General features: G+C 40.2%; 3 protein-coding genes and 4 long non-coding RNA genes across 7 annotated transcripts in view; 3 read left to right on the top strand and 4 right to left on the bottom strand.

The window, feature by feature from the left end:
* LOC146555009 (inactive tyrosine-protein kinase transmembrane receptor ROR1-like) overlaps positions 1–48,683 on the top strand; it is a 138,052-nt gene extending 89,369 nt beyond the window's left edge. The window contains exons 3-12 of the mRNA XM_085250988.1: positions 7,064–7,354; positions 7,609–7,648; positions 30,594–30,721; positions 31,921–32,238; positions 32,320–32,565; positions 32,670–32,872; positions 43,752–43,931; positions 44,606–44,833; positions 45,035–45,399; positions 45,598–48,683. Coding sequence (XP_085107114.1) covers positions 7,064–7,354; positions 7,609–7,648; positions 30,594–30,721; positions 31,921–32,238; positions 32,320–32,565; positions 32,670–32,872; positions 43,752–43,931; positions 44,606–44,833; positions 45,035–45,399; positions 45,598–46,294 — 2,696 coding nt within the window. The 3' untranslated portion in view covers positions 46,295–48,683. The remainder of the gene's footprint in view (positions 1–7,063; positions 7,355–7,608; positions 7,649–30,593; positions 30,722–31,920; positions 32,239–32,319; positions 32,566–32,669; positions 32,873–43,751; positions 43,932–44,605; positions 44,834–45,034; positions 45,400–45,597) is intronic.
* LOC146555010 (TOG array regulator of axonemal microtubules protein 2-like) lies at positions 36,902–38,494 on the bottom strand. Its single transcript, XM_085250990.1, has 5 exons — positions 38,276–38,494; positions 37,796–38,035; positions 37,508–37,631; positions 37,286–37,391; positions 36,902–37,186 (listed from the first exon to the last, which is right to left on the bottom strand). The coding sequence occupies exons 1-5, from the start codon at positions 38,361–38,363 to the stop codon at positions 36,944–36,946; spliced, it is 801 nt and encodes a 266-aa protein (XP_085107116.1). The 5' UTR covers positions 38,364–38,494; the 3' UTR covers positions 36,902–36,943.
* A 9,447-nt stretch (positions 48,684–58,130) lies between the features above and the next one.
* Positions 58,131–76,717, top strand: LOC146555011 (uncharacterized). The gene is made up of 10 exons (XR_014889130.1): positions 58,131–58,667; positions 59,631–59,741; positions 63,484–63,714; positions 64,260–65,644; positions 66,660–66,677; positions 67,675–67,835; positions 67,901–68,116; positions 69,153–74,466; positions 76,231–76,275; positions 76,537–76,717. It is a non-coding gene; the product is annotated as an uncharacterized LOC146555011 (long non-coding RNA).
* A 1,742-nt stretch (positions 76,718–78,459) lies between these two features.
* LOC146555012 (uncharacterized) lies at positions 78,460–82,334 on the bottom strand. Its single transcript, XR_014889131.1, has 4 exons — positions 82,289–82,334; positions 82,013–82,099; positions 81,244–81,312; positions 78,460–79,714 (listed from the first exon to the last, which is right to left on the bottom strand). It is a non-coding gene; the product is annotated as an uncharacterized LOC146555012 (long non-coding RNA).
* A 6,726-nt stretch (positions 82,335–89,060) lies between these two features.
* LOC146555013 (zinc finger MYM-type protein 1-like) lies at positions 89,061–90,335 on the top strand. Its single transcript, XM_085252500.1, has one exon. The coding sequence runs from the start codon at positions 89,242–89,244 to the stop codon at positions 90,274–90,276; it is 1,035 nt and encodes a 344-aa protein (XP_085108626.1). The 5' UTR covers positions 89,061–89,241; the 3' UTR covers positions 90,277–90,335.
* A 3,319-nt stretch (positions 90,336–93,654) lies between these two features.
* On the bottom strand, positions 93,655–102,989 carry LOC146555014 (uncharacterized). Its single transcript, XR_014889146.1, has 6 exons — positions 102,565–102,989; positions 102,043–102,203; positions 101,762–101,977; positions 95,840–100,725; positions 94,033–94,077; positions 93,655–93,835 (listed from the first exon to the last, which is right to left on the bottom strand). It is a non-coding gene; the product is annotated as an uncharacterized LOC146555014 (long non-coding RNA).
* Positions 102,990–112,094: 9,105 nt separating this feature from the next.
* Positions 112,095–121,407, bottom strand: LOC146555015 (uncharacterized). The gene is made up of 6 exons (XR_014889150.1): positions 120,983–121,407; positions 120,461–120,621; positions 120,180–120,395; positions 114,280–119,133; positions 112,473–112,517; positions 112,095–112,275 (listed from the first exon to the last, which is right to left on the bottom strand). It is a non-coding gene; the product is annotated as an uncharacterized LOC146555015 (long non-coding RNA).
* Between the last annotated feature and the right edge of the window lie 489 nt (positions 121,408–121,896).

A 121,896-nucleotide genomic window follows, 5' to 3' on the forward strand; every position in this document is an offset into this window, starting at 1 on the left:
TAAGTTTTCATCACAATGAGCACAGTCCTAACCCTAACCCTGACCCTCAACAATTAGAATATGTTTTTTTCTCCTTTATATTACAGTTTTTTCTGAATGCTTAAACCCTAACTGTGATTCCTGTAGCACAATCTCTAAAACTATTCAGACTTATAGCAAAACCACTCACTGAGTTTGCAAAACTAAAAGCACAAAAACTGCTTTGCACTCAGTTTGCAATTTTGTAACACACACTTTGCAAAACTGTAGGCACAATTCACTGCACAACACTCAATTACCAAATTTCCAACACACTCCTAGCAAAAGTATACACATGTATGGCTATCATTAACACTAACTTGCCAACTGTCTGGCACACTTTCACATGTGAAAACTTTTTTAGATAATTAGTTCACTTTGCAATCAGCCTAAGCACTATAATACAGGTAAGCTGTGTGTGCGGAGTACAATGGAGGGAGCAGAAAGAGTGAGAAGTAGAGGAGGCCGAGGAAGAGGACGTGGAGGTGAAGAAGTAGGATGAAGAGGACGACAAGGACAAGGAGGAGCAAGAGGAAGATGAGGAGGGGGGAGAGGAAGATGAGGAGGGGGGAGAGGAAGGGTAGGAAGAGTAAGAAATAGAATTGCTGATGACATCAGAGCTACAATAGTGGACCATGTAATCAACCGTGGAATGACCCTGAGGGTAGCTGGCCAACGGGTCCAGCCTAACTCGAGCCGCTACACTGTAGCAAGCACCATAAGGACATTTTGAAATGAGAATCGGTTAGTACAGTCACTTCGCACAAAGATTTGTAGCACTGCCATATGCCAATGAGAAACACACCAATACCATTGATGTAAAAATACTGAAATTGTTACTTTACAGAATTGCTAGATGACCAGATGCTGGGGCAGAGGAAGCATGTTCACTGCAGACCAAGTAACCCATATAGTCATTATGGCGATTGCAAATAATCCTATACTTGGAAATAAACACTTGTGTTTGTTTTGATGTACTTGAAGTTTGGATCCCTCTATGCTTATGGATCTATGACAGAAGTATGAGCTCAAACTGACATAGCCTACCTTGTGCACAGAGAAAGCAAAAGCCAGATGTGTTTTGTATTCATACCATCAGTGTGCAGTTGGCGCATTGTGTGCTTAGTAGATGATGGCTTGTGTGTACTGTTTGATACGGAAACACCATTTTTATGAAGGTGTGAAGAGTTAATCTAGCTGTGTTTGCTTTTGCAAGAGAACTACAATGTTTTGATTATTGGGTGACAGGTTTTCTTATTTGTGTGAAGAGTTTTGCAAAATTAGCCAATAGTTACAAAAAATGTGCTTAAGCAATCAGAAAAAACTGTAAATTGTTCCACAAAGTCTTGGCAATCAGGGAACAAAGAGAACAATCAGCCCAAATGACATGCATCAAATCTATTCAGTTTTTTGTGGAAAAAATGCCTGTGTTTGTTTTTATATATAGGGATGGAGTTAAGGACAATATATGACTTAATTTCTCTTTGCACAGCATCCATTTTATTCTTTGTTGTGTCTTTAGCTTCAAGCATATATGGAGCCCTGGGTGGGCTTGTTTGTTAGAGCTGGCCAAAACACTTGGCTTCACAGAGGAACAGCACAGTAACTCTTGTGGTTCTGCACTGCATAATCAGTGTACTCCACAGTCCTCTCATGTTTGATTTGCACAGTTTTCATTTCATAAACGCAGATTATGGACATTATATAAACAGAGTTGGACTCTGATTCCCTCACTTGTCTCTGATTTTTCTTTCTAAGCAGTCATCTTAAGCATGGAACTGAGCTTCACCAGAATGTCTTCCTTCCTTGGTTACTTTGATTTTTTTTCCCAAATAAACATTATTCCTTTATTTCCATTTCCATTATTCTGATTCCTGTACTGCTGATATGAAGAACATTTTAAAATAAAAGGTCTCCTCGTAACTCCCAGAAAATTTGCTGTCACAAGCTCGCTTGTTTGAGCATGGTAATAAAAAATCGATTGCTGACCAACACACAGGCCAGATAACTGTGAGTAACCTGCGGGCAACACTAGGCCACTAGGAAGAAAAAATGTATATTCCACAAATGGTTGCTGAAGGTTTGTTGGAGGTTGCCTGCTGTTGCTAGGGGAAGTCGGTCACAAGGAAGGGGCTGCATCAAAAACCTCCACATGATTGCTTTAGCTGCTTGCAGATAGATTCGTGGATTCATGTGTTCAATGACAAGTCCAATGCTTTTGCAAGAGAACAAACTTATCAGTAAGTACGATGTATGTGGGATGCGATAGGTTTCTGGGTACTTTCTCAACGTCGTTGCCCATATGTATCCGTTAAATTGCACCCCCTCTCCACAGTTTATCTTTGGCTAAAAGAGCAAACATCTGCCTCTCACAAAGAAACACTGACTGGAAAATGCTCAACTTAAAGTTTGTATTTAACTCGAACCTTAGTTTGGCTCTCTCATTTCGTCTGGTTTGCTTAATTCATCTCTCGAAACTCCAACTCTCCCACAGCTTCGTTCCCACAGAAAATTCTGTGTACACAAAAGCAGACACACACCAGTTTCTGGACAAGACTGAGCAGTTTAGTGAAGATAATGATTATGTTGACCAATCAAGGATTTTTCAAAAACAGTCATAAATATAATGAGATCCAAACAAATCATCCAGAGAGCTTTATTTTTCCACATCATCAAATATAAAAACTATAAACGTAAAGTATATGTGTATGTGTTTGTCATTTAGTGCTCAGCCCTCCTGTGCTTACATCTGTTTCTTATCTGATGGATGGAGGGTGATTGCACCCCTTGTTTTGTCTGCAGGCGGGGATGGTTCTGATTGACCAAACAGGCACAATTCAGGTAGCGTGGCTCTATCAGTATGCATCAGTAGCAGGAAGTTATCGTGCTGAAAGAGGCTCATTACTGGGCTGAAATCAGGGGTGATGATAGTTTACTGAACTCATTTCCCTGCAGGCTTTCTTTCATTATTGCTCTCTGTTTCTTTGTTTCATTTTGTACCCTTTTTTTTCTTTACTTACTTTCTTTCCTCTGTTGCTTTGCTGGATAGTGACCCAGCTTTAATTAACTTCACCTTTACCCACAGCTGGAAGCTGGAAGCACTATAGTGCGAGGCCTTCAGTGTATCTGTTGAATATGTTTAGTTAGCTTTGCAGCCACTCGTGTTTCTGAACCTGCGTTTTGTTGACAGGAGCCCCGACGGTCACACCCTTACTGTATGTATGTTCACTGAAACCATATAGAATACAATGTCGTGAAAAGGTACTGAGTAATGTGTGCAGTTTTCGAGCACGTATAGTTTGTCTCCTTGGCGGTTGTGTGGGTGTGCGGGTGTTTACATACATGTGCCTGCATGTGAGCGTTTGATTGTGCAAAAACTACTGCAAGGAAAATGCAGGCTGATGACAGGACACCATTTAGCTCCCCTGCCACATTAAAGGGACAGTCCGCAGAAAGGGTTTGAGTTTCAGCATCCTCCTTGTGCCAAATACCACAACACTCACCACGGGACAATTACATACAGAGTGGCTTTGTTACACAGGCATTGGCAGGACATCTTTCTCCTCCTTCTCTTTTTTCCTCTTGACCTCTCTTCTTTTGTCTTCTCCTCTTGTCTCTTTTTCTTTTTTCGCTCTTCGTTCTGCTCCCCGCTGCTTTATTATGAGTTATTATAACGGCTAATGAAGTGTGCAGGCACACCGCTCCAAAGAGCATTTTTATTTTCCATCAACTCAACTAATGAAAATTCATGGAAGCAGTTGTACATTAGGCACCAGCCTCTTGTCAATGGAAAAGCAGTAATACGGCGTAGTCCACTCACTAAAACAGGGTTGCCAAGCATAAGGCCTGGGTGCCAGAATCGGCCCACCAAAGACTCCGATCGGGCCCAATGGATACCTTTGGACATTTTGAAGAAGGGCATAAATTTTGGACTTTTAACTGTGTTTTCATACATTTGAAGGTATTTCCTCTCCAAGGGCATTCATACAACAACTAAGTAATAAAGTTATAGATAAAAAATTAAATGACAGAAAAGTTCCAATTTAAAATTAAAATGGAAAATATTGGGCATTTTCTTTGAATCAACAGTAAAGCTGAGCAGTGAGCTACCAGAATATTTTCTAGCTGTTAAAATGATACTTATTTGTCTCATATTAAGATATCTGAGGTGTTAAACTTGTTCACACTGACTGAAAGGGGAAACTTGAGTGGCCCGGTCCACTTGAAATCTAAGTGGGTTGTATGAGACCCGGGATTTGACATCCCTGAAGTACCAGATTACTGACATTCCAACATTCAGTACAGACAGAAATCATAAAAATTGCAGTAAAATGTAAACTACGGAGAGAAACAGAGCCCGAAGCAAACCAAGTATCAGGAAATAGGCACATTATGCCAATAGCGTAATTATTACTCCTTAAGTTTAAAAGCTGTCTAACTGCTTTAGTGAATGCTTTCAGACTCATAATTACTTTTGAGAAACAAATCAGCAACAAATTCCAGAGCGTTTTCTTCTCTTTAACCGATTTCTGGACTTCCAGTGCATTTTGACTGAACGGCAGTGATAGATTGCACCACACTTGAGGTCAGAGCACATTTTTACCTTTTGCAGCCGTGAGAGGGTTAATGCGACAAATTGAGTATACACAGCGCTCCACAGTGAAGTTAAATAAGAAAATATCATTGCCTAATGTGCGTGAAACTGGACTTAACAGACACGGAACGTAATCTCGCCACCGATCTCGGTATGTTTATGGTCGTCTCATGACTTTTAAGATCGTTAGAAACAGTAACATAATCGGATTGGACAAATTCAATTTAAAAGTAAAACAAAACACAAAGTAGCAAAACGGCTGGATAAACAAGTTATGAAAACCAACAAGTGGCACGCGGCGACGGCTTCACTCGGGTAATATTTTCTGTTTGTGTGTGTCGTTGTCATAGGTAAATATGAAACAGGTTCACAGCTTTCGGCAAAGCCCTGTGACAGAGCATTGTGTCTACGTGATGTCATGCTAAAGCATTTCCAGTTTTTATGTGTGGAAATGAAGTGCACACATCAGTGGTGGAGTGGAGGAGTAAATAAAAAGGAAAATTGGATGAAGGTTTACAGTCATTGTTCCAGCTGACTTTAAAAGCATCGACCTCCTGAAGGGTTTGATCTCGCTGCTGTAATGTTGAGATACAGGACTGTGTAGAGCACATGAAGAAAAGAGGTCATATTAAGGTTGGTGAAAAATGGGGAGAGGAGACGGTGGTGGGGTGGTACTTGTTAGTACCACAGTGCTGTGTTAAGCCCTCAGTCTTTATGGAAGAAGCTGTGAGTGTGTGTTCTACAACCTGCCAAGCACATGCACTGAGATAGAGGCCATGTGCTCAGGTTTTTACACCAAACACTCAAAGAACATAAAGTAGACACATTTTTTCCGATGACTTCTCTCTTCTTTTACAAAAGCCTTAAACAAAGACTGCCCACGGTGAAGCTCAATATATAGGTGGACACCTTTTGCGTGATTGCAGTTTTTCGTCTTACACTGTACACGTTTTACTAAGTTACACTACACATTCTTCTGCCTGACTGCCCCTCCAACTTTTGTACAGACACTGCATCATCATTCCACCAACCACAACACGGGATGCTCACAGTGAAAGAAAGCTGGCCCGCACTCCAACCCAAGTAAAGTTTATTCAAACGAGGCTGTAATATGAATGAGCACTGTTTTATGCAGTTCTTCTATCACCAGCATGTTCACCTCCATAGACGTCGATGTTGATACGGTTAATTTTCTGACCGCTCTCTAACATTTTTCTGTTAACATTCCTTGGAAAAGCTTGAAGTTAATCTTGCATGGAATACAGTAGTAAAAATCTGAGTGCTGGTGTACTCGCACAAGTAAGTGTGCGCCTCTATTTATACCCATCAACCTCTCTATTCACACACATTCATTTTTCATTTGAGATTCTTCTGTAGGCCTATATGCTTTTCCTCATTTGTTTGTCTTGGCCAGTTTGTGTAACCAGGAGCATTTCTGCATACCTAACACAGGTTTTGGGGTTGAGAGAACTTTCCAGAGGTTTTTCATGACATTAAGACCAATGTTTTTCCTGCACATTAAACTCTTAGGTGGCCCTCCAGATAGTTTTTTTTTTACTGACCAGCTTAAGGGGAAAAATACGGTTCTGGAGGGAATCACGATTTAGTTCATCTTTGTATTGCAGTGTGTTCTAATAGCATTACCCTTCATGAATTGGTTTCGATGGCGAGGCACTTTTTGCTCGCTGTAATCATTCCTCTCATTCATAACAGTAATCAAGAGCTGTTTGTTTTGACTGTTTGAAAACAGGCACGAAACACTGGGAACCAGTCATTTTAAATTTGATTCTTCTTTTTTTCGAAGACCGCAACGCAGGTGATATTGCCTCATGAGCTCATACACATAAATCTGAGGGGGAAACCCTCTGGCATCATACAGCCATGATGAAAAGAGAAATTAGGTGTCACAACAGTGGCAACCACAAAATAACTTGTGAAACCAGGCTCTGAATATGTGTGTCTGAAAACACGGAGTTTGTTTTACCGCGTTTCTTTTTCACACAGCAGCATGTTTTATTTAATATCTGGCTCTGAGGTAGTACAGTAAGTGTTGTTTGATTTATGTCATCGTTCTTGGCTGTGTAGTACAATTTTCTTGATTTTCTTCATTCATGGTCTTGTTCGTACATACATATATACATATACACACACACACATACATATATATATGTATCTGTATATGTGTGTGCGTGTGTGTATCAGGTATAATAAATTGGCTTTGGCTTCAACAGGGCAAAAAATCAAAAACTTGCACTTTGCAGTTGTTTTTACTGCACTACAAACATCTTTAAGTACATTTAAAAAGAACAAAGAAAATACATACATTTCATAATCTGTAAAGAATGCATGCAAAGGGCATTTTTCTTCTAGTCACCTCCACACGATCACCATCTGTCTCTTCTTTCTCTCTCTCGTATTCTTTTCTTTTATCCTACCTACACTGCCTACCAGGACCTCACTTCATCCGCCTCGACGCTCCCATGAACAACATAACCACCTCCGTGGGCCAGACGGCCGAGCTTTTGTGTCGTGTCTCCGGAAACCCACCACCCACTGTGCGCTGGCTTAAGAACGACGCTCCTGTGGTACAGGAGCCGCGGCGGGTCTCCTACAGGTCCATGCTGTTTGGATCACGCCTCCGCATCCGCAGCCTGGACACTACTGACACGGGATACTTCCAGTGTGTGGCCACCAACATCCAGGGCTCTGTTTCCACTACGGGCGTGCTGTTTGTCAAGTTCGGTGAGAAGACTTTGTTACCAGTAGCATCTAAGCATCTGTGCATCTCAAACTGATAAAACAGCCAAACTTTTAAAAACTTACTGCCGTCCATTTCCCCCCCACCTATTTCTATTTCTTTTCCTAGAGATCTGGCTCCTCATAGCAGCACTCATCTCAGCTGATTCTTCTTGTAGCTGGCAGCTTGCACAGAGAAAAATCTGGAAACAATATTGTTTATCCTGTAGTAAAAAAAATCCCCTTGTCTTCTTTTCCAGATCCAGATCCGCTCCCTACGTCTCTGCCAAAAGAGCCCATGTAAGTCGCTTTTCCTCTAACCATTTTTCTCTCTGTCAGTCTATTCATTACCACAATACAAGGGACAGCTTCAGATAAGTTCGTTTGTGAGCAGATCCCACAGACAACTTGCAGATTATGAGAGAATTGCATTTTACATATTGCTGGAACTTTAAAACTAAAGAAAGACCTGCTCGTGCATGTGTCACAAGCACCTCATCGGTTTAGGTTAGTAAAACATGCAACTTGCAGGTCTTATGAACCAAAAAGATAATATACACTGTAATTTTGTTTAATATTTACTCTGATAATTATTTTAACTAAAGACACATATTAGTGTATGGAGCATTCCTACTTCATACTGAAGTCTGCACATGCAGTTTTGAAAGTGGAAAACACAGCGATGATTTGTTTGTCCAGCTACAGCAATTCAATGCTGGTTTGCAAAGAGCTACCCTAAGACGTCCTATAAAGCATATTCATTGAGTAATCACTCACTTTATAACATGGCCTGGTCTGTAATTTTCCATTTTATTGGTACAGGTCTCATGGGGAACTAAATGAATATTTAATATGAGCCTTTAAAGCTCAGATCTCTCTTGTTCTAGAAAGCTTTTCCACCCAACTGTAGACACGCACATGGTCCATATTTGAATATTTCAGTCCACGGTTTGGAATGTGGACTGTTGGGCCGACACACACACACACACACACACACACACACACACACACACACACTTGCGCGCAGAGTTTGGGGCCCAAAGCAGACACTGACACACACAGTGCTTTGTCTCTATATAGCATCTAATACACTGATGCTCATATTGGAGAAAGTGGGTTACTTCACTTACACACACAACAACTTTAATGAGCAAACAGGGTTTGGTTCATAATGTTAACAAATGCGAAACCTGTGCCATTCATTCAGTTTTAGAGGAAAACGAATAAAAATGATCCAGATCCATAACAGAATGCCCACAGTGCATCACTCCACCAAGTTTCATGAAATTGGACCTGCTGTTTTTTTGTGTTGACAGACAAAATGCATTGAAAGCATTGATCTGATTTCTAGTCTATAATTAAGTTAGAAAGACGAAGTTTGACAACCTCCCCCCTCAGTATATACATCAATAACAATAGTGTTTGACAACTATTAGAATAGTTTCCAAAGGTAGCTGCATAATCAGAGCCCACCTTCACTAACTTCTGATTACAGTCATTCTGCCCTGTAAGTGGGCCTTAAAATTTGACAGAAACATCTGAGTTCAGAAAAGAGCAGATCCAGGAGTATAAAGCGAGAATGAATTCTGTCTTCTGGTGACCTTGGTCGATTACTTGAACTCTCCCTTAAATAATGCTGTCTAAAAAGACTTGCATATTTTGTAAGTGGTTTTTGTTAAATGATACTTTAAAGTCACCTAATTCGATACCAGCAGCAAACGCACCCACAATGCTAATCCTCTAATATGAACATGCAAATAAAATTAAAGGAGGCCTTAAGTGGCAAATAAAAACCAAGTTCTACAAAATTCTTTTAGACAGCATCAAAATACGTTCCATAAAACATTTTCATGTTCTTGGCACTCTAACGCTGCCCAAATCAAAATTTTCTTTGTGTCTGGCATGCTTCCTTCGTTTTGTTTTAACGTCTCCCCGGTTATTGGATAAAACCTCTTTGAATTTTTTTCAGTTCGTTTGATTCTTGCAGGATCAAAAGAGACGAAGCTGGATGATTTTCCCCAATGACATTATGGCGAGGCTCGCTGCCATGTTCCATGCGGCGTCCTGTGAATCAAAACTGCTGGCACAAAACGCATGTCAGACACTTAGTATATCCAGTCACACGCTGGCATGAGCGCGGCCTCATGCACGGCCTCGTGCACACGCGCCCCGCTCCCTCTTAAAACATCTGTTTCTGCCGTTTCTTTTTGTTTACATGTTTTTTTTGGTGTCTTCCTGTGCAGCCAAATTACAGCTTTCACAGATGATGCAGTTGGTTCACAAAAGAATCACAATGCACTTTCTCAAGGGAAACATCAATAAAAAGAAGAAATTTCAAAGAGACTTTTGGCTTCGCAGTACGGTCGTGCTGGAAATAAACTGAAATGGAAAATTGAATGAGATTTCAAGTAGGAGGAAGTGATTTTAGCCTCCTTCTGCTACATACTGACATTCACTCACCAGCCACTTCATTAGATACACCTTACTAGAGTTTGATCGGACTGTCTTTTGCTTTCAGAACTGCTTTAATTCTTGATGAGCAAAGTATGGTCGATTATACGATGCTGTCACGTCAATATGGACAAAAATGGGAAGAGGAATGTTTCCATGGCCTTCCTGAAACTATGCTATGAGGGGAAAACTAAGGCAGGCTGAGATATTTAAACAATACTTAATTGGTGGTAAGGTACCCAATTTGTGCCAAGAAAAACCAGAACACCACCAGCAGTTTGAACCATTAGTACAAGGCAGGATAGAAAATTCTGACCATGCAGTGTGAGCGTTGTAGTTAGAAATTGCGACTCATTGGCACCTTTTGTGGTCTTCTGCTGCTGTAGCCCTTCAATGTTTGTGTTGTGTGATCAGAGATGCTCTTCTGCATATTTTGGGTATAACAGGTTTTTCGTTTAAATAGTTCTTTTTATTTTTTTAAAACCTACTTTTATTCCTTGTTGTCGGTTGATTGTCACCTTATAGTCACAAAGTAAGTATCTTTTCTTATTTGTGTTACTTCTCCCTTCCCATTAGCTCATTCTCCACTGCCCTCTAACACCAATAAGGCATTTTCTTTTTTTGTGTGTCATTTTCAGACCGTTCTCTGTAAACCCTAGAGATGGTTGCATGCAAAAACACCAGCTGATCAACTCTTTCAATCATGCCACGTTCAAGTCACCGTTCTTCCCCTTTTGGATGCTTGGTTTGAAACTAGCACTTGAACAAGTGTATGTTATTATAACTGGGACAGTGCCAAACATTCCAGTTGTCACACAAAACCACAATTTTCAAGCATTCTAGTTAAAATACACCCATATGCTATGTATAAAAGATTTATTTTCATTGTCAAAGTATCATTTTAAACCATGAGGTTTCTGCTCTTGCATCATAGTCACACATCATTTTATGGTAACGTTTGTTAAGGTTTATAAACTGCTTTCAAAGGCTTTATACTAGTGATAAAAGTTGGCACAAAGAAAACTTTGATCCAGCAGAACACAGTGATCAGCCTGAGCCTTGAAAAGCTCATCGAGTTAGCTCTTCAACAAACTAGACACATTGTACGCCATGGGTGTGGAAGAAATTACCTTCTCCTCACCTTGTTTTCTTTTCTGTCGACTTTTAAAGGAAAGGGTTGCAGTCAAGCGGAAGCAGCGCGAGCTCGAGTCATTACAGTCATTACAGCCTTCATTTAAATAGACAGGTGCCTCCTTTGACAACAGTGGAGGTGCGGTGGCGGCGGGCTGCTGCTCATCATTAGTGTCACGGCCAGCTTATTAGCTGTAAAGTTAGGGTGGCAGCCATCAAGAAGACAAGTTCACCTAATGATGACACTTGGTGACCTTTGGCCACTTACCTCATACCACAGCTGTTCAGCAATCAAAACGTCTGCTCCTTTAGAGTTATCTGAAAGACATCTGGTTTAGAAGCTTGTCAGTTTGTGTGAATTGTATTCATTTACCCTGCACTGTTTTTTTTCTTTCTTTCACCTTGTATATTGTATATTGCATAGCTTTTTTTTTGTTATACGTAAAATTGTATTGTATTTATTTAAATTTTTACTTTTTAATTATTTTATTTGCATTTTTCTAATCACTAGGGTTTGAGAGTAACGCAATTTCTATTCTGTGTATGTCCTGTACATGTGGCAGAATTGACAAATAAAGTTGACTTGACTTGACTTGACCTCCTGCTCCCAAGAAGCTGAAAGTGACAGCGGTGTTGTAGGGAAGAATTATCCGCAAGTATTGCTCATAAATTTTGGGGAAAATTTCTCGCCACCCACCTTGTTGAACCTGAACGCAAACTTCAGGTCCTCTGTGCTGCCTTTGCTTCAGCCTGGGCTGAGATTTCCATCCCCTCTGAGCCGAACTAAAAAGTATACACTCTGTGGTGTGCAAAGGATTACAGTGTGTGTCCCGAGGGTTTGGTTTTTAGTGCGGAGAGCCTCGAGGTTTCAGCTCACAATCCAAGCAGTTTGTGTTGAATGGAGCTGCCTGAGACCAGAGGAAGGAAGTGCAGTAAAGCAGGTCTGAAATTAGGGGGGGAAAGACACGTAGATGATTGAGAGATGGAAAGAGACATCTTAAAGTTTAAAGCATGGCATTTTGGAATGTTAAAGGTTTGGTGAAATGAAGATATTTCAGGGCTTCTGTCTTTCCAGATGCCAACAGCTAAAAATGAGCAGCACCAATAGATGGTCAGTAATTAAATATGGATATGTGGCTATGCGTGGCATGTCTGTTTACTTATTCTTTCTGTTTCTGTTGTTCCAGGTATGGAACAGTGGAAACCTGAAAATTTTTTAATTTTCAGGTTACAGCCGAAACATTATGCCAGTATTGCAACCCTCTTAATCGCAAATTTTGTCATTTTAGGATACTTTTGCTAAGAGTTGGATGAGATGAGTTATGTGTACATGATGACCCACGGCACACTGCTTTACAGCCGCCTCTCTCCTGTGTAGTACACACAGCTCTCCTATCAGGTCCCGGCATCCCACTCAAATAGGGAAGGCATAATTATACCATGAAAATCAGCTGTGTCAGTCAGCCTTCCCCTGACACCACACCACCCCTCCCCTACAGCTGAGCCATGTACCACACCCCCCCACAGTGTATATGTACATTTTTAATATTAACTTACTGTAAATTAGTGTTCATTGGTAGTGCCTGTAATGTTATTTTGTCTTATGTGATGGATATGTTGCACGAATCAGTTGTGTTTTCATACACCAGCGAAGCAAGCAAGCGCCGCTGCTCTAAATTTTAGAAATTCGATGTAAAACGCGACGTAGCTTGCGGCCAGTGCAGCCAGTGCAGGTGGCCAGCAGGGGGCGACTCCTGTGGTTGCAACAGACAAGTGTGGGCCTAACTTGTCCGAGTGCAGACCAGAAATCCTTTGCTATTGTCCAACAATAAAATTGCAGCACAACAATATGAACTGTATTTTTAATTGTTTTATAGTGATAAGCTGAAAGTGTTATTTTTGAGGCTTCCTATGTCCGTGTTTCCAGCCTTTGATCGAAGCCATTTCACTTGTACAAACATTGTAGCTTTATATTTACAGCCATGCATGGTGTATTTTCCTCTAATATCTGAAAATGTGCCTTCAGGTCCACCTGTCATCTGTCCAAGTTAAGCTTCAACGCCTAATTGCTGTGAGTTACTTTTGACTCGCATCAAATCTAAAGCGCTGATTCAGTCCACAGTCCACTATTATATCAGCAGTTACCATAATTAAGAAGCAGATTACTGTGTCAGGGCTCCTGCTTGACATTCTCCTCCATCTTCTCTCCACCTTGGAGATGTTTTCACAGAGCCTGCACAAACACAGGGAGAGGGGGGAAAAGTCTCGCCTGCCAAAATTAGAGCGCCCCAACTTTATTCATTCCCTTTTTGCGAGTGGGGTGAAGGGAGTGAAAGACAAATACTGTTAGCAGAGTAGGAGGACGATGGCACCATTAACATTTGGGAGTTGCATGTTTTTCTTTGATGCCGGAGTCCGGTCGGGGTCGGGGGCGCTCAGGTGTGATTAGCCGCGTGAGCCGGCGTGAGATTCCGATGTAAGCTCCCATCAGAGGCAGTTAAATACTCCCAGAAAAAGCTAGCATCTAAAGTCCCCACACTGCGATAAAGCTGCCTAAAACAGTGGAAGATGCAGTTATTTACTCTCTTTTTCTGTCTGCATTCGAACGAGACTCACATTAGGCTGAACCTGATCTTTAAATGCCTTTTTTAACTTGAATTATAATGTTAAAACACTAAAGGGAGGCACTGAATGCATGACTTGGAAGTTTGCATCATTCATATGGTTAAAGCAGCTGTAAAATATAAAACCTGAAAGATTTTTGTGTTGGTGCCAAACCCACAGAGGTATCACCCAACTCTACATTTCCTTTTAGTTCTGCAGAGCTTTGACCCAAAACCCACAATACAGTTTCTGCATGGAAGTGAAAGGCACACAGGTGTGATTAGCAGCTAGCAGACCAGATATTTTTCCTCTATACTGGTGGAGACCAAAAGCAGAGCCATAATAATATTGATCATACATTTACTAGATGACAAGAAACACAACTAACATAAGTTAAATGCCGGTGGTGTTTTGTGTCTGCTGGGATGTGTTTTCCATCTTCCTACAGATTACAGGTTATTTGCTCTGCCCTTCCTGAAGTCCAAGATAAACTAAAGAACTTATCTTGGACTTCAGGAAGGGCAGAGCAGACCCGGCCCCACTTTACATTCACGGGAGCTGTGTGGAGAGGGTACACTCCATGAGGTTTCTGGGCGTGCAGATATCTGATGACCTCTCCTGGACTGCAAATACTACAGCGGTGGTTAAAAAGGCCCAGCAGCGTCTCCACTTTCTGAGAGTGCTCAGGAGGAACAACCTGGAGGAGAGGCTGCTGGTGACATTTTACAGAGCCACCATAGAGAGCATCCTAACGTACGGCATAACAACATGGTATGCAGGGTGCTCAGCTGCGGACAGGAAAGTACTGCAGAGGGTCATCAACACAGCCCAGAAGATGACTGGCTGCTCTCTGCCCAGCCTGGAGGTCACTGCAAACTCTCGGTACCTCAGCAGAGCTGGCAATATCATCAAGGACCACTCTCACCCCAGCAACCAACTGTTTGAACTATTACCGTCAGGCCGACGGTACAGGTCACATAAAACCAGGACAAACAGATTCAGGGATAGCTTCTTTCCCAGAGCTATCACCGTAGTAAATAAGCACAAAAACAATTGAACCTATTCCATACCGTCACTGTCATTATATTATGCTGCTATTCATACTGTCATTATATTAATGCTGCTATCCTGTATATATTGTACATACTATTGTTTGAGTACTTACGATTGTTTTTTTTGTACTTTTTATATTTTACATTTATATTTATTATTGAAACTTGCACCAAGGGAGTGGCACTCCAATTTCGTTGTACTCTGTACAATGACAATAAAGGCTATTCTATTCTATTTCCTAGTTCCTTTTCAGATTTTCAGAAACAGCAGCTTATATATGTTTCCCCCCCTCAAAATAAAGATGTTGACTTACTGGATATACACAGTTTTAATCTGACAGAAGCAATAAACACACTTTACGTAACACAGCCGCCGATCCCAGAGTCTCTGTCTGTGTTTATAATACAGGGGTTTTCTCGCTGTTTGAAAAGATTAATAACACTGCACCCCGGCTGTCGAGGCTGTTTAAATTTCGCAAAACTTTCCCCCGCTGCTTTTCTCTCGGCGCTGGTAAAAAAAAAAAAACTTAAGAAAATCACAAAAATGGCTGTTTTCTTTTTTTCTTATTTCCTCCTTTCCCTCTCCTGTGCCTCCTTTCTCCTCAGTCCACTCTGTGCCGAAGAATAAAAGAGAGGCAGGTTTAACAGAGAACAGATTCTCTCAGCTCTGTTTTCTCTGGCTCCTTTTTTTATTTGGTCAGAGCTCTAACCTTTCTGCTCATTGCTTACACTTAATCTTCCTTTCACTCGCTTCGACGTATCCCCCTTTTTAGGAAGTGAACGGTTGAATGCGCTCGATGAAGGACGCGCTGTGCTGGTTTACTCATCATTAGTGTCCATCAAGAGCTGAAAGTCTTTATTGTATCAAAATTTCTGTTGTAGTGATTGTGTATATATATATGTGTGTGTGTGTGTGTGTAATATCTTTTTTTTACTTTTTATAAGCTTGCGATTAATTTGCCGGTTGATCTCTCGTTTACATGTAACTTGATGACTTGAGGTGATTGCTCCAATCAGGTGTGTTTAACTGTAATATAGTGTAAACGCACATTCAGTCTTAACTTTTCCTGTGTGTGTGTGTGTGTGTGTGTGTGTGTGTGTATATACATATGTCCTCTGTATCTCAGTGTGCATGTGGCTGTGTGGCAAGAAACCAACCAACACACTGTATAAGGCTCTGTAATTAGCCAGCTGTCAACACACTAGATTAAATCGACCTTGGAGCTGAGGAGACAACGGCCCGGAGGCGTGCTCCGCCTTTTAGCCTGCTGGCAATCCTGTTGTACACTCAAAGCATCAAAGTGTTTAAAAAAAAATAAAAATCTAGGCGCAATTTGACTTTGTATAGACGGGACCGTGGCGTGTGTGTGTCCCGCCCTGCACGGTGCTGGGGCTGATTGACAAATTAGTTTGAGGAAGTCGTTTTCATAACGTGTAATGACTTGAAGATGCCACACAAAGTTGATGCTGTAGCTTGACGAGGCTCGTGCGCCTGCAGTAATCAAAACAGACTGATTGAGACCCTGAAAAGTCTTTTCTTCCTCATGTAGAGCAGCTGTTATGAAATGTTTGTGCTTGCAATATCTATGTAATTGGCACCGATTTATTAATACGGCTTGTAATTGCACACTTGATGTACGGCACTGCCTTCTAGGTGTGTTCTGCAAGCAGGGGGGAGGATAAAGCGATGCCGTCGAGGGTTTTTTAATCTGGCAACGATCAGCAAAGCATGCAAAATTAAACCACAATTAAGCTTTTAAATTGAATAATTATTTAGGGAATCTATTACAGATTTTCAGCTCAAGGCTGTATCTTGTATTTCCCTCTCAAGATCTTCCAGCTCTTAGGCAACAAGAGACCGCAGTCACGTAGTTTAATCAGTATAGGGCCGTTTCTGTAGGGTGTTATCTTCTCAGTAAGCATTTCTTTTGAGTTTAGGCTCACCTATTGTCTTTGTGGTTACTAGCTTCTTCTTTTTTTTACACTGACTGCAGTGTTTTATGTGGTGCATTCACATTTTATCTGCTGCCTTCCAGTGAAACTCTGGGTAATTACATTTTTCCACATATGGCAAGTTTCCTTAAAACTCTCTCTTGTTATTGCACAGCTACTAAGGTGCCTTACAATGAGTAGACCAGCCTGATGAATGTGAATCTGCACCAGCTGGTTAACATAGCTTAGCATCAAAACTGAGAACAGGGAATGAGCCAGCCTGCTGCTGTCCAAAGTAAACAAAATTCAAACTGTTTGTTTAGTCCATTGAAAACACTGAAATGCATCAACTGCCTTCAGGACTCCCAGAAAGCACCACACATAACCTCCTGCAACCCTACAATCTGGTTTTTGTTTTTAAATCACTTTAGCAGTTTTACAGATAACACAATCAACATATAAAATGTGAATCTGTGGTGTTGGACAAAGCCGAGGTAGCTGCTTCCTTTATTTATGTCATCATGCTAGCAACCCCTGGCGATAGAGTCGCATTCAGCATACAAACGTTATTTCTTAACTTCAGGAAGAAGGTGAACATGCTGTTTGGCTAACCAGTTGCCTTATTTGATATTAACAAAACCCCAAATGCATGCTAACTCTGAAACGAGGCGCAAAAAAGTGTCCTGTTAGTTCAGAGAGATATGCAGGCCCGCCATTTCAAAACCACTCGCCCATTAAACCCCCCAGCCCGCAGCATAGTGCATGTGCTGTTTTTGGTCACAATAGACTCTTACTGAGACTGTGAACTTGTGTGCTGTATTGAGAAACCCTGGATTTTGGTTTCACTTCTTCGCACCTCGGTGCCAGTGTCAACACGGCTGCGGTTCTCTGATGCTGGCCAGGACTGATTATGATTTGCTCTACACCACAAGCATCGCACCCATTCAGACTGAGGGGATGACAGGCCCTCTCAATTTTTGGATGCATTTCTTCTCGACCACATGCTGATTTTCTTCAGCGCTTCAGACTAACACATGGGGGTCTTCTCTCTCTTTTAATTTTAGGAGTAGGGGGAACACATCTGTCACACTGAAAGTCTTTTTTCTTGCCATTCGGACTTGCACGCAAATGGCTCTGTGAGTTTTCTCAACCTGCTTGCAGTTTAATTGGGGTAAGAGCAGTAGCTGGTGGACAGTCCCCTATTTGCTTATGTTCATCTGCAAAACGTGGAACATGAAGCGGGGAAACTTTCTTGGCGAAATTTATAAAAAGGTATTCTGTCCATGTTTGGGTCATTCAATGAAAGCCAATCAAATCCTCCAGCCTGACCCCATTAAAATAAGTTGGGGTGTGTATCAAATAATTTACTGGTGAAATTTTCAAAAAAGGGCATTATAGTTAAAGGTTCAGTGGTCACCTCACCAGGTGAAAAAGCAAGTTATAGCATATTAAAGGTCTCCTTTTTACCTGCATTTGCATATCAGACTCAGCTTCTAGTCTAGTCGTCAAAACATAATCGGTAGGCGCTCTGATGCTTCGTGTTCAAATATGAGTGTGTTTACTGTTCCACTTTGAAAAACAAAGGTTGTTCTGCAGGGACATTTTGAACCTCTGTACTTTGCATAGATTGGGGCCTTTTTCCCCACAAGTAGGCGTGCAAAAAATGCACACTCACAAACTGAGTCAAAGAAGTGCCCACAGAGTTGCTCTTACAAAGCCTATCTCTCTCACGTGTTTAGTTAAGTCCTCGGCGGGGCTTAATTGCCGTCTTGTTTGGGATTCTTTTTAGCGTGGTGCTGATTGATTGGGGATCAGGGCCCTAATATGGCTCATCGGGGACGGGTCCTTTTGACATGCCCTGGTCCCAGAGCACCAGCGGCTGTTTGAAATCAGAGATACCACCACAGCCTCCCTCCCACAAGCCCCACCTAAATCCTGCCCCACACACTCGGGGGGGGGGCATAAATTGTAGACGGCCTTAGCCATTAAAGCAATTTACATTATTAGGCATTAGACGCGACACACGTCTGTCTTTACACACATGAGTTTTCATACACCACTCTTTATTAACGGAGCTTTCGCACACATGCTTGGACAAGGCCGACTTCCTGTTTCCCAGGTTTCTTTGTGTATGTGTGTTGGTGATCTCGTTGGCAGGTCTGGTCAAGGTCAGATCTGGCAAAGTGTGTGTGTGTGTGTGTGTGTGTGTGTGTGTGTGTGTGTGTGTGTGTGTGTGAGAGAGAGAGAGAGAGATATTTTGTGAATCACAGTTTCTCCCTGAGGGTTAGAAGGTCTACACAGGGTATTTGGGTTTTCCCTGAACTCTGCCCTAAACCTCCCATGAACACACACACACATATACACTTTTGCACAGGAAAAAAGGGAACTGTATGCAGAGAAAGTGCTCTTTCTTTGCCCTTGGTGGTGTGTGAGAGAAACAAATGGGCACAGTGTACGTTGTGTCTATTTCGAGGTTATATAGACGCTTTTGTTAGCAGTTTAGATCGCTGTCCTGCCAGCGAAAGCCAGATGGCATGCAGCACTTAATGTGATCAATGCAGTTTGCGCTGAGAGTGTTATTATCTTCCATCAGTTCAGGTCAGTTTATCAATCAGTTTAGCATTTATTAGTCCTGGCGCCCACCAAATTGCATGCATGTGACCAAAGGCCATTCAGGGTTTTGATAAAGTCTCCTTTTCTGGATTTTCTTGAAAAGCTAGATGAACGCAACCTCACTGGACCAATTCTACAGTTTTATTAGTGTCATTGTGAGGCAGAGAGCCCAGATTACGTATGTTTTTCTGTTTTGATCAGATTCATTCACTTCTGTGAAATGATGTCAAACTCATCTTAGGTGGGCCAGGATAGGGTGAGGTCAAGTATGAGCAAATTTGGGCTGCTGGAGCCTGGTGACAAAACTGATTAAATTATGTTTCTTTTTCCAGCCTGGGTTCAGCTCTGTTTTTGTAAAGACTGTAAGAGATATATTGTATGCCTAGAGTTTACACTGCTCCTGCACTTTAGCAATTTTAAAGTGGACTTTATAAAATGCTGCTGACCCAGTCTTAGCATGAAAACTCTTAGTCTGTGTGGTGAAAAATGACACACAGACACCCATGTTCATGACTGAGTCTTATGAGTCACAAATGAATTTGCCAAATGCATTACAACTGGGATCGCATACCTTTTTGATTTCACCCTTCCCCATAGCCATTGCTTTGTCTGACCACTGATAATGCTTTCTGTAGCACTTTGATACATTCTAACGATACACTTTGACACTTTCACATCATCGTCAGTCCAAAAAAATAAAAATAAACAAAGCCTCCAAAAGTTAACCCACTCAATACATTTATTTTAAGTGTGTTAAGTGATTTTTTTATATACACCATGTAGTACTATGTGGAAAAGCAGAGATATATCAGGATATCCATTTTTTTTATAAAATGTTAGAATCTAAAAAAAAGTTGCATTTGCATTTGTTAATCAGAAAATCTTGAGGACTCGACCGCCTCAATAAGAGCTAAAGTGAAATTATTTGCTATTAGGAGATCATTTTGACTTCATGTCTCTTGGTATAAACACAGAACTCAAAGAATTCCTATTTTAAATTGATGGGGAAATCCCCCAAACAGCAAGGAGGGTTGTTTTTGCAGCCAAGCCAGCAAACACTTTAAACAGTTTTCATCTGATTTGACCTGTGATTCCATACATGCCATTTCCATGTCTAAGTAAACAATCAAATTAAAGTTAATTTAGCTAATGCTTCAGAATAATCCCCAAATATGTGTCTAGTGGTGTTTTGCGCTGGCTTGCTTCTAGAGGGACTTTGACTTTGTTATAATGCAGCTTCGGCTGATAAGCAGTTCGTGTGAGTCGGCGAGGTTCGTGCATGCACAGAAACCTTTTGGTTTGTTGAAATACTATAATGTTTCCTCTATCACAAAAAGGTTCTGTGAACATACACAAAGTTGCACATACGTACACATATATCAAGCACATTGTAAATATATACGACAGCTGTGAGAGGGTTTGCCTGGCGCTTTCACCAAATGAATAGTTGTGTTTGTTTCCACGAGTGCAGGAGCCTTAACTTATCTTATTATTGGAAGGTTGGACCTTGAAGACAAGTCATATCCCTTAAAATACCTTCAGCAAAACCATTTTTGAGTATGCCTGTAAGTTCTTATGTCCGTGTCAAGATTTGTGCTTTACACCGGTTGTCACACAGCAGGTGAATATTGTACTATTATGGCTGGAGCATTCCAATAAATATTTTCTGTTGTACTCACATTCCTTAAGCTTGGTTGTGTGCTTCAGTTTCATCAACATATTACTACTTGCCTGTAGTTCCCAGGAACTCCAGACAAAATGCCTGGATACTCTGAATGTAAAATGTGTTGAGAAACAGCAACACGACTGATGTGTATAGCAAAGGAAAGGGGGTTCCACCTGATCACATTGGGTAATAATTGTTCATTCATCCTAAAAAGAAATTTATAAAGTGAACCAAAGATATATTTTCAGTGACTGGGATCAAAATCCAGTATTTTGCATATTGATTTCTGACACTTTTTACTGTTGTTTCCTTTTAACTGCTCTTACTGCAAACTTTAGCACAGAGGATCTGGTCTTCATTGTTAATCAAACATGCTGCACCTTTGTTCACTCTATCACCTCCTACAAGGACAAAGAGCCAAATTCAACACTGCACCCGGACTGAATATATCCAGCAGTAAATTAAAAAGAGGCTGTAAAAGAAAAGAAAGAAAAAATCTACATGTATTTTATGACATCTGTTATCAACATGCAGTTGAAGAGTATCCCTTTTCTCAAATGTATTTCTTAGACTATCTTTCTAACCCCCAGAACAGTGTTTAAAGTCACAGGCTCAGGTATAGCTCCCTGACATTTTCATTTCGCTAGTGCGAATTTTGAAAGGGTTAATGATGTTAGGGTTTGTTTGGTTTTTTTACATTGCAGTAGATATAATTTTAAGTTTCACCTTCCTTTTCACCTGAAACCTTTCTACCTTTCTAAAGTGCTTTGCACTTTTGGCAAATCACTTTGTAAACTGCTTTTAAAGGTGCTATATAAATAAAGTGTGTTATCATTTGTAATGCTTTTTTTTCCGTGGGAATTGCAGAAAATGTATCCAGTGGACAAAGGCATACAGAACATACTGTCAGCAGTTCATTAGAAGCTTTGTTTAGTTACAGGAATGTCGTTTAAGGTGGATGTCCTTAAACTGAACATAAGTCTTTTTGTGTGTTTTCTCTGTCATACAGTCCCCAGTGTGTTTAAAGACGGATTATTTATGAGCTTCACAACAGTGTTACCTTTCTCCGTGTCTTTTGTGATTCTTACTCGCTCTCATCAAGGATTATTTCAGTTTCCTCAGGAAGCCGTGCTTGTGTTCAAACATGCACATTCTTGTTCCTTAAGCACCGTCAGTAGCCAGTTAGCCAAAACATGTGTCCTCCTGTCTTTTTTAAGTGTCTGTCTCTGTGTGTTCAGATTGGGATCTGTGATCTAGGCTATAAGCTGTCGTAAATCATGCACAAAAGTGTGTGTGTATATATCTGTGTGTGTGTGTGTGTGTATATCTGTGTGTCGGGGGGTAGAAGCAGGTTTGCTCCTGGCAGTCTTGTTTCACTCTTCTTTATTTTCTGCTTTCCTTTCTTCTCTCGTCATTATTGTTTCCACACGGATGTTTGCTGGCAGCCTGGAGTCAATTCAAGGAATGCTATTAAGAAAAAAGATAAAGTCAGGAATCTATTTGCAACAGAGATATGGAAAACAAGAATAAAATTTGTAATAGCTCTCCGGGGGGAGAAGACCTCTTACGAAAATAAATTACGAACTGATGTATTTGTTATACTCGACTGACAGTTTGGAATTCAGAGCCCTAATTTTTTGTTACATGGAAGTCAAACATTATAAGGCTGTTTTCCCATTTTGCTGGTCCTTCCTGCTTAAACAACTTTAGATGTTCTGAAAATTATCAACATTTCTATTTTTCAGATATCAGAGCTGCCAGGTTCTTTGTATTTTGTATTTTATTAATCTTTGACCCTCCTTTTAATGTTCTTCATCACACTTTTTCCTTTACTTTCCTTTGCTTTGGGTTATAGTTTTTGCTAAGGCATTCATGTGGCTATTCAAGCGAAAACCCTCCAGCCCTCTCCTCCTCAGGCAGCAAATTCGACTCTGTGACCCCTGAGCTCTGTTTGTTTGTATGTATGCGTCTGCCGAAAAACCACTGGGTTTATGTCAGGCTTAAGCAGACATATTGCCTCCTATACTCCTAATTGACAGACAGATTGACACCTTCACTGCCCAAACCCTCCACCCTCCAGGACCTCTGAGTCCCTTCTGCCCTCTGGGAAAGTGATGTCACCAGGTCAGGAGTTTTGTGAGGAGTGATGGGATTGATGTCGGTTCCTTTCCTGCATGTTGAACTCTTGTATTAAACTTTTCTGGGTCTTATAGCAGAGCGCAGTGCAACACCAGCATCTATATCTGGGAGTCATTTTTGCGTTATTATAGATAAGTATCTAAGTTGCATTCAGTGAAGTGTTTTACAAAAATAATTTTCTAGGTTTTATCTCAATTCAAGAGTTATTCAAACAGACAGCTTAATGAAAGCTTTAGCTTTTATTTTTCAAAGTCACTAATCACTGCACTGGCTTTTCAGTAAAAATCAGTTGAAGTATGTGCAAGAATTCTATATTTGGCATTAGCAGAGAAACAAAGACTGCGACTGTAGACTATGTTCAGACCAAGTGATAAGCAATGAGACTGAAAAATGAAGCCAGAGTAAAAATATTCAAAGGGTCAAAGCCACTGAGTAACTAACTTTGTTTCGGAATAATTCTCTATTTTGTTGTCTTATTTCATTGTTTTATGTAAACAACACTCTTCTTCCATATTTATTGATACAAAGTTGCTCTTGTAAAAGAGGAAATTTTTTTAAAGTGAAGTTGTTCACAGTTTTCCAAAATGTCTGGTTTTGATTCTTTGGCACCTGGTCTCTTCAGAAGTGTACCCTTTCTGCTGGTCAGTGGAGCACAGATGCTACACCTTAAATATGACTCATTAGGAGAGAATTCTAATGTCTAAACCCCGGTTACAGTCGCAGTGAGATAAATATCTAGAGAGAGAGATTTTTTTATATATTAGCACATAATTAGCTGGTTTCCACTGCATCATCCTTTTTAACCTAGCTAGCATTAGCTCACAGCTTATATGGTCACTCCAGTGTTTGGTTACTTGTCTCTTAAAAGGCCATAGAGGCTCCAAAACAGTAGTCCACAAACCAAACCAGTGACACATCCATGTTTTATACACTTTGCCTTAGACCCACTGTCTGTGTGCTTAAAAGTGCAGCCTCCCCATTTATTTAAATGATACCAGACTGAGTGGGTAGCCAGGCAGGCAGTAAAATAACAGCTGGATCATCTGTAAACGGCAGACACTGAATTCCCCATTTGTACTGTTTACCCCGTTACTGTTTATATTAATACTGTGATACAAAACCACAGAAGAAGAAACCTTCTTCCTCCTAGTATTATAAAGCTTCATTCATGGTTTTGGCACCCAATAAACCCTCATACTGATGGCTATATTAATCAAGCTTAGCATTCAGGCAGTTTCGACCATACTACCAAAGTTTTGCTATGCTGGATGGAAAAAAACTGTGATTTTGATTTTGTTTTCAGAGAAGCCTCCTTATTTTTTTCCCTTTTTAAAAAAATGCACACCAGCTCAAATTAATCCCTCATGTTTGTTCTTACATCCTTCTTCTCTTAGCGCTCTGTTAGTTTCCTTCTCTCTGACAGAAGCCTCTATTGTTGCAGTCAGCGAGCAGCAGTAACATGATGACCAAGAGGGCCTTCTCTCTCCATTGTATCCTGATGCAGTGCCTCAGTTTGCCCTCACTTGCTGTTCATTCCCAGTGTGGTCACGGGCCACTGGCAGCCACAGATCCCAGTCAGCCTCAGCCTCTGGTGGCCATTTTGGCTCCCTGTCAGTAAGAGATCATTACACAGCCCTACTGTGATAATGAAATCACGAGTGCACACCAATGGAGAGAGCCCAACATGCTGACGAATGCGTGTAGATTTCACCTGCTGCACAGACAAATTGAAAAACGGAGACTTAGATGCACTTGTGCATCTCCAGATGCACAAGTGCCGTCTGATTTGTTGTTGGGCATCTTTAATCTGTTGCAAACATACATAGCATCTAACACATAAATTTGCAAACAGTTGTATTCAAGTGATACAATACAACTCATGAGCTTTACTGGGCATATCCAACCAGTCACCTTCTTTTCTGAGTCTCTTTAGATGATTTGCACATCATTGCACTTTGGCTTCTTTTACATGACAATTATGAATTTATACAACGTAATATGTATAATGGGTTGGTAACAAAAAGGTACATTATCAACTAAATTTGCAGGTTTAGAGCAGCAAAAAGTTATTGGTCATGTTAGACCTCCTGATTCTGTCAAAGCATTTATTATTCCTGTCAAACCAGGATGAGAGTGATTAAATAAAAACTAGTTTAGGGGCATCCCTAATCAGGATACAACAGCTGTGACCTCATGTTGCTAGCAGCTCATCTCCTCTTCACTCAGCACCCAGAGCAGCTAATGGAAACAAAACCCTAAAATCTAAAGTGTCATCAGGATTTCCCTCCCCCTTCTCATCATCCTCAAATCCTTTCCTTTCCATAGCATGCTCCAACAAAGAGCATTGAGATTCACATCCCTTTACCCCACAACTCAGCACAAACCCATCATCACAGACTTCTTATGGGGAAACACTCGAGCTTATATCCTCAAGGCTTAAAGGTTTCTTTCATTATCAGAACCCTACACCAAAGTTTAATCCTCAAATGAGACCAGGACGAGGCCGCTTGTCATATTCTGGAGTAAAGAAAGTGTGTGCTCATTCGTGTCACAGCCTTTTTGAGCTGTGTTCATGTTCTGTGTTCATTGGTCGGACAGTTATCTTCACTGCCATGTGTCCCACTAATGAATAAAAATCGTCACGGAAAAGTTAAAGCAGATAAGAGTGAAGACGAGTCATCACATTGGAAAGTGGAACTGGGAGAGTTTGCGGAATCTGTGGAAATACTGAGAACTTTGGACGTTTTGATGAATATGGTTTAAAAAATCCAGATTGAACAACTTATTAGAGATATTCAGAGTTGACTCAACATTTTTTAACATTCTTCCTTAACTGAAAACTCTCCCTTTCCTGATAATTCTATGTTTGTGTTAAACCACAGCCCTTAAATCCCGGAACGTGTCTGTGTCATTGTACTGATGTTCTGACACAGTATTAGTCAAGAGATCAGAGAGAAGACATCAAAACGAGCCCACTCCATCCTATCATCAGTTTGTGGTTTATATGTTTCATTGTCCAAGCACGTGTGTTTCTGCCTATGAAAAACTGAAAATGTACAGTGCAAAGGTTTTGAGCCACTCCTAATTTCTTTAGAATTTGCTTCTAGGAGCCAGACTTTCTTGTGATGTTTATTAAAATGGTCTTGAGCAACGATTCTCGGTGCTTTTTCACAGTTGTTTGGACATTGGCTGCTTTTTCACAGTGTAGTCCGTGCACCTGACCAGTTCAAGCAACTGACTGCTGACCTATGGCTTGTTCAAGCATAAAAAGGCACCTTACTCAAATGATGAATCAGTGTTGTGTCAAAACATAATCGAAAACTTCGCAAGGTACCAATTTGAAATTGCAACTTTGGGCTAGCAGCCTGTAGCAATTGTTCCCATTTATCTAGCTGAAGCAACATCAAACAAAAAACTTAAATGGCCTTCAAGGAAAACTATTCCTGAAGACTACTTAAAGAAATTATAAGAAAGATGCCAAAGGGAATTCAGGCAGTGATGAAAAATAAAGGTGGCCAAATACCAAATACTGACTCTCACACTACAATTGTACAAACTCTGTTTTTGCTTTCTATACTTTATTTCCATGTAGGCTTGCACATGTTTTAATATATCCCTGCACCTATTTCCAATTTTGCTAGCAAAACATAAAGAAATTTGAAGTGGCTCAAGACACAATATTGTAAATATGTCCATGTTCTTTTCCTTGTAATCCTAATTTTAGTTTACAGAATGACTCCAGAGCTGCTGTTTGAGTCTGATGGTTTACCACATTGGTTCAAATTAAAACATCTCAACACCTATTAGATGGATTACCATGCAATAATATGCAGATGTTGGATTATGTTACCTTATGTATTTGACAATCTCCTAGCACCACCGTGTGGATTTACATTTGGGATTTCGAGTGAGACTGAAAACATAAAGCAGTGTTAGCTTGGTTTTTATAACAGTGCCAAAATAGTTAGTATGGATAGGATCAGTCTTGTTCTCTTATTGGATGCTTTCAAATTTATATAAAACTCACCTCCCACTTTATTAGGTACACTTGCTCAACCGGTCATTAACAAATAACTAATCATGACAGTAACCCTTTAGCCATGCAGACATGGTCAAGATGAGCTGCAGAAATTCAAACCAAGCATTGGAATGGAAAAGAAAGCTGAACAAAGACTGTGGCATGGTTGTTGGTGCTAGATGTGCTGAAACTGCTGATATACTGGGATTTTGACACACAACACTGTCAGATCTCAGTCCAATTTGGCATGCGGTGGAAGGGGAGAAAAATGTGCACCAACTGCTTCATGCTCTCACGCTAGTATGGATAAAATCTTGTGCCACCAAGAATTAAAGCTGTTTTGAAAGGACGGTTATAATGGGGTCCAACCAGGTAATAACAACATGTACGTAGGTGTTTTTGTACTTCCATTCTTCAACAACCATCCACCCATCCAACGTCTTCCATTTGTCCAATTCAGGGTTGCTAAATGTAGCTCACATGAGCTAGATGTTCCATTTATATCCATCTCCCTATTTATTTATTTCGAGCGTGAAAAAAGTAAATAAATACTTGAATTACATATGAATCGAATGAGTTGAACTCTATATCTTTTCTACACACCTATTGTGCAAATGTATTTACCACACAGGTCTGGTAAATACTAGTCTCTATTTAATACTGTGGATGTTAACCTGGGTGTTGGGTGGAAAAAGACCATGGCTGCTCAGCAAGCACTTCCCTGAATAAATAATGAGGTCGGAAAAAATGTAATTGGACAATGCATCAGTGTCTTCAGCACCTTGTTTAGGCTCTGTGGTGAGGCTCGTCTTTCTGTTTATATCTGGATTATAGATCGAGTCTGGAACGGAGAAGGCTCCCTTTGTAATTAACTGTTATAAAACATTATACAGAGGGCCCGTGGCGTTAGTGTGTAAAATCAAAGGCCTGAACAGTTATTCACTGTTTACACAAATAGCAACCGCGCTTAGCTTTCCCCTGCTCGGGATAGCTTACACTGACACACACAAACACATGAGAAAATAAATGGACAAGAAAACACCGAGAGAGGTTTTCGGAAAACCTCAGATGTCTCACAGTGATTAGGTTTTCGTAGATGTGTCTATCGCTCTTCGAACATGCTGTTATCCATTCCTTCCCTACCAGACGAGATGCTTTAATCATCTTCTTAGACATGGTCTTGGAAGCTCCGTTGATTTGGAAACCAGTGAAAGAAGCTAAAATACAGGAAGCCCAGTGAGGGCGACTTGGGATTCAAGCTGAGCCGCTTTGGTTTAGGGCGTTCTGACTTGCAGTAGTTATAATTTGCCCGCGGGGATCTGGCTGCACTGCGGTGGATCGTCTCCTCTCCCTTGTCATTTGCTTGTCTGTGTGTGGCTTCATGCTAGTGTGGATGTTTGTGTCCACCGTTCTCTGTGACGCACAACCAAACTAACCTCTGGGTTGCCTGGACACACTCCAGCCCTCGCTCTTTATCCCGTTTGTGTATGTTTTCTCATGCCAGAGCTACCTTTTTTTATGTTCCGCTTCATTACGTTCAAAAATGGCAGGAACCTAACCAATTGTAAGTCTCTCAAATTATTCAATTATTACTGCTTACAATTACCAGACACTCCCTTTATTGCTTTCACCTAAACACAGGCGGCTCTTCCCCAAAAGGGTGAAAAACATCCAAAGGAGTATCAGTTTATGCATTTGCGGCTTGTTGAAGGGGTGCTAAGCCCTCTGCAGGCCCACCGCAACATGAAGTCATTATTACTGCATATTTTAGTAGGAAATTACATATTCCGGGGATAAAATCTGTTTAAACCTGCATTAAGTTGTAAAGTTACCCTATCTCTGAGGAATCGGCAGTATGCAGACCGCTGCCCTGGTAGTCATGTGTGTGAGTGTGGGTGTGTGTGTGTGCATGAGTGTGTGTGTGAGTGTGTGTCCATGTCTGGAAAGCCCATTTAAGATCTGCACAGACAGGGAAAGGGGGTTAACTGACCTTGGCCCTTCAGTCACTTAACACTCCACAGAGAGAGGTAACCTACTGACCTCACACTCACACCAAACCAGGATGGGGGAATGTGTGTGCAATTTTTACAGCTTGTGGAGTAAAATTAGTGCTTTTCGCACTTTGTACCATCTCTTGTAAACCATCCAACTCTCATTAGCAAAAGTGACGTTTCTGTAAAGCTGTAATAAAAGAATGATGTGCAAAAGAAGTAGAGAAGCAGTTAAATTCTCACTAGGCTGCTACACAATAGTGTTTTTTAAACCCCCATATATGGTGGCCCTGAAAGGTCAAACAGACTGCAAGTTAAGGAAACACTAAGTAAATAGAAAAATGCAGCAAAAGCGTAGAAAACACAACAGAAGTTGAATAAAACAGAAGTAGAAAAAACAAAATCCAGAAATGTTTCTGGGGACACAATAATGTGATGGACCAGCCACAGAACGGACAGAAATCAAAAAATACGGAGGTGTCATTAAAAGCAGTTGAGGATTCATCAATGTTATGTGTTATATTGTTGTTTTAATTGCACACTTTCATATAATACTGTAGGTAGTTTGCTATTGGCCATCTACTGTTGGCTTGTCATTTGTGCAACTCTTCCGTCACATTATTGTCTCCCCAAAAACATTTGTGTGTTGTTTTGTGATTATTAGCAACTTTTTTTCTATTTCTATTGGGGTTTTTATTCAGTTTTATTTTGTGTGCTTTTTCAGCATTTTTCTATTTGCTGGTGTTTTCATAAGCTGCGGTCCGATCGACCTCTCGGGGCCACCTTACCTATCAGAGTCGAAATGTTTGACTATTGGTGTTATTGTTCAGCCAATCACAGCTGAGGCCTGTGTCTTAGCTGTGATTGGCTGCACTTTAAGTTAAATATATTAAAAATGTCATAGTCTAGCTGCTTCTGTTCGCCATTACTCAGGCAGCAGGTCTGCACCATGAGGATATACTTCATATATGCAGTGGCATCGTGGACTCGCCTATACCACATATTGCAGTTGTGCCTGGTCTTAACGTCCCATATGGTATGACTTAAAGCGCATGACAAAGTGATCTCACACTGAGCGAGTGGTCTGCCGGTGAGCGTGGGCTTTGTGTGTGTGTGTGTGTGTGTGTGTGTGTGTGTATGGAGAAAGAATAAAAAAGCACAGAGAGTGAGACAGGAAGGGGAGAGGATGATGATGACTGTGTTAAGCGGGATAAGAATCGTTACATTAACGAGGAAATTAAAAGAAATGCCCCAAAAGAAGCTCACTGAGTGGAGTTGCATATCTGTAGAAACAAGGTTGCTCTCTTTCTCCTTTCATATGTTTTAAATTGTGGCTCAGAGTGACGACTCTCTGACGCAACACGAATAAAGTCCGACGTGAGATATTAATTCTTAAAGCAGTTTACTGTGAATAAGGACATTTATGTGTATTAGATATCTGCCTTTGAGTTTGCCTGATCTGTAGCCAAGCAAAGGCAGCAAGGAGCAGCCTTTCCCTCCACAGAAGTGGAACTAGTTGGTCTTGTGGGATATGCTAATGTAGACTGACCTCTAGTGGTTTTCCTGTGAAAGAGTCGATGAAATTGATTCATGTTGTTCAGACGAACTTTAAAAGCACCCTCTCTTTCTCGCCCCTCTGACCTCTCAGCAACGGGTTTCCTGAAGATGGATTCTGCCAGCCGTACAGAGGCATAGCCTGCGCCCGCTTTATCGGCAACCGCAGCATTTTTGTCGACTCGCTGCAGATGCAGGGGGAGATTGAGACCCAGATCACAGGTGAGTTTGAGCGGGCTAAACCTCCTTCGAGCCAACACAAATCGAATTAATGTTTTGAGAATAGATTAAATTTACTTCTACATCCATCATAAATACATATTCATTCATAAGAAACGTTTGATTAGTTTGTGTGTACAGGCTTAACTTGATGAAGATGATTCCATGTTACTAAATATTTAGTTCCTGCAGATTCAAGAAAGACAACTGAACACAATCAATGACCAAAGGGCATACAGTACTGTGCAAAAGTCTTGAGCCAAAAGTCATTTCTTTATGCTTTGTTTGAAAAATTGGAATAAGTGCCGCTTCTTCTGTCCTTGCTCTTGATGGCAGATGGCACCTGCATTTTTGGTAGATTCAATTAAATGGGAGAAAATTATGTCTTTCAGAGACATAATTTGTCTCTAAAAGACAAATAATACTGATAATACTGATAATACTGAAGAGACTGAAACTGCCAAACTCTTTTAGAGACATAATTTGCTGCTAAAAATAAAAAAGATGTAGTAATTCAATAAAAACTTTGTGTAAATTCAGATTTTTCAGAAGGTAATCATAATTAATATGCTCCAGGAAGGAAGCAGAACGTCACTTAGAGAGTTCAAAGGGAGTTCACCACTCAGTATGAATCACATGTGGCCGACACACTGTTTCCAGTGTTGTTACACGTCTGTGTCTCAGCGTGTGTGCTTTTTGTTTTATGCGTATGCATGCGTTTGTCCTCAGAGGTCATTATTGATTATATCCGTGCAACAGTTCAGGGAATGACGCAGGCCATGAATCCAGAGCCTGATCTGAAACATCAAGGACGAGTGATAATTGAGATTTATGGCGCCACAGAGTCGTAACAGGCCAACAGTAGGACTGTAAATCATATCAGAGTCCAGATTCAGCATCTTGAATTTAATGTCACACTTACTGATCTTTATGTTCCTTTTTACTCAAGCAACATGTGCTGGAGAAACATTTGGATGGTTGTCAGGTTCACTTGGCCGCTTTTTATTCGCGTCTCCTCTTCATCGTAGTCGCCGTAGTGATAATGACAGCCGCAGCAATGCACATGTTTGCAATAAGTGAACAGCATCGCTGTGCGCGAGTCGTGCATTTAAAGTATGAAATTCTCTGTTTTTATTCAGTCTCCTAATTCTTCGTTATTTAGAAACTTTCAAGCAACTGAAATTGAATCCTCTCATTCCCAGCGGCCTTCACCATGATCGGGACGTCCAACCATTTGTCTGACCGCTGCTCGCAGTTCGCCATCCCTTCCCTCTGCCACTTTGCCTTCCCAACGTGCGACCGCAGCTCGGGGTCCGACAAACCCCGTGACCTCTGTAAGGACGAATGCGAGATCCTGGAGAACGACTTGTGTAAAACCGAGTACATCATCGCCCGCTCCAACCCGATAATACTGAAGAGACTGAAACTGCCAAACTGCGATGACCTGGCTACTTCCGACAGCCCCGAGGCCGCCAACTGTCTGAGGATCGGGATCCCTATGACAGAGCCTATTAACAAGAGTGAGACATGTTCATGTGGCAATTGTAATGATTTACTGTGTTGACGCTGCTAAAACATCATTGTCTGTTATATTCCACCAGATCACAAATGTTATAACAACAGTGGGGTAGACTACAGAGGGACGGTAAGCATAACCAAGTCAGGGCGTCAGTGTCAGCCGTGGAACTCCCAGTATCCTCACAGCCACAACTACCAGGCTGTGCGCTACCCGGAGCTTAACGGAGGACACTCGTACTGCCGCAACCCAGGGAACAAACACGAGGCCCCCTGGTGCTTCACACTAGATGAGGGGGTCAGAATGGAGCTCTGCGACATACCCCTCTGTGGTGAGACACTAGTTTTAAATCGTAGTTTGCGATGTTGCCTTTGTGACACATGTGTGACGTGTGAAATGACATGATTCCCCTCTCTCGATGTCCCATCTGTTTAGACCATAAGGAGTCTGGCATTGAGATCTTGTACATCCTGGTTCCCAGCGTGGTAATCCCCTTAGCCATCGCGTTGCTCTTCTTCTTCATCTGCGTGTGCCGCAACAACCAGAAGTCCTCCAGGCCTCCCGTGACGCGCCAACCCAAACCCGTCCGCGGCCAGAACGTTGAGATGTCCATGCTCGCGACTGCATACAAGCCTAAGGTAGGGAGCGTTACAGTCACAGCAGATGGCACTCAGGGTGGGGAATAAATGACGGAGGGCCTTCCTGGTAATCCTGCAGATTACCGTTTATTTCTGCAGATATAGAACACTTTTTACATGTAATATCAACGCAAAAATTAAACACTGTAAACTTCACGATTTTGAAGTGGACACTAAGTGCATCATCACGCTGTTGTGTAATGACTGTAAAGAGGCTGTCGTTTGGCATGCAAACAGACTGCAGAAGGAGTCAAAACACTGGCACAGCCCTCTGTGTGTCATTAGGGATATGTCACGGCATGCTGGCTTGAGTGTGTGTGGAAACGACCTGTCTCAGACAAAGCATCAGATCCGTCATCAGAGCTCAGCAGGTTCAGGAATGTTCAACTGCAGCCCACCACCTCCCTCCTGTTTATTTCTCACTGTCTCTTTTTCCACACCCTTCCCTTACACTTCTCCTTATCCTTGGTCCTCTCACTTAATTAATCTTTTTAAATGTGCCTATGCCAAGAGGCACACTTATTACTATTCGTCGGCTTTATTATTCTTATTCTTATTATTATTTTTCCGCTTGGTGGAAAACTCCATATCCCACAATTCTGCCGAGTAAAACAATGGCGGCTACCTCTTCGTTTTATATATGTTTTTTATTAGTGTTTCTAGGTCACAAAATAAACTTTAAAGATATTTTCAGGTGAGAATGTAGGTGTGTAAACTTCAAATAGCTGCTCGTTTTATCAAGACATCCCATATTAGCAAGTTCTCTTACGTGTTGCTGCTAGCTAGCTAGCGCGGCTAGCGACCCTTAGCTAAAAAGCACCCGGGCTTCGCTTACAGTGAGGCGGCTCTAACTCCTTTCACCCCCCCACCCCCCACCCCGATCGCTCGCAAACAGTCTGTGTTTCAGTGGACTTATATTTCGTTTATATGGGCCGATGATGCTGGTCGATGTGGGAAAAATAACTGAGTTGTTGGGTGGTGGCTAACGCGGAGCTACAACAGAGGGCAGCTAGCCACCGGTGTATGTCTCTTTCCCCTCATACAGTGGGGCAAAAAAGTATTTAGTCAGCCACCGATTGTGCAAGTTCCCCCACTTAAAATGATGACAGAGGTCAGTAATTTGCACCAGAGGTACACTTCAACTGTGAGAGACAGAATGTGAAAAAAAAATCCATGAATTCACATGGTAGGATTTGTAAAGAATTTATTCGTAAATCAGGGTGGAAAATAAGTATTTGGTCACCTCAAACAAGGGAAATCTCTGGCTCTCACAGACCTGTAACGTCTTCTGTAAGAAGCTTTTCTGTCCCCCACTCGTTACCTGTATGAATGGCACCTGTTTGAACTCATCATCTGTATAAAAGACACCTGTCCACAGCCTCAAACAGTCAGACTCCAAACTCCGCCATGGCCAAGACCAAAGAGCTTTCGAAGGACACCAGGAAAAGTATTGTAGACCTGCACCAGACTGGGAAGAGTGAATCTACAATAGGCAAGCAGCTTGGTGTGAAAAAATCAACTGTGGGAGCAATCATCAGAAAATGGAAGACATACAAGACCACTGATAATCTCCCTCGATCTGGGGCTCCACGCAAGATCTCATCCCGTGGGGTCAAAATGATCATGAGAACGGTGAGCAAAGATCCCAGAACCACACGGGGGGACCTGGTGAATGACCTGCAGAGAGCTGGGACCAAAGTAACAAAGGTCACCATCAGTAACACACTACAACGGCAGGGAATCAAATCCCGCAGTGCCAGACGTGTTCCGCTGCTGAAGCCAGTGCATGTCCAGGCCCGTCTGAAGTTTGCCAGAGAGCACATGGATGATACAGCAGAGGATTGGGAGAGTGTCATGTGGTCAGATGAAACCAAAGTAGAACTTTTTGGTATAAACTCAACTCGTCGTGTTTGGAGGAAGAAGAATACTGAGTTGCATCCCAAGAACACCATACCTACTGTGAAGCATGGGGGTGGAAACATCATGCTATGGGGCTGTTTTTCTGCCAAGGGGACAGGACGACTGATCCGTGTTAAGGACAGAATGAATGGGGCCATGTATCGTGAGATTTTGAGCCAAAACCTCCTTCCATCAGTGAGAACTTTGAAGATGAAACGAGGCTGGGTCTCCCAACATGACAATGATCCAAAACACACCGCCCGGGCAACAAAGGAGTGGCTCCGTAAGAAGCATTTGAAAGTCCTGGAGTGGCCTAGCCAGTCTCCAGACCTCAACCCCATAGAAAATCTGTGGCGGGAATTGAAAGTCCGTGTTGCTCGGCGACAGCCCCAAAACATCACTGCTCCCGAGAAGATCTGCATGGAGGAATGGGCCAAAATACCAGCTACTGTGTGTGCAAACCTGGTAAAGACCTATAGTAAACGTTTGACCTCTGTTATTGCCAACAAAGCGTGTTCATGCAAACATTGTCGGGTCTGCCGTGGTACAATGGGACTTCTGCTCATGAACCTCTGTGCACAGCGTCTGCAAATCGGGGCTGTACGAAGTCACCTCATCTTTACACAAAACTGTAAGCTGTCATCTGTGAGGTGCGAGCGGTGTTTGTTTTTACCATAGTTCATGGTGGAGAATGGCTGCTCTGCTGAGTTTTGCTCTCTGTAGCCGTATGAATGGCAAACCTGTACATTCGATAATTTTTAATCCTACAACTGTTTACAACTTGCATAGTTCCCATTATTTCTGTAAAGTTATTTATTTCATATTCTGTATAGTTTTTCATATTTATATCCTGTTCATAGCCTGTACATAGCTTGTACTCACTACAGCCTGTACATACTTATAGTTATAGAATATTCACAACATACTTCATACCGTGTACATTATAACATTCCATAATAGACCCATTTCTGTAATATACTTACATATCTATATTATTGCTAATATATATTGTAATATATCTATATCACTAAAGCACTTCTGAATGGATGCCAACTGCATTTCGTTGCCCTGTACCTGTGCAATGACAATAAAGTTGAATTCTATTCTATTCTATTCTAAACTACACTGATTAGCATAGACACACTTAAAATTTCTTCTGAAATTTTCACTTTCTAGTATTTATTTAATATTTCTTTATGTTATAAAAATGACTTTGAATCCTGATAAAAATGCAAAATCATGGGTTAAAAACGAAAACAAGAGAACTAAGAATGTATTAATATTTGTTGACAGAAAAACAGAAACTGTATATGTGCCAACCAAAGTGCCATTTTAATTCACATGAAAAAAAAAGGGATTTATTCATTCATTGTCCATTCAGGATCTTAAAAATGTGATAATAATAATGAAATAATACAAATAATGTAATAATAAGAATGATGTAATAATAATTAATGTAAATCTAAATAATATTGTCCTTCAGAGAAATAGTTTGTAGTCCTGAAGATGGAGAAGTTTACTCCTGCAGAGCGACTGGGACTGTCTGTGGTCATGATGGTTGAACCTCCAACCACTTTCCCAGCTTAGCCTCAGAGTGCTGCTGCTACTGTAGCTCTTCTCCTCTGTACTCGTCAGGACTTGCATTGTCACATCTGGGGATCCCAGGCCCTGCTGGAGAGGAGAGCCTAGTCTGAATGCTGACCTGCTGCCTGTAATTATTAGCCTTTTTCAGGCTCTTCTCCACAGGACGCCTGTCTTTTTCAGGGACAATCTTCATCCACAAATTCATAAAGTCCTTGTGAAGGGTCAGTTTCTTGATGATTGTTCGCCCATGGTACCTGTGGAAGATTACAGTTGTCATTAATTGTGTAAACTCACAGAAAATAAAACATTGATGCACTTCAAACCCATTTAAAAGTACCCACCTGGCTTCAGGTGCAGCATCCCCTGCCATTCTAGAGGCAGCAATTAGAAACCTTTCAGTGAAGCTTCCTGCTTTCAGGATGACGGCTGCTCCAACTTTGTCAGCCAGCTGGTGCAGGTGTTGAGCTGTGCTATTCCTCACTGCGGCACAGCGATGGCTGAGCAAGGACAATATTAGACACACAACTCAGTGAACATCATCTCTCTTTCATGTCTTCTAATAAAATCACTACAGCTTCTTCTCTCCTCTTACGTCAGTCCTGTGTTAAACAGAGCGCTCAGAATCCGTCCATGGCTGCAATTTTCCACCATGGCATCAAGCGCCAGATTGACCTCCTGATGAAGAAAGTTGTTGTTGGTCTGTGAAAGCTTCAGCAATAGAGCTCGGCCTGTTGTTTCAACTTCTGGGTCCATTGTTTTCTGGAGCTGAATGTAGAGCTCATCGATGGTATGTATGGCCTCACAGGCTACTGCTGAGCGTTGGTTTTTCACCTAAAATGTGAGTGAAAATCATCAGTTGAGGCTGTAGTATGCGCTTGAAGGGAAACTAGCTGCATGAAACACATATAAGAAACATAAAGTGTGCAATACCTCCTCAGTGAGGACCAGACACACTTCATGCAGTTTAGTCTTCAGGATGTCCGAGTGGTGCTTTGCCAGAGACTGAATAGTTTGCAACCCCTGTCTTTTCTTAATCCTGTATTTACACAACACAACATTGAACACGACTTCAGGAACACCACAAATAACACAGCCACATTATGCAGCACTGTTTCTGTGCAGTATTTAATGTCTCCTTACTACGCTTCTTACCAGTCGTCTGAAGACAGCAGACTAAAGCTGTGGGACAGGCTCTCTACAGGTGTAGCTAGAGGCGGGAGTTTGACCCTGCCCTCTCTTGGATTATTCTGACTGCACTGACTGTCTGCTTTCTTGTCTGATAATCAACGAGGTTAGTAAAGAGAAAATGTAATTTCTTCTAATTTGAAGCATTGTACATGATGCAGTGATTAATTGTTCATTAAAATCTTTTTAAAAAATCTCTTAATTTAAAGTTTGATTATTCAGCATCTTCTACAGTTACTGAGGAAAACCACTTACCGTCTATAGGGACGACTTTTGCACGGCGCAGCAGCGTCCCAAGCCGAGGTCCTCGTTTTTGCGGTATGGGAACTGTTGGAGGTTTTGGAGTCAAAGGCTTTACTGCAGTAAATGTTTTGGTTGGTACTGTGTGTCCAGGTGAGGTTACAATCCCATCCTGGAAATGCTGCAGTTTTTCCAAAATAGGCCCAAATTTGTCTTTTACTGTCAAGACTCTTATTCCACGAATGACCTTCGTATCTGTTTAGACAAAAAATAAATAAATAACTACAAATTGACATCTTACTAAAAAAAACAACAATAGACATTTTTCTTCCTGATTTTTTTTTTCTACAAAAAAGCATATAAAATGAATGGACAGCAAGAATATGTGTAATTTAGCATTAAAATAGATAATCTACAGTGTCAAATTTTAAAATCTAAACTAACTGATTAACAGCAGGTGTAACCACTAAAGAAAAGCATCACCTTTGAACTGACCTGCTCCTAAATGTTTAGCAGAGAAAACAGGCAATTGTGATGGACAAGCTGCTCGAGGAGGTGGAGGAACTGGAGTGAGCGGTGTCATCTCAACAGGACTGTCAATGAGAGGAATGGCCCTCAGCTCACTTGGTGTGTGTGTGTCTACAGAGCTGAGGCTACACGGACTTCTTTTAGGGTCCCCCTGATTCCAAAAGGGGTCATCCAACCAGGGACTTAAGTTCCTGCTTCTCTGGACTCTCTGTGGAGAGCCTGCGCATTGCTTAGGTAAAGGTGGGAGTCGCACAGCATAATCTCTGGGTCTCTGTGCGATATGCGATGTGTCTGCCTGTTGAAAGAACACATTTCTCTTACTGCTCAGAGCTTTGTGAAAGTCCAGGATCCTGGACTCTGTGGTGAAGCGCTGACAGTTGCTCTGTACGGTGGCCCCTAGAGACAAAGCACGTACAAACTCCAAAACACTTGCAAACTCCAAAACACTTGCAAACTCCAAAACACATGCAAACTCCAAAACACATGCAAATTCCAAAACACATGCAAACTCCAAAACACGTACAAACTCCAAAACACTTGCAAACTCCAAAACACATGCAAACTCCAAAACACATGCAAATTCCAAAACACTTGCAAACTAAAAAACACATGCAAACTCCAAAACACGTACAAACTCCAAAACACTTGCAAAATCCAAAACACTTGCAAATTCCAAAACACGTACAAATTCCAAAACACGTACAAATTCCAAAACACGTAGAAATTCCAAAACACTTGCAAAATCCAAAACACTTGCAAACTCAAAAACACATGCAAATTCCAAAACACAACGGAAGTGCTCCAGGACACTAGGGGCAGTGTTGAGCTCGATTTGCAAAATAAACGGCAAGTTTGTCTGTATGGGACGGTCTAGTCTCCGTCGCGCTTCCCAGGTTGCCTAGCAACCATGATACTAACCGCTGGAAACGTGTCATACAACTTGGTTTGACAGAAATGAGGGAGAACATATTTTGTTCATTTGTTTGTTTGTTTCTACAAGAGCTTTGTGTGATTTGATAAGTATCTGAGGCTGAGACCACAGGACAGTAAAACATGATTTTTGGGCTTCATTTCTGTACTGAACAGTTATTTCAAGATTAATTAGTAAATAAGAATTAGCTGATGTTGTTCATGAGACTAAAGTCATATCTTCTGAAAGTTTACACTTCCTCCGCTCCGCTTCCACCGTTTTTTTTCGGCAAAATTATCCACACCACCACCGCACTATGAAGTCTGGGATATGTTGGGCCATGAAGGCTACACCGACCCATCCTTAAAATTCAGGGAAATTATGGACGCATTTGAGGGCCGCATTTCGAGCAGCCTTTGAATTGGGAAAGCCTTCTCTTGTCGCTGTGACGTAATCGGCCTTAAAATGCGGCCTTTAAGGCTGCAAACCCCAAATCCGGTCATTGGTACTTCCTGGCTTGTGTAGTTACTAGGTAACAAAAGCTCAACACTGCCCCTAGCGTCCTGGAGCACTTCCGTTGTGTTTTGGAATTTGTACGTGTTTTGGAATTTGTACGTGTTTTGGAATTTGCATGTGTTTTTGAGTTTGCAAGTGTTTTGGATTTTGCAAGTGTTTTGGATTTTGCAAGTGTTTTGGAATTTGTATGTGTTTTGGATTTTGCAAGTGTTTTGGAGTTTGTACGTGTTTTGGAATTTGCATGTGTTTTGGAGTTTGGAAGTGTTTTGGAATTTGCATGTGTTTTTTAGTTTGCAAGTGTTTTGGATTTTGCAAGTGTTTTGGAATTTGTACGTGTTTTGGAATTTGCATGTGTTTTTTAGTTTGCAAGTGTTTTGGAGTTTGTACGTGTTTTGGAATTTGCAAGTGTTTTGGATTTTGCATGTGTTTTGGAGTTTGTACGTGCTTTGTCTCTAGGGGCCACCGTACCCCGAAACGTTTACATTTGAACAGCAGAGAAGTCAAGAATGAGTATGTTTAGTTACTTACATCTCCACCTGTGCGTTTTCTCTGAATCAAATCTCGAAAGTGATGGAAAAAGTTACCTGATGTCTTTTCAGGCATGACTGAGATAAAAAGTGAACAAATTGTTTAGAAACAGAAAGTTTGTGAGTGCTTCTCAGTGTGTGAGTGACAAGTTCTAACTGCTCAGTAAATCAGTTATGATGATGTCATGAACTCACAGAGCATTCTGTGCATTTTTTGAAAATATTCATATATATACACTATTTTGTGTTTTTACAAAAATATCAGACATGTCTAAATCAAAGGCAGCTTATGATCTCTAATTATGATCTTTAATCAACAAATTTAAATAGACGTCCTAATCACAGCTTCTAAAACTAGACAACACTATACTGATATAAAACGGCAAAAAGGAGATAAAAGCACTGTCATAAACAGAGAAATAAGTACAGTAAATAAATAAATACAGTTTTAAAAAAATACAGAAAAAAACATGTGTCATTTGCTACAACAACAACAACGACAACAAAATAGCAATTTGGACAAAGCTGTTTCTTCAAGCTTTGCCTGCATTTAGGGGCTGCAAACCTCTGTCCCAAAGGAAGAAGCTGAAATCCTCCAATAAGGGGTGGGAGTCATTTAAAGTAGAGTAACTCATCCTCTACAACTGCCTAGTATTCAAGGACTCTATGTTAAGATGCTCTAACATGGTACAGTACCTTCAGAAACGCCCCAAATTTCTTATATACTGAAAATTAAATCTCTTCTCAGGAACCTTTTCTCGATTCAGTAGAAGTAGATCTAGTTTTCCATTGCTATGCTTCTGTCCATCCTAATACCACTGGAGCTTTTTTCTTTTTTGTAATGTATATCATGGTCTCCCAGTAAAACACACAGCTCACATCAGCATGAGTATCATGTTGCCTTCAAGGCTGCACACCCTGTCATGTCGTGTAAGCGCATCTTTTTTTCCACATAATTGTGGTGGTTGAGGGCGGAGGGTTGGGGGTTTATCTAGACAGCATGTATTGCTGGGCACACTTGAGCTGATGCTCAAGGTAAGGCGTATAGTATTACAGCGAAGAGCCGCGGAGAGAATTGCAGATGTCACAGATGCGTCAGAATCCATTAATATCCTTGCTTTATTTTGTTTCTGAGGGTTTTTTGGGAGGGGGACTGGAATAAATGTTTCACTGACCTAAAAAGGGAGTCTCTCCTTGCTGTTTACATGAAGACCTTGTGTCTGCAAAGAGTTACGTTTACAGGAGAGTGACAGCCATGCAGTCATGGAATTATACAGTTGATTTTAAATGGTCTTTGTTGCCAACTTGGTTCTGAAATATAGCAGACTGCATAACCATCAGCTGAAAGATTACCAAAGCCCCGCCCTCATGCGTCCATTCAGCCTTGTAGCTAAATTTTACAGATCTACAAGAAAATTTTAATAAAAGGGAGCGGCTGTGTGATTTCTGTCTTTTAAAAACTTTTTTATATGGGCTAAATATTCCGACTTTTAGACGTTTTACTAAGTCAAATGTCTTTCTTTCCTGTTTTCATTATCTGCAGCTTTGTCTTGGATTAAGCTGCTACCTAACAGGCTTTGCTTGCAGGGGGTCACCCAAGGGTTACTGCCTATGACAGTCCATTTAGACACACACATAGAAATCTGTGGTGGTGTGAGGAGGATCTGAGGGTTTGGGTGTGGGGAGGAAAGACAGCGGGGAAAAAAACCCATAACTAAAAACATCTGTGTCTCACATCATGCACAACACACACACTCACCACCCCCCTCAGAGCTCGTACAGACGGTGTGCATGTGTGAGTGTGTGAGTGCATGTGTCCTCACAGAGGAATTTCATTATTCATCTCAAAGTTCCTGGAATCTGGAAATCTCTGCCAACCTTTCTGCACCTTTTATCTCTTCCCAAGCATAGATACGAGTGGCAGTTTGGCACCATCGACTTTATATAAAAAATATTCAGTCCCCAACATCCCCACCGTCATCTGTTGGTGCTGTTCTAATGAGATGGTCGGTATGATTATCAACCGTGGTCATGCTCTGGTTGCAAAGAAGACTAATCTTAATGATCAAAATAAAAAAAGAAGACACACACAGAAACCTGACATCACAGATTTGCCTGAAGAAAAAATCAGGGGAAAGATACACATTGTAATAAGACGTTATGTTAAAAAAAAAAATTCATACTGAGAAATTAAAATACCGTCACAGATTTTGGATAAGAGTCTCAAAAAAAGTTATGGCATCATACCTGGGACTTATCGCACTGAAGATGGATGAAAATGTGTTTTTCCCCCATAATCAGGCTTTAATATCTGTGAAGTGTTCAGCTGATTTGCTCCATTTTAAAGTCTATTACGTGCTTTGCACATGTGAAGCTGTAAACAAAATGTGGGTCCCATCTCCTCTACTGGCCTCCCAAGCTGCTGCTGGAGATCGGACATCCAAATTGGATTAACTTGAGCTGAGATTTGAAAGTCTGTGCTCACACTTTCAGAAGTGTAGCTCACAGACTTTGCCCCCTAAAAAATTAAAAAATAATCACTCATAAAATATAAAAAATAAATTCTTATAAACTTTCCTTTGAAGAAGGCCATTTTCCCTGGATTTCGGTTTTTTTTTTTTTTTGAGAGATGGTAAGGTGATGAACAGTCCTCATGAATTCTTAAACAAGTGATCTGCTTTCCCCTCAACTATTTTACACAGAAATCTGACACTAAATATACTTATTAAGGTGACTAATTTCTAACAGATGGCATTTACACAGTGTATCTGCTGTGGTGTTTGTGGGAAACTGCTGAACCGCATTTTCTCCATTTGAATCATTCGTTTTCTTTATCTTAATGAGGAAATGGATTTAATTGACTGCAATTTACTTTAAATGAATTCCAAAACGTGCCTGACCCTGTCCTAACCCCACAGCCCAGCTCATTCCTGTTGGATTTAGATGTGCTGTAACCCAGCATTCCAGTCAGAGCACTCCTCAGTGAGTTCCAAAAGATGAAAAAGCAAAGTCATCCCTCACAGGGAGCGCTACATTGTTTTCTGCTATTGTTGCAGCTGATTCTAGGGTTTACTGGCAAGAGAATTAATTGCCTCATCTTCCCAAATTTTGCTTAACCTGTCAGCCAGATGACATTTTTAAGCTGCGACATGTTGCCAGATTTCGCAATTTTCCCACATCGCTTTCCAGAGGCGTGAAAGGGGCGATTTGGGGGCTGATGTAATGGGCTGAGTCTGATTGCGTGAATTATCAGCTCTGAGCTATAGTTTTATTTTTCTTCTACAATTCAAACACGGATTTGGTGTTATATTAGGCAGTTCGCCTACATCAGATTGAAAGCAGCGACATCATGTTTTCTTTTCCCTACAAGGACAGCGGTGATGAAAGGCTGCTGACCCGACAAAGAAAGTAATGATTTCATTTTTGTTGAATGTGTTTTCAACCTGTTGATGTCACCTTACCATTTTTTTCCTCCTCCTTCTTTCTGTAGAGCAAGGCCAAGGAGCTTCCCTTATCAGCCGTCCGTTTCATGGAGGAGCTCGGAGAATGTACTCTAGGGAAGATCTACAAAGGTCATCTGTATCTGCCGGGCATGGACCAGGCCCAGCTTGTGGCCATAAAGACCCTCAAAGACATTTCCAATGCCCAGCAGTGGGCTGACTTCCAGCAAGTAAGAAATGTTTCTAAATTAACCGTTTTTACAACACACATAAAAATATATATATATATACAATAATGAAGCCGCATCAGTCGTCTTTGTGTAGAGTTGGAAAATGAAATGTACCACTAAAATATCCTATTGCTAAAAACTACATGTGGCTGCTTTCTTAGAGGAAAGGCGTCTAGGCCCACAAGATTTCAAGCACGGCTTGTTGTATGTCTATAGAAGGTAGACGCGGTGAAAGATTGGAGACGGCTGAACTGCTCAACTGTAGATGAGTTCTCTGGAAATAGCTCCCAAAATAAACTGTAACTTGGTGGAAGGTTGTCCAGATAAATTTAGATGTGACGGCGGGTTGAGGCAGTCGGCATGTGTAAGACGTAATCCTCACTTTCCGTTTACAGAAAGTGAGGCAGACCTGAACTGTGCCCACATTTTAAAGTGGTACTACCATCGACTCAATTTCAAAAGTAATCAATGAGCCGTTGTGAAACCAGCTTGGGTGATCTTCTTATAATCACCTGTCAAAGCCACACAGTTTCAGACTCAGTTTCTCCATTAAACTCCCACATCTTTTGTAAATATCCACTTTTCCAGTAAATGTTGAAATCAACCTGCCAGCCACCTTTTTTTGTTTGTTTGTTTCTTTGAAATTCACCGTTATTTATCCAACTTCATCAAAGGAGGCCGCAGTGCTGACCGAGCTTCAGCACCCCAACTTGGTGTGCCTGGTGGGTGTGGTTACCCAGGAGCAGCCGGTCTGCATGCTGTTTGAGTTTCTGCCCCAAGGTGACCTCCACGAGTTCCTCATCATGCGTTCGCCACACTCAGACGTCGGCTGTAGCAGCGATGAGGACGGCACGGTGAAATCCAGCCTGGATCATGGAGATTTTCTGCATATGGCCATACAGGTAGGATCTAAAAACATCCTCGTAGTTGGCTACAAGCGTAGTGGAAGAAGTACTGTTGTGCCTTCCATTTAAACATGAACCATTTACATGAAATGTTGATGATGATCTTAATCGCTCATGTAGAAACTTTGAATTAAAATCAGTGTTTTAATGTCTACCTTTCACTGCTCCTTCAAACATCTTCTAAATATTGTGAACCAGGTGGCTGCTGGGATGGAGTACTTGGCCAGCCACTTCTGCGTTCACAAGGACCTCGCAGCTCGGAACATTTTGGTAGGCGAGCAGCTCCACGTCAAGATTTCTGACCTGGGTCTCTCCAGAGAGATCTACTCCTCAGACTACTACTGCCTCCAGCCTAAAATTGTGCTGCCCATCCGCTGGATGCCCCCTGAGGCCGTCGCTTCGGGAAAGTTCACCACAGACTCGGACATCTGGTCATTTGGAGTTGTGCTGTGGGAGGTCTTCAGCTACGGGCTACAGCCCTACTATGGTTTCTCGAACCAGGAAGTGATGGAGATGGTGAGAAAGAGGCAGCTGCTGCCCTGCCCCGAAGACTGCCCACCAAGGTATGTTGCAATTACCGGTGCAATATGAGAAGTATACAAGAAGATAGTGCATCCAGCTAATGGTGAAACTCAAGTGTGCAAGTGTCTTTATTGGACTCTGGTATTAGGGTTAGTTTAGTGTATTCAATTCAAATAGAGTTTTAGAAGCAGTCTGATTGTTGCTGTTTGTGGTAATGAAATAACTCTGTTGGCTTTTAGGTTTTATGGTCTGATGACAGAGTGCTGGCAGGAAGGACCAGCACGTCGGCCGCGCTTCAAGGATATTCACGCCCGCCTGCGAGCTTGGGAGGGGTTGTCGTCCCACGCCAGCTCCAGCACGCCCTCTGGAGGAGGAGGCAACGCCACCACTCAGACCACCTCGCTCAGCGCCAGCCCCGTCAGCAACCTTAGCAACCCACGCTATGCTGCCGCCGCCGCCGCGGGGTACCTCTACCCAGCCCAGGCTATTCCCGCGCCGGGACAGATGGGTGCAGTTCCAGCATGGACGCCCATGGCCGTGACCCAAACCCACCAGCGCTTTATCCCAGTCAACGGATACCCAATCCCGCCAGGATACGCAGCATTCCCAGCTCACTTTGCACCCCCAGCTCCGCCTACTAGGGTAATCCAGCACCACCTGCCCCCTCCAAAAAGCCGCTCCCCCAGCAGCGCTAGCGGCTCCACCAGCACGGGTCACGTCAGCGGCGTGCCCTCCACTACGGGCTCCAACCATGACGCCAACACGCCGCTGCTGTCCCACTGCATCATGCCGGGGAGCGGCGGAGGGTCGGCTCAGGTGTACGGACAAATCTCCCAGAAGGGGATGGTGGACCACGTGTCTCAGACGTCAGCACTGCTTACCCCTGACTCTGATGTGCTGATGTACAACGACTCAGTCATCACTGCAGACCTGTAAATATTCAACCTCTTTGAGCTTAGATCCCAGATATGAGACGTTTAGCGCTTCAGCCAGTGGCGCAGCGTCACAGTTCTTCTCTGGTCTTACCGAGACCCAACAGAGATGGAGCGTGCCACACATCTGGGTATCCAAGAAACACTAAGCAGGCTATATAAGCAGCTGTCTGACTCTGTCATGCCTTACTGTTTACAGGAGGCGTACTTACTATCATGGTTTGAAAATGTTATTTTAACCTCTGTGTAAATACAGTACATAGGTCCTGAATGAATGAATGAAATACAAAGATATATATTCAAATGAACTTTTTATTAAGTAAAACACTTTAAAGGTGAAAACATTCTTCCCGTGGCCTTATTCAACAGTTTGTGTTCCAATCAGACAAAAAAAAACTAAACAATTCCCACTCGATGGACTTTTTCCTACAGGATGTCAGGCAGACATGGATATTCATGTGATGACTTTCAGGTGCCTTTTTTTCTAAACTAGTTCATTGGCTTGCTTGTCAACACAAAAAATCAAATATCCAAGGGAGCGCGAATTGAAACGGCGAGTAACTTTATAAAAACGATCAACAGTGGCCTGCTCCAATAAATGATGCCTCCTTGGCCCTCATAAACCAATCAGTAACATTTATGTTAGCATGCATAATTCCCATGCTGCCAACAGCTATGAAAGCACTAATGCAGGTGCTAAGAAGTCCCTTTGAGAATGACAGCTGAATGTGTGTTTTGTTTTTTTTTGTTTTTTTATTTTCCAACTTCATCACGCTATCTGAGACGTCTGCAACAAGAAGACCGGACACAGTGAAGCTGGAAGTTTATCTGATCGGCCTCCCTTTAAGTATCATTTCTTTTCATCATCGCCCCCCCCAGTTTTGTTTCTCCGGGAGACATCGCATCTAACTTCAGAACTGGCAAGAGGGCCCCCTGCAGATGAACAAAAGACATCACAAAGCACTCGCTTCCTTCCACAGCTAACCCACACCGTTCTCAGGGCAAACACTTCATTCGCCGCATAATTGATTGGATACAGTCTTTTATGTTTTTTCCGAAAGTTTTTACGGATTTCATTTTGGAGATGGGAAAAAAAAAGCTCAGCACGTGCAGCTTTTAACAGAAAAAGTACAACCTGAAAAAAAAGTCTGACCGTTTTGTCTGTTTCCCAGTGAAGGATGACGAAGTGTGTGTTTGGTGAGTCTCAGTTTCGTAGCCGCACAAACTATGCCTCAGCCATCCACGATGGTTTATGAGAGGCCAAATATGAAGCTTCTTTCATTCCCTCAAAACAAAAGTCAGAAAACCAGCAGTAATGTGTCAAGTCAACAATCAATGGGTGCGAATGTTCCTGAGTGCATGTTTTAACTACAGCAATAACACATCCGGGTTGTTTTTACTGAGGACATGCAGAGAATAAAGTGCATTTCTGAGTTGTAAAGTAAGTGGACACGTGAAATGTAGCAACAAGAAAAAAGTAGCTGCAAAAATGGCATCACAATCAAATTCAGTTGTCTTTATAAATCCTACTGCTCTTTAGTTTTCCTCAGCATTCAAGTGAGTAGAGGTCAGTAGTGAAGCTGGTTGGCTGTTATTAGCAGCATGAAGGGTGTGCTCTTGTTTCCATGCTATTTGAAATCATTTGAGAGTGTATTTTTCAAATGCCTTTCCTCTCTGTGTGTTTTTGTGATTCTATTTATCTAAAGCAGAGTGAGCTACCTAAGCATCTTTACCCATGAGCCCCAGCAATGTAAATGATGTACGAATACTAACATAGACTGTATATATAAGCTGGACTTTGCTTCCAGATTTAAAAAAGCAAGGCCAACGCAGTCTGCACTGATGGCCAACAGGGGGCGACTCCCCCAGTCCAGTCCACTTCTCACTTGATTTTTGACATCAGTGAAGCCTTATTTAATACAGGACGTTTCTCATTTTGTTAAGGATGCTGTCACTGACAATTGCTAATAAGGCAGAGAATAGTATAAGGCATGGCTACCGTATGAGTGTACAGAGTCTAATAGAATAAAATAATAAAAGTGAAAATGCTCAAGTGAAGGTTTCAACCATTGGGTGCCGTCATTGTGGCTACAGTCATCTTTTTTTATGTAGTCTATGTACTAATATAGCAGTGCACAAACCACTTGTACACAAGACTGTGAATCTTAATCAAGTTTAGGTATTTTTGTATTTGGCAAAAATTCATTATAGTGCCTTTTTTTTGTCTTTTATTGGTAAGAAGAAACAAAAGTATATGTATATTTCAATGCCAGTGTACCCATAACAGGTTTACATGCATATTGATCAAGAGAGGCCTTGGCTTTGTATTTTGTCTGAATATTTTTGCACAGATGTTTTGTATTGCAAAATCATTTATTAAATAATGTTTGGTAAATCCCGCTGCTTCTGTTGTATGATCGATCCGTTTTAAGAATACAGACTTGTAATAGCAATGTGAATCCACTGGGGGCCACCAAATCACCATTTCTGAGAACAGTTTTGAATGTCTTTGCCTTGTAATTGCAGTGACCACTGTTGGCCAAGTGGTGGGGCCCTTTAGCTGTTTGATTACTGTAGTCACAACTGGAAACAGTTGGAAATAATAGTCAAAGATGAAAAAATGGCTCCTGTGTAGCCTTTCCGGGTGTGTGTTTGTCTGCTTCACTTCATTTCTTTCAGGCTCAAATTCAGATCTTTCACCTTGAATTGGGAAAAAAAAAAAATAAGTGAACCAGAGTGACTGTCATCCAGCATATGAATGTCATAACAGATGTAATGTTCTACATTTACAGACATACAGACTGTGTCTGCCAGTAAAGTCATACGAGCATGGAGGACATTCCAGGAGAAAGGAGGCTACTCTATGAGAACAGCACAAGATCGTTATTCCATCAGCAGGAGCAGTATCTGCCAGAGCTACAAACTGACCTCCAGCAGGCCGCTGGTGTTGATGTCTCTGACCAGATAATCAGAAACAGACTTATGAAGGCCAGACATCATCTAGTGGGCCCTTTGCTCACTGCTGGCACAGAGGAGTCTGATTAGCATTTGCCTCAGAATACCTGAATTAGCAGGTCCACATCTATTGCTTTTTACAGATGAGAGCAGGTTCACCCTGAGCACATGTGACATACATGAAAGAGCTTGGAGAAGTTGTGGAGGATGTTATGCTGCCTGTAACATTGTTCAGCATAACCGGTTTGCTGGTGGGTCAGTGATGGTCTGTGGAGGCATATTCATGACCTCAACAGGCTCAACCTAGACAACAGGACTCTGAATGCCATTAGGTACCAGAATCAATTGATATCATTGACACTTCACACTTACCTAACCTAAATGTTCTAGAACACCTCTAGGACGTTATGTTTCTGTCCATTCAACGCTGCCAGGTTCAACCTCAGAGCTCAGCTCTGATCTAGGTGTTTTGCTTCATTGCCTTTAAAGGCCTGAAAGGGTTAATGAACTCATGGACCAGAAAATGCTATCAGAATATTTAGTAATGTTTTTCTTCCCTTTTGCAGAGATAAAATATAATTACCAACAAACTAAATAAGTATTCTGTCATTTGAATGAACTAGTCATGCAAAAAACAAACCAAAACTGAAGCTCCATTTTGCAGTGCAGGTGTCCTTTCTTCCCCCTGTCAAGCATGAGCCTGCGAGTGTTCGCGGGAAAAGAGAAGACAGTCGGTCATTAGCAGCAATGCAGACTTTCAGACTGCTCAAAACATTTTCTGCTGCCGGTCTGGAACAGTTTGTTTTGTGATTGTGTTCTGTGAGCAGCGGTAGCACAGCAGTAAACCCTCACGACTCCTACATCAGACACTCCGCGCTCTGACACCATTTAATGTAATTTCTCCCAAGGCATCAACCAAAACCATTTGCTACGCATGCAAGTGCAACCAAAGAGAGGAGTGCACAGGAAACAGAAGAGAAGAAAGGAGGCATCTGTATTTGATAGAAACCAACATCTGCGCTGATGGGAGATGCCAGCATCGTGTCATCCAGAAAACCAATTTGTACATCCAGTACTGGTACACCATGTGCTTGCTGACTGAGCAACTGATGTTGCTATCAAATGCACCCTTTTTAATTCCTAGTCCTTTAATAAAATCCTGTTTACTAGCTTCTGGGTGACTATATTATAGGTGCAAGCAATGGTTATTTTCCATCCATTAGTTTTTTGGGGAAGTTTGCAGCTAATTGTCAGGAAGTTCAATCAACATTTGCCGTAGGGCAGAGTACCATGTGGACATGTGACCGTTCTTGCTAACATTCATGGGTGATTTAGAATCATGGTTCAGAAACATAAAATATCAAAATGAAAATAATGTTCTATTGGGCAGACTTTTCCTACCTAATACTCAAATGTAACCTTCTTATGGAGTGTTGAATTTTACCTCACAAGCTGATTAGGAAAAAAAACCCCTAATCAGTCAACCTTCAATTTGAATCTTTTCACCGTCTTTTCTTTCCTTAAATTCTAAAAAGCTGTTTAATATTGTGTCTGAATGAACTTTATTTTGGCCATTTGTGGGAAGGCAAAACAATATCAAAATATGAGAAATCTGCAGCCAGATTTCTGGCCATCTGTTGAATTCAGTCTATTATTCACTATTTTTTAAGCTTCTTTGTGATTCTTGAGGAAAACATCTGGATATTTAGGTGCTAAATATTCCACATCTTCATTAGCTTTTCTAGAAAGAAGCTGCTGTTTGGTGAACGTAAGAAGCATTTTAATTGCAAACAGCAGCGTGCTTTGGCAAAAACACTGCTATAAGATGAACTGAGCCGCAGAGTCATATGAGAGATCTGACACTAGGGGGCGGACCTCTTGCATATTAACACATAGTAATATCACATAATTAGTAAGATCAGTTATACTCTCCACCCAGCTGACAATCTCGGGACATGCTGTCTTATTTTAACCGTCTGGTCCCAGTGCAGGGCTCTAATCTATTGTATGAACTGGGACTGACACCTATTTGGTGCAAAACTGCTGTAATGGCACCGACTGTAGGGAAACTGCCATTTTTGGCCCTTCTGTACTGGCTTAAGTTCTCAGCTCTGGAGGTTCCTTTGGAATCTCTGGGAAGTGAGATTGGAGCCAGCCTCAAGTGGCTTTTCTAGGAACTATGGTTTCTGTTGAAGTGAAGACGAAAATATTTTGAATGGTTTAGGGAAATAGTTTTAAACTTTTATTTTATTTTATTTCAACATCTTTTTTTCCCATAGTTTAATGTAATCAGAATCTTAAAAGCGACAAGTAAATCCAGTATGGCGATAGATCTAAAAGACAATATAAAGAGTATAATATTTTTATCTGACATGTAGCAGAGTAGAAGTGCAACCGAAATAATTCAGTTAAAAAAAACAGTACTTATAGCTATTATCTGCCACAGCTATGCAGACAAGAACATGTCTAAATAAACACAAACAAGTCTAGCTGATGCGTGCGACTCGCCCTGATGCTTAAATCTCTTTGGTTCAAAGCCAGAGAAGCAGCTTCCTGCATAACTAAGGATGACCACTCCCTTCGTTACCAAAGAAAGGTGAGCCCTGAGGGTGTTTTCTGCTAAAGAAGCCTCATTTAGCCCCTTTATTTCAGAATGAAATGGGCTGCAATGGGCTTTGAAGATAAAGAAGAGCAGAGGTGTGTATAAGAAAAGCAAGATGAATAGAAGGGGTAGGGAAGCAAGGGATACAGGCAAAGTGCAGTGAATGGCTCTTGAGGTAATGTCTGGCTTAACAGCATTTGAGCAGAGAGATCAAGGTGTATCTGCTTTACCATAAGATTCCTATGGAGACAGCATGTAAACAGTGAGTCAAGAGGGCCTTTTATTTTTCTTTTGGTTTTCCAGGATGGAATCTAGCATCATCTCATCGCACTGGGAGGGTCAAGATGAGAGAGTAAAGGGATAGGTGTGTTCAAACTACTCATTTAACCACCACTGCAATTGTATGTCCATGAAGCTATCTACCTTGCTGTTAGTAACATCATCTGAAGCACTCACTGTTCAGGTTAAAATGATTCAGTCATTTTAAAAATAAACAGTCCTTATTGTGATACAGATACTCATATACAGTCCCGATCAAAAGTTTAAGACCACTTGAAAAATGGTAAAAAAAAAATCATATTTTGCATTGTTGGATCTTAACAATGTTCCAAGTAGAGCTTCAACATGCCACAAGAAGAAATGGGAGTGAGACAAAACATTTTGATCAGGACTGTATCTTGAGATTGAAGGTGCAGGCATTAATTAAAATTTGCCTCTGCTGCACATGAATGCCAAAGACTTTTTATATCCTCCGCCTTGGGCGTGCTATGTCTGTGTTTGATCTTTAGCCACATACATAAAGTGTGATTAGGCAGAATGGAGAAGTCCATCTTTGTCAGTTGGGACAAAGATGGGAGCAATGTGGGAGCTTACAGAAACCTCCCGCTATGTAATTTTATTGGTTTAACTCTAAGTTTATGAGAATATATAATTAATAATTTGTTATGTAATATAATTACACACTAATCAATCTGTAGGATGAAGTATATCTGTAGGTACAACACCCTTTCATCTCTCATATAATCTCAAGAAACAACTAACTGTATCTTGAGTTATAAACATAATAGTCTGGTCATTGATGCAGTCTGGGTGACTGGGCACTTAAATGAATCAGCCAGTCTCCAGATACTGTTTTCTGCTTTAAAGTGTGTTTTCCTTTTTTAAATGTTGGTTCCTCTTCTGATGATGCTTCTGGTGTTTCTGCTCTCCTCGTTATTCCCTGTCTTGAGTTCCTCTGTGCATAAGTAGATTTGTCAATCCATGTTCCCCTGTCCGGTTTAGTACTAGTCTTGGCGTACTAGTCCCGCTTTACTTTTTCCTCCTGTGCCTTGTTTTAGTTTCACTTCTGGTTTTTACCCCTCCTTTTTATTCAATCTTTGTTGTCTCGTCACCTTTGCCCTGCTCCAAGCTGGTTTTTTGTTTGTGCTCCCTGTGTGTTGTTCCTCATGCTTGGTTTCTGGATTCCTGTTTAAAGTTTATTACCTCGCCTGCCTTAGCATTTTAGGGCTTTGGTCCTCCCCATCGTGTGTACTTATATCATTGATTGTTCACAGTCCAAATGTAATGTTCCATCCATTCATTCGCTTCCGCTTATCCTTTTCAGGGTCGCGGGGGGCGCTGGAGCCTATCCCAGCTGTCATAGGGCGAGGGGCGGGGTACACCCTGGACAGGTCGCCAGTCTGTCGCAGGGCCAACACACAGGGACAGACAACCATTCGCGCACACATTCACTCGCACATTCAAACCTAGTGGCAATTTGGATTATCCAATTAACCTATCCCCACAAGTTGCATGTCTTTGGACGGTGGGAGGAAGCCGGAGTGAACCCACGCAAACACGGGGAGAACATGCAAACTCCACACAGAACTCAGGACCTTCTTGCTGTGCGGCAACAGTGCTAACCACCGTGCCACCGTGCTGCCCCTTAAAATGTAATGTTATTTAGTTTTAATCACACAATCTTGCTATGTCCCTCCTTGGTAATCAAGACAATGATTGAGGCAGGACTTACGGCACAGGACTTTGAGAGCATGCAATTACCTTTCCCAGGTTATTTATTTATTTATTGTAGCAAAAAAAAATTCATGCTGTTTTTTCACTTATTTGTTCTAGTAATGACATGATAATCATCTCTACACCTTTAGTTTACACTTAAAATGTTTTGAGTAAGTATGATTGTTTGGTCAAACCAAAAATAAAAAATAAAATGAATAAATAATGAGATTTAAATGACTAAGGTAGACCAAGTGGATAATTAAACTAGGTGTGTATTAAATGCTACGCTTAGATTTAGTGAAGAAACATCTGTTAGAGGTTAAGAGATAGGTATCTTCACACACAGCATGTAAAAGTAAAGAGAACGCTTATGTTTATGTGCAGAGACAGCGTGCATAAATAGCTCTGGGATTAAGGTCACAGCCTTTAGCGAGTGACTCACTTATAATGTATACAAATGCACACAAAGACAGATTCATGCATGCATGTTTCTGTGAAAGATCTTTTTTAAGCCACATACTGTACCTGCTTAGAAGATCTGGCTGTAAGTCCTCAGTGATGAAAGTGATGGTAAAGACTTCAATCAACAAAGCATTTATAACTAAGAGATATTTTAGAAAGTTACGTTCATATAAAAAAATCATCAGTCTTGAATATCTCGTAGCTGGCCGTAGCTTTAATAAAAAGTTGGAAAAGGGTGATACAGATTCCAGATTGTAGGTGACACTGCAAGAAAGGCTGGAATAAAACTGACCCACTTTGGTGGGGAAAGACGCCTCACCTATAAAAATTCAGTATCAGTGGAAAAGCACTCCATCACCTGTGTTACATATGTGGACTTTGATTACTGAATAAATATCCTGGACAAATGTATATGTATATGTATATGTTGACTTGATCAAAGCATGTCTAAACTGAATCAGCACAAACCGTTTCTACTAAGATCCGGTCTCTATATGGTCTTCCTCCTTCCTCCTCATATGTGTTGGGTTTTTTTTAATTATCATGTACTGTTTACATGTCAAAGTTCTTCGACATTTTTACATGTGAATGCACGTCTCATCTCCTCTCAGTCTCTTGGCCTACACTCACACCCCTTTTCCTCCTTCTTCTCCTTCTCTCCTCTCCAACTCCACTCAGACGTTCTATCTAATAATCCATCCATCTTTGTGCTCGAATGGAGGGCTAATGCTTTCCATCTGTGTGTATCAGTTGTGGGGCTCCAAGGGCAAGGCCTGCCACTCTTTGCCTATTCACCCCGCCCACCCCTCCCATCTCCACTTCAACTCCTTTCTGACAAAACCCTGTCTGGTTCCACTCAGCCCTGAAGTCTAAGATCCCACTCCACGCTGGGGCCCCTCCTGGCCTGAGGCAGCAGGGGGAGGCTGGTCGGGCCCCTGGATCCTGCAGATTCTGAGTCACTGTGAAACGATTCATTTCTTTCCAAACATGCATAAACATACACGACTATTAATATGCTGATGAGAAGCAAAATAAGAGCTTTTTAAAAAAAAAAAACTATCTGTAGAGCACAAGCTACATATTCAACTTAATGCTGCACCTTTTCTGCTTTTGCAGACTGGAAAAAAAACCAAAATAACATTTACATATTTAAATATTTACATATTTACATATTTACATAAGGCAAAGGCATAGAGGTTAATTTGGTAAAGAGATTTTCCAACTTGTTTTAAATCACCCTAATAGGAAAAGAAAAAATGCATTTTGTTGGGCATAAAATTCTATATATAAAACGGATTTTATACATATATGTAAAATGTGTAAAACAGATGATCCAAAAACAATACTGTCCACAGGTGCTGTATGTCTACAGGAAGAAATGACAGCGTTTTTTGTCTAAATCACACTTTTTCTGTCTTCTTCTGGGGCTTCGTGTCTCTGTGATTGTGAATGTGTCAGATGTTATTTTGACTGTGCTCTTATTGAGGGAACAGAATGTTGTGTTCTCAGAATATTTTTACAAACGTGCATGAACAAAATAATTAATCAGTTGTTGTACTGCCACCCACTGGACAGCCAGTGGGTGGCAGTGACTGATGTTAAACTATAACATCAGTGTGTGATAGTTTATATAGTCAGAGACTATTATATTGTCATATTTAAATATATATATATTTTTGTTATTTTATAGTTTTTACACTGCGTATATTATTTATTTGTGTGTCAAATTCATAAGTTAAAATGTCTGTTGTAACAAACTCTTTGAAAAGCACATGTTTAAACATGTGCTTTTCAAAGAGTTTGTTACAAAATGAAGTTCAGAAATCTTTTTTTCATGCCTAAAGATGAGTAAGAATACTTGAGTATGAGTACGAGAAAATCTTGATTGAGGTTGTCATAATTCATGCATGAAAGGGTTTACTGTAAAAAGTACAAATTTTAAACAAACTCTATTTCCAGCACTTCAAAAGGTACTGATCTGCTGCCATTTTGTATCATAGTCATGAGTTTTCACTATAGGACCTCTGACATTTTGGTTAGACAATTTGAAGATGTCAGCATAGACTTTGAGAGATGTGATGAGATTTCTTTCTTCTATTATATGACGTTTTACTGATTAAATAGTCCCTCAGTTAGCCATAATGTTAGAATAAAAAAATGAATGATTTATAATACAATGAACAGCATCTGAAAACCCATTCCACCATTGTTTCCTCATCGACTCATCCCGCTGTCATTCAAAGAAAAAAAGCAGGTTAAGCCCTGCATGGGTGAGCCATCTATCACAGGGACCAGCTGAAAACCACTTTTTAATGTTCATTTATATCTGGACTAAATTGACACATACCAGGGATGTAAAACCCGTTTGACATCGTAGGTCCAGACACCGCGCACTTTGATCTCTAGTGGGCTGGACCAGTGAAATTTCCAATTTTTGTCGGCACAAAGAAGTTTAACTACGCATGTTATCTCGGCGATAAAGGAGCACAATTTCTGCAGTACATTTCAGTTTGTCAACATGATAAAGAAATCCTACACAACACAAAGTTTTGATTATATTCACAGAAAATATACTACTTTGTAAAAAAACTAAACAAAACAGAAATTTCTATAGTATACAATTAATAGCCATGAACAGTTCTGTCGTTAATTGTGTATCTATTACTTTAATTACTTTGGTGTAGTAAAGATGGCTATAGAGGAGGTCTTTATCAGTAAGAAAAACTGTAAAACCTGTTTTGAAAATACAGTTAAATGTCCAAAATTCATGTCTTCCTTCCTATTTTCCAAAGCCAACCAGTGAGCCGGATTAGAGTCTTTGCCAGGCTGATTCCGATTCTTATGTGTGATACCCCTGACATGTGCAATGAATCATTTGACCATGGGATAGACCACCCAGTATTTTTCTTAAAGTCTGATTGCACAGAAATCAACCCACTCTCTGTGGGGATAGTTAATGCTTCAGCAGCATGTAATCATGGTGGAGCAATGCAAGTGCCATAAAAGGGAACACTCACCATAATACTCAAAGCAGTTTTAGCTGTTCCTCAGATTTCTAGCTGTGTAGCAAAACTTCAGTCAGAGACTGTAAATGTGTTATTTGCAACAACATTGTCTGGGCTGCAACATTAGCCTTCATTTCAAAAGACAAACAGTGGGCAGCAGGTGTTTTTATGTCAGGTGAAAATGTGTGGCAACAAAAAATATGCATGTTTGTATGGTTAGCATGTCTGGGTGTGATACAACTGTACAGCTCAGTGTTCTGGAAAACGCTCCTTTTTTTATCTGTTCTTGCATCAGTGACAAACGCATTACTGCAGTCCCAACAAAACCGCTTTTGTGGAAAAGCCTTGGTTTGGATTAAAAGCAACGAGTGCGTTTTGGGTACATGGACTTGAAAGGGACCTTGAGCCGAATGTGCAGGATCACCGTGGAGATCAGATGTGTGATTATGATAGGTCTCCCTTTTCCTGGAGATAAAGGCTTGAATTGATGTCGGTCCTCTTTTTTTCTTGATTCTAAAAGAAACAGTTTGACATTTTGGGAAATTGTGTCTGCACAGTAGGGGCCTGTTAGCGATGAATAGGGGAATAGGCTCCCCCGCAACCCGAGTTATGTAAGTGATGGGATGGCTGTACGTATACTGTGCCAGCCTCTCTCTTCACATGTTGCCTCCTGTGAGATTCCTGACACCCCTCCCCCACCCATCACCTTCACTCAATACCAGGTTGAGATGCAAATGAGGAGACTTCACTCAGGCAAGTCTGCTGGACCAGACTGGGTCCAGCTAGTTTGTCCCTGGAGCGTTTCCTGTCTGCTGATGGATGGCTGCCCAGAGACTCCGAGGCTCAAGCTCAGAAGCTGCCAATGAGTTCATGTCAGCTGGAACTCAGAGGTTATTTATGTCTAAAATTCCTTCTGTTTTTACAATTGAGTAATCACCTCGGCGCCATGGTCATCGAGACAGAAAATCAGGTTAGTCGTGGAGGATCTCTCCTCTGCACTTCCATGTTATCAAATGTAATTGGTGCTTAGAGTTCTTGAGAAAGTGGTATCAAGTGTCACATTTTGTCTTACAATGGTCCTGTTGTGCTAATTACTGTTTCCACAGTTAAATTATGAGCCCAAATATGAGCCACAGTGTGTCATAAGTTGAACTGGAAGTTAGCACCAACCCTGAAACATTGCTGCTCCCTTCATCTTTCTGATGAGACCTAAACATCAGATAAATGATGATTTCTTTTTTCCTTAACACGATGATGCTGTTGTCTGAGGCAAAGAGGAGTATGAGGAGCAGCTGTACCCAAAACATTCCCTCCAAGTGGTTTGAGGCGACCCAGGGCCAGCTGGGAAGAGTGCTGCGGTAAGGACACTCATGCAATGATTGATTGATTGATTGATTGGTAATTTATTTCAACATGTGAACAATATACAAGTACATTTAGAAAAGAAATAAGAGAGAAAAAAATACTATACAAATTACATACAAAAAAACATTCTGATTAATTTACATGTTGAAAGGGAGTGGGAAGAAGTATACACTTATTTAATCCCACCCCTGTCCCATAAATTATCAGTGATGTAACACAACCACTGACATGCAGCCTCATACCTCCCATAAGTCACCTTACCATGACTAGTAAACTAAGGTTGATGCTGCATCAGTGTTAATTTACATATTTCATGATTACATTTTTTTTTAATATCTTACAGCAGTGACTGATTGTTATTACAGCCAAATTACTGTCAAAATTAAATTAGACTTTCTTCATCAAAGAGATCTTTGTGGAGGCGTCTCCTGCTGCTCCATCCGGAGCAAAAATGGAAAATCGTGATGCAAATTCATTTTATTCAATTTATTACCTAATGACCTAATGTCTTCTGCGTTTCAGTCATTTGGTTAGTTTAATGGGACTCCGCCTTCAGATGAAAACAGAGCAACCTTAACTCTTTGCCATGCTGTCAAAGCTTTTCCCCTTTCATCTGTCACCCAGCAAACAAGTCCTTTCTACTTGTATCCACATCCTACACTTAAAGAATGAACTACAATCATTCTGCATCATACATGAGCAGATTTCCTTATAACCTTATGGAAGCCTGAGTATCGCTTGAGGAAGGATCTGTTTATATGTCCAGCTGTCGTCCTGTACTGGTGGACCACGACTCCAGTGTTATATGAAGCTTTTATTGTTTTCAGTCTTTCACTGTAAATATCTTTGTGTTACCAACACCCATGCTTAGTGATTGCAGTGTATGCTCCATTAACTGAATCTGGCTTTGGCTTTATTTACACAGCATGACAAAATCCATTTGTTGTATTTTCTAGTTCCCACGCACCGAGGCACCTACTCTACCAGAACACCATTCTGTATATATGTAGCTGTGTAAGCTCACAGAAGAAGGCTTCAAAGATGGTTTTGGTTTAACCCTTCCACAGGTAATAGCCATGTTTCCTTCTGTTTATATGCCAACAGAAATTTCAGTCAAAGTCTTTGAAGCCAGATGTGGAACCCTACAGTCTTCCTGTTGTGATTAGGACTTTGCTGGATCTCACCCCAAATGTAATTTAATATATTCACAAATCCTGAATCCTGGTCTAATCAGCCTCAGTTTCTCCTCTTCGCCTCCTTTATCATCCCAAACCAGGTGGTTCTGTGGGCCTGTGCTGTAATTAAAAAAGTGCAAATGGGGTAATCCTGTAAAACAAATCCTTCTGTCTCTGTTAATGAAGACCCCCTAACTGCTTTTTTGTGTAATGAAATATTTGTCTGTGAGTAAACCAGCATTGCTCTCTCCAAAGAGACATGCCAGTCAGACAGCCAGTCGGGATTAGCAGTTTCACGGACAGACTGGGCCACTTTTGGCTGAGCTGCAGTCTGAAAACGATCCAAGAGATAAATGTTTAAAAAAGAAAAAGAAAAACAATGTAAGTATGTCAAGCTGGAGTTGTGGTTGCAATTTGTTGTAATAGCTCCGAAATGCTGCCATATTTAAAGGCAGAAAACTATCTGTAACATATATTTAATTTTACCTGTTGAAAAATCAAACACTGACCATTAGAGACACAAAAGATCCAAACCCCAGCGACCAGAATTGAGTGAAAACAAATATTTGTTAAGTGTCCCATCCCATCAAAATGGACACAGCTACAGTTACATACAAACTTTCTTTCCTTGCTTTAATTGAAAAATGTTGTGGTTGGTGAAAGGGCTTGGGATAGGCTTGACAAAACCCAGATTAAATAGATTCAGAGTGATCCATCCCCTTAGGCTTCTTCTTTTGACAATGCATTGCCGATTCATTCCACACCTGTAACTACAGCTCGTGCAATCCAGTGCAACTGCTCCACAGTAGACACTGCATTTGTGGCCCTTTTGATATTTAGTCTTTATTGAACTCAAGCCAAGGAGAGCATTGGTGCCTCCTCTGGATTCAAAAAGAAGTTTGATTGTCTCGCAGGAAAATGACCATACTTCTCACTTGACCTACACTGTGACCTCAGTACATGCTTTTTTTATGAGTTCATGCTATCTCATTGGCAACATCATTATTGTTCATGTTGGAATTCATGGCCATTAAACCAACATTAAAGGAAAGGATGCCTGAGTCAGAGTCAGGCCATGTCCACACTAATACAGTTTTGTTTGAAAACACATCGTTTTCTCTCCGTTTTGGCCTCCCGTCCACACTGAGACGGTGTTTTCGGTCAAGGAAAACGCAGCATTTTGAAAACGCTCTCCAAAGCGGATAGATTTGAAAACACAGTTTTTGTGTCACATTGTGGCCATCGAACCGGAGCCTTGAAAACGATGACACATTTTAGTCATGTGATGCAGTCATGTGACCAATTAAACTAAGGTAGCGGAGGGCATTAAACAGCAGTTGTTTTCTTTGCTCTCAAATTTTTTCAGCCCTATTAAAGATTAATATCAGTGCGGTGGATTTCTAACATGCAACACTTCTGAGCTTCACTAAATGCTACAGGTTTGATGACTTCACAGTAGTAAACAGTGAGACACAAGGCTACCTCTATGCTACCCCTCCTAACCCAAAATATATTTGATCTGAAATACTTCAAGCCAATCCGTCAGTGATGCCTGTTCAGTGTCCCACTTTATGTTGGTGCAGGATACAAGTACTGTATATTGATATATCTATATATATATCTACACCTTAATGTAGAGTAGTGAATGTACAATGAATTGAAGGCCAATGCATTTTCAAAGCTGCCCTAAGGGATTGTGCAGATGTCCATCCTTGTGTGTGAAATGGAACAGTCCACCTCCTCCTACCTTACATCATTCAGTTTCCCATTTCATCCTCCCATGCCGTTTAAATCTAGACTATTTTCTATACACAAGAGTTGAACTGAAACTGCCAAAAACAAAGAAGAAAAACAAACAAACAAGAATGTATGCAAAACATTCTGATGCTTTCTGTACAATTCTCGGCCAGACCGCCATCTGCACCTACAGTAAACTGATGAACACCTTTTTCCTATTTACGAACCACTTCCTCAGACATTGCTTCCCTTCATTTTGAGTGACTGTTGCTCTTTTTGTACTTTGTCCATTTGTAAAATTGTTTTTAAATGTTTATACTTGATTTTCAGACTGCCTTTTTTGTACATTTAAATTTATAATCAAACAGTTTAAGCTTTCCCTATGGTGTCTTGAAGACCATATTGTTTAAAAGTCTGCAACTGTGTGCTAGCTTTATGATAAGAATTATCAGCCTATATTGATGGTTACAAATTATTGTGTGGGTGTGCATGTGCAATCTTTTATATAAAAAAAAAATTGATATTTTGTAATGTAATATTGGACTGACTTGCTTTGAAATGCCAGGAATTACAAACTCAGATTTATTGATTTGTGAGTAAATGATTATAGATACTCAACAAATACAGACATTTCCCATCACTTAAACCCAAACAGATCCTCAAAGTATAACTGATCAAACTATTGCATTCAATTTGCCTCCGAAACAACAACAACTAAGCTCAAACAACAACTAAGCTCAAACAACAAAAATGAGTAAATAAGATTTTCTATGCAAACTGGGCCTTTTTATCTTTAAAGAAACACCAGTTTTTGGGACAGTGCCCAGCTACATTATAATACACTTATTTTTCCTTTTTTTAAATGAAAATATAATTGGTACCAGGAGTTCTTTGCTATGGATATGAGCAGTTGCTCTAAGAAAAGGCTGGATAGAAAACATACAACTAAAACTATTGCTAAACAGCACACAGGATTCAGTGCCATGGTCCTAGAGTTTTGAGTTGTGTTTGAGTTTCAAATTTGTGTTCTGAAGATCTTCCTTAGCTTCTATTTTTATTATTTATTACCTGTTTTTACTGTTCATCTTATTTTGAATTTTTCCTCTGTCAAAAGAAAAGAAATCCAAAATATTGAAAGGAATCTATGCTCTTTATTTTGTTCTCATTTTTATGATGATGGGTATGTTGACAGTTGAGGTCAGGCAGGAGTCTCTGGTCTATTATGTTTGTGGACAACATTAAGAAACAGGTGAAAGACGGCCTGTAGCGGTGGAGGAGTGTTCTGGAGAGATGTTGTGTGAATGAGAGGGAGACAGATTTAACAGAGATGCTGCAGGAAGTAGAAGTAATATAGGTGGAGAAATTCAAATACCTGAGGTCAATGAGCCAAAGCAACATTTATGATGTTATTATCATTGTGTAACCACATCATTTCTTTAGGGATTAATACATTTTTCTGATTCTGATTATGTTTTGTTTTTGTCGTCCAGCCACTGATCAGCAACATCAACTCAGCAGAGAAAACTGCTGTTATATTATCAATGTCATCTCATCTGGTTTTATAGGTAAATATAAACTAGATGAGAACTTTAAAGCAATGTTAACAGTTTTTGATATTCACGCTGTTGTTATTTTAAATAAATATGTAGGCCAATAAGTACAAAATCCAGAGAGCTACACAACATGGGACGGTTCATTTACAAAGAAGTGGACAATTTTACAGAGCTTCATTAACTCTTCCAGTCACATATCCTGAAAAGGTTGAGTTAAATTGATTGTCCCCGGTGAATGGGAGGTGTCTGTTTACCTCGGAGATTGAGTGGCAGTCCACAGAGAAAAACGTTGGTCAGATCTGTCTTCATCTAATCCCAGCTAACTGAATTTTGTGTTTCTTCAGTGTTTGGCGGCATGATGTCGAGGATGTGCCGCTTCCCAACCACTGATGGGAACCACCTACGAGTGCTGGAGCAGATGGCTGAGAGTGTCCTGTCTCTAAACGTTCCCAGACAGCCTTAGATGTAAACTGGGATGGTTTGCATCAAAGAGTGAAGTTGCAGGAAGGACAGTGAGCACCTTCAAGTCAAGGGCCGTGGTCTTCAGCAAAGAAAGAGCAGAGTCCTGTCTGCAGGTCAGGGATGACTCGCTGCATCAAATGGAGAATTTTGGTACCTCAAGGTCTTATTATTGGCTTCCTGTTAAATCCAGAATTGAATTCAAAATCCTGCTCCTCACATACAAGGTCTTAAATAATCAGGCCCCATCTTATCTTAATGACCTTGTAGTACCATATCACCCTATTAGAGCACTTCGCTCTCGCTCTGCAGGCCTACTTGTTGTTCCTAGAGTATTTAAAAGTAGAATGGGAGGCAGAGCCTTCAGTTTTCAGGCCCCTCTTCTGTGGAACCAGCTTCCAGTTTGGATTCCGGAGACAGACACTATCTCTACTTTCAAGATTAGGCTTAAAACTTTCCTTTTTGCTAAAGCATATAGTTAGGGCTGGACCAGGTGATCCTGAATCCTCCCTTAGTTATGCTGCAATAGACGTAGGCTGCCGGGGGATTCCCATGATGCATTGAGTTTTTCCTTTCCAGTCACCTTTCTCACTCACTATGTATTAATAGACCTCTCTGCATTGAATCATATCTGTTATTAACCTCTGTCTCTCTTCCACAGCATGTCTTTTATCCTGTCTTCCTTCTCTGACCCCAACCGGTCGCAGCAGATGGCCGCCCCTCCCTGAGCCTGGTTCTGCCGGAGGTTTCTTCCTGTTAAAAGGGAGTTTTTCCTTCCCACTGTCGCCAAAGTGCTCATAGGGGGTCATATGATTGTTGGGTTTTTCTCTGTAGCGCCTTGAGGCGACTTTTGTTGTGATTTGGCGCTATATAAATAAAATTGAATTGAATTGAATTATTCACAAATGAAGGGAGAACAGAGCGGGAGGTTGACAGACAGATTGGGGCTCTGTTGTTTTGAAGTAAGAGTTAAGCATAAAAGTGAAGCTGTTGATTTATCTGTCAATCTACCTCCCCACCATCAACTATGGTCGTGAGCTTTAGATAGTGACAGAAAGAATGAGATGGCAGATATAAGTGACAAAATAACCCTTCTCTGAAGGGTAGGCAGCCTTTGCCTTTGTGATAGGATGAAGAGTTCAGTCATTGGGGAGGCATTTGGATTAGAGACACTGCTCCTTCACATCGAAAGGAGGCAGCTGATGTGATTCTGGCATGTGATTTGGATGCCTTCTGGACACCACCTGCATGAGGTGTTTTAGGCATGTCCTGGAGGTAGGAGGCCCCAGGGCAAACTGAGGGCTCGGTGGAGAGATTACATTTCACAGTTGGCTTGGAAATAATTCAGTTTTCCCCCAGATGAGCTGGAAGAGGTGGCTGGCAAAAGGGAGGTCTAAGTTTCTCTCCTTAGATTGACCAAACCCATGACTTTGAACGTGGATATATAGGACAGGGAGGATAAATAAAAGGATGTTACATTAAACCAGTGGTTTCCAAACCTTTTTTTTTTTTTTTTTTTTTGCTAGGCCCCTGTTTGTTTTACAAGAAAATCTTCGCAGCCCCCCGGCACAAACACATTCTCAAACCACACACAGCCATTTATTGTTTTCAAACTCCACTGCAGTTTCTTTCACACCTCAAACCTTTAAAAAACCAAAAGCAAACAAATAAAAGTAAACTACAATAAATTAAAGGTTGGAACAAAATAAACTAATACCATCTTTATTTTAAGCGTAGTTGTTTCATTCCCCGTTTGTAAGAATAATTTTTCAAAACATGCCTCTCTGTGCAAAGTGGGTTTAAAAACATAAAACGTGATTTGGACAGGGGAAATGGGTTTTGGTTTAGACACAAATACATATGATTTAAAAAAATCTTCTTGTGATCACACATACTTCTTTTTGTGCCTCTAAAACATCCTCGTTTGTCTTTCCAGAACAGACATATGATGTCGTAACTGTCGGAGCACCGGCCTCTCACTGCCAGGGTTTCTAAAAATGGCGTTCTGAGGAAGCTCATCCAGAAGTTTGAGGAAGCAAAGAAACAGTAAGTTGAGAGTAAAGTCGGGCGTCACATTAGGGCTGGGCGATATGGCCTAAAATCCATATCGCTGTATAATTTGAAGCACATGCGGTAATGATATATATCGGGAAATATTCTTTTCTTCTGTATAACATATTTTCCACACTATATGGCACACTTAATTAATTTTCTCAAAAATCGAAAGAGTGCCTATGTATGAATTCTGGTTGTGCTTACTGACCTCGAACCGATTTTGGCGTGTTAAAAAATGTTTTAGTACTACTTTGGTAAGCTGCACTGCTTGATGGATTGTCAGAGCATTACGGCTGCCGTAGTGAGGAGCTTCATGGAGTAATCTGGGTCCAAAACTCCGTGGGCTTCAGCTCCCAAAGTCGGATGAACACTGAGAGTTAAAAACGGTCTAAATTCTTTCATCTTTAATAAAATCATCAACCTTGCTGCTTTACCAGGTGTAACAATTAAGTTTAACATCCATGCATCAATGAAAACAGAATTTATTAAATTTAACGGAGTTACAAGTTAACAGGAAGTTAGCTTGCTAGTTTCCACCTAAACATTTCATACCATGTTCTGACTGAGAGATTTTTTAAACTAATTAAAACGTACAGCTCTGCTACCACTTCCAACATAAATGAAGACAGAAAAGTAAACAGCAGTGGCGTTTGCAGGGTTACTGAAGTTGGACTACCTGGTATATAATGTTGTGCTACGTGATTGCTAGCGACACAGGTTTGTTAGCATAACATTAGCACAGTGAAGCTGGAGGATGAACGCCAGCTTCACTTTTTTCCACTTGATAAAAGTTAACGTGAGGGATTCTGGTGGTTAGGGACAAATGCAATGGCATAGCGATGACCTCTGCTCCTGTTTTGGGTTTTTATATTTTGCTTTATTCGTCTTGTGATTTGTATTTAAACAGTCGTTTTTGGTCATCTTGTTTCTTCAATTTCTGCATTAATACTTCAGTTCCCATTTTATGGCTTCCTCTTAATTTTGCTTTTGTTACTTTTCCAATCAGCGTAAATGAGGAGGAATGGTGAGTCCTTGCACTGCTTTGCTTGTTTTCATTTGACTGAACTAACTTCATTAGAGTTATTTGATATTGTATTTTGCACTATCCTACTGTATATTACTGTAATAGTAGTATTCTTATTGTATATATGGTATATCTTATTCCTCTGTCTCTCTTGCTGCATTGAGTATGTGTATGACTAAAGAATTTCCCTCGGGATAAATAAAGTTCTTCTTATCTTATCCTTAAGATTTGTACAACAAAGTATTTTCAGTTTTAAGCTGGAAGAATGGGGTTTTGCACAGCTTATCATGTTAATGCAAGGAAAAAAGGGCACGTAGCGCATCGGTGATGTGTTCACTAATATAGAACTAAAATGTGTGTTACCTTAAAATGAGCAAATCCTTTGTCACAAAGTTGTATATGAATACTGCTCATTGTATAAATTCAGTCATTTTAAAGTCTATCAAAAACAAGTCAAATCCTGACAATATTAATGAGACGTTTCTAAAATTCTTCTACACAGATGGTCTGAATTTGTGAAGCGAGTGGTATCGCTCTCCGTCCCCGGCAGTCGGCTCCTCCTTGTTTTTTCTAAGCCACGATTAGGCTCGTTGAGAGCAGGCATGTGCATGCAGACAGTGTTTGTTTTTACATCTGGTGGGTAACGTCCCTCCCTATATTTTTGGAACAGTACCTCTGAAGCTTGATTTAGATTTCTGCAGGAAATTTACGTTCTAACTTCAGATGTAACACCTCTTAACACTAAACCGGTCCATTCCACACTGTTGTTTCCAGTTACAGCGTATATTTCCTGCTGAAGCATATTTCAGGCATAAGACAGAAACATTACAAAAATATACACCTGCAGGCCACTCTATTGTCTTTATTTGACTAAATGCACTAAATTGCTGCCACAAGCTTTTGAACACATGTACCTAATAAAGTGGCTGGTGAGTGTAAGAGTATCCTCAGTCCCAGCTTGGATAAAGACGTGTCTGTGTGTCTTTGTTCCCTGCAGTAGTGCCCTCTCCAGCTCAGTCATCATCCACATACCCCAGGACACTGTCCGAGCCAAAGAGATCATCGCCCACGTCAACACGCAGAAGACTCAGGTCAGCTATTACGCAGAGGCTATCTCAAGCTGCCAAAGACCAATCGCTCGCCAGTCTGGCTGACAAGGTACTAAAAGTGTTTGACGTTACGTGGGGACGCTTCATATTTCATTCATACCCTCTTCCTTTCAGACCCGTCAGCTGGTGACAGTGTGCGGCTGCAAGCTGCTAGCTTCAGCTATTTAGGCCCTGAACGCAGTACGGGGCGAGTACATCGCAACCAAAGCTTCTCCTTCCGCTGAGTCTGAACAAGTAGTGCTCCGCAATGACCAGGATACGCTGAGAGCAAAGTACAGCGGTCACAACAGCCAGTCGTCACTGCACGTGGACTGGCACGAAGAGGAGTGGGTGAGTTGATCAGCAGTTATTGGCTGTTTTCTGATTCCAGATTTTTTATTTCTTTAGCATGAGAACAGACAAGCTTAGTTTCTTGGCACACATTGTGGATACAGCTTAATATCTTAACTAGACTCTGAACTCTGTTTTTCTTTTCTTGTTGCTTCTTCTTCTTCTTGAGTCATCCCTCTCATGTTGATTTCCAGCTCAGGTCACTCCTTACTTTTAAAAAGTTGGAGGATTCGTGAGCAGATTTTTCCTTCACCATATCAGCTGACTTTATTCTAGAGAAAATACTCTTAAATGACTCTTCTTTAAAAAGTGTTCAGTGTTTTATGTCTGGTCCGTGTGTCATCTTTGTCTTTACAATGTTGCAGCAATACTGTAGTAATGATATGATATGATATACCTTTATTAGTCCCACAAGGGGAAATTTAAATGTTGGTTTAGTGTAAGCTCAGCTTTTTAACTAATGTAAGAAGTGTTATGACTGACTCGTTTTTAATACCTAAATCTGGCCTCAGTGCACAAACCTAAATGAATCGGTACATATGAAAGCGCCCAAGTCACAAGCTGTGTTCAAGGACATGGATAAAACAAAAAGGTTCAAATTTGTGCACAAAAACCCCACAAATCAGTGTCACTGTTTTAAAATCTGCTGCGAGACCGCTCTAAATGTCAGCTTTTTCTTTACGTAAAGACTGGGGTCTGTAACATATCAGCTCGTTTCTTATTTATTAAAGAACATGCCTGACACCAGGCTTTTGAGTTAACGGCTCCATTAGATCTCTGCAAGTATTTTTAAGTATTTTTAGGTTCTTTCCAGCAGGATTTGTGGCTAGTTCTGGAGCTTGACCCTAAAAGATTTCAGTGTGTCGGTGCTTCTGCTTTCCCTGTTGTCCTTCCGTTCCGTCTTTTTTTCTGTTTCTGTCAAATTTAAAAACAACTGCACTCTGAAATACACACTCTTTGCAAGATGTTGTCTAAACTAGTGGTTAGAAGGCATATTTGTGTTTGGTCTCTGATGGTTTATTTACACTTTTTGCAGGCCACGCCCACGGACTACAGAGCCACGATGAGCAACAAAGCCAAGAAGTCTATGGACTTCCTGCTGATGCAGGACACCGCCCCGACGATAGCCACGGACGTGTCACTGCAGTACCGCCTCGACATCGTCTTCTGCCAAACGGTCACCTACACATATTTTAATTATTGAATGTCTGAGCTGATGCGTTTATCCTGCAGTGACTCAGAGTGAAGGAGAAGGCCAAGAAGAAGTGTAAATATCATAAAAGCAAGGAGTTCAGAGCTCTACGACTTAGTGTCTTTATGGTATTTATGTGTGTAATGGAGACCAGGGGTTCCATTACCCTTACTTGTATTTTTATTAATTGACTGACTGATTTGTATTTAAAAACCATAATGAAGAAAAACACACACTGGTTGATTGTGATCTTTATTAGGTTTTTTGGGTTGTTATTTAAGTGACTCGTGAAAGGTGAAGAGACAGGGGGACTGGCCATCCTACCTGTGTCAGGAAAAGAACCCGTGTTAGAGCTGTTCACATTTAAACATTTGTCTGTAACCTAAATTAGTTGTATATGTAAAAAGAGAAGTGTTAACAGTACTCACTTTGTAAAGAGTAAAAGCAGCTCAATCACCTGCTTATGAGCTCCTGGAGCAAACCAATGTGCCAGGCTAGGGGAGTGTGTGTTGGAGTGATTTTGTTAAAAGTTGTCATTATTGTGCTTGGACCTTGTCTTGAACTGTATGTTCAGATATTTTTCTGTTCCTCCCCCACATGTAGGATGTTGGGGATGTTACTAGCTATAGTTTTCAACTGCAGGCACAATCTATGTAAGATTCTGGTTTCCTTATTTGGTAAGGAATGTTCACTTCCTGCCCTTTACAGTATGGGCTCACCATGTAAATGGTGGACTGTTAAAGAGGTTAAGCCATATACGAGGTTGAGGGGAGATGCCCTTTTATGACTAGAGATGCGGTTAAAACGTTTGTAACCAGGAAGTCACGTATACAGACACACACACACACACACACACACACACACACACACACACACACACACACACACACACACACACACACACACACAGTGCCTTAGCTTTTACCACACAACATATGGGGTTTACAATGGGCGGTTGTGTAACTGTTTTCATTCAATAAAAGGCTGGAGTTGGAGTTGTCTGAGTTTGGGTGTAGAGCTTGCAACTCTGAGAATCTGACCAGGCTTCCCCTGCACAAGTAAAAACCAATCGAACTCTGATTGTCTTACTTTGTTCTGAGTCAGCGAGGGCTGAAACCTAACTGTGTGGTTAAGGTGTTTTAATGCAGCGGTCCCCAACCGCCGGGCCACGGACCGTCGTTTGGTCGAGAGATGAGGCTCGGGTGTGAAATGTATGGTTTTCAGAGTTTTTATCGTTATTTTGTTATCGTTTTTATCGTTAACTCTGTTTTCCTGGGTCTTTCACGTGTGTTATGAATAAATCTTTTTTTCCGGTACCGGTACTAGTTTTATTTTGTTGTATTTATCTGTGACACCTTAAAGGCCGGTCCATAAAAATATTGTCGGGCATAAACCGGTCCGTGGCGCAAAAAAGGTTGGGGACCGCTGTTTTAATGTATATAGAAGAGACTGAAGTTTATATGTTATGGAATTATTTATAGGACTTGTTCCAAATCTTCATATGTCTATGATGTGCTATATCAGCCCATTCTCACTCCCGAGGCGTAACATGTCGACGTTTTGTCACGTCCCGCAGCGTTCCTGAGGAACGCGAAAGGAGACCTTCGGCGTTCTTATGGTACGTGGCGGGCTATGGCTGGAATCCAGTGCAATGACGCTCCCGCGGTAATAGACGTTCCAGCCCTGTATTCCAGCCCTAAACCTAACCTTATCCCTAGCCCTGACCATAACCTTATTCCTGACCTTAACCAGGACTTTAATGATGTTAAATAGCGTGTTTCTAAGCGATTTGAAGAAAAAGAGCAAACATGTGTAGATTCAGTCCAGACGGTTCTCATATTTCCTCTTTTTTCCGAGGTCGTCATTTAGGAACGTGGTGGGTAGCCAAAAACGTAATATGGTGACGATTTGTCACCTAGCGTAAAATGTTACGCTTTGGGAGTGAGAACGTGTTGGTTATATTGTAGTGGTTTTCTTATGGGGAGGGTTTTGTTTTCCTTTGGTTTACTGACCCCCAGACTTGGTCTATTCCAGATGCTCACCTGAATCAGGTAGAGTATGACAGGAAGCCATTTGCTTTTCAGAAGGGTTGGATTCTTTGCTGTATCACCATGTGTTCTCATTAATAAAGTACATTTTACTCCAGTCTCGTGCTATTTTAGTGGAAGTGACCCATGACCGTCGGCCAAAACTGACAATATGACTATTAAAAGTCTGAGTAATACTGTAATTTTCTGCTGCTCATTCCTGTGCAACATCCCATTTGGCCTCCCGTCATATTTCTTTTCAAGATTTTCTTATTTAATCACTAGTGTACATATATTTATATTTATAGATACATATATATTTAGTCATCTTTTCTCTTTTACCACGTCTCTCTAATATTTTGCTCTTTACTATTTTTCTATTTTTTATTTTATTATATTTCTACTGTACCATGCTGCTGAGTGACTGCTGCTCGTCAAACACATTTCATTGCAATGTTGACCCTGTGCTAACTTGCATATGACAAATAAAACTGAAAACAGTAAAGGCAAAGGGAACACATCAAGTAAGGATTTCACACTCCCACTCACAACGGCACTTTCAAAGCATAAAGCCAAATATTTCAAAATTTCATTTTGAGGCATTTTAAAAATGAATGTGTTTGAGTTTCATTGCTCCAAAGCAATGTTTTCATATAAGCAAGACAACAACCAGTTTGCAACCATGTAAGTACAGTCCTCTATTGTAAACAGACGTGTTGGCAATCTGTCTGCGTTTATAAATTAGACAACAGTTATTTGCAGATCTTCATCAATCTGCCTGAGAGTGATTGCAGTCGGTCTGAGTTGGACTGCAACTGTTTTGAGTCAGGTTGCCTCCAAGGAGGCAGTTTATTATTTTCCTTTCCTAGTTGGAGAGATGGCTGTTGTTTTGTTTTTACTGTAGTGTGCTGGGCCATTAATGGCTCAGGGGCTGCAGCGTATCCGCGCCAACACCTAAGGCCAACGTGGAATCACCGGTCAGACTAACATAAAGAAAAAATCTGTTAAATTACACATTTGTATTCATTAAGTCACAGACAATGAAAACAAGCAGAAATCAAGATGTAATATTTTTATAATTTTATTGATGTTAAATTAAAGTCCCAGCTTAGTTATGTTGTCAGTGCAAGTCACTTCAATCTGTATAGCACCAAAGGAAACAATGGTGTTTTCAAGGTGCTTCACACTGTAAGGTAACAACTTACAGTATTAAAAAGAAAACCCCAAAAGAACAAACCCCTCTGAGCAAGCACGAGGCGACAGTGGGAAGGAAAAACTCCCTTTTAAGAGGAAGAAACCTTCGACAGAACCAGGCTCAGGGCGGGGTGGCCATCTGCCGCGACCATTCCTGGGGATTTCAAAAATGACTTGATCTGATCTAAATGTAAAACTAGCTAATTTAAAGTGTCCAGTGAGTTTTAGAAAATATCTTGCTGTTGATATCACGATGTCACTATAAAGGGGAAACTTTGTTTCCTCCCTTAAACCTCCCAAAAAATGCACGCACCGATGAGAAGCACTTAGATATGCAACTTGGTTCTGTGAATATCTTTCTTTTGAAAGTTTTAACAATATCTTCATCAAGATCTTGGACGTTTAATTGCCAGAATGTCACAATAACCGCTGCATGCTTCCATCTTTTACAGAGGGATTTGAAAACCCTCTCGCTGAGTTTCTTGAACTTCTCTGGGGGGATTTTGTCGTATTCTGCCCTGATTTCAGTCCAGATTTTCATGGTAAGCCGGTTGGAGATAGCTTCAGCATCTTCAATGATGAAGACTGTGCCTGATTTTTTTGCAACCCGGGAAATCAGTCCTTCCACAAAGCTTTCCACTGAAAGTCTGCATCTTTCTTTCTTTTCATATGATTCCAGTCTATCGATAATTGTTACTGCCAACAGGTGTTCTTGGAATACTGAAGTAGTTATGATATTAAATATTGGTTGTCCCATTAAATTCATTGAATCCTCCTCCCCACTCCTCCCCAATGATATTAGTGACACTTTATGTAATTTGTCACAAATATCAGTGAAAATGGCATTAGCAATGCAGTCAAAATAATTCTGCACTTTTCGGTCTAAATGCAAATCCATCCACTTGAATTTGTCCAAGAGTAGATCCAACAAACGTTTTTGGTGAGAATGAGGGCACTTTAAAAGTTTACCAAGCTTTGAAAGCACAGCCTGAATTAATGTCTCTAACCACCTTTCAAAGTCTAAGGTGTTTTCAGGTGGCTCACAGTCTACAGAAGATCTGTGATTCTGTATCTTTTTATATGACTCCGTTTGACTTATGTTTGTTAACGGTGGGATGCTGGCTTCATGTTCAACACAGGATTTCTGCTGCTGGGGATCTGGAATTGGATTGTTTTCTGCTTTTGCAGCACTGTGTTGGTCAGCATTTTGACAGCGTTCTTCTGTGTTAGCTGTTTCTTGGCTGTTAGCATCTATATTCTGTGCTGTATCAAACTCCTGCTCAGCAGAATCGTCCAAAAATTTCACAGGTGACAAAAACGTTTTGCCAGTGGTGGTGTGGACAGAACAGTTTTGATGTACAGGGGAGTTCTGGGAAGACCTCAGTGGTGATACTGCTCCTGACTGTTCACACAGGTCCATTACGTCCTCTACAAAACCTGCAAGCCGCTTAGCGGTGGAGCAATCCGGATAGCCTGAGGTAAGCTCTTCCCACTGCTTGTACGAAAAATCACTGAACAAGTTATTCAAGAGGGATACTAAAGCATGTACTGTAGAATTATCCCGATTGGTCTGAACTGTTTCATCATTTGTCATTGTGTTACAGTTTGAGCTTGCCATTTCACTTTTTTGTTTTTTATGCCTAAAATGTTGTTTTGTGTTAAACTCCGTGTTTGAACGTTTAAAGCGCTGCTGTCCCGCTGTATGAATGCGTTTCAACTGAACAGCCAGGTCTATATATAAGGTCGGTTTCTTTGTAACGTCACCAGTCAAAGGACTGGCCCGGCTCGTCATAACGAAAGGGGGCGGGACAAATCTGTTGCTTAGCAACTGAAAAAAAGGCACACCGCGCTGAATGCTACATCCGTCCTGCGACGGTACACCGCCTCCGCACCACCGTTTAAACATGAAGTGTGGATGTTAGAAGATCCCAAATATGGTGAGCTACTGGAAAATTACTCACGTTTTTGTTCTTGAGAGTGAGCGATAATAAGCGACATTTTATTGAGAAATTACAGTAGTCTGTCTGTTTCTCTTCATAGCTCTTTTCAAAACACGGTTACCTTTGGTTTGTTTGGCTCGCAGCTTAAAACGTAGTTTCAGTGTTTTTTCGCCTTCTGTGATTAATTCTGGTTTGCCTGCTTTATGGAGCTCAAACCAAGGCAAAATTGAAGTATCAGTATTTAAATGTAAATAGACTCAAACTAGGAGTGGATCAAAGGGGGTCCTTTCAGGTGCCAAATCTCCACTGCTAACATTTTATGCATGTTTAGCTTAATTGTAGAAAAGGTGCTTGTAATAATGTTTGGGTGAATAGGTGAATGAGGCATGTTGTATAAAGCGCTTTTTAATGCACGAGCAAAATACAAAAACCCTATATAAAAAGCAGTCAGTTTACCATTTATGTATTTGTTCCATTGAACGCTTCTGTGAAAATCAATTTGATACTTGTTCAAATAAAAAATTTGAATCGATTAGTTGTTTTCTCAACATTTATTAATCGACTATATGCAGAAAACTGTGACACTGTGGAACCCTTATTTTAAAGACCTCGTAGTTTGATAGTTTGCTCCCTGACCGTGGTTCTGCCAGAGGGTGCTTCCTGTTAAAAGTGAGTTGTTCCTTCCCACTGTATTGAGGTTTTTTCTTTTTAATTGTAGACTTTCTACCTTACAATCTATACCACCTCGAGGAGAATGTTGTTGTGATTCAGCTCTGCATAAATACAATTAAATCGAATTAAGTGGGTTCAGCTAATTTGTGAAATAAATGTGAGTGACACGGTAAGTAATAGCCTGCATGTAACTCATTGTAAGAAGAGCAATATCGCCCCCTCCTGGTTCAACTTTTTTTTCTTTGCAGTAATCTTTCCAATAATAATACATATGCACTAACCTCATGCTTGCTGTTAACAATAGCCTAAAGACATAAAATCAAGTTTAGTTTTTTCTTTAAGTTTATGTTTTTTATATGGTTGGCATTTATTTTGTTTCTTTTTAATAATTATATTGATTCTATTGATTGTTTGCCAAGCACTGAGGTCTCTGCTTAGACTGTGCTACTGGGATCACTGATTTAAAAATGAGGCAAAAGCACCAAAGTTGTGCTCAAAAACAGTACAGTGAGCTACAACCTGTTGCTGTAGTAATTCTAACACACTTATTGTTTTTAAATACATACATGTTTAGTTTTTTTAAACCTAATTATATAATTTTTTTTGCAAAAGTGTCACCTAAACACCCAAATATACGTAATTCAAAACTTACTTTAATTATTACCCATTTGGCTGGTAACATGGACCCAGTCTGATGGATAGTTACTGAACAGATAGTCTTTTCTTTAAAGGCTGCAGTCAAAGCAAATCATTGTAAAAACAAGACAAGTCAATAAAAAACAAGTAATAACTATAATATTAAACTACAATAGAGAGAAAATCCAGTAAATATAATTATATTATGTAAAAAAATATACAAATATTTACCTCTAATTTAAAAAGACATTACAAGGGTACTAGTTTCATTTTAATCTAAACATAATCTAAATTGACACTAAATCAGTTTAAATATTACAGCTGAAGGTGATTTTAATAAATGTACTGCTGCTTGACTTTGTTTTACTACTGCAGTATAATTTATCATGTACAAAAGCTCCAAATGTTGTTTCTCTGACTTAATGTTCTGATGACGTTTGTGTTATTTTGCAGGAAATAGTCAGGACCCAGATGAACCTGTGCTGGAATTCAGTGTGGGTGAGTAATATGAGCATTTATGAAGGCTGTCCATGACCCGTAATTAAATTTAGCGTCATTAGTCTTATTTTGTCTCTCAGTGCAGGTATGTAATGTGACAAAACCTCTAATGATCTGATATGTTTGGGATGGATGGGCTGTGAATTATATAGTGAATTGTCTTATTTTGTCGCTCTGTGCAGGCTAGGGCCTATTATATGCTGTAGCCTGAAGGCAGCTGAGTTGCAGAGGATGGAGTGATCACTGGCTTTCTACTTACAGGGTGGTGGGTCTCAGAGGACAATTGCTACCCCTGTTGAAGTGAACAACGTGTGGAGTGCAACTGGCTTTGTGGCATAGCTGGCTCTGGCCTTGGACTGTGTGTTTTTACTTTGTACCTAAATGGGACACTGGACTTTTAACTATTATTCATTGTGTTTATAAATAAAATTTTAGAATTTTATTGACTGTCATCTTTTTGCCCACGGCGGAGACGGTTGGTCAGACCTAGAATCTCTTTATGTGTGTGTGTGTGTGTGTAACATCAGCAGGGTTTTGCATAAAAGAGTGTGAGCAGGTCAAAAGGTCAATTCATTTATTGTAGTTTTATGGCAGCACCTTCTAGTGGCCTTGAAGCAAACAGTCTCCTAACTAAGCCATGGCATCTCCGGTCTCTCCTACTTTTGTGTGCTGTGCTGGAGGAGCAGCATTGGATCTAGTGATACTGAGTAAGCTGATTAGGACCGGCCTGGAGAAATGTGGTTTGCATGAAGTATCAGGAGAAAAACAACCTTGTATTGTAAAATAATAATACACGAATAATAAATACTTTTCATGACATTCAGATTTCTGGACTCACGAGTTCATAGAACATTAATGTTACGAAACATTGAGATAAGTCTTAAAACTACATTGTATACTTATTATTTATTTACTTTAATCAGATTTGACTGGTATTTTTAAACATTAAGTTTTTGTTCCTTCAACTATTGTATTTAAGCTTATGACTCACTCACAGTATGTTTATATAACTGTCTAAAAAACAGTGAGGATGTGGCCGCAGTGGCTGAGAAGCAAGAAGTTTGCTTTTTCTTTTTTTTTTCTTTTTTTTTAATTGGGAAGCATAAATGAACATACCAGAAAACCCTGCACGAAGGAGCCATATTTGTTTTTTGTGTGTGCATAAGATGAAGCTTTAGTATTATTACACATATGATAATGGTGTTAGCATGCAACACACAAACTCAAGTGGTGTTGCCAAGATAGTTGCTGACTGGCAAGAAACTTCTAGAAGAAATCTGGTGACAGTCCAAAGCACAAATGAACATGTTTAATACTCGTGCAAGACCCTGTGGGAAGGTGCCAGATTGCTGTATTTTGTGTGAATCAGGAAAAGTGCACGGTGATGACTAAAGCTTATAAAACATCTCTCTCCTTATGTGTGCATATATGAGAAAGAAAATTCTGCCAAAGCAACTTTAGCTTCTTGCAAGCATCAGTACACAAAGGATGCTAACACAAAGCTAGCCAAGAACCAAGAGTGATTTTAAAGTTGAACGTATGCCGACCCCAGCAGCCAAAGGGAGCTCAGGGGAGAGCTTCTTGGGGTCCAGTGATGTGTCCTGAAGAGACGACATGAGCTCTCCCTCCTGTAGGCCCACCCCAGCAGTAGGTGCTGTCTGTCTCATTCCGAGTTAACTGCTACTCCTCTACATCTAAACGAGCCAGTTGAGGAGGTTCAGGCATCTGACAAGGGTGCCTCCTGAGCGCCTCCTGGGTGAGATGTTCCAGGCATGTCCCACCAGGACAGACAGGACACACCCAGGACATGTTGGGGAGATCACAGCACTCAGCAGAGAATGCCTCAGTGTCCCCCAAATAATGGAGGAGCTGGCTCGGGAGAGTAAGGTCTGGGTCTTCTCTGCTTATGCTACTGCCACCGAAACTAGACACCAGGTAAGCTCAGAAAAATGAACAACCTGTTTAAATAAAGGTTAATTTAAAAAAAATGTTTGTCATTAGCTAGTCTGTGTACATGTACTTCTTCTCCAGTGTTGAAAATGTTAAACTCACAACCTGCACATTTTCTGGTTGCATCATCAAATAAATACCCCCAAAAGTAGTCTGAGTACTTTTACACTGGTTTTATGCTGCGGTATTTTCAAAGTCTTTCACTGAACACATTCAGTCACACATTGTTCATAATTTATTGGAAGTTTATTGTTTAATGTCCTGTCTAAATAACTTCAGTCACCATTTGTATTCATTAATGAATAACTGACTTCTAATATTAAAAGAAATAGAAACTGTTGTGCTGTTGTTCACGTAGAAGGGCCTGCTTCTGGATGTCCAGACTTTGTGCGTCAGTGGGAAGGTCAGGGTACAGGGTTCGAACCTCCTCATGAGATGTCGTATCTGCTGGATAAAAGCAAGCTACATCACATCAGGGATTGTCCTAGAGCTGCCCTACAGTAACAATCAACTGACTAATATATGAAATACTTGCAGTAGCACAATAATAAACACAAAGCAAAAAAATGTTTAGTGAAGATAAAAAAAACCCATCAAAGTTTTAGTTTGGATAAAGGGAGACAGAGCACCAATCTAAACAAGTCTAAACCATCTACAAAGTGATTGTAGGAGGAAACAACCTTGACTTCCTTTACATAGCTTAGTACTGAGAATAAAAGAAAAGCATGATTAGAATTATTTGTGCTTCTTCTTCTTTCGGCTGCTCCCTTTAGAGGTCGCTACAGTGGATCATCCGCCTCCATCTCTCTATTTCTAGCATCCTCCTCAGTCACACCAACCCCCTGCATGTCCACCTTCACTACATCCACAAATCCAGCACCACAGTTACTCTCTTCGCACCTTATCATAGCCTTCACTCCTACCCTCTCTATGCCTCCCGTCTCCATCCTCTTCAGAGTTGCCTCGCTTCCTTCTCTAATTCAATTTTCATCCAAAGTACTCCTTCTCTCTTCTCAACACACATTCTTCACATTAGCACATTTCCATCTCTATACTTGGTTACTCTCTTCCAGGACAATTTATGTGCCTTCCCATTCATTAAAAATCATTTTCTCCTTAGTGTCCAGCCTCACATACAACTCACTACAAGCCTTTTCCTGTGCCAGTGACACCTCTCTCTTTGCTGTGCACCTAGCCTTTTAGTACTCCTTCCTTCAGCTCCCTGACTATCCCACTCTTTCTTTGCCAGTCTCTTCCTTGAATACATTCCTGAATCTGTTATTATTTGTGCAATGAAAATTAAATCAAGAAAGATTTTGCTTTTACAGTCTCACTGCAGGTTGATACATTATAAGCACGCCTGTGGTTCACATGAGCATTAAAAGCTTGTATTACTCCCTGATGTTTTGCCTGTTAGCATGTGCAGCAGCTGGAGAAGGACTCCTAGCTGAAGACAGGACAGCTTCTCGATGTGCAGATTGGTCGTCTTCTACGCAGAAGCAAAGGAGAAAAACCCCAAATTAAACAGAACAACTACTTCTAATTACAAACAGACGTCTCTCTAAAACCGTGGCAGCAGTTCACCATGTCAAATGCTTTCTTGTCGTGCACAGTGACTATAACAATTAGCAGTGGCGTGCACAGACATTTTGGGGGGCAAGTGCTCCAGGGGGAAAAAAGGGCACTTTTTGCATATGTGGAAAACCTTTTCTTTTTATAATAAAAAAAATCGCACAGGTTAAATGCAATTTGACTTTTATTTCAAAACATTCTCTAAAAATCAAAAATCACACCACAAAAAGATAAAATCTGTATCCAACTCTAAACTATATACATACATATTCTCAAGTGTCCATTAAATGGAGTGTACTGCTCTAAAGAAGCATCCTTCTTGGTGCCATGTCTTTGTAGATGTTGATGACCTCGTTGTAATTGATCTCCACATCTTTCTCAATGGCCAACAAGAGGAGATCAGACAACCTTTCTTCTCCACACAAACTTCTTAGTTTATTTTTGATTATTTTTAGCTTTGAAAAGGATCTTTCAACTGTCGCAGTTGTCACTGGTAGTGTTGCGTAGATCTGAATCATTTTGACAAAGGCAGGAAAGATCAGCTGGCCATTGTTTTCCCTCAGTATCAGAAATATTTCTCTGAGGTCTTTTGAACTAAAGCTGGAGTGGAAGACCTTTAATTCTGTTTTGAGCTGGTCCTCATCTTCTCCATAGAATTCACAGAGGATGTGGACAGCTTCAATGGCTTCTGGGTTTGGTGGGCCTACCCAGTTAGCATGCACAGTTAAGGGCTGGAAGGACTGAATGATTCTGGCCGTTGGGCTTCCAGTATTGTCCCCTTTGAACCTCCTGTTCAGTTCCCCAGTCATGATGTCCAGAAAGGTGAAATATACACCACCAGAGGCGGAGCCAGACATTTGAAACACCCGGGGCTTAGCCCAAAAGGATAGTATGCATGTGGGATTTTTTTTTCCCTTGGGGGGGGGGGGGTAAGAAATGACTGAAAGATTAATTGGCTCTGTTTTGAGTTTTGTTCAAAAAAGAATGACTTTATATAGGGAAAAATATATATCACAACTAGTTTTTTAATTAAGCAGCAAGGCAGAACAAAATCAGGGCTGTATCAAGACACGAGGACTAAACCCCATTTCAACCAGACCAAGAACTGATCCAGAATTAAAACAGGACTACAACAGTTCAAAATCAGGACTACTTGGGACTTAACCAAGACAGAACCAGAATCAGAACTAGATGATAGTAGCACTAAAAATCATCATAGACCTGCACTACATTTATTTTTTAATTTTACCAAAGTACAATATTTAGATTGAGAAAGGTTTATATAATTATTTAGCCTTGTTGTGCAAACAAGCCTGCAGAACTTAATAAATATAGAATTTGAAAAATAACAAACCTAAAAAGAAACACTAGGTATGAGATACATGAGTACCTATGATACGGTGATACTTTTGGTAAATGACCATTTGACTAACATGTGTGTCTCACCTGCTCTTGTTCATCTCTGTTCTGTCCTCATTCTCCATCTCCCTCTCTGTTCCTCTCTCCCTCTTTGTGCTGACAATCATCAAATATACAGACATTTACAAACTCTTCAGATAAAAACACAAACACTTTTTTAATTGTAACATCAAATCAGACTAAATGTTTATTTTTTTAGATTGATAAATATAAAAAACATATTTGTTAACTTTAAGAGTAAAGAGAGAAATCGTCTGTATTTCTTAATTGCAAATGGCACCAAATTGTATTCAAAATTGAGCCACACTTATGGAGCTCCACAGTTCTTTTCCTGGTGTTTTGGTTGACATCTCTTGATTTTCCCATGTCACAGAAACAGGCTCTGTGTTTTGCCTTATATGCATCCACAGCTGTGCCACCTGTTTACTCACATGGACTCTACTAACCTATCAGAAGCTTCTTCAGCTCAGAATGGAATCGTCTGGAGTTTTCTTATTAATTAACAATAAACTTAGTGTACATGTACTCCTAAATTTGATGAAAGTGATAAAAAACAGAAAGCTCTGTCTCTCTTTATTGTGACATTTAACTAATTCAAAAGATATTTCAATATTTATCTAAAACAAAAGTTTACTCTAAATTGATGTTGTGCAGTAAAAATGTTTTATGTTTTCTCCCTAAAGTGTAAATATCTGGTTACAAATGTGAATATCCTGCTGTGTACTGAAATTCCTCTTGTTTTGCATACAAATATACTGAACAACATACAAAGCATAATATATAAAATAACATTTACCTGAGTTTTTCTTTGAAAGAACCCTCTAATGTCCATTCTTATATTTCAGTACATAACTGAAACCGATTTAGTCGGGGAGGGTAAGAACTGAAAATATGAAATAAACACACGTAAGCTAAGAATCTCTAAAAAAAAATAGCATTTGTTCGGCTTTTCATTTCGCCATTTGTTGATTCACTTGAAGAGCAAGTAACGTAATATTGGTCAAGTGATCAGTTTCGTGATGCACCGTCATATTTACATTATTTGTACGGTACGAATGATTTGCTTTGGTACCTGGTCAAACTTAAGCTCTCCTTAGTATGGCTGGCTCGGTCTCTCCAACAGCGCACTGACGGGCAGCAGCTGCCCCGCCCCCTCGCTCAGTCGCTTAGTGCCTGAGCTTGGATCATACCAATATCAGGGGGGGATTCACGCACAGTCGTAAATTCCCACAGTGTGCACTATGTGCTTCGAATATTGTGTGTACTTTTTGTTTTATACAGTTGTCAGCCAGGCATCTAACTATGAAAAAATTGCACTCCAAAATACCCCGGGCTTCTGACAAAACAACCCGGGCTTAAGCCCAGTAAGCCACCCCCACGCTCCGCCCCTGTACACCACTCCTGAAATATGCCTCCACTGACTCAAACTGAGCACCTACTTGAGACACTGTGGTGCTGTGTTGGAAACGCACTGGAACTTTCCGCTTTCTCTCCTGACCAGGCACCACGGTAGGTACTGGAATGTTGAAACTCTCTGCCTTCTCTGATGCACATCTAAATATCTCTCCAAATTTCTCCTCAGACCTCATGGTTTGCAATGTGTGAAGCACACCATCAATTACCTTGTAGGCAGTGGAATGGTCCAACCCTTCTTCCTGCAGAGAATCTGATGCCAAAGCAGTGACTTCGAATACTGGTGTGGTGATTTCCATGCAGAGAATGAACATAAAATTAATGGCATTTCTGTACATCTGAGCATCACCTTGGGCCAGGTTAGGTGGGTCACTGTCACTGATGTCATCAAGGAGCATCAAAATGGCTTTCAAATTTCTCTGAAGTGCCTTCAGTGCTTTTTCCCTGCAAGCCCATCGAGTATCTGACAGCTGCTGGAGCTCCATAACACGTTGTCCAGGAAAGAGAGACTCCTGAAATTTGACCAAGGCAGCATGACGCTTTGGGGAGCCTGAGCAAAAGGCATACAATTTCTCCACCAAGTTGAAAAATGTCACAAAATGCTTGCTGGACTTTGATGCCTCCACTAGTACCAAATTGAGGCAATGGGCTTTGCAGTGCACATAGAGGGCCTTCTCATTGTGTGCACGGATTCTAGCTTGGAGACCTTTATACATGCCACTCATGTTGGCTGCTCCATCATAGCCTTGACCATACATGTTCTTCATCTCTAGGCCATTCTTTTGCAGAAGCAAGAACACTGTATTCTCCAGCTCCTGGCCTGTAGTTGTATCAACATTGCACACTTCGATGAATCTCTCCTTTATTTGCATATGATGAAAATATCGCACAACAAATGACACTTGCTCTTTGTGTGAAACATCAGAGGTTTCATCAAGTAGAATGGAATACATTTCAGCCTCTTTTATTTCACGTTGTATCTCCTTCCTGATGTAAGTTCCTAGTGCTGCAATGATGTCATTTTGACTTCTGTTGGAAAGCAGTGACACCTGGGGCCTTGTCTTGGTGGCTTTAACTGTGGCAATTTTTTCCAAATGCATTTTCAGCACACTATCGTAGCGGGAAAATACATTGACTAATTCACGAAAATTGCCACGGTTATCACTGGACTCACTCTCATCATGACCTCGGAATGCTTGTCCCTGACGTGCAAGATACACTGTTAGGTCAATTAATCTTGTCAGGATTTCTTTGTTTGTCTGCCTCTCTCGCTCTCTAACTTCCACCCCTTTTACGTCTGAAACATCAAATGCAGACTGAAGGGCCTTTTTCTGGAAATTGATCCATCTAACCATGCTTGTCATGTGCATCTCTGCGCTGGAGTGTTGTTTGATTTTTTCAAGAGCAGTACTCCACTTTCTGATGCCATCAGTTGTCCAGGCTGTTCTGCTTTTATATTTTTCATCCGAGAGGAAAAGCCGACAACTAAAACAATGCATTGAATTAGCAGTGGGTGAGTATTCCAGCCACACATTAGCAGAAAACCACTGTTTCTGGAATGATCTCCCCTCAGTTTTTGGGTAAGGTATATCAGGCTGACATGGGCCCACATTGCAGCACATTGAAACGTATCTGTCATTGCGCTTTATTTTAAATGTATGGATGTGTGTTGGATCTGTTGGGTATTGTAAAGCTGCTAACTTTGACATTATGTGATCGATCTGTTCTTCCTCATTGTGGTCTTCAGAGAGCACTACATCAGTGTCTGTAGGCCTAACTGAACCTGTTGCTGCATTGGTCGCGGCTTCATCTGTTTCTATATCTCCCTCTTCTGCTATGCTGGTAGATGGCATAGAGCTGCTTCCCTGCTGTGACTGACTACAATGGAACAATAATAATAATAATAATAGTATTATTATTTATCATAATAATAAGCTTAAACAGATAGTTTTAATAATAACCCATACTGCAAGTCTTGTAACATAGAAATAACTTTCGTAGGTACAAAATAATAGTTAGCTCAATGCCTGCTGATTAAGTTCATTAAAAACTAAGTGTGAACAGCTTTTAAGATTTTTCAATAGAATTAACTGCAAGGAGCAGGTTACATTAAAACATTAAAATAGAACCTGACTCTGCCCTTGACTCTGACCTTTCATCTTCATTTTCCTTTGCTTTCATCCAGGAGAGCAGAGAACTGCTTCCCTGGGCTGCCTGTTGTAGATCCCTTTCTTTCTCCTTTCTCAGCCTCTCTTTCCTAGGCATTATGCTTGCTGAAATTAGTAAATAAATAGACCAAAATGTATGAGAACGAATAAGACTGACTGTGGTCATTACAAGAACAGGGCAGAATGGTCGTTTTCACAGGCAATTGGGAACTGCCTATTTTTCCTTTAGCAAATTAATGTGTTAATGTTGCCAATATGTTACACCAAAAAAAATTAACATGTCTAACCAGTGCTTCTCAAAACTTTTAACATGCACCACCCCCAACACCGTACCCTTCAAACTACCAATAACAACGTCACTGTTCTGTCACAATCAGGTCGGAATTGATGGAGAGTGGGGGTTGCCTAAATGGTTTAGGTTACATTTTAAATGTGTCGTTTTTTTGTTTATCCATATGGATGGATGGAGGGGGCAAGCTGGCAAAGTTTGTCATGTGCAGTTTCTGACAGGCTACTTCACAACAAAACAATTGCAGGTTGGTCTTAGAGGGCAAACAGAATAATTTCACTCGATTCATGGGTTACCTGACTGGTTGGGAAGGGAAAGAGCTGCCTGGGCGGAGGCCATTGTGGACTCCCGCCTTTGGCCTACATACCTGGGAGATGGTGAACACTTGCATCTCATTAACCGGCCTCTACTTACGGGAAGAAGTTAGACTGCTCTTTGCTGGATTGTTGCTTGACTCATGTTAGTGAAGTCCTGGCTAGGACACTAGTAATCTAGTTCTCTTGGATTTTGAATCTTGTGCTAACACGTCGTTTCCCTGTGTACAGACACCCTGGACCTGCCCTTGTTCCTTACAGAAATTCCCGGTACGAGAGAGGAGTGAGAGACTGGTGAGACGCCAAGAGAGACAGGAGGAGAGTGAGTGTGTTCCCCCTGCTTTTCCCTGCAGATTCCCTGGAGACCTGATCCCTGCACCCTTGTATATAGCACTTTGACACTGTCGCACATTTAACTTGGTCTAACACAGGGCCATATAGGTTTTTTCCCTCTTAAATAAACAACTTCATTTAGGAATTGCATTTTGTGTTTATTTGTGTCATCTTTGTCTAATATTTAAATGTATTCATCAAGGGTCATCAGTTCAGAGACTGTGACAGTTGAGACTGAGAACAAGAACGAAGTGAGACAGAGAAGCAGAATGGATGAATTCAGATGGATTCAAATGTTTTTATGTCTGATGCTGATGATTCAGATTGTAAGGTAAGAATACAGGAAACATTTTTATAGCAGTGAAATAATAATCGTATCAATATTATTACAATCACTTACCAATAACATGAATAAGACAGCTGAGCATGATCTGCTGTTTTAGGGAAGCATGTTTATAAAGTTGTTTCTAAATTGATTTTCACTCTTATTGTAAAAAGTGCTGTATTCTAATGTTTTTTATTGGTTTTCTTCAATGAAGATTGTTGATGACGTCATTCAGCCTCGTCTAAATGTGATGACCAGAATAACTGTGATGGTACTAAATGTTTTTTTATTTCAAGAAACTAACAGCACAGCTGATCAAACTTTGACAGATCGGTGAAAAGGCAACAACTAAACCAGACAGATTGATTATTGAGGTGAAATGTTCTCTCTCTGTTATAAAGTATTACCCTATTTACTCAGCAGGATGCAACACAGTGAAGTGTGAGGTGACTGATACACACAGGAAGAGTGCAGCCATTTACCTTCAGCCCTCAGCCCTCAGGTGAGGAAACAGGTGAGCTCACGATCAACTGTTTAAGATGACCTCAAATATTAGTTTGATAGATTTTAAATTTTTAAGATCTTTTTTTTTTCATTAACAACTTGTGAAATAATGACACACTTTTTGGTTTGGTTTTGTCATTTATTCAGCTGAAGCAAACACAACAAAGGAACCAGTGATTTAAAAAGGTGTGAAAATAATGGCTTGATTTGTGCCCCTTCTTCAAAGACACCCGAACCCTGTCGCTTTTTCACTGTCACCGTGTCACGTGAACACGCTTGCAGTTCATTTGTTGTGAGGCGTGTAGCAGCGGCATGACATAGGACTACTTGGAGTAGGCATAGTAGGCTAACTATAGCGACTGGGAGCCACGGCGGACAACACGGCAGCTCTTTCCCTTCCCAACCAGTCAGGTAACCCATGAATCGAGTGAAATTATTCTGTTTGCCCTCTAAGACCAACCTGCAATTGTTTTGTTGTGAAGTAGCCTGTCAGAAACTGCACATGACAAACTTTGCCAGCTTGCCCCCTCCATCCATCCATATGGATAAACAAAAAAACGACACATTTAAAATGTAACCTAAACCATTTAGGCAACCCCCACTCTCCATCAATTCCGACCTGATTGTGACAGAACAGTGACGTTGTTATTGGTAGTTTGAAGGGTACGGTGTTGGGGGTGGTGCATGTTAAAAGTTTTGAGAAGCACTGGTTAGACATGTTAATTTTTTTTGGTGTAACATATTGGCAACATTAACACATTAATTTGCTAAAGGAAAAATAGGCAGTTCCCAATTGCCTGTGAAAACGACCATTCTGCCCTGTTCTTGTAATGACCACAGTCAGTCTTATTCGTTCTCATACATTTTGGTCTATTTATTTACTAATTTCAGCAAGCATAATGCCTAGGAAAGAGAGGCTGAGAAAGGAGAAAGAAAGGGATCTACAACAGGCAGCCCAGGGAAGCAGTTCTCTGCTCTCCTGGATGAAAGCAAAGGAAAATGAAGATGAAAGGTCAGAGTCAAGGGCAGAGTCAGGTTCTATTTTAATGTTTTAATGTAACCTGCTCCTTGCAGTTAATTCTATTGAAAAATCTTAAAAGCTGTTCACACTTAGTTTTTAATGAACTTAATCAGCAGGCATTGAGCTAACTATTATTTTGTACCTACGAAAGTTATTTCTATGTTACAAGACTTGCAGTATGGGTTATTATTAAAACTATCTGTTTAAGCTTATTATTATGATAAATAATAATACTATTATTATTATTATTATTGTTCCATTGTAGTCAGTCACAGCAGGGAAGCAGCTCTATGCCATCTACCAGCATAGCAGAAGAGGGAGATATAGAAACAGATGAAGCCGCGACCAATGCAGCAACAGGTTCAGTTAGGCCTACAGACACTGATGTAGTGCTCTCTGAAGACCACAATGAGGAAGAACAGATCGATCACATAATGTCAAAGTTAGCAGCTTTACAATACCCAACAGATCCAACACACATCCATACATTTAAAATAAAGCGCAATGACAGATACGTTTCAATGTGCTGCAATGTGGGCCCATGTCAGCCTGATATACCTTACCCAAAAACTGAGGGGAGATCATTCCAGAAACAGTGGTTTTCTGCTAATGTGTGGCTGGAATACTCACCCACTGCTAATTCAATGCATTGTTTTAGTTGTCGGCTTTTCCTCTCGGATGAAAAATATAAAAGCAGAACAGCCTGGACAACTGATGGCATCAGAAAGTGGAGTACTGCTCTTGAAAAAATCAAACAACACTCCAGCGCAGAGATGCACATGACAAGCATGGTTAGATGGATCAATTTCCAGAAAAAGGCCCTTCAGTCTGCATTTGATGTTTCAGACGTAAAAGGGGTGGAAGTTAGAGAGCGAGAGAGGCAGACAAACAAAGAAATCCTGACAAGATTAATTGACCTAACAGTGTATCTTGCACGTCAGGGACAAGCATTCCGAGGTCATGATGAGAGTGAGTCCAGTGATAACCGTGGCAATTTTCGTGAATTAGTCAATGTATTTTCCCGCTACGATAGTGTGCTGAAAATGCATTTGGAAAAAATTGCCACAGTTAAAGCCACCAAGACAAGGCCCCAGGTGTCACTGCTTTCCAACAGAAGTCAAAATGACATCATTGCAGCACTAGGAACTTACATCAGGAAGGAGATACAACGTGAAATAAAAGAGGCTGAAATGTATTCCATTCTACTTGATGAAACCTCTGATGTTTCACACAAAGAGCAAGTGTCATTTGTTGTGCGATATTTTCATCATATGCAAATAAAGGAGAGATTCATCGAAGTGTGCAATGTTGATACAACTACAGGCCAGGAGCTGGAGAATACAGTGTTCTTGCTTCTGCAAAAGAATGGCCTAGAGATGAAGAACATGTATGGTCAAGGCTATGATGGAGCAGCCAACATGAGTGGCATGTATAAAGGTCTCCAAGCTAGAATCCGTGCACACAATGAGAAGGCCCTCTATGTGCACTGCAAAGCCCATTGCCTCAATTTGGTACTAGTGGAGGCATCAAAGTCCAGCAAGCATTTTGTGACATTTTTCAACTTGGTGGAGAAATTGTATGCCTTTTGCTCAGGCTCCCCAAAGCGTCATGCTGCCTTGGTCAAATTTCAGGAGTCTCTCTTTCCTGGACAACGTGTTATGGAGCTCCAGCAGCTGTCAGATACTCGATGGGCTTGCAGGGAAAAAGCACTGAAGGCACTTCAGAGAAATTTGAAAGCCATTTTGATGCTCCTTGATGACATCAGTGACAGTGACCCACCTAACCTGGCCCAAGGTGATGCTCAGATGTACAGAAATGCCATTAATTTTATGTTCATTCTCTGCATGGAAATCACCACACCAGTATTCGAAGTCACTGCTTTGGCATCAGATTCTCTGCAGGAAGAAGGGTTGGACCATTCCACTGCCTACAAGGTAATTGATGGTGTGCTTCACACATTGCAAACCATGAGGTCTGAGGAGAAATTTGGAGAGATATTTAGATGTGCATCAGAGAAGGCAGAGAGTTTCAACATTCCAGTACCTACCGTGGTGCCTGGTCAGGAGAGAAAGCGGAAAGTTCCAGTGCGTTTCCAACACAGCACCACAGTGTCTCAAGTAGGTGCTCAGTTTGAGTCAGTGGAGGCATATTTCAGGAGTGGTGTATATTTCACCTTTCTGGACATCATGACTGGGGAACTGAACAGGAGGTTCAAAGGGGACAATACTGGAAGCCCAACGGCCAGAATCATTCAGTCCTTCCAGCCCTTAACTGTGCATGCTAACTGGGTAGGCCCACCAAACCCAGAAGCCATTGAAGCTGTCCACATCCTCTGTGAATTCTATGGAGAAGATGAGGACCAGCTCAAAACAGAATTAAAGGTCTTCCACTCCAGCTTTAGTTCAAAAGACCTCAGAGAAATATTTCTGATACTGAGGGAAAACAATGGCCAGCTGATCTTTCCTGCCTTTGTCAAAATGATTCAGATCTACGCAACACTACCAGTGACAACTGCGACAGTTGAAAGATCCTTTTCAAAGCTAAAAATAATCAAAAATAAACTAAGAAGTTTGTGTGGAGAAGAAAGGTTGTCTGATCTCCTCTTGTTGGCCATTGAGAAAGATGTGGAGATCAATTACAACGAGGTCATCAACATCTACAAAGACATGGCACCAAGAAGGATGCTTCTTTAGAGCAGTACACTCCATTTAATGGACACTTGAGAATATGTATGTATATAGTTTAGAGTTGGATACAGATTTTATCTTTTTGTGGTGTGATTTTTGATTTTTAGAGAATGTTTTGAAATAAAAGTCAAATTGCATTTAACCTGTGCGATTTTTTTTATTATAAAAAGAAAAGGTTTTCCACATATGCAAAAAGTGCCCTTTTTTCCCCCTGGAGCACTTGCCCCCCAAAATGTCTGTGCACGCCACTGCTAATTGTTATAGTCACTGTGCACGACAAGAAAGCATTTGACATGGTGAACTGCTGCCACGGTTTTAGAGAGACGTCTGTTTGTAATTAGAAGTAGTTGTTCTGTTTAATTTGGGGTTTTTCTCCTTTGCTTCTGCGTAGAAGACGACCAATCTGCACATCGAGAAGCTGTCCTGTCTTCAGCTAGGAGTCCTTCTCCAGCTGCTGCACATGCTAACAGGCAAAACATCAGGGAGTAATACAAGCTTTTAATGCTTATGTGAACCACAGGCGTGCTTATAATGTATCAACCTGCAGTGAGACTGTAAAAGCAAAATCTTTCTTGATTTAATTTTCATTGCACAAATAATAACAGATTCAGGAATGTATTCAAGGAAGAGACTGGCAAAGAAAGAGTGGGATAGTCAGGGAGCTGAAGGAAGGAGTACTAAAAGGCTAGGTGCACAGCAAAGAGAGAGGTGTCACTGGCACAGGAAAAGGCTTGTAGTGAGTTGTATGTGAGGCTGGACACTAAGGAGAAAATGATTTTTAATGAATGGCAAGGCACATAAATTGTCCTGGAAGAGAGTAACCAAGTATAGAGATGGAAATGTGCTAATGTGAAGAATGTGTGTTGAGAAGAGAGAAGGAGTACTTTGGATGAAAATTGAATTAGAGAAGGAAGCGAGGCAACTCTGAAGAGGATGGAGACGGGAGGCATAGAGAGGGTAGGAGTGAAGGCTATGATAAGGTGCGAAGAGAGTAACTGTGGTGCTGGATTTGTGGATGTAGTGAAGGTGGACATGCAGGGGGTTGGTGTGACTGAGGAGGATGCTAGAAATAGAGAGATGGAGGCGGATGATCCACTGTAGCGACCTCTAAAGGGAGCAGCCGAAAGAAGAAGAAGCACAAATAATTCTAATCATGCTTTTCTTTTATTCTCAGTACTAAGCTATGTAAAGGAAGTCAAGGTTGTTTCCTCCTACAATCACTTTGTAGATGGTTTAGACTTGTTTAGATTGGTGCTCTGTCTCCCTTTATCCAAACTAAAACTTTGATGGGTTTTTTTTATCTTCACTAAACATTTTTTTGCTTTGTGTTTATTATTGTGCTACTGCAAGTATTTCATATATTAGTCAGTTGATTGTTACTGTAGGGCAGCTCTAGGACAATCGCTGATGTGATGTAGCTTGCTTTTATCCAGCAGATACGACATCTCATGAGGAGGTTCGAACCCTGTACCCTGACCTTCCCACTGACGCACAAAGTCTGGACATCCAGAAGCAGGCCCTTCTACGTGAACAACAGCACAACAGTTTCTATTTCTTTTAATATTAGAAGTCAGTTATTCATTAATGAATACAAATGGTGACTGAAGTTATTTAGACAGGACATTAAACAATAAACTTCCAATAAATTATGAACAATGTGTGACTGAATGTGTTCAGTGAAAGACTTTGAAAATATCGCAGCATAAAACCAGTGTAAAAGTACTCAGACTACTTTTGGGGGTATTTATTTGATGATGCAACCAGAAAATGTGCAGGTTGTGAGTTTAACATTTTCAACACTGGAGAAGAAGTACATGTACACAGACTAGCTAATGACAAACATTTTTTTTAAATTAACCTTTATTTAAACAGGTTGTTCATTTTTCTGAGCTTACCTGGTGTCTAGTTTCGGTGGCAGTAGCATAAGCAGAGAAGACCCAGACCTTACTCTCCCGAGCCAGCTCCTCCATTATTTGGGGGACACTGAGGCATTCTCTGCTGAGTGCTGTGATCTCCCCAACATGTCCTGGGTGTGTCCTGTCTGTCCTGGTGGGACATGCCTGGAACATCTCACCCAGGAGGCGCTCAAGAGGCACCCTTGTCAGATGCCTGAACCTCCTCAACTGGCTCGTTTAGATGTAGAGGAGTAGCAGTTAACTCGGAATGAGACAGACAGCACCTACTGCTGGGGTGGGCCTACAGGAGGGAGAGCTCATGTCGTCTCTTCAGGACACATCACTGGACCCCAAGAAGCTCTCCCCTGAGCTCCCTTTGGCTGCTGGGGTCGGCATACGTTCAACTTTAAAATCACTCTTGGTTCTTGGCTAGCTTTGTGTTAGCATCCTTTGTGTACTGATGCTTGCAAGAAGCTAAAGTTGCTTTGGCAGAATTTTCTTTCTCATATATGCACACATAAGGAGAGAGATGTTTTATAAGCTTTAGTCATCACCGTGCACTTTTCCTGATTCACACAAAATACAGCAATCTGGCACCTTCCCACAGGGTCTTGCACGAGTATTAAACATGTTCATTTGTGCTTTGGACTGTCACCAGATTTCTTCTAGAAGTTTCTTGCCAGTCAGCAACTATCTTGGCAACACCACTTGAGTTTGTGTGTTGCATGCTAACACCATTATCATATGTGTAATAATACTAAAGCTTCATCTTATGCACACACAAAAAACAAATATGGCTCCTTCGTGCAGGGTTTTCTGGTATGTTCATTTATGCTTCCCAATTTAAAAAAAAGAAAAAAAAAAGAAAAAGCAAACTTCTTGCTTCTCAGCCACTGCGGCCACATCCTCACTGTTTTTTAGACAGTTATATAAACATACTGTGAGTGAGTCATAAGCTTAAATACAATAGTTGAAGGAACAAAAACTTAATGTTTAAAAATACCAGTCAAATCTGATTAAAGTAAATAAATAATAAGTATACAATGTAGTTTTAAGACTTATCTCAATGTTTCGTAACATTAATGTTCTATGAACTCGTGAGTCCAGAAATCTGAATGTCATGAAAAGTATTTATTATTCGTGTATTATTATTTTACAATACAAGGTTGTTTTTCTCCTGATACTTCATGCAAACCACATTTCTCCAGGCCGGTCCTAATCAGCTTACTCAGTATCACTAGATCCAATGCTGCTCCTCCAGCACAGCACACAAAAGTAGGAGAGACCGGAGATGCCATGGCTTAGTTAGGAGACTGTTTGCTTCAAGGCCACTAGAAGGTGCTGCCATAAAACTACAATAAATGAATTGACCTTTTGACCTGCTCACACTCTTTTATGCAAAACCCTGCTGATGTTACACACACACACACATAAAGAGATTCTAGGTCTGACCAACCGTCTCCGCCGTGGGCAAAAAGATGACAGTCAATAAAATTCTAAAATTTTATTTATAAACACAATGAATAATAGTTAAAAGTCCAGTGTCCCATTTAGGTACAAAGTAAAAACACACAGTCCAAGGCCAGAGCCAGCTATGCCACAAAGCCAGTTGCACTCCACACGTTGTTCACTTCAACAGGGGTAGCAATTGTCCTCTGAGACCCACCACCCTGTAAGTAGAAAGCCTGCACAGAGCGACAAAATAAGACAATTCACTATATAATTCACAGCCCATCCATCCCAAACATATCAGATCATTAGAGGTTTTGTCACATTACATACCTGCACTGAGAGACAAAATAAGACTAATGACGCTAAATTTAATTACGGGTCATGGACAGCCTTCATAAATGCTCATATTACTCACCCACACTGAATTCCAGCACAGGTTCATCTGGGTCCTGACTATTTCCTGCAAAATAACACAAACGTCATCAGAACATTAAGTCAGAGAAACAACATTTGGAGCTTTTGTACATGATAAATTATACTGCAGTAGTAAAACAAAGTCAAGCAGCAGTACATTTATTAAAATCACCTTCAGCTGTAATATTTAAACTGATTTAGTGTCAATTTAGATTATGTTTAGATTAAAATGAAACTAGTACCCTTGTAATGTCTTTTTAAATTAGAGGTAAATATTTGTATATTTTTTTACATAATATAATTATATTTACTGGATTTTCTCTCTATTGTAGTTTAATATTATAGTTATTACTTGTTTTTTATTGACTTGTCTTGTTTTTACAATGATTTGCTTTGACTGCAGCCTTTAAAGAAAAGACTATCTGTTCAGTAACTATCCATCAGACTGGGTCCATGTTACCAGCCAAATGGGTAATAATTAAAGTAAGTTTTGAATTACGTATATTTGGGTGTTTAGGTGACACTTTTGCAAAAAAAATTATATAATTAGGTTTAAAAAAACTAAACATGTATGTATTTAAAAACAATAAGTGTGTTAGAATTACTACAGCAACAGGTTGTAGCTCACTGTACTGTTTTTGAGCACAACTTTGGTGCTTTTGCCTCATTTTTAAATCAGTGATCCCAGTAGCACAGTCTAAGCAGAGACCTCAGTGCTTGGCAAACAATCAATAGAATCAATATAATTATTAAAAAGAAACAAAATAAATGCCAACCATATAAAAAACATAAACTTAAAGAAAAAACTAAACTTGATTTTATGTCTTTAGGCTATTGTTAACAGCAAGCATGAGGTTAGTGCATATGTATTATTATTGGAAAGATTACTGCAAAGAAAAAAAAGTTGAACCAGGAGGGGGCGATATTGCTCTTCTTACAATGAGTTACATGCAGGCTATTACTTACCGTGTCACTCACATTTATTTCACAAATTAGCTGAACCCACTTAATTCGATTTAATTGTATTTATGCAGAGCTGAATCACAACAACATTCTCCTCGAGGTGGTATAGATTGTAAGGTAGAAAGTCTACAATTAAAAAGAAAAAACCTCAATACAGTGGGAAGGAACAACTCACTTTTAACAGGAAGCACCCTCTGGCAGAACCACGGTCAGGGAGCAAACTATCAAACTACGAGGTCTTTAAAATAAGGGTTCCACAGTGTCACAGTTTTCTGCATATAGTCGATTAATAAATGTTGAGAAAACAACTAATCGATTCAAATTTTTTATTTGAACAAGTATCAAATTGATTTTCACAGAAGCGTTCAATGGAACAAATACATAAATGGTAAACTGACTGCTTTTTATATAGGGTTTTTGTATTTTGCTCGTGCATTAAAAAGCGCTTTATACAACATGCCTCATTCACCTATTCACCCAAACATTATTACAAGCACCTTTTCTACAATTAAGCTAAACATGCATAAAATGTTAGCAGTGGAGATTTGGCACCTGAAAGGACCCCCTTTGATCCACTCCTAGTTTGAGTCTATTTACATTTAAATACTGATACTTCAATTTTGCCTTGGTTTGAGCTCCATAAAGCAGGCAAACCAGAATTAATCACAGAAGGCAAAAACACTGAAACTACGTTTTAAGCTGCGAGCCAAACAAACCAAAGGTAACCGTGTTTTGAAAAGAGCTATGAAGAGAAACAGACAGACTACTGTAATTTCTCAATAAAATGTCGCTTATTATCGCTCACTCTCAAGAACAAAAACGTGAGTAATTTTCCAGTAGCTCACCATATTTGGGATCTTCTAACATCCACACTTCATGTTTAAACGGTGGTGCGGAGGCGGTGTACCGTCGCAGGACGGATGTAGCATTCAGCGCGGTGTGCCTTTTTTTCAGTTGCTAAGCAACAGATTTGTCCCGCCCCCTTTCGTTATGACGAGCCGGGCCAGTCCTTTGACTGGTGACGTTACAAAGAAACCGACCTTATATATAGACCTGGCTGTTCAGTTGAAACGCATTCATACAGCGGGACAGCAGCGCTTTAAACGTTCAAACACGGAGTTTAACACAAAACAACATTTTAGGCATAAAAAACAAAAAAGTGAAATGGCAAGCTCAAACTGTAACACAATGACAAATGATGAAACAGTTCAGACCAATCGGGATAATTCTACAGTACATGCTTTAGTATCCCTCTTGAATAACTTGTTCAGTGATTTTTCGTACAAGCAGTGGGAAGAGCTTACCTCAGGCTATCCGGATTGCCTCACCGCTAAGCGGCTTGCAGGTTTTGTAGAGGACGTAATGGACCTGTGTGAACAGTCAGGAGCAGTATCACCACTGAGGTCTTCCCAGAACTCCCCTGTACATCAAAACTGTTCTGTCCACACCACCACTGGCAAAACGTTTTTGTCACCTGTGAAATTTTTGGACGATTCTGCTGAGCAGGAGTTTGATACAGCACAGAATATAGATGCTAACAGCCAAGAAACAGCTAACACAGAAGAACGCTGTCAAAATGCTGACCAACACAGTGCTGCAAAAGCAGAAAACAATCCAATTCCAGATCCCCAGCAGCAGAAATCCTGTGTTGAACATGAAGCCAGCATCCCACCGTTAACAAACATAAGTCAAACGGAGTCATATAAAAAGATACAGAATCACAGATCTTCTGTAGACTGTGAGCCACCTGAAAACACCTTAGACTTTGAAAGGTGGTTAGAGACATTAATTCAGGCTGTGCTTTCAAAGCTTGGTAAACTTTTAAAGTGCCCTCATTCTCACCAAAAACGTTTGTTGGATCTACTCTTGGACAAATTCAAGTGGATGGATTTGCATTTAGACCGAAAAGTGCAGAATTATTTTGACTGCATTGCTAATGCCATTTTCACTGATATTTGTGACAAATTACATAAAGTGTCACTAATATCATTGGGGAGGAGTGGGGAGGAGGATTCAATGAATTTAATGGGACAACCAATATTTAATATCATAACTACTTCAGTATTCCAAGAACACCTGTTGGCAGTAACAATTATCGATAGACTGGAATCATATGAAAAGAAAGAAAGATGCAGACTTTCAGTGGAAAGCTTTGTGGAAGGACTGATTTCCCGGGTTGCAAAAAAATCAGGCACAGTCTTCATCATTGAAGATGCTGAAGCTATCTCCAACCGGCTTACCATGAAAATCTGGACTGAAATCAGGGCAGAATACGACAAAATCCCCCCAGAGAAGTTCAAGAAACTCAGCGAGAGGGTTTTCAAATCCCTCTGTAAAAGATGGAAGCATGCAGCGGTTATTGTGACATTCTGGCAATTAAACGTCCAAGATCTTGATGAAGATATTGTTAAAACTTTCAAAAGAAAGATATTCACAGAACCAAGTTGCATATCTAAGTGCTTCTCATCGGTGCGTGCATTTTTTGGGAGGTTTAAGGGAGGAAACAAAGTTTCCCCTTTATAGTGACATCGTGATATCAACAGCAAGATATTTTCTAAAACTCACTGGACACTTTAAATTAGCTAGTTTTACATTTAGATCAGATCAAGTCATTTTTGAAATCCCCAGGAATGGTCGCGGCAGATGGCCACCCCGCCCTGAGCCTGGTTCTGTCGAAGGTTTCTTCCTCTTAAAAGGGAGTTTTTCCTTCCCACTGTCGCCTCGTGCTTGCTCAGAGGGGTTTGTTCTTTTGGGGTTTTCTTTTTAATACTGTAAGTTGTTACCTTACAGTGTGAAGCACCTTGAAAACACCATTGTTTCCTTTGGTGCTATACAGATTGAAGTGACTTGCACTGACAACATAACTAAGCTGGGACTTTAATTTAACATCAATAAAATTATAAAAATATTACATCTTGATTTCTGCTTGTTTTCATTGTCTGTGACTTAATGAATACAAATGTGTAATTTAACAGATTTTTTCTTTATGTTAGTCTGACCGGTGATTCCACGTTGGCCTTAGGTGTTGGCGCGGATACGCTGCAGCCCCTGAGCCATTAATGGCCCAGCACACTACAGTAAAAACAAAACAACAGCCATCTCTCCAACTAGGAAAGGAAAATAATAAACTGCCTCCTTGGAGGCAACCTGACTCAAAACAGTTGCAGTCCAACTCAGACCGACTGCAATCACTCTCAGGCAGATTGATGAAGATCTGCAAATAACTGTTGTCTAATTTATAAACGCAGACAGATTGCCAACACGTCTGTTTACAATAGAGGACTGTACTTACATGGTTGCAAACTGGTTGTTGTCTTGCTTATATGAAAACATTGCTTTGGAGCAATGAAACTCAAACACATTCATTTTAAAAATGCCTCAAAATGAAATTTTGAAATATTTGGCTTTATGCTTTGAAAGTGCCGTTGTGAGTGGGAGTGTGAAATCCTTACTTGATGTGTTCCCTTTGCCTTTACTGTTTTCAGTTTTATTTGTCATATGCAAGTTAGCACAGGGTCAACATTGCAATGAAATGTGTTTGACGAGCAGCAGTCACTCAGCAGCATGGTACAGTAGAAATATAATAAAATATAATAAAATAAAAAATAGAAAAATAGTAAAGAGCAAAATATTAGAGAGACGTGGTAAAAGAGAAAAGATGACTAAATATATATGTATCTATAAATATAAATATATGTACACTAGTGATTAAATAAGAAAATCTTGAAAAGAAATATGACGGGAGGCCAAATGGGATGTTGCACAGGAATGAGCAGCAGAAAATTACAGTATTACTCAGACTTTTAATAGTCATATTGTCAGTTTTGGCCGACGGTCATGGGTCACTTCCACTAAAATAGCACGAGACTGGAGTAAAATGTACTTTATTAATGAGAACACATGGTGATACAGCAAAGAATCCAACCCTTCTGAAAAGCAAATGGCTTCCTGTCATACTCTACCTGATTCAGGTGAGCATCTGGAATAGACCAAGTCTGGGGGTCAGCAAACCAAAGGAAAACAAAACCCTCCCCATAAGAAAACCACTACAATATAACCAACACATCATAGACATATGAAGATTTGGAACAAGTCCTATAAATAATTCCATAACATATAAACTTCAGTCTCTTCTATATACATTAAAACAGCGGTCCCCAACCTTTTTTGCGCCACGGACCGGTTTATGCCCGACAATATTTTCATGGACCGGCCTTTAAGGTGTCACAGATAAATACAACAAAATAAAACTAGTACCGGTACCGGAAAAAAAGAAGATTTATTCATAACACACGTGAAAGACCCAGGAAAACAGAGTTAACGATAAAAACGATAACAAAATAACGATAAAAACTCTGAAAACCATACATTTCACACCCGAGCCTCATCTCTCGACCAAACGACGGTCCGTGGCCCGGCGGTTGGGGACCGCTGCATTAAAACACCTTAACCACACAGTTAGGTTTCAGCCCTCGCTGACTCAGAACAAAGTAAGACAATCAGAGTTCGATTGGTTTTTACTTGTGCAGGGGAAGCCTGGTCAGATTCTCAGAGTTGCAAGCTCTACACCCAAACTCAGACAACTCCAACTCCAGCCTTTTATTGAATGAAAACAGTTACACAACCGCCCATTGTAAACCCCATATGTTGTGTGGTAAAAGCTAAGGCACTGTGTGTGTGTGTGTGTGTGTGTGTGTGTGTGTGTGTGTGTGTGTGTGTGTGTGAGAGAGTGTATGTGTGTCTGTATACGTGACTTCCTGGTTACAAACGTTTTAACCGCATCTCTAGTCATAAAAGGGTATCTCCCCTCAACCTCGTATATGGCTTAACCTCTTTAACAGTCCACCATTTACATGGTGAGCCCATACTGTAAAGGGCAGGAAGTGAACATTCCTTACCAAATAAGGAAACCAGAATCTTACATAGATTGGGCCTGCAGTTGAAAACTATAGCTAGTAACATCCCCAACATCCTACATGTGGGGGAGGAACAGAAAAATATCTGAACATACAGTTCAAGACAAGGTCCAAGCACAATAATGACAACTTTTAACAAAATCACTCCAACACACACTCCCCTAGCCTGGCACATTGGTTTGCTCCAGGAGCTCATAAGCAGGTGATTGAGCTGCTTTTACTCTTTACAAAGTGAGTACTGTTAACACTTCTCTTTTTACATATACAGCTAATTTAGGTTACAGACAAATGTTTAAATGTGAACAGCTCTAACACGGGTTCTTTTCCTGACACAGGTAGGATGGCCAGTCCCCCTGTCTCTTCACCTTTCACGAGTCACTTAAATAACAACCCAAAAAACCTAATAAAGATCACAATCAACCAGTGTGTGTTTTTCTTCATTATGGTTTTTAAATACAAATCAGTCAGTCAATTAATAAAAATACAAGTAAGGGTAATGGAACCCCTGGTCTCCATTACACACATAAATACCATAAAGACACTAAGTCGTAGAGCTCTGAACTCCTTGCTTTTATGATATTTACACTTCTTCTTGGCCTTCTCCTTCACTCTGAGTCACTGCAGGATAAACGCATCAGCTCAGACATTCAATAATTAAAATATGTGTAGGTGACCGTTTGGCAGAAGACGATGTCGAGGCGGTACTGCAGTGACACGTCCGTGGCTATCGTCGGGGCGGTGTCCTGCATCAGCAGGAAGTCCATAGACTTCTTGGCTTTGTTGCTCATCGTGGCTCTGTAGTCCGTGGGCGTGGCCTGCAAAAAGTGTAAATAAACCATCAGAGACCAAACACAAATATGCCTTCTAACCACTAGTTTAGACAACATCTTGCAAAGAGTGTGTATTTCAGAGTGCAGTTGTTTTTAAATTTGACAGAAACAGAAAAAAAGACGGAACAGAAGGACAACAGGGAAAGCAGAAGCACCGACACACTGAAATCTTTTAGGGTCAAGCTCCAGAACTAGCCACAAATCCTGCTGGAAAGAACCTAAAAATACTTAAAAATACTTGCAGAGATCTAATGGAGCCGTTAACTCAAAAGCCTGGTGTCAGGCATGTTCTTTAATAAATAAGAAACGAGCTGATATGTTACAGACCCCAGTCTTTACGTAAAGAAAAAGCTGACATTTAGAGCGGTCTCGCAGCAGATTTTAAAACAGTGACACTGATTTGTGGGGTTTTTGTGCACAAATTTGAACCTTTTTGTTTTATCCATGTCCTTGAACACAGCTTGTGACTTGGGCGCTTTCATATGTACCGATTCATTTAGGTTTGTGCACTGAGGCCAGATTTAGGTATTAAAAACGAGTCAGTCATAACACTTCTTACATTAGTTAAAAAGCTGAGCTTACACTAAACCAACATTTAAATTTCCCCTTGTGGGACTAATAAAGGTATATCATATCATATCATTACTACAGTATTGCTGCAACATTGTAAAGACAAAGATGACACACGGACCAGACATAAAACACTGAACACTTTTTAAAGAAGAGTCATTTAAGAGTATTTTCTCTAGAATAAAGTCAGCTGATATGGTGAAGGAAAAATCTGCTCACGAATCCTCCAACTTTTTAAAAGTAAGGAGTGACCTGAGCTGGAAATCAACATGAGAGGGATGACTCAAGAAGAAGAAGAAGCAACAAGAAAAGAAAAACAGAGTTCAGAGTCTAGTTAAGATATTAAGCTGTATCCACAATGTGTGCCAAGAAACTAAGCTTGTCTGTTCTCATGCTAAAGAAATAAAAAATCTGGAATCAGAAAACAGCCAATAACTGCTGATCAACTCACCCACTCCTCTTCGTGCCAGTCCACGTGCAGTGACGACTGGCTGTTGTGACCGCTGTACTTTGCTCTCAGCGTATCCTGGTCATTGCGGAGCACTACTTGTTCAGACTCAGCGGAAGGAGAAGCTTTGGTTGCGATGTACTCGCCCCGTACTGCGTTCAGGGCCTAAATAGCTGAAGCTAGCAGCTTGCAGCCGCACACTGTCACCAGCTGACGGGTCTGAAAGGAAGAGGGTATGAATGAAATATGAAGCGTCCCCACGTAACGTCAAACACTTTTAGTACCTTGTCAGCCAGACTGGCGAGCGATTGGTCTTTGGCAGCTTGAGATAGCCTCTGCGTAATAGCTGACCTGAGTCTTCTGCGTGTTGACGTGGGCGATGATCTCTTTGGCTCGGACAGTGTCCTGGGGTATGTGGATGATGACTGAGCTGGAGAGGGCACTACTGCAGGGAACAAAGACACACAGACACGTCTTTATCCAAGCTGGGACTGAGGATACTCTTACACTCACCAGCCACTTTATTAGGTACATGTGTTCAAAAGCTTGTGGCAGCAATTTAGTGCATTTAGTCAAATAAAGACAATAGAGTGGCCTGCAGGTGTATATTTTTGTAATGTTTCTGTCTTATGCCTGAAATATGCTTCAGCAGGAAATATACGCTGTAACTGGAAACAACAGCGTGGAATGGACCGGTTTAGTGTTAAGAGGTGTTACATCTGAAGTTAGAACGTAAATTTCCTGCAGAAATCTAAATCAAGCTTCAGAGGTACTGTTCCAAAAATATAGGGAGGGACGTTACCCACCAGATGTAAAAACAAACACTGTCTGCATGCACATGCCTGCTCTCAACGAGCCTAATCGTGGCTTAGAAAAAACAAGGAGGAGCCGACTGCCGGGGACGGAGAGCGATACCACTCGCTTCACAAATTCAGACCATCTGTGTAGAAGAATTTTAGAAACGTCTCATTAATATTGTCAGGATTTGACTTGTTTTTGATAGACTTTAAAATGACTGAATTTATACAATGAGCAGTATTCATATACAACTTTGTGACAAAGGATTTGCTCATTTTAAGGTAACACACATTTTAGTTCTATATTAGTGAACACATCACCGATGCGCTACGTGCCCTTTTTTCCTTGCATTAACATGATAAGCTGTGCAAAACCCCATTCTTCCAGCTTAAAACTGAAAATACTTTGTTGTACAAATCTTAAGGATAAGATAAGAAGAACTTTATTTATCCCGAGGGAAATTCTTTAGTCATACACATACTCAATGCAGCAAGAGAGACAGAGGAATAAGATATACCATATATACAATAAGAATACTACTATTACAGTAATATACAGTAGAGAGTGATATTATACCCCTCTCGTCAAACTGACAGGTCATTAATTATTCATGAGCTCCGGAAGTAGGAAGTAATTAAGTAATAAAAATATGATATTCATAAAAATATGATATTCATAAAAATATGATATTCATAAAAATATAATTGATTATTTAGAAAGTTTCTTATATATCAAAATAGCATTCTTTTATTTCTTTAAGCAATTAATTTTTATTTTTTTATGCTCAAAAAACGCCATCTGGTGGCGGGTCAGTGTGTGTGTGTGTGCGCGCGCCCGCGCGCGCCCGAGGCTGTGTGTCTGGGCGCGCGGGGGCGCGCCCGTGTCTCCGGACCGTGCTCTCTCGGGCTCCGTGCTCATGTGTTTAAAAATGTATTAAACCATATTAAAATTGTTTAGTTAAACTTGTGCTTTTGTAACGTTCAGTATGTCCACAAACACATGCTGCATGCCTTGGGGGAAAACTTTATTTCGATTTATATGCATTTGTAGATTTAGAATAAAACTCATACTCAGAAAAAACTCGCGATCCCCTAACCCTAACCCTCCTTAGATACATAAGCAGGGAAAACTCCTTAAAAAACCCTCCGCGTTTTCTCCAAAACCCTACAATAACTTGTTAGGGTATCCCCTCTATTCCCAAAACCTTATATTCGATAACAGGAGAAATCTTGAAAAAATCCTTAGTCTTTTTTCTCAAATTCAGCACCCCGCGGATCCCTTCATGCTCAGCCAAACAAAGCCAAAACTCCTTTAAAAAATTCTCCGCGATTTCTCCAAAACCCTACAATAACTTGTTAGCTACCCCTCTATTCCCAAAAACCTTATATTCGATAACAGGGAAAATCCTTAGTCTTTTTTCCTTCAAAAACTTCCCTCTTACTAGCAAGCTCTAAAATTCAACCCACACTCTAAGTTCTACCTCGCTCTTAATCTCCGATCCACAACTTCTTGCAGAGCACAATTTTTTCCTGCTTGTTCGCTCCCCGCTCTGCTCCCGAATGCGCTGCTTACCTCGTTTGAAAATTCCCCCCTTAGACCAACTCCGCCTCACTGCGCCCCGCTGCCAATCACATAAAATCACACACACCAAAAAAGCAATTTTACCCCACAGACTGGGTCTGAGGGCAGCAGCGGGGACAAATGATTGTAATGAAGCGACGGACATTTCATGGCTGGTCTTGCATAATCGTGAGTTATTATGTCATATGGTGATAAGTACAGTTTTGCAAGAGGCATACAAGCACTGTGGAAAAAGTAATCATAAAACTGTTTTTGTGAACACCCTACGTTATGCTTTAAAAAATGTGATACATGTAATGTGATCATCAAAGAACATGATTTAAAAAAAAAAAAAAACTTTTATTCTTATGCTTTTAAAGTATGTCAGATTATCTTAAAACACTTATTTGTATGTTATAATGTTTTTCTTACACCATGTGTAATTTTTATAGACACCTTATTCATTGTATCAATGTGTAATTATGTATCTTTGATAAATAAATAAAATATTTAATCTTGTATTTGTGTACTTTCTGGTGATTCAATAAAAAATTAGTCACATATCGCTCTGATAAACACAGATGGCTGAAAGAAATGTTTGATGGAACAAAGGAAACAAGTGTCTTGCTGCTAAACTTTTAAGTCACCATGGTTTAAATGAGAAAGTCTGTATGTAAAACATGAAAAACTCCATATCAGTGATATCTACAAAGGTGTACTCATTTCTTTGTAATGGTACTTTACTGTTCCAATGAAACAAAAAGAAAATCTCATTTTTAAAGTACATTTTTCGGCCACCCTGACCTATTTTCAGGGGCAAGAATGTTGATGTTAGACTGTGTTTTAAATCAGGTTGTGATCTTAAACTAACTATCACAGCACTGATTTCAGTTGTAATGTCAATTAGAATCCCAATTTGGCTTTTCTCCAGTCAGTGTTATGGTGAAATTTAACTTGTTCTTTTGTGTAATTGCACATGGCCCAGCAAAGGACCCCTTAGTAAACTGTACAGCACAAGTTTTCAATTCACTTTTGTCAGAAAACTTCACAGTATGAGAAGTTACAGCACAGTTTCTCCAAACGTGTGGTTCTTTTTCAGCCAGCGTGCTTTTAGAGCATCTACATTAGCTCATGTAGTAAAAGTACAATCAGTAAGTGTACTTTAACATTTGAGATTCCAAGTCACTCTTGCTTAGATCATGTGAACTATATCATGAACCTTTTTTTGTATAATGCATCAAACGTGTTCAAATCAGTTTATTTTCAATTTATTTTAACTAATCTAGAGACAAGCAACTCCTTTTTAGCTTCTGTTATGTATTTACCTCTCACACCTTAATCTAGATGTTAGTGTTCTCAGAGTTAACATGTCTCATGTTGCCATGTTGTATTTCTAATACCCAGCCTCAGTGTTCGCCCTGTTGACCCTCAAATCCAAACACCAATGATCTAGATATTCACAACATTCATAAGGAGATTCTTAAGGTCTTAAGTTTTGTTGTTTTTATGTTTTACAAAAAAAAACCTTCACATTTTTTATATTTTTAAACGAAAGTGACATGCAAGGATATTTTTCTTTAGTGATGTTGCTTCAGCAATCTCAAATACTAATTATTCTGGGAATTTTTATGGTCAAACTATGTGATTTTCCAAATGTGTGTGTGTGTGGAGTAAAATGACCTTGTTCTTATGATGTTGTCACCGTGAATCATTTAGGATTAACAACACAAATTGTATCGATAGCAGAAACAGTCTTATAACTTATAGTTCTCACACGTTACCGCTAGTTTTACAAACGCAGTCTTCTTCAGCTCTGTTTATGTAGCTTTTATGAAACTGATTTTCCATAGTACAAGTAGAATTTAATTTTTCTTTGCTCTCCAGTATAAATGCAATAATTTGCAGGCTTTTTACTGAAACTCTCACAATGCAACACTCAATGCTCAGAGCTTCATATATCAACAGCTCTGAAAATATCTTCTTTTTTAAAGTAATGTAGGACAGGATCTCTCACTCTCTGTGTCTCAAAAAAACCCCAACTAAACTGGCAATCACCACTAAACAAATGAAAGTAGTTTATGGCTTTTTTATCAGCTGCATTTCTTTCATTTATGTATTGATCCCATTGTTTATTGGTAATGCTTTTAGGTCACTGTTTTAGCATGTCTGCCTCACACTCCATTTAAACAGTTTAACAGATAGTGGGGTCTGGTAAGGAAGTTGGGGGGAAGCAGACAACTCCACAGGAAGAGTCTTTTTGTCTTTTCTCCACTGTAAAAGATAGCAAGGCAGTGTGAAACTTTCTTTGCGGGAAAGACAAAACTGAGAGCCATGCTAGGCTCAGTGAGAGACTCTGCTCACCCTCTGTCCCAGCGATGGCAGTCCCTCACCAAGCTTGATTTCTGTTCTTTGTCTTGATTAAAGAATGTTAGCTACCGCTCATCGCTTGTCTGCAGGCTTTATTAAACGGAAAACTTCCACAACAACCTCTAAACAGTGGTTTATGGCTTTTTGTCACCTGCAACACCATGTAACACTTGGATGTTAGATTCTTTTACCAGTCAGTGTTGTTAGCCCCAACCCCCAGGCTCCAGGTGTCTGAGCTCTAACCCTGGCTGCCAAATGTCCCCCTGAGGCCTTTGTGCCTTTTACCACCAGACTAAGTTTGTAGTCCTATCTACTAATATTATTTTATTTTTTTATTATAGCACAAGGTTCAGTTAGGTTACTACTTTGACTTCCTCAATTTGAGCACATTTCTGACCCGATACTTTATCAAGCTTTTACTCGAGTGTTTTTGACACTAGCAGCTGTACTTCTACTTAAGTGAAAATTGCCTGCAATTTTGCCACCTCAGTTGCCACTTTTCTGGAGTTTGTACACTTTTTATGTTGAAACGTTCAACGTTTTACGTGTTATCCTTGATCACAGTTCTAAACAAGTTAACTTTCTTCACTTCAAAGTAACCCAAAAAAGAAACTATATGTCCAGTTCTCTTTACTCCAAACCTGGTTTAAGGCTATGCTGTTGTTGTGATATGGCCATACAAATAATATTAAGTTTAATTAATCTTAAAAAAAAAATGGCTGCTTCATGGCTACCTGTTCAGAGAATTTGCAGACTTTTATGGAAACTGTCACAATGTAACACTCTCACTGTCAAAACATGGTTGATCCATGTTTCTATGAACACTGATTAATATATCAACAGCTCTGAAAATCCTTTTTTTTTTTTTAAAGTAAAGCAGAACAGGATCTCTGTATCTCTAAAAATCCCAACAAAACTGGCAATCACCTCTAAACAAATGGAAGTAGTTTATGAATCTTTATCACCTGCAACACCATGTAACACCTAGATGTTAGACTCTTTTACCATCACATTTGCAAGGGTTTATGTGTTATCCTTGATCACAGTTCTAAATAAGTTAACTTTCTTGACATAAAAGTAGCCCAAAGAAGACAAATATATGTCCAGTTCTTTTTTACTCCAAACCTACTGATCGGAAAACATTATGTGATGCTGGAAGTTTTCATCCTATCCACCTGCAAAACAAGTTTACCTGTAAGCCAACACATTAGACGTAAGCAAATTTGTGAAATTCCTGAACAATGTGCTTTGTGGAGTAGCAGTAGTACTAGAACTAGTACTAGTAGTCCTAGTATTCTGCAGCAACCAGGCTTCAAGAGTGATCACTCTTCTGGCTTTCAAATGGTGAAAACATGTCACAGTCTTAACCGCAAATCAGAAATGTTGGTAAATTTAAAAAGGAATTTAAACGTCAGCTTTGACATAGACACAGACTTTATTAATGCCACACTCAGGAAATTCACATGTTACACATGATTTAGCTCACCTGCTAAATCCCCAGAGCAATAACCACATCAGCATCATTAGCCTGAGTGTTGATCCTCCAGGTGAGTGAGTGGAGTTGAGTGAGTGAGTGAGTGAGTGAGTGAGTGAGTGAGTGTGTGTGTGTGTGTGTGTGTGTGTGTGTGTGTGTGTGTGTGTGTGTGTGTGTGTGATCAGAGGTGAAGCTGCTTTCTGCAAAGTCTCATCAACAACATCTTTAGAAACAAACATCAACAACCAGGAAGAGTCTAAAAGCACTAAATATGAAACAGACCATTTACCATACCCAACACTGAGCTCCTGCACAGTCAGATGGAGTGAAACATAATGTCCCAGTGGTGTTCTGTTGGATTTAGCAGGTGAGCGTTGTTGCCAGTCAAAACCTTTTTTTGGAAACTCTTTACAAGAATCAATGTAATTATTTGTTTTACTTGAATCAAATGTATTGGTTTATATACCTGAAATAAAACTTTTTTGGAAACCCGTTACATCAAATAAAACTTTCTTGGAAAAGCATTGCAAGAATCAATCGAGTTATTTGTTTTACCCCATTCATTTTCTAGGTGTTACATGGTGTTGCAGGTGATAAAGATCCATAAACTACTTCCATTTGTTTAGAGGTGATTGCCAGTTTTGTTGGGATTTTTAGAGATACAGAGATCCTGTTCTGCTTTACTTTAAAAAAAAAAAAAGGATTTTCAGAGCTGTTGATATATTAATCAGTGTTCATAGAAACATGGATCAACCATGTTTTGACAGTGAGAGTGTTACATTGTGACAGTTTCCATAAAAGTCTGCAAATTCTCTGAACAGGTAGCCATGAAGCAGCCATTTTTTTTTTAAGATTAATTAAACTTAATATTATTTGTATGGCCATATCACAACAACAGCATAGCCTTAAACCAGGTTTGGAGTAAAGAGAACTGGACATATAGTTTCTTTTTTGGGTTACTTTGAAGTGAAGAAAGTTAACTTGTTTAGAACTGTGATCAAGGATAACACGTAAAACGTTGAACGTTTCAACATAAAAAGTGTACAAACTCCAGAAAAGTGGCAACTGAGGTGGCAAAATTGCAGGCAATTTTCACTTAAGTAGAAGTACAGCTGCTAGTGTCAAAAACACTCGAGTAAAAGCTTGATAAAGTATCGGGTCAGAAATGTGCTCAAATTGAGGAAGTCAAAGTAGTAACCTAACTGAACCTTGTGCTATAATAAAAAAATAAAATAATATTAGTAGATAGGACTACAAACTTAGTCTGGTGGTAAAAGGCACAAAGGCCTCAGGGGGACATTTGGCAGCCAGGGTTAGAGCTCAGACACCTGGAGCCTGGGGGTTGGGGCTAACAACACTGACTGGTAAAAGAATCTAACATCCAAGTGTTACATGGTGTTGCAGGTGACAAAAAGCCATAAACCACTGTTTAGAGGTTGTTGTGGAAGTTTTCCGTTTAATAAAGCCTGCAGACAAGCGATGAGCGGTAGCTAACATTCTTTAATCAAGACAAAGAACAGAAATCAAGCTTGGTGAGGGACTGCCATCGCTGGGACAGAGGGTGAGCAGAGTCTCTCACTGAGCCTAGCATGGCTCTCAGTTTTGTCTTTCCCGCAAAGAAAGTTTCACACTGCCTTGCTATCTTTTACAGTGGAGAAAAGACAAAAAGACTCTTCCTGTGGAGTTGTCTGCTTCCCCCCAACTTCCTTACCAGACCCCACTATCTGTTAAACTGTTTAAATGGAGTGTGAGGCAGACATGCTAAAACAGTGACCTAAAAGCATTACCAATAAACAATGGGATCAATACATAAATGAAAGAAATGCAGCTGATAAAAAAGCCATAAACTACTTTCATTTGTTTAGTGGTGATTTCCAGTTTAGTTGGGGTTTTTTTGAGACACAGAGAGTGAGAGATCCTGTCATTACTTTAAAAAAGAAGATATTTTCAGAGCTGTTGATATATGAAGCTCTGAGCATTGAGTGTTGCATTGTGAGAGTTTCAGTAAAAAGCCTGCAAATTATTGCATTTATACTGGAGAGCAAAGAAAAATTAAATTCTACTTGTACTATGGAAAATCAGTTTCATAAAAGCTACATAAACAGAGCTGAAGAAGACTGCGTTTGTAAAACTAGCGGTAACGTGTGAGAACTATAAGTTATAAGACTGTTTCTGCTATCGATACAATTTGTGTTGTTAATCCTAAATGATTCACGGTGACAACATCATAAGAACAAGGTCATTTTACTCCACACACACACACATTTGGAAAATCACATAGTTTGACCATAAAAATTCCCAGAATAATTAGTATTTGAGATTGCTGAAGCAACATCACTAAAGAAAAATATCCTTGCATGTCACTTTCGTTTAAAAATATAAAAAATGTGAAGGTTTTTTTTTGTAAAACATAAAAACAACAAAACTTAAGACCTTAAGAATCTCCTTATGAATGTTGTGAATATCTAGATCATTGGTGTTTGGATTTGAGGGTCAACAGGGCGAACACTGAGGCTGGGTATTAGAAATACAACATGGCAACATGAGACATGTTAACTCTGAGAACACTAACATCTAGATTAAGGTGTGAGAGGTAAATACATAACAGAAGCTAAAAAGGAGTTGCTTGTCTCTAGATTAGTTAAAATAAATTGAAAATAAACTGATTTGAACACGTTTGATGCATTATACAAAAAAAGGTTCATGATATAGTTCACATGATCTAAGCAAGAGTGACTTGGAATCTCAAATGTTAAAGTACACTTACTGATTGTACTTTTACTACATGAGCTAATGTAGATGCTCTAAAAGCACGCTGGCTGAAAAAGAACCACACGTTTGGAGAAACTGTGCTGTAACTTCTCATACTGTGAAGTTTTCTGACAAAAGTGAATTGAAAACTTGTGCTGTACAGTTTACTAAGGGGTCCTTTGCTGGGCCATGTGCAATTACACAAAAGAACAAGTTAAATTTCACCATAACACTGACTGGAGAAAAGCCAAATTGGGATTCTAATTGACATTACAACTGAAATCAGTGCTGTGATAGTTAGTTTAAAATCACTCTTGGTTCTTGGCTAGCTTTGTGTTAGCATCCTTTGTGTACTGATGCTTGCAAGAAGCTAAAGTTGCTTTGGCAGAATTTTCTTTCTCATATATGCACACATAAGGAGAGAGATGTTTTATAAGCTTTAGTCATCACCGTGCACTTTTCCTGATTCACACAAAATACAGCAATCTGGCACCTTCCCACAGGGTCTTGCACGAGTATTAAACATGTTCATTTGTGCTTTGGACTGTCACCAGATTTCTTCTAGAAGTTTCTTGCCAGTCAGCAACTATCTTGGCAACACCACTTGAGTTTGTGTGTTGCATGCTAACACCATTATCATATGTGTAATAATACTAAAGCTTCATCTTATGCACACACAAAAAACAAATATGGCTCCTTCGTGCAGGGTTTTCTGGTATGTTCATTTATGCTTCCCAATTTAAAAAAAAAGAAAAAAAAAAGAAAAAGCAAACTTCTTGCTTCTCAGCCACTGCGGCCACATCCTCACTGTTTTTTAGACAGTTATATAAACATACTGTGAGTGAGTCATAAGCTTAAATACAATAGTTGAAGGAACAAAAACTTAATGTTTAAAAATACCAGTCAAATCTGATTAAAGTAAATAAATAATAAGTATACAATGTAGTTTTAAGACTTATCTCAATGTTTCGTAACATTAATGTTCTATGAACTCGTGAGTCCAGAAATCTGAATGTCATGAAAAGTATTTATTATTCGTGTATTATTATTTTACAATACAAGGTTGTTTTTCTCCTGATACTTCATGCAAACCACATTTCTCCAGGCCGGTCCTAATCAGCTTACTCAGTATCACTAGATCCAATGCTGCTCCTCCAGCACAGCACACAAAAGTAGGAGAGACCGGAGATGCCATGGCTTAGTTAGGAGACTGTTTGCTTCAAGGCCACTAGAAGGTGCTGCCATAAAACTACAATAAATGAATTGACCTTTTGACCTGCTCACACTCTTTTATGCAAAACCCTGCTGATGTTACACACACACACACATAAAGAGATTCTAGGTCTGACCAACCGTCTCCGCCGTGGGCAAAAAGATGACAGTCAATAAAATTCTAAAATTTTATTTATAAACACAATGAATAATAGTTAAAAGTCCAGTGTCCCATTTAGGTACAAAGTAAAAACACACAGTCCAAGGCCAGAGCCAGCTATGCCACAAAGCCAGTTGCACTCCACACGTTGTTCACTTCAACAGGGGTAGCAATTGTCCTCTGAGACCCACCACCCTGTAAGTAGAAAGCCTGCACAGAGCGACAAAATAAGACAATTCACTATATAATTCACAGCCCATCCATCCCAAACATATCAGATCATTAGAGGTTTTGTCACATTACATACCTGCACTGAGAGACAAAATAAGACTAATGACGCTAAATTTAATTACGGGTCATGGACAGCCTTCATAAATGCTCATATTACTCACCCACACTGAATTCCAGCACAGGTTCATCTGGGTCCTGACTATTTCCTGCAAAATAACACAAATGTCATCAGAACATTAAGTCAGAGAAACAACATTTGGAGCTTTTGTACATGATAAATTATACTGCAGTAGTAAAACAAAGTCAAGCAGCAGTACATTTATTAAAATCACCTTCAGCTGTAATATTTAAACTGATTTAGTGTCAATTTAGATTATGTTTAGATTAAAATGAAACTAGTACCCTTGTAATGTCTTTTTAAATTAGAGGTAAATATTTGTATATTTTTTTACATAATATAATTATATTTACTGGATTTTCTCTCTATTGTAGTTTAATATTATAGTTATTACTTGTTTTTTATTGACTTGTCTTGTTTTTACAATGATTTGCTTTGACTGCAGCCTTTAAAGAAAAGACTATCTGTTCAGTAACTATCCATCAGACTGGGTCCATGTTACCAGCCAAATGGGTAATAATTAAAGTAAGTTTTGAATTACGTATATTTGGGTGTTTAGGTGACACTTTTGCAAAAAAAATTATATAATTAGGTTTAAAAAAACTAAACATGTATGTATTTAAAAACAATAAGTGTGTTAGAATTACTACAGCAACAGGTTGTAGCTCACTGTACTGTTTTTGAGCACAACTTTGGTGCTTTTGCCTCATTTTTAAATCAGTGATCCCAGTAGCACAGTCTAAGCAGAGACCTCAGTGCTTGGCAAACAATCAATAGAATCAATATAATTATTAAAAAGAAACAAAATAAATGCCAACCATATAAAAAACATAAACTTAAAGAAAAAACTAAACTTGATTTTATGTCTTTAGGCTATTGTTAACAGCAAGCATGAGGTTAGTGCATATGTATTATTATTGGAAAGATTACTGCAAAGAAAAAAAAGTTGAACCAGGAGGGGGCGATATTGCTCTTCTTACAATGAGTTACATGCAGGCTATTACTTACCGTGTCACTCACATTTATTTCACAAATTAGCTGAACCCACTTAATTCGATTTAATTGTATTTATGCAGAGCTGAATCACAACAACATTCTCCTCGAGGTGGTATAGATTGTAAGGTAGAAAGTCTACAATTAAAAAGAAAAAACCTCAATACAGTGGGAAGGAACAACTCACTTTTAACAGGAAGCACCCTCTGGCAGAACCACGGTCAGGGAGCAAACTATCAAACTACGAGGTCTTTAAAATAAGGGTTCCACAGTGTCACAGTTTTCTGCATATAGTCGATTAATAAATGTTGAGAAAACAACTAATCGATTCAAATTTTTTATTTGAACAAGTATCAAATTGATTTTCACAGAAGCGTTCAATGGAACAAATACATAAATGGTAAACTGACTGCTTTTTATATAGGGTTTTTGTATTTTGCTCGTGCATTAAAAAGCGCTTTATACAACATGCCTCATTCACCTATTCACCCAAACATTATTACAAGCACCTTTTCTACAATTAAGCTAAACATGCATAAAATGTTAGCAGTGGAGATTTGGCACCTGAAAGGACCCCCTTTGATCCACTCCTAGTTTGAGTCTATTTACATTTAAATACTGATACTTCAATTTTGCCTTGGTTTGAGCTCCATAAAGCAGGCAAACCAGAATTAATCACAGAAGGCAAAAACACTGAAACTACGTTTTAAGCTGCGAGCCAAACAAACCAAAGGTAACCGTGTTTTGAAAAGAGCTATGAAGAGAAACAGACAGACTACTGTAATTTCTCAATAAAATGTCGCTTATTATCGCTCACTCTCAAGAACAAAAACGTGAGTAATTTTCCAGTAGCTCACCATATTTGGGATCTTCTAACATCCACACTTCATGTTTAAACGGTGGTGCGGAGGCGGTGTACCGTCGCAGGACGGATGTAGCATTCAGCGCGGTGTGCCTTTTTTTCAGTTGCTAAGCAACAGATTTGTCCCGCCCCCTTTCGTTATGACGAGCCGGGCCAGTCCTTTGACTGGTGACGTTACAAAGAAACCGACCTTATATATAGACCTGGCTGTTCAGTTGAAACGCATTCATACAGCGGGACAGCAGCGCTTTAAACGTTCAAACACGGAGTTTAACACAAAACAACATTTTAGGCATAAAAAACAAAAAAGTGAAATGGCAAGCTCAAACTGTAACACAATGACAAATGATGAAACAGTTCAGACCAATCGGGATAATTCTACAGTACATGCTTTAGTATCCCTCTTGAATAACTTGTTCAGTGATTTTTCGTACAAGCAGTGGGAAGAGCTTACCTCAGGCTATCCGGATTGCTCCACCGCTAAGCGGCTTGCAGGTTTTGTAGAGGACGTAATGGACCTGTGTGAACAGTCAGGAGCAGTATCACCACTGAGGTCTTCCCAGAACTCCCCTGTACATCAAAACTGTTCTGTCCACACCACCACTGGCAAAACGTTTTTGTCACCTGTGAAATTTTTGGACGATTCTGCTGAGCAGGAGTTTGATACAGCACAGAATATAGATGCTAACAGCCAAGAAACAGCTAACACAGAAGAACGCTGTCAAAATGCTGACCAACACAGTGCTGCAAAAGCAGAAAACAATCCAATTCCAGATCCCCAGCAGCAGAAATCCTGTGTTGAACATGAAGCCAGCATCCCACCGTTAACAAACATAAGTCAAACGGAGTCATATAAAAAGATACAGAATCACAGATCTTCTGTAGACTGTGAGCCACCTGAAAACACCTTAGACTTTGAAAGGTGGTTAGAGACATTAATTCAGGCTGTGCTTTCAAAGCTTGGTAAACTTTTAAAGTGCCCTCATTCTCACCAAAAACGTTTGTTGGATCTACTCTTGGACAAATTCAAGTGGATGGATTTGCATTTAGACCGAAAAGTGCAGAATTATTTTGACTGCATTGCTAATGCCATTTTCACTGATATTTGTGACAAATTACATAAAGTGTCACTAATATCATTGGGGAGGAGTGGGGAGGAGGATTCAATGAATTTAATGGGACAACCAATATTTAATATCATAACTACTTCAGTATTCCAAGAACACCTGTTGGCAGTAACAATTATCGATAGACTGGAATCATATGAAAAGAAAGAAAGATGCAGACTTTCAGTGGAAAGCTTTGTGGAAGGACTGATTTCCCGGGTTGCAAAAAAATCAGGCACAGTCTTCATCATTGAAGATGCTGAAGCTATCTCCAACCGGCTTACCATGAAAATCTGGACTGAAATCAGGGCAGAATACGACAAAATCCCCCCAGAGAAGTTCAAGAAACTCAGCGAGAGGGTTTTCAAATCCCTCTGTAAAAGATGGAAGCATGCAGCGGTTATTGTGACATTCTGGCAATTAAACGTCCAAGATCTTGATGAAGATATTGTTAAAACTTTCAAAAGAAAGATATTCACAGAACCAAGTTGCATATCTAAGTGCTTCTCATCGGTGCGTGCATTTTTTGGGAGGTTTAAGGGAGGAAACAAAGTTTCCCCTTTATAGTGACATCGTGATATCAACAGCAAGATATTTTCTAAAACTCACTGGACACTTTAAATTAGCTAGTTTTACATTTAGATCAGATCAAGTCATTTTTGAAATCCCCAGGAATGGTCGCGGCAGATGGCCACCCCGCCCTGAGCCTGGTTCTGTCGAAGGTTTCTTCCTCTTAAAAGGGAGTTTTTCCTTCCCACTGTCGCCTCGTGCTTGCTCAGAGGGGTTTGTTCTTTTGGGGTTTTCTTTTTAATACTGTAAGTTGTTACCTTACAGTGTGAAGCACCTTGAAAACACCATTGTTTCCTTTGGTGCTATACAGATTGAAGTGACTTGCACTGACAACATAACTAAGCTGGGACTTTAATTTAACATCAATAAAATTATAAAAATATTACATCTTGATTTCTGCTTGTTTTCATTGTCTGTGACTTAATGAATACAAATGTGTAATTTAACAGATTTTTTCTTTATGTTAGTCTGACCGGTGATTCCACGTTGGCCTTAGGTGTTGGCGCGGATACGCTGCAGCCCCTGAGCCATTAATGGCCCAGCACACTACAGTAAAAACAAAACAACAGCCATCTCTCCAACTAGGAAAGGAAAATAATAAACTGCCTCCTTGGAGGCAACCTGACTCAAAACAGTTGCAGTCCAACTCAGACCGACTGCAATCACTCTCAGGCAGATTGATGAAGATCTGCAAATAACTGTTGTCTAATTTATAAACGCAGACAGATTGCCAACACGTCTGTTTACAATAGAGGACTGTACTTACATGGTTGCAAACTGGTTGTTGTCTTGCTTATATGAAAACATTGCTTTGGAGCAATGAAACTCAAACACATTCATTTTAAAAATGCCTCAAAATGAAATTTTGAAATATTTGGCTTTATGCTTTGAAAGTGCCGTTGTGAGTGGGAGTGTGAAATCCTTACTTGATGTGTTCCCTTTGCCTTTACTGTTTTCAGTTTTATTTGTCATATGCAAGTTAGCACAGGGTCAACATTGCAATGAAATGTGTTTGACGAGCAGCAGTCACTCAGCAGCATGGTACAGTAGAAATATAATAAAATATAATAAAATAAAAAATAGAAAAATAGTAAAGAGCAAAATATTAGAGAGACGTGGTAAAAGAGAAAAGATGACTAAATATATATGTATCTATAAATATAAATATATGTACACTAGTGATTAAATAAGAAAATCTTGAAAAGAAATATGACGGGAGGCCAAATGGGATGTTGCACAGGAATGAGCAGCAGAAAATTACAGTATTACTCAGACTTTTAATAGTCATATTGTCAGTTTTGGCCGACGGTCATGGGTCACTTCCACTAAAATAGCAGGAGACTGGAGTAAAATGTACTTTATTAATGAGAACACATGGTGATACAGCAAAGAATCCAACCCTTCTGAAAAGCAAATGGCTTCCTGTCATACTCTACCTGATTCAGGTGAGCATCTGGAATAGACCAAGTCTGGGGGTCAGCAAACCAAAGGAAAACAAAACCCTCCCCATAAGAAAACCACTACAATATAACCAACACATCATAGACATATGAAGATTTGGAACAAGTCCTATAAATAATTCCATAACATATAAACTTCAGTCTCTTCTATATACATTAAAACAGCGGTCCCCAACCTTTTTTGCGCCACGGACCGGTTTATGCCCGACAATATTTTCATGGACCGGCCTTTAAGGTGTCACAGATAAATACAACAAAATAAAACTAGTACCGGTACCGGAAAAAAAGAAGATTTATTCATAACACACGTGAAAGACCCAGGAAAACAGAGTTAACGATAAAAACGATAACAAAATAACGATAAAAACTCTGAAAACCATACATTTCACACCCGAGCCTCATCTCTCGACCAAACGACGGTCCGTGGCCCGGCGGTTGGGGACCGCTGCATTAAAACACCTTAACCACACAGTTAGGTTTCAGCCCTCGCTGACTCAGAACAAAGTAAGACAATCAGAGTTCGATTGGTTTTTACTTGTGCAGGGGAAGCCTGGTCAGATTCTCAGAGTTGCAAGCTCTACACCCAAACTCAGACAACTCCAACTCCAGCCTTTTATTGAATGAAAACAGTTACACAACCGCCCATTGTAAACCCCATATGTTGTGTGGTAAAAGCTAAGGCACTGTGTGTGTGTGTGTGTGTGTGTGTGTGTGTGTGTGTGTCTGTATACGTGACTTCCTGGTTACAAACGTTTTAACCGCATCTCTAGTCATAAAAGGGTATCTCCCCTCAACCTCGTATATGGCTTAACCTCTTTAACAGTCCACCATTTACATGGTGAGCCCATACTGTAAAGGGCAGGAAGTGAACATTCCTTACCAAATAAGGAAACCAGAATCTTACATAGATTGGGCCTGCAGTTGAAAACTATAGCTAGTAACATCCCCAACATCCTACATGTGGGGGAGGAACAGAAAAATATCTGAACATACAGTTCAAGACAAGGTCCAAGCACAATAATGACAACTTTTAACAAAATCACTCCAACACACACTCCCCTAGCCTGGCACATTGGTTTGCTCCAGGAGCTCATAAGCAGGTGATTGAGCTGCTTTTACTCTTTACAAAGTGAGTACTGTTAACACTTCTCTTTTTACATATACAACTAATTTAGGTTACAGACAAATGTTTAAATGTGAACAGCTCTAACACGGGTTCTTTTCCTGACACAGGTAGGATGGCCAGTCCCCCTGTCTCTTCACCTTTCACGAGTCACTTAAATAACAACCCAAAAAACCTAATAAAGATCACAATCAACCAGTGTGTGTTTTTCTTCATTATGGTTTTTAAATACAAATCAGTCAGTCAATTAATAAAAATACAAGTAAGGGTAATGGAACCCCTGGTCTCCATTACACACATAAATACCATAAAGACACTAAGTCGTAGAGCTCTGAACTCCTTGCTTTTATGATATTTACACTTCTTCTTGGCCTTCTCCTTCACTCTGAGTCACTGCAGGATAAACGCATCAGCTCAGACATTCAATAATTAAAATATGTGTAGGTGACCGTTTGGCAGAAGACGATGTCGAGGCGGTACTGCAGTGACACGTCCGTGGCTATCGTCGGGGCGGTGTCCTGCATCAGCAGGAAGTCCATAGACTTCTTGGCTTTGTTGCTCATCGTGGCTCTGTAGTCCGTGGGCGTGGCCTGCAAAAAGTGTAAATAAACCATCAGAGACCAAACACAAATATGCCTTCTAACCACTAGTTTAGACAACATCTTGCAAAGAGTGTGTATTTCAGAGTGCAGTTGTTTTTAAATTTGACAGAAACAGAAAAAAAGACGGAACAGAAGGACAACAGGGAAAGCAGAAGCACCGACACACTGAAATCTTTTAGGGTCAAGCTCCAGAACTAGCCACAAATCCTGCTGGAAAGAACCTAAAAATACTTAAAAATACTTGCAGAGATCTAATGGAGCCGTTAACTCAAAAGCCTGGTGTCAGGCATGTTCTTTAATAAATAAGAAACGAGCTGATATGTTACAGACCCCAGTCTTTACGTAAAGAAAAAGCTGACATTTAGAGCGGTCTCGCAGCAGATTTTAAAACAGTGACACTGATTTGTGGGGTTTTTGTGCACAAATTTGAACCTTTTTGTTTTATCCATGTCCTTGAACACAGCTTGTGACTTGGGCGCTTTCATATGTACCGATTCATTTAGGTTTGTGCACTGAGGCCAGATTTAGGTATTAAAAACGAGTCAGTCATAACACTTCTTACATTAGTTAAAAAGCTGAGCTTACACTAAACCAACATTTAAATTTCCCCTTGTGGGACTAATAAAGGTATATCATATCATATCATATCATATCATTACTACAGTATTGCTGCAACATTGTAAAGACAAAGATGACACACGGACCAGACATAAAACACTGAACACTTTTTAAAGAAGAGTCATTTAAGAGTATTTTCTCTAGAATAAAGTCAGCTGATATGGTGAAGGAAAAATCTGCTCACGAATCCTCCAACTTTTTAAAAGTAAGGAGTGACCTGAGCTGGAAATCAACATGAGAGGGATGACTCAAGAAGAAGAAGAAGCAACAAGAAAAGAAAAACAGAGTTCAGAGTCTAGTTAAGATATTAAGCTGTATCCACAATGTGTGCCAAGAAACTAAGCTTGTCTGTTCTCATGCTAAAGAAATAAAAAATCTGGAATCAGAAAACAGCCAATAACTGCTGATCAACTCACCCACTCCTCTTCGTGCCAGTCCACGTGCAGTGACGACTGGCTGTTGTGACCGCTGTACTTTGCTCTCAGCGTATCCTGGTCATTGCGGAGCACTACTTGTTCAGACTCAGCGGAAGGAGAAGCTTTGGTTGCGATGTACTCGCCCCGTACTGCGTTCAGGGCCTAAATAGCTGAAGCTAGCAGCTTGCAGCCGCACACTGTCACCAGCTGACGGGTCTGAAAGGAAGAGGGTATGAATGAAATATGAAGCGTCCCCACGTAACGTCAAACACTTTTAGTACCTTGTCAGCCAGACTGGCGAGCGATTGGTCTTTGGCAGCTTGAGATAGCCTCTGCGTAATAGCTGACCTGAGTCTTCTGCGTGTTGACGTGGGCGATGATCTCTTTGGCTCGGACAGTGTCCTGGGGTATGTGGATGATGACTGAGCTGGAGAGGGCACTACTGCAGGGAACAAAGACACACAGACACGTCTTTATCCAAGCTGGGACTGAGGATACTCTTACACTCACCAGCCACTTTATTAGGTACATGTGTTCAAAAGCTTGTGGCAGCAATTTAGTGCATTTAGTCAAATAAAGACAATAGAGTGGCCTGCAGGTGTATATTTTTGTAATGTTTCTGTCTTATGCCTGAAATATGCTTCAGCAGGAAATATACGCTGTAACTGGAAACAACAGTGTGGAATGGACCGGTTTAGTGTTAAGAGGTGTTACATCTGAAGTTAGAACGTAAATTTCCTGCAGAAATCTAAATCAAGCTTCAGAGGTACTGTTCCAAAAATATAGGGAGGGACGTTACCCACCAGATGTAAAAACAAACACTGTCTGCATGCACATGCCTGCTCTCAACGAGCCTAATCGTGGCTTAGAAAAAACAAGGAGGAGCCGACTGCCGGGGACGGAGAGCGATACCACTCGCTTCACAAATTCAGACCATCTGTGTAGAAGAATTTTAGAAACGTCTCATTAATATTGTCAGGATTTGACTTGTTTTTGATAGACTTTAAAATGACTGAATTTATACAATGAGCAGTATTCATATACAACTTTGTGACAAAGGATTTGCTCATTTTAAGGTAACACACATTTTAGTTCTATATTAGTGAACACATCACCGATGCGCTACGTGCCCTTTTTTCCTTGCATTAACATGATAAGCTGTGCAAAACCCCATTCTTCCAGCTTAAAACTGAAAATACTTTGTTGTACAAATCTTAAGGATAAGATAAGAAGAACTTTATTTATCCCGAGGGAAATTCTTTAGTCATACACATACTCAATGCAGCAAGAGAGACAGAGGAATAAGATATACCATATATACAATAAGAATACTACTATTACAGTAATATACAGTAGGATAGTGCAAAATACAATATCAAATAACTCTAATGAAGTTAGTTCAGTCAAATGAAAACAAGCAAAGCAGTGCAAGGACTCACCATTCCTCCTCATTTACGCTGATTGGAAAAGTAACAAAAGCAAAATTAAGAGGAAGCCATAAAATGGGAACTGAAGTATTAATGCAGAAATTGAAGAAACAAGATGACCAAAAACGACTGTTTAAATACAAATCACAAGATGAATAAAGCAAAATATAAAAACCCAAAACAGGAGCAGAGGTCATCGCTATGCCATTGCATTTGTCCCTAACCACCAGAATCCCTCACGTTAACTTTTATCAAGTGGAAAAAAGTGAAGCTGGCGTTCATCCTCCAGC

Source organism: Mchenga conophoros, linkage group LG17 (assembly GCF_057382185.1).
Source record: "Mchenga conophoros isolate Kocher_MC1m ecotype Shallow Benthic linkage group LG17, M_conophoros_male_GT1.1, whole genome shotgun sequence".
Classification (NCBI taxonomy): Eukaryota; Metazoa; Chordata; class Actinopteri; order Cichliformes; family Cichlidae; genus Mchenga; species Mchenga conophoros.

Excerpts from the sequence above, each read along its gene's own strand:
- LOC146555010 (XM_085250990.1), bottom strand. The coding sequence starts at position 38,363 with ATGACACCGCTCACTCCAGTTCCTCCACCTCCTCGAGCAGCTTGTCCA. Across the intron at positions 38,036-38,275 it reads TGCTAAACATTTAGGAGCAG|ATACGAAGGTCATTCGTGGA; the intron begins GTCAGTTCAAAG and ends TTGTCTAAACAG. Across the intron at positions 37,632-37,795 it reads AAAAGTCGTCCCTATAGACG|ACAAGAAAGCAGACAGTCAG; the intron begins GTAAGTGGTTTT and ends GTTGATTATCAG.
- LOC146555013 (XM_085252500.1), top strand. The coding sequence starts at position 89,242 with ATGGAGCTCCAGCAGCTGTCAGATACTCGATGGGCTTGCAGGGAAAAA.